A 144179-nucleotide genomic window follows, 5' to 3' on the forward strand; every position below is an offset into this window, starting at 1 on the left:
GTTTTTGGAGCATCTTCGAGGAACAAATTTCATCCGATCACGTACACATTTTGTACCTTATGTCAATATATAGTTCTAATACCCCTGAGAAAATCGGTCAAAATCGGTCTATAAATATATATAGCACCCATATCGAGGAGCAAATTTCATCCGATCAGGTTGAAATTTTGTTCGTTGTGTTAATATATTGTCTCCAACATCCATGCATAAATTGGTCCATATCGGTTAGTAATTAGCCCGATGTATCAGGCTCACTTAGACTATTCAGTCCATTGTGATACCACATTGGTGAACTTCTCTCTTATCACTGAGTGCTGCCCGATTCCATGTTAAGCTCAATGACAAGGGACCTCCTTTTTATAGCCGAGTCCGAACGGCGTTCCACATTGTATTGAAACCACTTCGAGAAGCTTTGAAACCCTCAGAAATGTCACCAGCATTACTGAGGTGGGATAATCCACCGCTGAAAAACTTTTTGGTGTTCGGTCGAAGCAGGAATCGAACCCACGACCTTGTGTATGCAAGGCGGGCATGCTAACCATTGCACCACGGTGGCTTCCATAAATTGGTTAATATCGGCCCATAATTATATGTAGCCACCATATAAACCGCGTATATCGGTTCGTAATTATTTATAGACGCCCCTATATACCTGTAATCGGTCTTGTTAGTTTAAAATATGGGGTATATTATAAACAACTTACAATTTAGAAGACAATGTTAACCCAAGTTTGTGGATTACAGCCTTTAATAAAAGTTTCAACGCAATCAATAAGATTCGGCCCGGCCGAACTTACGGCCGTATATACTTGTTTCTTAATCATACTTTGAAACTATTTTTTACAATAAATAGTTTTTCATTTTTATACCTTCCTCCATAGGAATTCATCGAACTAATTGTGCCAGACTTCATAAAGAGTATGTTACCTGGGTCGTGGTAAAATTCTGAGTAGACCTAGCGACGTCCGTCTGTCCGCCTATAGAAAACACGCTAACTTCCGAACTATACAAGCTATCGAATTGAAACTTGGCACAGATAACTGTTATTGATATGGTGCAGATGGTAATGCAAATGGGTGATATCGGACCACTTTTTGGTATAGCCCCCATATAAACCGATCCCTAGATTTCCGGAGTCTCTTAGAGGAGTAAATTTTATCCGATCCACTGTAAATTTGGTACTTGAAGTCATTCTATAATTATATATAGCCTCCACATAAACCGATCTCTAAATTTGGCCTCCGAATATTCGTGAAGGAGCAACTTTCTTCCTATACGGTTAAAATTCGGTACGTGATATGCTTTTTAATATCCAGGAAAAACATTGGTTCATAATTTAATGTTGCTCCATATAACCCAATCCTCATGATTTTACTTCTGGATCCTCATGGAGGAACAAATTTCAACCGGTGGCAGATAATTTGGTATTCTTTATCATTCCGTTTGTACACGCAAAGAAAAAAACGTTTGGAAAACGTGTACCGAAATCGTTTTTCTTTTGTTAGAGTTTTTTGAATTGCTTCGAAAATTTTAAACTTTTATCACCAAAAAAATTCGTTTGTTACAAAATTTTTATTTTTTCAATAAAAAAAGTTATTTTTGAAACAACAACAGAGTCCATTTCGTTTATATCAAACACTGTTCTTTTCTGACTTTAGGTCTTTAATAAGACACATTTTACAGTTCAAAATTGAATATAGTACAATGTAATATTGAACATTTTTTCGGAATCTTCCGAACATATCTGGAATATATGTAAAAACAAACAAAAACTTTAGTCGAAGCAGGGATCGAACCCACGACCCTTGGCATGCAAGTCGGACTAAATGTTTGTTTCTGTTAAATAAACTTTGTATATTCGGTTCTTGGGCGCCGCAAGCTATGCTATATAAATATAACTTATATGGATAATTATCTATTGATGACCATAACAGGTACATAGCTCAGTGGTTAGTGTGTTGGCTTACAAAGTGCATGGTCCGCCGTTCGATTCTCCGACCAGGCGAAAGGTAAAAAAAAATTTTTAAATTTATAAAATCGTATAATTTCTTCTACATTGTTGGTATTCAGGAAAAGGTATTAAGAACTAAAAAAACCTCGTGTATGTGAGAAAGAAGTGAGGGAAAATTCAATTAGCAAGAAAAAAATATTTTTTTTTTTTGAGTTAGTCTTTATGAAATTGTTTTTCCATCCTGCAAAAGAATAAAAGTTTATCACAAAAAGTATATACTTTTCTTCCAAATACACTTCGTTACAGCGAAATGCAAATGAGAAACGAACTTTGTTTGTCTAAAATTTCGTTTGGGAGGAAAGAATTATTTTTTTGCGTGTGGATGACAATCTTTATTAGAACTTTGTACGCAGTCCATGGTGGATGGTACATAAGATTCGGCTTGGCTGAACTTACGACATAATATATACAAATTTTATATGTCACCCGTCCTTTGAGTCAATTATATTAAGTTTTTAGAATCCCTAATCTAAACTTAAATGGTCCGTTTTAAGAGTCGGAAATTAACACTTTTCAAGAGTCGGAAATTAACACTTTTCGGTCCGACCGAAAATAAAGTTCAGACTAGAAAAAAGGAAATTTTGGAAAACATCGTCAAATATTTGACTAGTCTTTCACAGCACAATCGTCATATAATTAAAAAGTTGATTCTTCTTAAATAATTAAAACTGAGAAAATTTTTTAGTGTTTTTATTTCGTATATAAAGAAAAAAACAACAACCATAAACTTTTTTTTTTTGCAACAATTACAATATTTTTATAATTATATAACATATTTTTTGAATAAATAGTAAGCAATGTTTTTATATGACATATAAATATTTAAATGATTTAATGTGAATAAGTTAATATTTAGATGCATATATGTGATTAATTTAAAAATACTTGTGAACATATGAAAATCCCAAAAGTGGTAAATAATAATTATATTTGTTTATATTAAAATAAATTAAATTTCATTCAAGCTATCATTCGGCTTGGAAGTAGTGCTGGTTGTTGTAGTAGTAGTAGTTGGATCTTCAGAACCTTTAACAACTAAAGCATCACCGAAAATGGGTTTGAAAAACAACACAAATCGTGAATAACGTCGAGCAGAATTCTATTAAATAACAGAAAAATTAAGCGTTAACATAAATTGAGCTTTATATTTAAATTTGAACAAAGCTTTTATTAAGTTTAACATTTGTCAACCTTAACACAGAAAATGTTGAAACGTCATGTTAAATTTAACATAAAACTTTTTTAAAGAGCTTAATTGCTATATTCGTACCATAATAAGTCTGGAAACTGCTTGTGAAATTTTCGTCAGTGTTGAGAAAGATTGATTGAATAGCTCATCTGGAAAATCCAAAGATACGTTGCCTCTATCAAATTCGGGTGTATCATCAGGTATATTTACAGTGGCGCGTTTTACACGTTTGTGTTGTTTCTGAAAAGACATTAAAATCAAATGATTATATAAGGCTTTTGATTTTTTGGAATTTAATAATATATGAATGTAGTTAAACGGTTAATAGAAAGCACACCAATTAATATTTTTAATATTTTCAATAAAACCTAAAAGTTGAATTTTATTTTTCACCCAAAACGAGTACAATTTGCAATAAATTTGAATATATTTACTTCAATTTTTTCTTTTTATACCCTAAACCACATAGTGGTCAGGGTATAATAAGTTTGATCGGCCAAAAAAGGTGCCTACCAGAAATATTGATTTTAGACCCCATAAAATATATACCGATCGACTCAGAATCACCTCCTGAGTCGATATAGCGCTTGGTGTCCGTCTGTCCATGTATTTGTTGTTCACAGGATTCCGGTCGCAATTATTAACCGATTTTGATGAAATTTGGTACAGGGAATTTTTTGGGCACAAGGACGAACGCTATTGAATTTGGAAGAAATCGGATCAAATTTAGATATAGCTCCCATATAAATGTATCGCCCGATTTCGACAAATGGGGTCACGTTGCGCGTTTTTTCAAACGGATCGTCACCAAATTTGGCAAAAAGTAATCTTTTCCGTCGCTCTTCAAGTTTGCAAAATTTCATCCAAATCGGTTCAGATTTAGATATAGCTCTCATATATATGTATCGCCCGATTTTCCCAAATTTGGCCACAAAACCTTTATTTATCAACCGATCTTACTCAAAGTTGGCTAAATATAATCTTCTATAGCACTAACTATATGTGCAAAAAATCATCGAAATCGGTTCACATTTAGCTATAGCTCCCATATATATGTACCGCCCGATTTTTCTAAATTTGGCCATAAAACCCTTATTTATCAACCGATATTACCCATATTTGGCTAAATGTAGTCTTCTTTAGCACTAACTTTATGTGCAAAAAATTATCGAAATCGGTTCAGATTTAGATATAGCTCCCATATATATGTATAGCCCGATTATCCCAAACAGGGCCATTGAACCCTTATTTATTAACTGATCTTACTAAACGTTGGCTAGATCCAGTCCTCTATAGTACTAACTATATGTGCAAAATTTCATCGAAATCGGTTCAGATGTAGATATAGCTCCCATATATGTATCACCCGATTTTGAAAAATTCGCCTCTAATAACCTTATGTTTGACCATACAGGCCTCATTTCTTAACTGATCTTACTCAAATCTTGCACAAGGTAACCTTTTGTAGTATTAATCAAACCCGCCAAATATTATGCAAATTGGTTCAGATTTAGATATAGCTTCCATATATATGCATCGCTCGATTTTCCCAAATTTGGCCATAGTACTCTTATTTATTAACCAATGTTACTCAAATTTCAAATTTTGATGTACTAGCCGATCGTACTTATACGTACTTGTAGCTCTTACATAAGAATATTGCTCGATTTTTACAAATTTGTATTTATTACCCACACTAATTTAACGATTTTCTCTTTTTTAATAATGGGCTCAATATTAGTGGCATACTAACTCCGTAGGCGCAATATCAACACAGCCAGTGTTGCTAGAAGTAGGGAAAATTCCCTATATGTAGGGTTTTTCTAATATTTAGCGACTTGTAGGGCCACAATATAGGACATTTTCACTCAACACAATTTGTAATAATTTTTACATTTTGGTGGCTCTAGAGGAGGAAATTAGAAGCCGGCAAGGCTTGATCTTTAGCAATATGTGGTAAACTTTATTTCTGTAGAGTATTTTGTCAACATTTTATTTCTATAGAACATTTTGTCAAAATTGTACTTCTATAGATTTTTTTTTTCAAAATATTATTTCTATAAAAAATTTTCTCAAAATTTTATTTCTGTGGAATTTTTTCTCAAAATTTTATTTCTGTGGAATTTTTTCTCAAAATTTTATTTCTATAGAAAAATTTCTCACAAAAATTTGTTTATAGAAACTTTTTCCAAAATTTTATTTTTATAGAGATTTAACAAAAAAGATTACTAATTTGGGTAGAATAATACCAACTGTGGCAACCGTGGTGGTAATACAAATTTATATTCTAAGTTATATACGTTGAATGTATGGGAAAGTAGGGAACATTTTTTGTCCTTGTAGGGTAAACCGAACATTTTCCGTGGCAACATTGACTATGAGCTATAGTCAGATTGACACAAAGCACCCATAGACATGTACCCCCTAATTTTCTTAAATATGCAACTGCGGTTTATCTCCCAGACCTATATGTTACCCCACAAATGCTTATGATTACTAATTCTGTAATGGTGGTTTAGGGTATGATATAGTCGGCCCCGCCCGACTTTCTACTTTACTTACTTGTTTTTTTTTTGATTTTATTTCCTTGGAATCTACACTAAAAAAAGTATATATTTTCAAAGATTTTGACCCTTAGAGAGATTTTATTGATTCCGAGCCATAGATGCTTCTTCCTTTATTATTTTTATATTTTTTATTTATTATATTATTTTGTTTCCTATATTTGAAGCCCTCCACCATAGGATGGGGGTATATTAACTTTGTCATTCCCTTTGTAATACATCGAAATATTGCTCTAAGACCCCATAAAGTATATACATTCTGGGTCGTGGTGAAATTCTGAGTCGATCTGAGCATGTCCGTCCGTCCGTCCGTCCGTGCGTCTATTGAAATCACGCTAACTTCCGAACGAAACAAGCTATCGACTTGAAACTTGGCACAAGTAGTTGTTATTGAGGTAGCTCGGATGGTATTGCAAATGGGCCGTATCGGTCCAGTTTTACGTATAGCCCCCATATAAACGGACCCCCAAATTTGGCTTGCGAATTCTCTAAGAGACGCAAATTTCATCCGATCCGGCTGAAATTTGGTACATGATGTTTGTATATGGTCTGTAACAACCATGGAAAAATTGGTTCATATCAGTCCATATTTATATATAGCCCCCATATAAACCCATCACCAGACGGACGGACGGACGGACGGACGGACATGCTCAGATCGACTCAGAATTTCACCACGACACAGAATGTATATACTTTATGGGGTCTTAGAGCAATATTTCGATGTATTACAAAGGGAATGACAAAGTTAAAAAAAAATTTACTCAAATGAAGTTCCTGCACAAAAAAAAAAATTCTGATTCAATCGCGAAATTAATTGATCCAATTAATTTTTTAATTGAAATGTCTTCAATCACAAAAATGATAGTGTCAATTAAAAAATTAATTGACAGTCAATTAAAAAATTAATTGATACTATTAATTTGTGTGATTGATGTTTATTTCAATTAAAAAAAATTGTTGATTCAATTAAATTTTTAATTGAATATTTTTTAAAACTCAATTAAGATTTTAATTGGAAAAACTTTCGTGTAATTTTTTTCTGTGTGTGCAGTTAAACATCTTTGGGAAGACATTTTTGAAAGTGCTTTTTAAATTGAGCCCTTTAGGAGAATTTCCAATTTTATTGGTGGCAAGGAATATACTGACATCACATATCAACCGGATGGATTGAAATTTGCTCAATTTGGGCGGTACCTTCTATCACGGACCCGAAACACAACCAAGGTAATGCCGCTGTAAGCTATTGTCTTTAGGAGAAGTTTTTGCAGATGGTACATGAGATTTGACTTGCACCGTATCTTATCAATGTACTGCTCTTCTATTTCAAATAATACTTTTAAAGATTAAGATTAAAAAATGGTGTACAGTGGGCAATTTACAAAGGATATAATTCGTATATGCTCCATAAAGCCCCCCACTCCCCCAGATCTGGAAATGTCCACTCGGTCGGACTAAAACATGTACAGCCAGCCGTGTATAGAATGGTATCTGACATATTACTTTCAACGACTCAAATTCATTAACCTTCTATGCCATAACAAACCTCAAATAATAATTACAATTGAAATAAAAAATAAAAAAAAAAAAAACTTTAAAAAGAATATAACATCATATATTTTGAAGAAAACCGTAAGTTCTAGATTTTTTAGAGAAAAGTTTATTTTGATAAAAAAAAATATATAGAAATTTATACTACATCACTCAACCACCTTGTAACAAATAATACTACGAGTATCTTATGTATATAAATAAGTAAAAGTATTGATAAAATAAATTCAAATTTCATTATTGGAATCAATGGGCTTAGAAGTAGTTGTTGTCGTAGTAGTGGTTGTAGTAGTAGTTGTTGTAGGATCTTCTGAACCCTTCACAACCAAAGCATCGCCGAAAATGGGCTTTAGAAATAGCAAAAAGCGGCCGAAACGACGGGTGGAATTCTAAAAAATTCAAAAAATAAATTAAATTGATTATCATTATATTTTACAAATGTGCATGTGAACAAAAGTATTTAAATTTTCTATTATTTTATAATATTTCTGATGACATTTAAATGTAACTTTTGCTTATTTATATAAAACTTACCAGCATAAACTTAGAAATTCTTTGTGAAATTTTCGTCACCGATGAGAACGATTGATTGAAAAGTTCATCTGGAAAATCTACTGATACATTGCTACGATCAAATTCTGGAGTATCATCAGTAATAGTAATAGAACTCGTCGCTCTTTTAACTCTTTTGTGATCAATCTAAAAAGAAATCTTAAGCAATAAGTACAGCATAGAAATTAAAAGTTCCGAGACGTTCTATACCCTTCACCGTTATAATAAACCGATTATAATAAATTTTTTGGTACATTACTCTTCTGCCTTAAGTCAAATAATATAAACGTTATTTTTTCTTCACCCCACCTTTGTAATGGGAAGTAATATATTTATCAAGGTACTTTTAATGTGTAAAATTATAGGATAACCGCCAATCGAAGTGCATACATCATTTCTTCATCAATTGTAAAATTATAAATTCGGTAAAACACGATACATCTTTAAATGAGGATAATATCATTCTAAGATACTTGTACTAGTTTGCAATGACAATGACGAGCTTTGAATTTCATGAAATTCACCAAAGGACTCATTTTTGGTTTGGGTTTGCATTCATTTTAATCGGAATTAGGATTTTCTGCGAGAACGTGGGTTTTCCATATGTTGACTCTCGCTTTCCCGGGAAATTTTCTTTACAATATTTCCTATAATATATTAGTCTCCATACTACAAAGAAGGTTCAGAAAAAATGTATTGTCATAAGGCCAAAGATTTCATGTCCTTAAAATACGAATCCAAATTTTGCTTAGCATAGAAAACACATTTTTCCTTACCCAAAAGACGATAAACTTTTCAATGAAGTCGTTTTTTCCTTATAGTTAAGTGATTCGACTTAAAGTAAAGTATCCTAATTCAAAGTATCATAATTTAAAAGAAATTTTTTTTGACAAACGTCAACTTGGCTTTAATAATTCTAAAAAATTCTTCAAAATTAATAAAGTTCTCTTTCAAATTGTTGACTTTTTGCATTTTGAGTACAAAGCAAAAAATCATTTAAAATAAGAGAATTTTTAACACTTTATTTTAAAGTCTTGTTTACTTCCTGGTTTTAACAACGCTTAAAGGAAATCTCAAAATGTGGAGTAAAATTTAGTTCAATTTTCGTACGAGTTAGTTTATTCTTCCTATAAAACAGTTTACTTTTTTTCGGTGTAGCCAAGTCCGAATTCCGAATTATCTTTTTTCTGGTTGAATTATTATTTGAGTTTTGCTTACTTAATAATAGAAAATAAATTCACATTTAATTGGTTTTTTTTGTGGCTCTAGTTCCCAAAAATCCCCAACAAATTTTTGAGAATTTTTTTGTGAAACAAAAATAAAGGAATGGCTCTGCTGCAGAAAATCCGTTATAATTTACAAATTTAATTATTTTAAATTTTTTTAGGTATAAAGAATCATTAAGAAATAAAAATGGATGATCGATCAATACACAATTGGCGTCTTAAAAATACACACAAAGAAAATTTCATTAAAATTGTTTCTACCAGTGTATGCTATAAGATGAAACATAATATGTTGGAACAATACAAACAAACGATATATGCTTGAAGCAAAATGTGTTTGGGGCATATGTTACAGAAGCTATTTTTTTTTTGAGGGTTTATGAAGGCGTTTTTAAAAATGTGTCGATATGAACCATATTCATCAAATCCATATTTATGGAATATATTGTCCAAATCAGAAATATAGCACATGCGGAGCAATACTTTTACCCGAATTCCCACGAAATGATTTCATATGTTAATAGTAGAAAAATGTCTTAGCCAAGTAGAGTAAAATGTAAATTAGCGCTTGGCCCTCCCAACAAAAGGCTACATCCCCTACAAGTTCAACTGTCGTGGAATAAAGAGAAGTTTTTGGTGTACTCCTGTAAGCCTATTTTAAGAACGTAAAAAATCTAATTTAATATAAAAAAGTAATCAAACCTTGATTATTATGCTCAAGACATTTCGACAAATCGCCAAAAAATCCCTAAATTTCCGGAAATTACCCACCAAATCTCCATGTCTCCAACTCAAAAATTGCGTCCCAATTCCAAAGAAATATTCCTAACTCTGGAGAAAATCTCCAATACTGGCAAAACGATTAAATACGTCTATAATTCAGTTTGACAAAATTTTCTATAGAAATTTTCACAAAATTTTCTATAAAAATAAAATATTGACAAAGTTTTCTATAGAAATAAAGTTTTGACAAAATTTTCTATAGAAATGAAATTTTTACAAAATTTTCTATAGAAATACAATTTTAACAAAATTTTCCACAGAAATAAAATTTTGACAAAATTTTCTATAGAAATAAAATTTTGACAAAATTTTCTATAAAAATCAAATTTAGATAGATTATTTTCGGGTCGAGTGGCAACCATGATTATGAACCGATGTGGACCAATTTTTTGTGATTCGAGATCGGCTATATATAACAACAGACCGATATGGACCAATTTTGGTATAGTTGTTAGCGACAATATACCAAGTTTGAGCCGGATCGGATGAATTTAGCTCCTCCAAGAGGCTCCGGAGGTCAAATCTGGAGAACGGTTCATATGGGGCCTATATATAATTATGGACCGATATGGACCAATTCTGCCACGGTTGTTAGAGACCATATACTAACACCATGTTCCAAATTTCAACCGGATCGGATGAAATTTGTTTCTCTTAGAGGCTCCGCAAGCCAAATCTGGGGATGGGTTTATATGGGGGCTATATATAATTGTGAACCTACGTGGACCAATTTTTGCATGTATGTTAGAAACCATATACTTACACCACGTTCCACATTTGAACCGGATCGGATGAATTTTGCTCCTCCTAGAGGCTCCAGAGGTCAAATCTGGAGAACGGTTTATATGTGGGCTATATATAATTATGGACCGATGTGGACCAATTTTAGCATGGTTATTAGAGACCATATACCAACACCATGTACCAAATTTCAGCAAAATCGGATGAAATTTACTTCTCTTTGAGGCTCCGCAAGCCAAATTTGGGGATCGGTTTATATGGGGGCTATATATGATTATGGACCGATGTGGACCAATTTTTGCATGTTTGTTAAAGACTATATATTAACACTATGAACCAAATTTCAGCCGGATCGGATGAAATTTGCTTCTTTTAGAGGCTCCGCAAGCCAAATCGGGGGATCGGTTTATATGGGGGCTATATATAATTATGTACCGTTGTGGACCAATTTTTGCATAATTGTTAGAGACCATATACTTACACTATGAACCAAATTTCAGCCGGATCGGATGAAATGTGCTTCTTTTGCGCCTCTAAGAAGCTCCGCAAGCCAAATCTGAGCGTCGGTTTATATGGGATCTATACGTAAAAGTGGTCCGATATGGCCCATTTGCAATACCATCCGACCTACATCAATAACAACTACTTGTGCCTAGATTCAAGTCGATAGCTTGTTTCGTTCGGAAGTTTGCGTGTTTTCGACAGACGGACGGGCGGACATGCTTAGATCGACTCAGAATTTCACCACGACCCAGAATATATATACTTTATGGGGTCTTAGAGCAATATTTCGATGTGTTACAAACGGAATGACAAAGTTAATATATGGTGGAGGGTATAAATAAAGTTTATAATCATTGATTCAAAAGATTTTTTTATTAAATTTAGGACAAACATTTTGGAAATTTGCGTCCCTCCGCTAAAGGCACGTGTCTTTGAACTAAGGCACATTTTCCTTAAAGTAAGGAATCACATTTTGAAGAAATCGTCCTTAAGGTAACTAAAATATTGACTCTTTAGATTTAAAATACAAACGCTTCAAATACTTAACGCTAAGACTTATTTTGAGGATTTAGGATTTATCTTTGATTTAAAGTTTTTTTGGCATTAAGAAAACTTTTCTTACTTTGAAGTATCCGTTATAATTAAATCGCATTTGTTTATTAATATACCGCGAAAACGAAAATTTGATAAATGAGATCCGTATCCTAATTTAAATTCTATTGGTCCTAGATTTATAGCCAGATAGGTCGCTACAAAGTCTTTAATTTAAAGAAGACTACACTACCATACCAACTTCCTTAAGGGAAGTTCAACATCTTTGGATCCAAATAAACCTTTTCTTTGAATGCAAAATGTGTTAACGGCAAATTCAGACTGGACGTCAAGTAGAAATTATGCAATGTTTCAAATAAAAATCGTCTTAAAAATAAAGTGCTGAAAGACATCTCGTATTTTTAAACTCATTTTAGCTTTATACACACAAAAAAAATGTTTTTTATCTTCAATCACCAAATTAATTGATCCAATTAATTTTTAATTGAAATGTCTTCAATCACAGAAATGATAGATTAATTTACCAAAGTAAATTAAAAAATTAATTGATCTAATCAACAAATTATTTGATACAACTAATTTTTGTGAGAGATTTTTGTTTCAATTAAAAAATTTGTTGAATCAATTAAATTTTTAATTGAATATTTTTTAAATCTCAATTAAAAATTTAATTGAAAAAATTTTCCTGATATTTTTTTCTGTGTAGTCAAGATACAAAAATGAAACAAGAGACGATTTTGTTAATTTTAAAGAATTTTACAGAATTACTAAAGCAACGTTGACCTTATTTAAAGGACACGAAATCTTTGGCCTCAAGACAATATTTTTTTACAGTGTTATAATACGATTATAAACAATCGTCTTTATTAAAATTTTGTAAGCCATCCATGGTGGTGGGATCCACCGTGGTGCAATGGTTAGCATACCCGCCTGGCATACACAAGGTCGTGGGTTCGATTCCTGCTTGGACCGAACACCAAAAAGTTTTTCAGTGGTGGATTATCCCACCTCAGTAATGCTGGTGACATTTCTGAGGGTTTCAAAGCTTCTCTAAGTGGTTTCACTGCAATGTGGAACGCCGTTCGGACTCGGCTATAAAAAGGAGGTCCCTTGTCATTGAGCTTAACATGGAATCGGGCAGCACTCAGTGATAAGAGAGAAATTGACCAATGTGGTATCACAATGGACTGAATAGTCTAAGTGAGCCCGATACATCGGGCTGCCACCTAACCTAACCTAACCATGGTGGTGGGTATATAAGATTCGGCCCTACTAAAAAATTTGCCGTATGTTAGATTAATATAAAACAAAAGTAATTTTATTTGAAACAATTTTCTTGTAGAAAATGTTTTCAGACATTTCTCCTTTATTTCAAATTAATTGTAAAAAAAATAATAAAATACAACAATGCAAAATACATTAGAATTACAGGAAAGTATCGGAAAATTTGCAAAGCAAAATATTTACAATAGTACATATATGTGGGTGTGGGTGTAGGTGTAGGTGATTTTTTTGTTTTTTCTTAAATAATATACACAAGGAAATCAAGGTATACATGGACCTAATGGTATTTTCAGATATACATAAGTATCCATAGGAACGATAGTGAAAATGATAAAGTGAAAAATTTGTCTAATTTTATGAATGCATATCCAATAGTCGAATGAAATATAAATGGAAAATTCGATCGAATTCTAAAAAATAGATATCGGTGAAAATAATGGAATTACAATTCACTTCTAAACTAAAACTACGAAATTCAACAAAAAATTTACAATAAAAATATAATGATTTCCACAAATTTTAAAGACACCTCTTATCGTTGTGGGGGGGGAGGGGTATAAAACTTAATTTTATGTTTTTGTTTCTCCTGGTGGCAGGTTATTGGGATGAAGGGTTTGATGGAGTTTGGTTAATATTATCTATTTAGTAACCAGCCTCATCTGAATCTGGTGCTGGAGTAGTAGAACCACCAGCACCACCCGAAGAGCCTTGTAGAATGGGTCCAGAGAAGCCCAAAACCTTGGAGACAATATTACCCAAACCAGCATTTGGATTGTTGGAATTACCACCAGCCGAACTTCCACTGAAAGCGGTGATAGTGGTCAAAACACCTGTTGTCAAGTCATTGGCAATATTGCCTACGGCACGAATTTTTGGTGATACCACAGCTGTAATCAACGATTGAACATCATTGACTGGTACTGGTTTTGGAATGTCCCATTGTTTGTTCTTCTCAATATTGGCACGATCCAATTGTTCAAGGATACGAATATTTGTGTCCAAGAAGTTATCGATTTTCTGTGGTGGGGCCAATCAGAGATCCATAAGGAAGCGGGGGGAGAAAAAATATGGGTTATTAAGGTAATCGATTGAAATATTTCACATTGCCAATACTTACGCCAAACACAAAACCTAGGACAGCATTTTTAGCCTCAAATGTGGCTCCAGTAATTTTTCTTTTGTTACGATCTAAAGCATCACCAGAAACGGCCTAAAAATATTTAAATTTTATTTGAAGATTGATTAAAATCAATTTTGATAAAATACACAAATTTATTTCGAATTTATCCTCAAAGAATATTCCAACTTCCGGTTTTAAGCAAATTAATAAATCGAATTAGCATAAATGTTTATTTCATAATAGAAATCAAATGGTGTAAGAAACATTGGCATATATTGAAAATTTCTCGAAACACCCAAGAACCCAAATTTCAAAAAAAAAAAAAAACAACAAGTATATAAAGCAGTAAGTTCGGCAGGGCCGAATCTTAAATACCCATTACCATGGACTACGTAGGAACTTCTACGAAAGACTATCATCCACAATCGAATTAGCATCGTTTTCTAAATTGTGAGTTAGTCCATATGTGGTATATATTAGACAAAAAAGTTATGTATAGAAAAGTCTACAAATAATTACGAATCGATATGGACACGGTACGTAGAGAGCCAGAATTGAAATATGGGGGTCGCTTATATGGGGGCTATATACAATTATGAACTTGATATGGACCAATTTGTGTGTGATTGGGGATCGATTTATCTGAGGGATATATATAACTATAGACCGATATGGACCTAGTTAGGCATTGTTGTTAACGGCCATATACTAGCGCAATGTACCAAATTTAAACTGACTCGGATGAAATTTGCTCCTCCAAGAGGCTCCAAAACCTAATCTCGGTATCGGTTTGTATGGGGGCTATATATGATTATGGACTGATATGGACCACTTTTGCCATGGTTATTGAATATCATATACTACCACCACGTAACAAATTTCAACCAGATCGGATGAATTTTGCTTCTGCAATAGGCGCCAGAGGTCAAATCTGGGGATCGGTTTATATGGGGGCTATATATAATTATGGACTGATATGAACCAATTCTTCCATGGTTGTTGGATACCATATACTAATATCACGTACCAAATGTCAACCGAATCGGATGAATTTTGCTTTTCCAAGGGGTTCCGGAGGTCAAATCTGTGGATCGGTTTATATGGGACCCATGTGGACCAACTTTTGCATGGTCATTAGAGACATATAGTACCTCCATGTTCCAAATTTCAGCCAGATCGGATGATATTTGCTTCTCTTATAGGCTCCGCAAACAAAATCGGGGAATCGGTTTATATGGGAGCTATATATAATTATGGACCCATGTGGACCAATTTTTGCATGGTCATTAGAGACCATATACTAACACCATGTACCAAATTTCAGCCAGATCGGATGAAATTTGCTTCTCTTAGAGGCTCCGCAAGCAAAATCGGTGAATCGGTTTATATGGGGGCTATATATAATTATGGACCGATGTAGACCAATTTTTGCATGGGTGTTAGAGACAATATACTAGGTTAGGTTAGGTTATGTGGCAGCCCGATGCATAAGGCTCACTTAGACTATTCAGTCCATTGTGATACCACAGTGGTGAACTTCTCTCTTATCACTGAGTGCTGCCCGATTCCATGTTACGCTCAATGACAAGGGACCTACTTTTTTTATAGCCGAGTCCGAACGGCGTTCCACATTGCAGTGAAACCACTTATAGAAGCTTTGAAACCCTCAGAAATGTCACCAGCATTACTGAGGTGGGATAATCCACCGCTGAACAACTTTTTGGTTTTCGGTCGTAGCAGGAATCGAACCCACAACCTTGTGTATGCAAGGCGGACATGCTAACCATTGCACCACGGTGGCTCCTGACCATATAGTAACACCATGTACCAAATTTCAGCCGGATCGGACGAAATTTGCTTCTCTTAGAGGTTCCGCAAGCCCATATAAACCGCTCCTATGGGGGCTATATATAATTATGGACCGATATAATAACATATAATAACACCATGTACCAAATTTCAGCCGGATCGGATGAAATTTGCTTCTCTTAGAGGTTCCGCAAGCCAAATTTGGGGGCTATACGTAAAACTGGACCGATATGGCCCATTTGCAATACCATCCGACCTACTTCAATAACAACTACTTGTGCCAAGTTTCAAGTCGATAGCTTGTTTCGTTCGGAAGTTAGTGTGATTTCAACAGACGGACAGACGGACGGACATGCTCAGATCGACTCCGAATTTTACCACGAACCAGAATATATATACTTTATGGGGTCTTAGAGCAATATTTCGATGTGTTACAAACGAAATGACAAAGTTAATATATACTCCTCATCCTATGGTGGAGGGCATAAAAACAAAAATCCCAAATTTTTATTCTCTAAACCAAAAAATGTGCCTACCAGAAATATTGATTTTAGACCCCATAAAATATATACCGATCGACTCAGAATCACCTCCTGAGTCGATCTAGCGCTTGGTGTCCGTCCGTCCGTCTGTCCATGTATTTGTTGTTCGCAGGATTCCGGTCGCAATTATTAACCGATTTTGATGAAATTTGGTACAGTGTGTTTGTTGGGCACAAGGACGAACGCTATTGAATTTGGTTGGAAATCGGTTCAGATTTAGATATAGCTCCCATATATATCTATCGCCCTATTTTCCCAAATTCGGCCACAAACCCCTTATTTATTACCCGCTTTTACTCAAATTTAGCATAAGGTAACCTTTTGTGATATCAATCAAACCTACTAAATATCATCCAAATCGGTTCAGATTTAGATATAGCTCCCATATATATGTATCGCCCGATTTTCACAAATCTGGCCATAAAACCGTTATTTATTATCCGATATTACTCAAATTTAGCAAACCGTAACATTCCGTAGTAGCAACCAAACCTGCCAAATATCATCTACATCGGTTCAGATTTAGATATAGCTCCCATATATATGTATCGCCCGATTTTCCCAAATTTGGCCACAGAACCCTTATTTATTACCCGATCTTACTCAAATTTAGCAAAAGGTAACCTTCCGTAGTACCAACCAAACCTGTCAAATATCATCTAAATCGGTTCAGATTTAGATATAGCTCCATAAAAAATATCTTTGTCATTGGATAGGAATCAACACCAAAATCCTTAAAATCTTTGGACTTGTTTGAGTGTAGGCAGAAATCTTTGTTCTTACTAAAATATTTTTGGAGGAGGGAAAAGTTCAACAATAATTGTTTTGCTACTTTTGCGAATCGCAATTTCAATTTTAAATTCAAACACAAACTTCAAGTATAAATTATGTTGAAGTCTTAAAAGACGTTTTATTCTTTTTATTTAAAAATTTTAATTTTACGACGATTTGATTTAAAAGAAAATCATCTGGTTTTTCTTTAAAATTTCCAATCTCATTACACCACTATGTTCTCAACGTGAAATTGTGCATAGATTCGGCAATTTCTCTATACAGTGTTTTCGGATTTCAGATTCCTTGTCCATATCCAATTTTTTCAAATAGTTGATTAAAAATAACAAAACTCTTGAAGTATAGTTTAATGTCACACAAGGTAATCTCCTTGTATAACTTTCTCAATTATAATTTATCAAATATCTGGCTTGCCCTGAATACAGAGCTCCACCCATATTTTGCAGTTTCTTAAGAAACTTGTGGTCTTTGACATTAACCTTAAGAGTTTTTTTTTTTAATTTGTATAGGCTTGGCAAAAAAACTAAATCACATAATATAGTCTGTATACTATCCAATGGTTAAAACAACTTTTATATCTCCTCAAAACTAATAAATACCTATACTAAAACTACATATCGATATTTTCTCAAAGATATTACAAATTATCAAGAATTTGAAAATCAGGTCAAGTTCATCAAGACACTGACTAAATTCCACTTTATGTGTGGTTTCAGCTATTTTGGTTTTAATTATGCATGAATTAGTTTTTAAAAACGGCGATTTGAAACATTGAAATGCATGACATACAATGGAAAAACACATACAATCTATAAGACATTGATTAGTATTAGAAAATTGACATGGAATTTGAACATTTATGAATAGAAAATACCAAGTATTTAGCATTCAAACTAGTGCCAAGTAAACTAATTAAAGTTGGTATAGTTTTTAACAATTGTTAAATTAATTGAAGTTGAAACTTCTGTGTTCTACGTCTGCAAAACACAAAAAACAAAACGAAAGACTTAAGACAGGTGTGAGTCTTGACAAAAATTTTATTGAATGAACTATAACTGAAAAGTTGATAACACACGATTTATACGATTTTGTCTTTACCAAAATTTTCTTGGTGTTGATTTCGTGCTAAAGAAGCGAGGAATCGTAATAGGGATACATTCAACACTGAAAAAAATATTGTCGTGAGACCAAAGATTTCATGTCCTTAAAATACGAATGCGAATTTTGCTCAGCATAGAAGACTCATTTCTCTGATATGAAGTTTTTTTCCTTGCCTAAAAGTCGATACGCTTTTCAATGTAGTCTTATAATCCTTACAATTAAGTGATTTGACATGGTTGAAATGGGTGTCTTAACATGAAAGAACATTTTGTTTGACTAAGGTAAACTTGGCTTTAATAATTTTAACAAATTCTTCAAAATTAATGAAATTTTCTTTACGTTTGTTGCCTTTTTGCATCTTGACCTCAAAGCAAAAAAGTGTTAACTTGAAACATAGCATAATTACTACACGCAGAGAAGGAATATGATCACCTCAAACATGTTTCAAGAGCGAAATGTTATTTTTGTATGGTGACCATGTAACATGTTTGTCACTAAAATGTTATTTTCTCGTCAAATATAACCTGCTTGCCGAAATCAGATACATGATTTCCGAGAAAATAACACGGTTGCGAAAACCATGTTACATGGTCACAACCCAAATATATCATTTTGCTCTTAAAACATGTTTGAGGTGTTCATATTCCTCCTCTGGGTGCAGGGCGTGCTTTTTTTAGTGCGTTAATTTTGCACCATTCCGGATCCAAAAAAGACATTTTCCCTTTAATAATTTAATTAAAAGGCCTTCAAACCAAAAAGACAAATTCCTCAAAATAAGTCTTAGCCTATATTTGAAGCTTTTTTTTTAATTTTAATCCAAAGATTTAATATCTCAGTTAATTTAAAGATTACTTCTTCAAATCAAAAATTTTTGTCACTTTAAGAAAAACTCGCCGTACTTCAACGACATACGACTTTAACATAGGTACGAAATTTTAAAAGATTTTTGTTGTAAATTTAATAAAAAATTAAAGAAAAAACATGTAAGGAAAGTCTAAAGTCGGGCGGGACCGACTATATTATACCCTGCACCACTTTGTAGATCTAAATTTTCGATACCATACAACATCAGTCAATTGTGTTGGGTGCCATATATAAAAGGTTTGTCCCAAATACATACATCTAAATATCTCACGATCTGGTCAGAATTTGATAGACTTCTACAAATTCTATAGACTCAAAATTTAAGTCGGCTAATGCATTAGGGTGAAACGCAATGTTAGTAAAAAAAATATGGGAACGATTTAAATCTGAAGCAATTTTAAGGAAACTTCACAAAAGTTTATTTATGATTTATTGCTATATATATGTATTTGAAGTTAAGGAAAATTACAGTCAGTTTTACAACTTTTCGACTAAGCAGAGGTGATTTTACAAGGAAAATGTTAGTATTTTGATCATTTTTGTCGAAATTAGAAAAACATATATATGGGAGCTATATCTAAATCTAAACCGATTCCAACCAAATTTGGCACGCACAGCTACAATGCTTATTATACTCCCTGTGCAGAATTTCAACTAAATCGGAGTAAAAAATTGGCCTCTGTGGTCATATGAGTGTAAATCGGGCGAAAGCTATATATGGGAGCTACATCTAAATCTGAACCGATTTCAATCAAATTTGGCACACTTGACTATACTGCTAATTGTACTCCTAGTGCAAAATTTCAACCAAATTGGGCCAAAACTCTGGCTTCTAGGACCATATTAGTCCATATCGGGCGAAAGATATATATGGGAGCTATATCTAAATCTGAACCGATTTCAATCAAATTGAGTACAATTAACTGTACTACTAATTGTGCTCCTAGTGCAAAATTTCAACCAAATTGGGCCAAAACTCTGGCTTCTAGGAACATATTAGTCCATATCGGGCGAAAGATATATATGGGAGCTATATCTAAATCTGACCCGATTTCAATCAAATTTGGCACACATGACTGTACTCCGAATTGTACTTCGTGTGCGAAATTTGAACCAAATTGAGCCAAAACTCTGGCTTCTAGGACCATAATAGTCCATATCGGGCGAAAGATATATATGGGAGCTATATCTAAATCTGAACCGATTTCAATCAAATTTGGCACATATGACTATACCACTAATTGTACTCCTAGTGCAAAATTTCAACCAAATTCGGCCAAAATTTGGCAAACATGACTATACTACCCATTGTACATGACTATACTACCAATTGTACTCCTTGTGCAAAATTTCAAGCTAATCGGGATAAAACTCTGGCTTCTGGGTCCATATAAGTGCATATCGGGCGAAAGATATATATGGGAGCTATATCTAAATCTGAATCGATTTCAACCAAATTTGGCACGCATAGCTACAATGCTAAATCTACTCCCTGTGCAAAATTTCAACTAAATCGGAGTAAAAAATTGGTCTCTGTGGGCAAATGAGTGTAAATCGGGCGAAAGCTATATATGGGAACTATATCTAAATCTGAACCGATTTGGCTGATATTTTGCAAGTTTTTCGAGACTCATAAAATATTAGCATGTACGGAATTTGAGGAAGATCGGTTGATATACAAGCCAATTATTACCAGATCGGTGAAAAATATATATGGCGGCTATATCTAAATCTGAATCTAAAATACCAACATTTTCATTGTAAAATCGCCACTGCTTAGTCGAAAAGTTGTAAAAATGACTCTAATTTTCCCAAACTTCTAATACATATATATCGAGGGATAAATCATAAAAAAACTTTTGCGAAGTTTCCTTAAAATTGCTTCAGATTTAAATGTTTCCCATATTTTTTTACTAACATTGTGTTCCACCCTAGTGGGTTAGCCGACTTAAATTTTGAGTCTATAGATTTTGTAGAAGTCTATCAAATTCTGTCCAGATCGAGTGATATTTAAATTTATGTATTTGGGACAAACCTTTATATATAGCCCCCAACACATTTGACGGATGTGATATGGTATCGAAAATTTAGATCTACAAAGTGGTGCAGGGTATAATATAGTCGGCCCCGCCCGACTTTAGGCTTTCCTTACTTGTTTTTTTTTTTTGATTATAATTAAAAGTTTTTACTATTCAGCATGAATTCAGCATATGTTACCAATTAATACACTGAGTGATAGAAATTGTTAATTATATTCGAACAGTAAGATATGCGGTGTTGAAAAATACGATATGGGTCATCAAATGACCCCAACGTAGTATAAGGGTTAACCTGTTTATTCACAAAACCCCACATATATTCCCACAGGTATGACTTTCAATACGAATTATAAAAATAAAACTGCAATCCTGTTAAGCACAATTTATAATTGTTACAAATGCATAACAAAAAAAAAGTGAACTTATTCAACTGATGATATACATGATATAAGCCTGAGTATTATTGGACCACAGATATAGTAAACAAATGAAGTTGAAGGTTCACCTGTTTCCCTTGAATCTTTTGTGTGTATTTTTTTTTTTAATTTTTATGATTGTCATTTCTTATAAATTTGGGCATGAGGTAAGCTAAAAAGCCGACCATTTTTCTTGGTTAATTAATTCACTAAGGAAAGTGACAAAAAGGAACACCAAAAACAAAAAATCGTATATCAGTTATTTATATACAATATAACCATTAAAATGTTCAAAAGACACACACTCAAAAGTGTGTCAAAATAAAATTCAAAAAGAAAAATAAAATCTGAAAACATTTTTTACCATTACACTGAAAATTTATGTTGTACTCAGTTTTTGTAGTGTTGTTTAAGATTTCTTTTAAGATTTCTTGACTATACTACCAATTGTACTCCTTGTGCAAAATTTCAAGCTAATCGGGATAAAACTCTGGCTTCTGGGTCCATATAAGTGCATATCGGGCGAAAGATATATATGGGAGCTATATCTAAATCTGAATCGATTTCAACCAAATTTGGCACGCATAGCTACAATGCTAAATCTACTCCCTGTGCAAAATTTCAACCAAATTGGGACAAAGCTGTGGCTTTTAGGACCATATTAGTTCATATCGGGCGAAAGGTATATATGGAAGCTTTATCTAAATCTGAACCGATTTCAATCAAATTTGGTAAACATGACTGTACTACCAATTGTACTCCTTGTGCAAAATTTCAAGCTAATCGGGATAAAACTCTGGATTCTGGGTCCATAATAGTCCATATCGGGCGAAAGATATATATGGGAACTATATCTAAATCTGAACCGATTTCGATCAAATTTTGCACACTTAACTATACGACTAAGTGTTATGTTTGTACAAAATTTCAAGCAAATCGGTGTAAAACTCTGGCTGCTGGGTTCATATTAGTGCATATCGGGCGAAAGATATATATGGGAGCTATATCTAAATCTGAACCGATTTCTTCCAAAACCAATCTATTCTGACCCAAATTAGGAACATGTGCCAAATTTGAAGGCGATTGGACTTAAATTGCGTCCTAGACTTTGATCGCAAAAATGTGTTCACAGACAGACGGACGGACGGACAGACGGACATGGTTATATCGACTCAGGGACCCACCCTGAGCATTATTGCCAAAGACACCATGTGTCTATCTCGTCTCCTTCTGGGTGTTACAAACATATGCACTAACTTATAATACCCTGTTCCACAGTGTGGCGCAGGGTATAATTAGAACCTTTTTATTTCACATTTATTTATTTTAAAGAGAATTTTCCTTAATATTGTGTAAAATTGTTATTTTAAATATTTGTTGAGAGCGTGAAAAATATTAGGCGATAATTTATGAAAAATAACAACATTTTCATCAAACTTAATTTGTTTAGCTAAATTATATCCATAATGGAACAAAATTCAAAAATTCCCGTAAAAATCTGAAAATCGATAAAATTTGAGTTAACCCTTATACTACGTTGGGTATTAGGTCGTATTTTTCATCGTCGAATTTCTTTTCTTTTTATACCCTTCACCACTGCTGTGGTACAGGGTATAATAAGTTTGTGCATTTGTATGTAACGCCAAGAAGGAAATGTCTGAGACCCATCGTTTAGTATACCGATCGTCTTAGAATTAAATTCTGAGTCGATTTAGCGATGTCCGTCTGTCTGTCTGTCTGTCTGTCCGTCTGTCTGTCTGTTGATGTATTTTTGTGTGCAAAGTACAGCTCGCAGTTTTAGTCCGATTGTCCTAAAATTTGGTATAGGGTCCTGTTTCGGCTCAAAGACGATCCCTATTAATTTTTGAAAAAATCGGTTCAGATTTAGATATAGCCGCCATATATATTTTTCACCGATCTGGTAATAATTGGCTTGTATATCAACCGATCTTCCTCAAATTCCGTACATGCTAATATTTTATGAGTCTCGAAAAACTTGCAAAATATCAGCCAAATCGGTTCAGATTTAGATATAGTTCCCATATATAGCTTTCGCCCGATTTACACTCATTTGCCCACAGAGACCAATTTTTTACTCCGATTTAGTTGAAATTTTGCACAGGGAGTAAACTTAGCATTATTGCTATGCGTGCCAAATTTGGTTGAAATCGGTTCAGATTTAGATATAGCTCCCATATATAGCTTTCGCCCGATTTAAACTCAAATGACCACAGAGGCCAATCTTTTACACCGATTTAATTGATATTTTGCACAGGGAGTAGAATTAGCATTGTTGCTATGCGTGCCAAATTAGGTTGAAATCGGTTCAGATGTAGATATAGCTCCCATATATATGTTTTTCTGATTTGGACAAAAATTGTCAAAATACCAACATTTTCATTGTAAAATCGCCACTGCTTAGTCGAAAAGTTGTAAAAATGACTCTAATTTTCCCAAACTTCTAATACATATATATCGAGGGATAAATCATAAAAAAACTTTTGCGAAGTTTCCTTAAAATTGCTTCAGATTTAAATGTTTCCCATATTTTTTTACTAACATTGTGTTCCACCCTAGTGGGTTAGCCGACTTAAATTTTGAGTCTATAGATTTTGTAGAAGTCTATCAAATTCTGTCCAGATCGAGTGATATTTAAATTTATGTATTTGGGACAAACCTTTATATATAGCCCCCAACACATTTGACGGATGTGATATGGTATCGAAAATTTAGATCTACAAAGTGGTGCAGGGTATAATATAGTCGGCCCCGCCCGACTTTAGGCTTTCCTTACTTGTTTTTTTTTTTGATTATAATTAAAAGTTTTTACTATTCAGCATGAATTCAGCATATGTTACCAATTAATACACTGAGTGATAGAAATTGTTAATTATATTCGAACAGTAAGATATGCGGTGTTGAAAAATACGATATGGGTCATCAAATGACCCCAACGTAGTATAAGGGTTAACCTGTTTATTCACAAAACCCCACATATATTCCCACAGGTATGACTTTCAATACGAATTATAAAAATAAAACTGCAATCCTGTTAAGCACAATTTATAATTGTTACAAATGCATAACAAAAAAAAAGTGAACTTATTCAACTGATGATATACATGATATAAGCCTGAGTATTATTGGACCACAGATATAGTAAACAAATGAAGTTGAAGGTTCACCTGTTTCCCTTGAATCTTTTGTGTGTATTTTTTTTTTTTAATTTTTATGATTGTCATTTCTTATAAATTTGGGCATGAGGTAAGCTAAAAAGCCGACCATTTTTCTTGGTTAATTAATTCACTAAGGAAAGTGACAAAAAGGAACACCAAAAACAAAAAATCGTATATCAGTTATTTATATACAATATAACCATTAAAATGTTCAAAAGACACACACTCAAAAGTGTGTCAAAATAAAATTCAAAAAGAAAAATAAAATCTGAAAACATTTTTTACCATTACACTGAAAATTTATGTTGTACTCAGTTTTTGTAGTGTTGTTTAAGATTTCTTTTAACCGATTTGCTTAAACTCCAACACATGAATTGAGTTCATACGATTTTCTAAAAAATGGCACTAAAAGTGTCGTTCGCAATGCAATATAGCACAAATGCCACAAATTCGTGGCACACTTTTTGTAAAAACACAAACTAAATGGATTTTTCTCAAAAAACTTTTTGTGGTTAAACCACAACTGCACGGATGAAAAAGACTGTTTTTCATATATTTGGCTATAAACATTATATGTTTGGAACACACATTTTTAAACACAATATTATTGAGTGCAAGCATATAATGTTCATAAACTAGCATAACATGTTTGGGACATATATGTTAATATGTTAGAACATATTATGTTTGGGACATAAAATGTTTGTAAATATAATATGCTTGGATGCAAACATATATTAATTTAGAAATAGCCTATAAACATATATGTGTTTAGTAGCTTGGAGTGCTATTTAACAGGGAGCGATATTGAATTAAGTTGGTGGTTGTTGCTTGTTATTACAAAATTAACATTTTATTTTTCCTTGGGCAATTTATCAGCTACTTCTTTGATCCTTACAAACTGTGTGGTCCGCTGTTCGAATCCCCGTCCGGCAAAAGGTAATATTAAAATAAAAAAATCATACAATTGAATAATTTCTTCTACAATGTTTGTATTACAGAAAAAGGTGCGAAGAACTAAAAAATCTCGTGGAAGTAAGAAAGATGTCGGGGTATATACAATTGGGCAGAAACAAAATTTTGAGCATTCAGGTCGAAAACCTATGTTGTTAGCACCTATATTACCTGTTTATTTTCATAATTCATTATGATTGTAAATATATAAATAAATAAATAAAATTTTGAGCACAATATTGTTTGGGAGAATTTTTTTTAAGCATATAATATTTTTGGGTGCAAAATGCTTCCAAACATATTATATGTTCACATAATAACATATTGTTCTTTGGAAGACAACATTATTGAATTTGGATGCAAAAATACAAAATGTTTGGAACTTAGACTACCCAAACATATATTGTTTAGACCAATATGCTTTCAAACATATTATATATTGGAAGAGATCAAACATATAAATGTTTGGGCAATACCCAAAAATGTATATGCTTGAAGCAAAATATGTTTGGGAGTATATGTTACAGAAGCGATTTTTTGTGAGCGTGTGGGACTGAACCCATGATTGGGGTCTATAACGATAGCCGTAAAATATAAAAAAATATAAAATAGAACATTTCTAGTAAATCACTGCGGTTATTATATTTTCTCTTAATACTTTAATTGTATTTTAGAATTTTTGCTTTTCTTCATATGTTCGAATCTAACGTAACTTTTTACTACATTTAATACGAGAACATACATTTTAACCAAAATTCCTGCACTGAACAAAATATTGTCGTGAGGCCGAATTTTGCTTAAGCATTTTTTGCTTAGCACAGTAGAGGCATTTCTCTGATATAAATTTTTTTCCTTGTCCAAAACCTAGAATCTTTTCAATAATGTCGTCTTCTCCTTATAATTAATAGAGTATCCTAACATCAAAGAAATTTTACTTTAACACTTCTGAAAAAATATTCAAAATTAATAAAAACGTCTTTAAATTTGTTGACTTTTTGCATCTTGGCTACAAAGCTAAAAAGCGTTTACAAATAGGAGATGGTTTTCAATACGTTATTTCAAAGACATTTTCTACTTGAAGTCCAGTCCGACTTTTGAAATTTAAGTTAGTCGTTAACACTTTTTAAAGGACTTTGATAGCACATGAAGAAACAAGTAAGGAAAGTCTAAAGTCGGGCGGGGCCGACTATATTATACCCTGCACCACTTTGTAGATCTAAATTTTCGATACTATATCACATCCGTCAAATGTGTTGGGGGCTATATATAAAGATTTGTCCCAAATAACATACATACATTTAAACATTACTCGATCTGGACAGAATTTGATAGACTTCTACAAACTCTATAGACTCAAAATTTAAGTCGGCTAATGCGGGTGGAACACAATGTTAGTAAAAAACAAGTATATAAAGCAGTAAATTCGGCCGGGCCGAATCTTAAATACCCACCACCATGAATCAAATATAATAGTTTACTTTGAAACCTCTTCGTCGTAGTGCGTTACTTGATAATATATAGAATTGTAGGGGGTTTGCGGACAAATCTTCTCCCAAGCAAGTCAATGAAGACCAGATCAGATTCTGGATTTATGAGAACCAATTTTGTTTGAGTTTTAGAGAATTATAAACATATCGTGTATATGATGAAATTACGACTTGATTTGAAATCTTAAATCTGTAGATTTTTTCCGCCATTATTTAAACAAATACGATGAGTTAAATCTGGAAAATTCTACTTTCAGTTTCAAGCAATGTTCATGACCATGAAAGAAGTGGTTTCTTTTTTGAGAAACGTAATTTTAGACAAGCTATTTTTTTTTTTTTTTTTTTTTTGACACAAATTTCAAAGACAATGGTTGAATAAACGAAAATACTTTATACGAAAAGGAAATTTCGTTTGTCTAAAATTTCATTATAGATTACTAATTTCCAGCAAATCGTATAAAAACTACAGATTCTAGAAGCCCAAGAAATAAAGCCGGGAGATCGATCTATATTGGGGCTATACCAAAACATGGACCGATAGGCATCATTTGCTACTCACATATGTGTGATCTTAAAATACCTCCAGATTTTCAATTTCAAACAAATCGGCTAAAAAATATAGTCTCTAGACGCCCAAGAAGTAAAAATCGAGAGATCAGTCTATATGGGGGTTATACCAAAAAATGGACCTCGATATACCTCAATTTCGGCACACTTATTAGTGGTCTAAAAATACATCTCGATTTCGAATTTCAGGCAAATCGGATGGTAAATATAGTTTTTAGAAGCCCAAGAAGCAAAATCGGGTGATCGGTCTATATGGGGGCTATACCAAAACATGGACCGATGGGCACCATTTTCGACACACCTTTTTATGGTCCCAAAAGAACTCTAGATTTTCAATTTCAGGAAAATCGGATAGAAAATATAGTTTCTAGAAGCCCAAGAAGCAAAATCGGGAGATCAGTCTATATGGGGGCTATACCGAAACATGGACCGATGAGCACCATTTTCGGCACACCTTTTTATGGTCCTCAAATACCTCTAGATTTCCAATTTCAGGGAAATCGGATTGTAAATATAGTTTCTAGACGCCCAAGAAGCAAAATCGGCAGATCGGTCTATATGGGGGCTATACCAAAACATGGACCGACCCGGACCATTTTCGACGCACCTCTTTATGGTTCCAAAATACCTCTAGATTTCCAATTTCAGACAAATCGGATAGAAAATACTGTTTCTAGACGCGTAAGAAACAAAATCGGGAGATCGGTCTATATGGGGGCTATACCAAAACATGGACCGATACGAACCATTTTCGACACACCTCTTTATAGTCCCACAATACCTCTAGATTTCCAATTTCAGGCAAATCGGATGATAAATATAGTTTCTAGACGCCCAAGAAGCAAAATCGGGAGATCGGTCTATATGGGGGCTATACCAAAACATGGACCGATACGGACCATTTTCGACACACCTCTTTATGGTTCCAAAATACCTCCAGATTTCCAATTTCAGGCAAATCTGATAAAAACTACGGTTTTTATAGGCTCAAGACCCCAAATAGGGAGGTCGGTTTATATGGGGACTATATCAAAACTTGCACCGATATAGCCCATCTTCGAACTTGACCTGCCTGCAAACAAAAAACGAATCTGTGCCAAATTTCGGGGCGATAGCGCCATTATTGAAGGCTGTAGCGTGATTACAACAGACAGACAGACAGACAGACAGACAGACAGACGGACAGACGGACATGCTTATATCGTCTTAGAATTTCTCCCTGATCAAGAATATATATACTTTATATAGTCGGAAATCGATATTTCGATGTGTTACAAACGGAATGACAAACTTATTATACCCCCGTCACCATTTTATGGTGGTGGGTATAAAAATATGGGAAACATTAAAATCTGAAGCAATATTAAGGTAACTTCGCAAAAGTTTATTTATGATTTATCGCTCGATATATATGTATTAGAAGTTTAGGAAAATTAGAGTCATTTTTACAACTTTTCGACTAAGCAGTGGCGATTTTACAAGGAAAATTTTGGTAAAAAATTAAATTATCAAAATTTTTGTCGAAATCAGAAAAACATATATATGGGAGCTATATTTAAATCTGAGCCGATTTCAACCAAATTTGGCATATGAACCGATTTCAACCAAATTGTAAGGGCCGATGTTGAATGTGAACCACACCTAAACGCCAAGTTTTTTTCCGAATTTTATTCGACATTTCTCTATTTCAGACTTACTCAATTTTAACCATGGAGAGATACACAATCCAACAATGTGTTAAATGGTTCCAAGAAATGGCAGCAGTGGATGATCAATTTTCGAAGAAAATCATCTTCAGTGATGAGGCGCATTTTCACCTCAGTGGATTCGTCAATAAACAGAATTGCCGCATTTGGGCGAATGAGAATGAGAGTGATTGTCGAAAAACCAATACACCCTCAAAGAGGGACTGTTTGGTGCGGTTTATGGGCTGGCGACATCATCGGGCCGTATTTTTTCCAAAATGAGGCCGGTCAGGCAGTTACTGTGAATGGTGTTCGCTATTGTGAGATGATAACGAACTTTTTATGGCCCGAATTGGAAGATATGGATGTGGAGGATATGTGGTTTCAGCAGCACGGTGCCACTTGCCACACAGCTAACGAAACAATGGCTCTTTTGCGCAACAAATTCAATGGCCGTGTTATCTCACGTAATGGCGATGTCAATTGGCCACCAAGATCATGTGATTTGACACCGTTGGATTTTTTCGTTGGTGTTATTTGAAAGAAAAGGTGTACGCCGATAAGCCAGCAACAATTCAAGAGCTAAAGGATGAGATAATTCGGCACATTAACGGCATAGAACATCCATTATGCCTCAGCGTCATCGAAAATTTGGACCATCGGATGAAAGCGACCACCGAGGTCGCGGCGCCCATTTGGCCTATATTTTGTTCCATACATAATTGAATAATACCAATATAACATAACACAATAAAATTACAATAATTTCCTAAATAGTTTGTGGTTTATTCAAAATCAACATCGGCCCTTGAAATTTTAACCACCCTTTAGCTACAATGCTAATTCTACTCCCTGTACAAAATGTCAACTAAATCGGAGTTAAAAAATTGGACTCTGTGGTCATATGAGTGTAAATCGGACGAAAGCTATATATGAGAGATATATCTAAATCTGAACCGATTTCAACCAAATTTGACACGCATAGCTACAATGCTAATTCTACTCCCTGTACAAAATTTCAATTAAATCGGAGTAAAATATTGGCCACTGTGGTCATATGAGTTTAAATCGGGCGAACGATATATATGGGAGCTATATCTAAATCTGAACCGATTTCAACCAAATTTGGCACACATAGCTACAATGCTAATTCTACTCACTGCGCAAAATTTCAACTTATTCGGAGCAAAAATTGGCCGCTGTGGGCATATGAGTGTAAATCGGGCGAAAGCTATATATGGGAGTTATATCTAAATCTGAACCGACTTCAACCAAATTTGGCACGCATAGCTACAATGCTAATTCTACTCCCTGTGCAAAATTTCAATTAAATCGGAGTAAAAGATTGACCACTGTGGTCATATGAGTGTAAATCGGGCGAACGATATATATGGGCGCTATATCTAAATCTGAACCGATTTCAATAAAATTTGGCACATTTAACTACACTACTAATTGTACTCCTAGTGCAAAATTTAAACCAAATTGGCGTAAAACTCTGGCTTCTGGGACCGTATTAGTCCATATCGGGCGAACGACATATATGGGAGCTATATCTAAATCGGAACCGATTTCAATAAAATTTGGCACACTTTACTATAGTACTAATTGTTCTTCTTGTGCAAAATTTTAAGCAAATTAGGGTAAAACTCTGGCTTCTGGGGCCATATAAGTCCATATCGGGCGAAATATATATATGGGAGCTATATCTAAATCTGAACCGATTTCTTCCAAAATCAATAGGGTTCTATTCTGAGCCAAAACACATATTTGTGCCAAATTTGAAGTCGATTGGACTAAAACTGCGACCTAGACTTTGATTTAAAAAATGTTTTCACGGACAGGCGGACAGACGGACATGGCTATATCGACTCAGGAGCCCACCCTGAGTATTTTTCGCTATCTCGTCTACTTCTGGGTGTTGCAAACATATGCACTAACTTATAATACCCTGTTCCACAGTGTGGCGCAGGGTATAAAAAGCTAAAAAATATAATGACTTAAAATGTGTTTCCTAGAATCAAGTACGCATAAATCTATTTAAAATGAGAATTGTGTAAATCTATCGCTTCTCTGCTGTAAAGGCAAAATCTTTAAAACCGGGTATGCATTTTTATCAGAGAAATGTTTTTTTCTTCTTTTAATGTAGTCACTGAAATATATATCAGACGTTTGGTCGTACTTTCAAAAGAAAAACTACTTTTCTAAGAATCAAAATTTTAGACAAACGCTATCCCCTTCGTTATAAAGTATGTTCATTCGTGGGAAGTGAAAGCTCTTCTTTCAGTGTAGTATTACGTCTTTTTCCCCTCACTCGATATAAGAACCAATGACCTTGACTACAAATACAAAGAAGAGAAAAAATCGAACTCTTCAAAACCCTTACAAATAGTGAAGAGGGGAAGAAGAAGAACACAATAAACGTCATCATTAGTTTTATGATCAAAATATTATTATTGGTTGTGCTTTGCTAAAGCTTTAAGCCGCAATCATTATAGCACTACATTCAAAGGCGAGTTTAAATACAATTTGTTGGTAAAAAAAATCGTGGAAAAATTAATACACACACGCACACATTTGAAGAAACTATTTTACCAATCAACTTAAGGCTGCAAGTGTCTATTTGTATAGACAAATAAATTAAAACAAAATCACAACAAAACATGTGTTAACGAATAAAACTGACGGCGAATGATATTGATGGTGAAATATTGTTTTAGTTTTTTTTACCAGATAAATAGTTGGCCCAGTAATGTGACTACGACCTAGGTTAACATTTATTTATCATTTTGCATGAGTTAAGATTTAGTTAATATGAAATAGAACTCACGTGTTACATGCAAAAAGTAATTTTAGCTTACACTGAAAAAAAGCATGTCCGGTTCCAAAGATTTTGTCTTTACTTTAAAAATGTTTGTATTGATTCCGAGCCAAAGAAGCGGAGAATACAAGTAAAATTTTGGGTTTCGTGTACTTGCTTCTAGGAAGCAAATTTAAATTTTTCGCTTTTTCAGCTTTTTTTCTTCATATGCTATCAAAGTCCTATAAAAACGAGTTAACGAAATTATGCTATGTTTCAAATAAAAAAGTCTTTAAAATAAAGTGTTGAAAAACGTGTCCTATATTTGAACGATTTTTTGCTTTGTAGTCAAGATGCAAAAAGACAACAAATTTAAAGACAATTTCATTAAATTTAAAGAAAATTTCTGAATTATTAATGTCAAGTTGACCTTAGCCCAAACATTTTTTTCTTTCAAGTTATGATACCCATTTTTAAGTGAAATCACTTAATTATAAAGACAATACGACTTCATTGAAAAGTTTATCGGCTTTTGAACAAGGAAAAAAACTTTATATTAGAGAAATGCGTCTTCTATGCTAATCAAAATTTTTGAAGCAAAGATTTTTAACTTTATTTTATTTAAAATTTCTTCATTTGTCCTTAATATTATTAAATTGCGCACCCTTCATTTGAGTTGCGTACCCTGAAAAAAATATTTACGTGATATTAAAGATTACGCAACATAAATTTTAGCATGCGAAATGTACAAACTATTAAAGACAATTTTTTTTTTTTTGAATAATGAAATTTTAATTATAATAAAGTTTATAATCTTTGCTTCAAAAATTATTTTCATTAAATTTAGGACACAAATTTTGTAAATTTGCATCCCTCCGTTAATGTGTCATGTCTTTGAACTGAGGCTAATTTTCCTTAAAGTAAAGAAACACATTTTTGATTTAAAGACATCGTCCTTAAATTAACTGAAATATTGAATCTTTATATTTAAGATAAAAACGCTTCAAATATAGGCTAAGACTTATTTTGAGGATTTATCATCTTTGGTTTAAAGTTTTTTTTGGAATTAAGAAAACATTTTTTACTTTGAAGTATCCGTTATAATTTGGAATTTAAAGTGACATTTGTTTGTATATGAGTACCTTTATTAATAAACCACGAAAAGAGAATGAAAATTTGATAAATGAGATCTGTATCCTAATTTTAAATTTTTCTTTATTTTAAAGAAACCGCATCTTTGGCTCGGAATCAATACCAAAATCCTTAAGGGAAGGTCAAAATCTTTAGATCCAAGTAAACTTGTTTTTGAGTGTACTCTTTAATATCACGTAAATAATTTTTCAGTGTACTAACCACTAAAAACACATATATAGTCACAAAGATTTTTGTCGTTATTTTAATTATTTTGGTATTTATTCTGAGCCAAAAAGCGAGAAATTATTCTAAGGAAGGACATCTCGACATCAGAAAGACAGCCTAGTAGCAAAACTCATCGAATTTAGGGACGATGACTATATGAAAACAAGAGAAATCCATTTTGAAGTCGAATCACTAACTCTAAGAACAAAACGTCTTCAAAGTTTATGGTCTCAAATAAAATTTTTTTCGTCAGACACTCAAAAAAAGATTTCATTGATCCAAAGATTGTGGACCTCTTAAACATTTTGCTACTGATTATGAGAGAAAGATGAAAATAAAGATACTTTTAGTGCGCTATCTAGCTTTAAATCTAGGCAGTTTAAAATTAAAATTACGATACAAATCTCATTTATCGAATTTCCATTAGCCAGGAATCACCGTGGAGCAATGGCTCTATATAATTAAAATTACGATGCAAATCTCATTTATCGAATTTGCATTATCCTTTTGCTATATATTGACATGGGGTCACCGTGGAGCAGTGATATGTCCACCTTGCATAAAAGGTATCATGGATTCAATCCCAGTTTCGGCAAAACAACAAAAAGTTTTTTTAGCCGTGGATTATCCTCAGCAATGCCGTTGAGTGTTTCAAAGTTTATTTAAGTGCTTTATAGGATACTGGTGCAAATTGCCACTAACGGACCTATCACAGCACTGGTACTAGTACTCCAGTTTGTCGCACTATTTACCTTTTCATATAATATATCGATTTTTATTAAAATCTTATTGGATCTACACATTTACTGAAATACTATTATCAAAATTTTCCAAAATGTTTCCCTTTCTGGTACGATTCGGATGCTCACAATGAAATTGATTCCTAAGACTTTGTATATGTGGTATTCATAGCATAGTGAAAGGTCCTGTTCTTTGGAATGAGTCCACATTGCATTCTAAAGTGTAAATTCACTCCATCCTCAAAATAAAACTTTGCCAATTGTTTACTTAGCCTTATGCCTAATCCTAAAACAACACTTAAATTTAATTTCTCAAAATCACATGTTACTCAGTTCGAGTTCAAAAACGAATTAAAAAATACAATATTTTCAAAGAAGCACATCTGAAATTTAATGGAAACTAGAAACAATTTATTAACAAAAATTCTTGATTTCCTTAATTTTGTTTTAATATTAAATTCCCAAACTCTAGCTAACATAATCTTATTATGTCATGTATTTGTGTTTTTCAGTGTATTTATATATGGAAGTGTACTTGTATATATATAGCACGATCAACCTGTTGGGGACCTTTTCGCTTCTCTGTTTTAACCCTTTTATTGCATTAAAAACAAATGACTTAAGACAAAAACTTGACTATACATCCCAATACACCCACCATTGTTGTAGAAAAAAAAACATCAACTTATGTTTGGTTATCAGTGTTAACGTGCCGCGTTTAAATCATACTTTAAATTATTTTTGTACCATAACATCACGATTCCTCTCTTTGTTTAATTTAAACCCATCTATTAGCCCCCGAACCACATGTTTTGTTTATTTTCCTTTAGCTTGCTTTTTCTTAAGCTTTAATGTAAGTTTTAACATATCCATGTTAAAACAAAGTGAACGCTTGAAAAGTTTTCAATAGAAATTATGCAATTTTCTTTTTTGCCATTTTTTTGTAAATCTTATTCGTTTTTCTTTTGGCATTTGGATACAAATACACATTGAATGAAAGTGAAGTGTATGAAGTTTCATCATTGAACAATTAAGAAGATTTGCGAATCACCAATCATTTGTCTTAGTCATTGCTATGAATAAACATATAAACCGATCACCAGATTTGGCTTGGGGAGCCACAAAGAGAAGCAAATTTCATCCGATCTTGCTGAAAGTTAGTACATGGTGTTGGTATATGGTCTCTAATGACCATGCAAAAATTGGTTCACATCGGTCCATAATTATATATAGCCCCCATATAAACCGATCCCCAGATTTGGCTTGCGGAGCCTTTAAGAGAAGCAAATTTTATCCGATCCGGCTGAAATTTGGTACATTGTGTTGGTATCTAACAACCATGTAAAAATTGGTCCACATCGGTTCATAATTATATATACTCCCCATATAAACCGATGCCCAGATTTGGCTTGCGGAGACTCTACGAGAAGCAAATTTCATCCGATCCGCCTGAAATTTGGTACATGGTGTTGGTATATGGTATCTAACAACCATGAGAAAACTGGTCCATATCGGTCCATAATTATATATAGCCCCCATATAAACCTTTCTCCAGATTTGACCTCCGGAGCCTCTTGGGGGAGCAAAATTCATCCGATCCGGTTCAAATTTGGAACGTGGTGTTAGCATATGGCCGCTAACAACCATACCAAAATTGGTCCATTTCGGTCTATAGTTATATATAGCCGGTCTCCAATCACACAAAAATTGGCCCATATAGGTTCATAATCATGGTTGCCACTCGAGCCAAAAATAATCTACCAAAATTTTATTTCTATAGAAAATTTTGTCAAAATTTTATTTCTATGGAAAATTTTGTCAAAATTTTATTTCTATAGAAAATTTTGTCAAAATTTTATTTTTATAGAAAATTTTCTCAAAATTTTATTTCTATAGAAAATTTTGTCAAAATTTTATTTCTATAGAAAATTTTGTCAAAATTTTATTTCTATAGAAAATTTTGTCAAAATTTTATTTCTATAGAAAATTCTGTCAAAATTTTATTTTTATAGAAAATTTTGTCAAAATTTTATTTCTATCGAAAATTTTGTTAAAATTTTATTTCTATAGAAATTTTTGTCAAAATTTTATTTCTATAAAAAAATTTTGTCAAAATTTTATTTTTATAGAAAATTTTGTCAAAATTTTATTTGTATAGAAAATTTTGTTAAAATTCTATTTCTATAGAAAATTTTGTCAACATTTTATTTCTATAGAATATTTTGTCAAAATTTTATGTCTATAGAAAGTTTTGTCAAACTGAATTATATACGTATTTGATCGATCTTTTTTGATTTAATATATACCACGTATGGACTTACATACAATTTAAAAGATGGCGTTAGGAGGATTTAATAATATACCTTGCCATCGGCAAGGTTTACCGCAACTTAAGTAATTCGATTGTGGATGGCAGTGTTCAGAAGAAGTTTCTTCGCAATCCATGACGCAGGGTACATAAGCTTCGGCCTGGCCGAACTTACGGCCATATATACTTGTTTTATTTAATTTCTTTACTGTTTTCGTTTAATTTACTTATTTCAATTCATGTCACATACACAAATAACCCTTGTGGATGTTCTTTGATATGATGACAAAGTTATAGCCAGACACTAGGTTTTTTGAATGTGTAATCAAACGTACCATACCTAGCATTGATTTTGAAGGCAAAATAAATAGTTGGTTATTCAACCGATAAATATTTTGAATGTTGGTTTTATGTATATGCTGTAGGAATGAAATGGGAATAAAAATAGTTCTTAAAAAAATCAGCTATGTTTATAAAAAGCTATCTATGAAGTAATGTTTTTTTTCTGTCGTGAAACTATGTTTTCTTACATTTACTTATTTCCATTCTTTTTAATTAATATCAATTCCATCAATAGACGTTTTATAAACCAAAGACAATATTAATGTTGTGAGGCAGAAGAATTATAAACGATATTGCTAGTTTGAACTAAACGATAGTTTTATGATATGACCAATATCGAAAAATTAACTGTAAGATTAACACAAAAAATTCATAGAAAATCTATGTCTTAATTAGTCAGGTATGTCGAAAGAGTCAAATACTCTTTGTAATATTATTTAAAAAAAAAAAGAAAAATCCCCGATTTTTATAATCGGCTTAACCAGCATTCCAAAAGTTTAAAGATCGGTTATTGCTTAGGTTAGGTTAGGTTAGCCCGATGTATCAGGCTCACTTAGACTATTCAGTCCATTGCGATACCACATTGGTGAACTTCTCTCTTATCACTGAGTGCTGCCCGATTCCATGTTAAGCTCAATGACAAGGGACCTCCTTTTTATAGCCGAGTCCTAACGGCGTTCCACATTGCAGTGAAACCACTTAGAGAAGCTTTGAAAGCCTCAGAAATGTCACCAGCATTACTGAGGTGGGATAATCCACCGCTGAAAAACTTTTTGGTGTTCGGTCGAAGCAGGAATCGAACCCACGACCTTATGTATGCAAGGCGGGCATGCTAACCATTGCACCACGGTGGCTCCCGGTTATTGCTTGCCATTGACTGATTGCGTTTCAAAGCCGTATCGAAAAAAAAAACTGAAAAACTCTATCTCCATTTACATACACAGTATTATCTATAGTGTTTTCTATGACGACTGGGCAAACATGGTTGCAACAAAAAGTTTATATTATCACGTAATTGCCACAAACATTAATATATTCTTTGTCCATCAACAGTTTTAATTATATTGTTCAAACAAAAGACTTAAGATGCAAACTAAATTTTTACACAAATCAACCAAAACAATTTTACTATTCCAATTGAATGCAATTCACACAGTACACACTTTGCAGTGGGATTATTGTCGTGTAGTACATAAAGCAAACCATAATTCTTACAAAATAAATTCTGCTTATTGTAATATTCATTAAAGCAACAATTTAAAAGCTACTGCACACCATGCACTTTTTGTAGAGTAGACTTTATAACAATGTGAACTTGCTTGTTCACAGTTTTATTACAATTTGTCCAATTAAGAATTACATCCATCTCATTCTCTTAATTTACAACAAACAATGCATTCTTTTTATTACATTAAATAAATCTTGTAACATAGGTTAGATTAGGCACAGTGGCAGGCCCACTTAAACTATTCAGTGCATTGGTATACAACTAGTGGTAAAAATCCGGCGGGACCGACAATATTAAACCCTGACAATAGCCTTTGTAGCTAGTGCTCTAATGTTTATTAAAGTTTTTAGAATTGTAATAAATAATAAATAAATAAACTCTGCAGCTCTTTTTGTACGAACATTTTCATTGGGGCAATCTGATGAAGAAGAAATTCTCTGATATAACTAACCATTTGTTTACTCAAACAAAAGTCGATAATCTTTTAATTGCAGATGTTTTGTCCTTAGTATTAGGTGATTCAACTTTAAAATCTTTATATTATTATTCTAATATTAATGAAATCGTATTTAAATTCTATGATTTTTATACTTCATTGGGGCAATCTGATGAAGAAGAAATTCTCTGATATAACCATTTGTTTACTCAAACAAAAGTCGATAATCTTTTAATTGAAGATATTTTGTCCTTAGTATTAGGTGATTCAACTTTAAAATCTTTATATTATTATTCTAAAATTAATGAAATCGTATTTAAATTCGATGATTTTTATAACTCACCTATGAAGATAAAAATCGTTCAAAAGTAATGCAATCCAAAGATTTTGACCTCTTAGAAATTTTGATATTGATTTTGAGCAAAAGATTCGTCTTCTTTGAAAAAGCTGTAAATCTCGACTGTACAAAATTAAAATGTTTATGCTGTTTTTACGCAAATCATATAGAAATAAATGACAATTTAAATATACACATTATAGCAGATACTTCATATTAAAGCATGATTTCTTTTTTTCCAAAAACAACTTTAAACTAAAGACACTAAATTCTCAAAAAAAGTCTTAGCCCATATTTGAAGTTTTTATATTGAATCAATGGATTATTCAATTTCTATGTTAGTTTAAAGATTATTTCTTTAAATCTAAAATATGTTTCTCTTCCTTAACGAAAATGTGCCTTACTTGAAAGATATAGGAATTTTAGTGAGGGATGCAAATTTCACAGATTCCTGCCCCCTAAACTTTATGAAAAAAAAAATAAATGAATGATTATGATTATAAAAGAACTTTCTTTTAATCAAATTTCTATATTTTAAAAAAATTTGTCTTTGTCTGGTTATATACAATTGTCGTATAGCTTATCATAAATTCTATTTGTTTTCTCGCTCGTAAAGAAAATATTTTAGAAGAAAGAAGAATTTTTGTTTCTTTCCGGTTTGTTTAAAATTCCATTCCGGAGGAAATTGTTTTTCTTTGAACTTCTCTATAACGCCTTCATCTTTCGCGCCGTAGAACCGTAGTAATAATTTTGTAATTGTGACCAGAAAATCAAACCAGATTGCCTATGAGCCATGGTAAGAGCTAGCTGCAGTTCGAAAAAAAAATGCATTAAAGTCCGATGGACAACTCTAAATGCGCTCACAATTTGATTCTAATCCCTCTATACAAAAGAGGTAAAATAAGGTTTAAACCTAGTTTTCCCATAACAATTCTTTCTATAAACTGTTTTGTATATGGACATGAAACAATTTGTATACTAAACTGCTCCTTCTAGGAGTTACATAGAAATGCACAAACTTTTTATAACCTGTACCACAGTGGTGGAGGGGGAGTTGCAATGGGGGTTATATACCGAGAATTGTGTAAAGGCAGGTACAAAATATACCAAGGTTATTCTATATTATAACACCATTTTGATACCATTTCCCTCATCGATGAGTAATGTATATAACTCAATGATAAAGGGCATGTACTTTTAAAGCTGAGTCCGAACGACTTTTCACATTACAGTGGAAAGACTTTAAAAACTTAGAAATGTTATCATCATTAGTGAGAGAGGCAAAATTACCGCTGAAAAACGTGTTGGTGTTCAGTCGAAATTGGCATTGAACCCATGACCCTTTTTACGCAAGGCGGGCATGCTATCAATTGTCCCACTTCATACCTACTACGTACCCTTCAATGGTGGATGATATTTAAAAGCCGCACACAAAAAAATTTCACGAAAATGTTTCCAATTAAATTTTTAATTGAGTTTTAAAAAATATTCAATTAAAAATTTAATGGATTCAACAAATTTTTTAATTGAAACAAAAATCAATCACAAAAATAATAGTATCAATTAATTTTTTAATTGGATCAATTAACTTTTTAATTGACCTTCAATTAATTTTTTAATTGATACTATCATTTCTGTGATTGAAGACATTTCAATTAAAAATTAATTGGATCAATTAATTTCGTGATTGAATCAGAAAATTTTTTTTTGTGTGCGGTTATTTCATGACTTAAGTTACATCTAAAGAACAGCAATAAATCAATCTTAATTATGTCTAAGACCTTACATTGGGCAGAATAAATGTTTGTTGGGAGTAATGTCATTGTTCACTATCTCTTAGATGTCTTAGTGTTTTTTTTTTTTTTTAAATTTTGGTTATTGTATGATTATTAAAGATTTTTAAATGTGCCACATCATAATCAAATTTTCTATAGATTTGATATAGGTGATAACTACTATTTCCCAATGTTGTATGACTATCATGAATCAATTTTAAAGCAAAAACAATCACACATTAAATCAAGGAAGTTTAGTAAAATATTTTGAAAATTGATTTTGTTAAATATGTGTCTGAAACTATGTTAATGTTCTGTGAAAACTATTCTCCCCAGGTTCCAACTATAAAATTTCTCAGTTTTTAAATTTTACCAAACACACATTTCCGCTTATTTTCTATATCAGGCCAAAAATATCTATTTCTTTACTTCCCCTCAATTTTTAAATCAAAAATTATATATACACATACCTCAGAATTAATAGGATTTAAATCGTTTTCATCATCAGCAAATTCCACTGTTACCACAGGTCCATCTTCTTTATTGTCTACTGCTCGTATATAACGTCCTGGCATAGCTGTACTCATGTGGAACAGGGCCAAAGCCAGCATTAAGCCTAAACTGCATTTCAGTGGTTGCATTATGGCAAAGTATTAATAATTTGTGGAGAGAAGGGGTATGGATATTTGGCTACAAATCAAGGGTGGGGAAGCCAAGTTACTTTCAACACAATAGTTGGCTCTTAGCTCTAAGTTACTGGTTGTCGGTTTGTAATGGGCCAAGCAAAATAAAATTTGCAAACTTTTTTTCAATAAATCGTTGGCTTTGGTTTGTTTATTTTTCCAAAAATACTGAAAATATATACAAAAGAAATTATAAAAAATATTTTAAAAAATAAAGTTTAAACTTTCAAATATTTTTATTTTAGCTTTTTTGCTTTTATTTAAAACAAATTTTCTTTCTGGGTTTGTCTTTTGTTATGCTGTTCTTTTTTATGGCAAGCTTGCAAGTAGTAGTCGATATTACCAAAATCACAAACACGACACGCTTAATTTTTGGCAGGAGCAACTTGGTGTTAGCGGTGGTAGCTAAATTTTACGTTATTACTGCGTTCAGTAACTATAAGCAAATGACTGCAGACATAGGTTTTGTCAGTGATTTAGCAGTGGCCAAAAATTGCGCTTACATCGGCCCACAGGCTGATAGGGGCTACTAACACATCGACACATTATAGCCAGAAAAACCAAAACACCTCAACACCTCCTAAATATAGACCCAAACCTCCCGTCCCGTGGCCTTCTCATCAAAATAATTCCAAAGATTTGGTGCTAGCTGCAACTTTTTTTCATGCTCTGCTGCCCCAAAATACAAGGCAAACTACAGTTGAGAAAAGAGCGGCAACAGCAACATTGATTGGAAATTGTTGAGGATTGCAGGTACACTATAGGGGAGCACGCTGTGATGGTATTGGTAGTTCCAATCCAAATGGATTACCATTCAAGAGTTGGTTTAACATTCAGAAGCTCTCACTTCTGTGTTTGTATATGCTTTTGCCTTCGCAATCATGAGGGCACAAGTCTCGATAAGAGTGTCGAGAGAGATTGCATCAATACAAGAATTATGATTAAGAGTTTAAACTCTCTAGATTCAACAAAATATCCAACTCAAAGCTTAACACCACATTCGAGAGAATAACATTGATAACCAATAGCCATGGTTAACTTATTGCCGACAAACACTATGGTTTTTAGTCTTTATTCGCTCTCTTAATTCATAGGGAACTCAAAACCAATCATTTCACTCACTCCACACCAGATGAAGGCTTCTACTGAGCACCACTCAAATTAAGCAAATATGAGTGAGTAGGTTTGATGGTGTTTGATGCATGGCCCACTAAGTAAATAATCAAAACATTTCGAAAGCTTTTCGACTACTACACTACCATCACCAATGCGCCTGCGCAGAACCCCCCCTACACACTGGTTGGTAATAGAGCACGTTAAACATTTTAAAACCTCTTGACTTGACAATTTGCATCTGATGATAGTTTGACTGCATCCATCTGGGCGAAGTGCGTTATTTTGGTGATTAACAACTTTTCGAAAAAATCTTCGCTTATGGATTTAACCTCATTGACCCCTTCATAAGTCTATAGGTAAAATCGTATTTTTTTTTTGGTTTGTTATAAGAAAATTTTATCGTGTCACACAAATTAAATAACTTGTTTGCCTATCAACCAAACCATTATATTGGCAATATAATAAGGGGGCCAAAGATTCTTATAGCACCTCAAAATACATTTATTTCGATCTAACATATTGGTACAATGTTTCAGCAGGAATTTCTATGTATACACTCAACGGAAATGGAGATCATGTCCTACTTTGAATGTAAGAAACTCTCCCTCTTCAGTTCAGAAGAAAATTTTCTTTGAATTTTTCAACGGAGCATTCTCTAACTACACTGAAAAAAAAATACCTGAATCCAAAGATTTTGGTATGGATTCCGAGCCAAAGAAACGGAGAATTGAAGTTAGGACACCTTTAAGCCACAATTCACTTTTAAAATTTAGGAAACAAAATTTTATTTATACGCTTCTTCAGCTTTTTTCTTCATATGCTATCAAAATCCTTTAAAAACGTTGTAACGACAGCTTACATTTCCAAATTCAGAATTGACTTCAAGTAGACATTATTATATGTTTCAAGTAAAAAATTCCTTTAAAATAAAGTGAAGTTTCAATGAAGAATTCTGAAAAATTTTACAAAATTAATGAAATTGTCATTAAATTTGTTGCCTTTTTTATACCCACCACCATAGAATGGTGACGGGGGTATAATAAGTTTGTCATTCCGTTTGTAACACATCGAATTATCGATTTCCGACTATATAAAGTATATGTATTCTTGATCAGGGAGAAATTCTAAGATGATATAACCATTTCCGTCTGTTGTAATCACGCTACAGTCTTCAATAATGAAACAATCGTGAAGAAATTTTGCACAAACTCGTCTTTTGTCTGCACGCAGGTCAAGTGTGAAGATGGGCTATATCGGTCCAGGTTTTGATATAGTCCCCATATAAACCGACCTCCCGATTTGAGGTCTTGGGCTTCTACGAACCGTAGTTTTTATCCAATTTGAAATGTAGAAGTATTTTGGGGCCGTAAAGATGTGTACCGAAAATGGTGAGTATCGGTCCATGTTTTGATATAGCCCCCATATAGATCGATCTCCCGATTTTACTTCTTGGCTTCTAGAATCTGTAGTTATTATTAAATCTGTCTGAAATTGGAAATCTAGAGGTATTTTAGGACCACAAAGAGGTGTGTCAAAAGTGGTGAGTATCGGTCCATATTTTGGTATAGCCCCGATATAGACCGATTTCCCGATTTTACTTCTTGGGCGTATAGAATCCGTAGATTTTATCCAATTTGCCTGAAATTGAAAACGTAGAGGTATTTTAGGACCATAAAGAGTTGAGCCGAAAATGATGATTATCGGTCCTTGTTTTGGTATAGTCCCCATATAGACCGATCTCCCGATTTTACTTCTGGACATCTAGAATCTGTAGTTATTATTCAATATGCCTGAAATTGGAAATCTAGAGGTATTTTAGGACCATAAAGAGGTGTGCCGAAAATGGTGATTATTGGTCCATGGTTTGGTATAGCCCCCATATAGACCGATCTCCCGATTGTACTTCTTGGGCTTCTAGAAACCATAGTTTATATCCAATTTGCCTGAAAATCTAGAGTTTTTTAAGGACTATAAATAGATGTGCTGAATATATTGTGCATCGGTACAGGTTTTGGTATAGCCCCCTTAAAAACCGGTCCTCCGATTTGGGGTCTAGATTCTACAACCGCCATATAGACCTATATAGAAGGCGCACTGATCATAAAAAGTGCTTGAAACTGAATATAAAATTTCAGGTAAAATTTTTAAATGTATCTTCGGGAAACGTACTGGTTGAACTAATCTGATTTGGAGAATATTTGTCATAAAATCCCCTGAAATTCAAGTAAGCCGCAACGACGAAGAAATTTCAGAGGAATCTTTTATAAAGGTGGTTAAAATTTCAAGGGCCGATGTTGATTTTGACTAAAACACAAACTATTTAGGAAATTATTGTAATTTTATTTTATTATGATATATTGGTATTACTCAATTATGTATGGAACAAAATATCGGCCAAATGGGCGCCGCGACCTCGGTGGCACATGGTCCAAATTTTCGATGACGCTGAGGCATAATGGAGGTTCTATGCCGTTAATGTGCCGAATTATCTCATCCTTTAGCTCTTGAATTGTTGCTGGCTTATCGACGTACACCTTTTCTTTCAAATAACCCCAAAGAAAAACGCCCAACGGTGCCAAATCACATGATCTTGGCGACCAATTGACATAGCCATTACGTGAGATAACACGGCCATTGAATTTGTTGCGCAAAAGAGCAATTGTTTCGTTAGCTGTGTGGAAAGTGGCACCGTCCTGCTGAAACACCATTCACAGTAACAGCCTCACCGGCCTCATTTTGGAAAAAATACGGCCTGATGATGCCGCCAGCCCATAAACCGCACCAAACAGTCACTCTTTGTGGGTGCATTGGTTTTTCGACAATCACTCTTGGATTCTCATTCGCCCAAATGCGGCAATTCTGTTCATTGACGAATCCACTGAGGTGAAAATGTGCCTCATCACTGAAGATGATTTTCTTCGAAAATTGATCATCCACTGTTGCCATTTCTTGGAACCATTTAACACGTTGTGGGATTGTGCATCTCTCCATGGTTCAAATTGAGTAAGACTGAAATAGAGAAATGTCGAATAAAATTCGGAAAAAAACTTGGCGTTTAGGTGTGGTTCACATTCAACATCGGCCCTTCCAATTTAACCACCCTTTATTTGATTCATGGTGGTGGGTACTTAAGATTCGGCCCGGCCGAACTTACTGCTGTATATACTTGTTTAAGTTCAATTTTCGCACAAATAATAGAATAATGCTGTTCTTGGCAAGAATACACTCAAACAACAGTAAACCCACCAGGGTGGAAACCTTTGGTTAATTTTAACTAAAGTTAATTTTAGAAAAATTTAACTAAACAGTATTACAAACGGAGATGTCACGATGATTTCAAAATTTACAAAAAAAAAATATTTTACGAAATTTAAAGTTAAAATTTGGAGTTCTAAATTGCTAAATTATCTTGCCACACAATTTCATAACATGCGCTTTTTGGTAAAATTCACAAATTTTAAGAAATTCTAAAGTATTTTGTGAGAAACACGAATTTAGCAAATCGTTATACTTCATTTGCGTATAATTTTTTAGCCCAGCAAAAAGTCATCGCCAAAAAAGTAGTTAAAATGTTCTTTTTGGATTCGGAAGTGTTACAAAATTCGCACAGAAGCGATGAATTTAACACGGGCTTGTCATACACCCAAACTCACGAAATTAATTGATCGAATTAATTTTTAATTGAAATGTCTTCAATCACAGAGAGTATCAATTAAAAAATTCATTGAAAGTTAATTAAAAAAGTAATTGATCCAATTACAAAATTACTTAATACTATTAAATTTATTGATTGATATTTATTTCAATTGAGAAATTTGTTGAATCAATTAACTTTTTAAATGAATGGAGATTCGACTTGAAATGATGGCGTTTATGCGCGAAAAACTCGCGGAATAACTGTGAAATCTTTGTTTGTTAGGGGAGCCACCGTGGTGCAATGGTTAGCATGCCCGCCTTGCATACACAAGGTCGTGGGTTCGATTCCTGCTTCGACCGAACACCAAAAAGATTTTCAGCGGTGGATTATCCAACCTCAGTAATGCTGGTGACATTTCTGAGGGTTTCAAAAACTTCTCTAAGTGGTTTCACTGCAATGTGGAACGCCGTTCGGACTCGGCTATAAAAAGGAGGTCCCTTGTCATTAAGCTTTTCGCACAGAAAAATGGGCAGGTATATTATTTCGCCTAGCAAAAAAATTTGGAAGTTCTTCTAAAGGCGTGACTTTAAAAACACTTCCAAAAATGTCCTCCCAAAGATGTTCTGTATTTTAACCACACAGAAATTTTTTAATTCAATTTTTTTAATTCGCTTTTTACATATTTTTGATGTGTAATTTAAACTTTTTTTGTTTCAAATAGATTAAAAACAGAGTAAGAGTTAATAAAATGGGACAAATTATTAAAATTTGGTCTACAAAAATGCTAGTCCATTTTAGAAAAATTGCGAATTTTTCGAAAATATTAGAGTTCAAACGTTTCAAGCAAGCGTTAGAATGCATTAAAAATCATAAAAAACTACAAAAAATATTTATTTGGCAAAATATCACAAAATTTTTTAATTAACATCTAAAACACTGAATTCAGATCACACCCTAAAATCTTATTCAAAATCGGTGCAACGGCTGTTGAAATGGTGGACATCCATCCTACGACAAGCCAACTTTGCACCACTTCCGGATCCAAAAATAACATTTTAACTACTTTTTTGGTGGCGCTTTTTATACCCTCCACCATAGGATGGGGGTATATTAACTTTGTCATTCCGTTTGTAACACATCGAAATATTGCTCTAAGACCCCATAAAGTATATATATTCTGGGTCGTGGTGAAATTCTGAGTCGATCTGAGCATGTCCGTCCGTCCGTCCGTCTGTTGAAATCTCGCTAACTTCCGAACGAAACAAGATATCGACTTGAAACTTGGCACAAGTAGTTGTTATTGATATTTGGTACATGGTGCTAGTATATGGTCTCTAACAACCATGCAAAAATTGGTCCATATCGGCCCATAATTACAAATAGCCCCCATATAAACCAATCCCCCGATTTGGCTTGCGGAGCCTCTAAGACAAGCAAATTTCATCCGATCCGGCTGAAATTTGGTACATGGTGTTAGTATATGATCCCTAACAACCATGCAAAAATTGGTCCATATAGGTCTATAATTGTATATAGCACCCATATAAGCCGATTCCCAGATTTGGATTGCGGGGCCTCTAAGACAAGCAAATTTCATCCGATCTGGCTGAAATTTGGTACATGGTGTTAGTATATGTTCTCTAATGACCATGCAAAAATTGGTCCACATCGGCCCATAATTATATATAGCCCCCATATAAACCGATCCCCAGATTTGACCTCCGGAGCCTCTTAGAGGAGCAAAAGTCATCCGATCCGACTGAAATTTGGTCCGTGGTGTTAGTATATTGTCTCTAACAACCATGCCAAAATTGGTCCATATCGGTCCATAATTATATATAGCCCCCACATAAGCCGATCCCCAGATTTGACCTCCGGAGCCTCTTAGAGGAGCAAAATTCATCCGATCCGGCTGAAATTTGGTACATGGTATTAGTATATAGTCTCTAAGAACCATTCAAAAATTTGTCCATATCAGTTCATAATTATATATAGCCCCCATATAAACCGATCCCCAGGTTTGAACTTCGGAGCCTCTTGGACGAGCAAAATTCATCCAATCCGGTTGAAATTTGCAACGTGGTGTTAATATATGGCCGCTAATACTAATAACCATACCAAAATTGGTCCATATCGGTCTATAGTTATATATAGCCGATCACCAATCACACAAAAATTGGTCCCTATCGGTTCATAATCATGGTTGCCACTCGAGCCAAAAATAATCTAGCAAAATTTTATTTCTATAGAAAATGTTGTCAAATTTTATTTCTATAGAAAATGTTGTCAAAATTTTAATTCTAAAGAGAATGTTGTCAAAATTTTAAATTTTTTGAAAATTTTGTAAAAATTTTATTTCTATAGAAAATTTTGCCAAAATGTTATTTCTATAGAAAATTTTGTTAAAATCGTATTTCTATAGAAAATTTTGTCCAAGTTTTACTTCTATAAAAAATGTTGCCGAAATTTTATTTTTTCAAAATTTTATTTCTATAGAAACTTTTGTCAAAATTTTATTTCTATAGAAAATTTTGCAAACTTAATTATATACGTATTTAATCGGCCATTTTAAGTTTAATATATACCACGTATGGACTACGTGGTATATGTTACATTACGGTATTAGGATGTTCTAAGATACCTTGCCATCGGCAAGTGTTACCGCAACCCAAATAATTCGATTGTGAATGACAGTCTTCAGTAGAAGTTTCTACGCAATCCGTGGTGGAGGATACATAAGCTTCGGCCTGGCCGAACTTACGGCCGTATATACTTGTTTTTTGCTGGGAAGTGAACAACCTTATTGTAATTCACTGTCATAAATGCTGATATTCGTTTTTGACAGAAACAAACTTAGCACTAAGCAAAACGGAAAACCTTATTCAACTGTGGCTAAGTTTTTCTAAAAACAAAGTGTGAGTATGATTGAAATCGGCGTAAAAAAAGACAACTTTCTTTCACCTAACTCCGAAGCTAAATTGTATTCGAAACTAAGAGATATTTTACAAGATTCTAGTTTAAATACGCTTTCTTTCTTTGAAACATGTCATAATTTATACTTGAATGAGAATTTGAATTTGGACTTTGATGCCACATGATGAAGGAAGCTTGCTTGTCAAAGACTGGTTTCGCCAGAATGTAGTCCTGTTTGGTAGGAAGACAATGATCTAGCTTCGTAGTCATTTTAATCTTGACAAGGGAGTCAATGATATTGAAGATATACTTCCGAGTTTTGTAGGACAAATTTACCTCAGTTCAAAAGATACCCATTTTGAAATCCAATCTCCTTACTCTAAAGACGAAATATCTTTGTTGAAACGTTTAACGAGCTTTGGCCAAGGAAAAACACTTTGTGTCAGAAATGCACAGTTCAGTTCTTGCCATATACAACAAATTTACTTATTATAAATAATTTTATTACTTCATTCAGACATTAAACAGACAAACTGTACGGCGACAGTATACTCGTACAGTGGACTTTAATTCTACACACATTAAAAATAAAACAATTTTCATTTTGACATTTATTAGGTCCACTTGTCTATTCTTTTCAATTATGAGGACAACGACTTTTAATTACGCATAAGAGGTGGAGTATCTTTAAGTTCAAGGAACTCAACCATATCAAAGTGCATTTAATTTGTATTGCATTAATCAAACCTGAATATTTTAAATTAGCTCAATGTCTCCCATTCAATTTCAATTTATGTTTGATAATAATTTAAAAAAAAACGTTGACAGTATAATTACATAATAAAAATGTTTGTTACTTAGCATCATTGTATGAAATTCTATTAACTATTTTAGTATGGTAAGATAAAAAACTTTATTGTTAGCACCAACAAGCTTTATTGATTATCGTTAATTTAAACTTGTGGTCAAACCCAAGTAATATGACAGATAAGCCTTCAATACAAAAATTGCTTGCTGTGATTTCATGTTATACAGATGTACATATGTTTGCTTAAATGTGGTTACTGCGGTTGCACATGGAATTTCATATAGATTGGAGTAAAATGAATTTCTGCGAGCTAGTGGATAGAATCTAACTACGAGTAGCATGGACATAGGACTAAAACTGTACCCCAGATGGCTTGAGAAATATAGAAAGTATCCAAGTACCAGATTTACATAAGTTTTGCATAGTGGCTTTGCCATTATATTTGCAATTACTTGAAAATATTGAACTGAGACTTTATAAAGTATAGATATTTATGAAAGTGAATTGATCTAGACATATACGAAAATATAATTCTAGCGGACTGCTCCTCAAATTTGACTTTGACAGTGAGTCCATGTTTCATTCATATTCTTGAAAATGTGTACGTTATACAGAACAAATAAAATGTTCCTTTATCGATTCATATTTATATATTGCTTCCCCTTAAACATAACCTATTTCTCATGCGAAATTTAGCACATGATCTAAGCATTAAAGGCGAAAAATTTATCACCAATACCTCATTCCATTTTAAGACTTTGAAGATGCTCATAAATATTTATCTATTGATTCAATTCTGCTCTCACGTCTGAGAGCAGAATCAAGGAATACTGAAGCAGATAGGCGAACTCCTAACGAAGAGACGTATTTTCGCTACTCTGAAATAAGCAATTATGCAAAGTTAGGTTAGGTTAGGTTATGTGGCAGCCCGATGTATCAGGCTCACTTAGACTATTCAGTCCATTGTGATACCACAGTGGTGAACTTCTCTCTTATCACTGAGTGCTGCCCGATTCCATGTTAAGCTCAATGATAAGGGACCTCCTTTTTATAGCCGAGTCCGAACGGCGTTCCACATTCCAGTGAAACCACTTAGAGAAGCTTTGAAACCCTCAGAAATGTCACCAGCATTACTGAGGTGGGATAATCCACCGCTGAATAACTTTTTGGTGTTCGGTCGAAGCAGGAATCGAACCCACGACCTTGTGAATGCAAGGCGGGCATGCTAACCATTGCACAACGGTGGCTCCCATTATGCAAAGTTAAGTCTAGCGGGACACTCTCCAAGGAAGTGTTCTATCACCTCCCCTGCAGAACGTTGCTATAAAGAACCGCTGAAAAACAAAATTGTCGTACGATTGCATACACTTAAAATACCTTTTTCGTAGCATACGCAGAACGAAATATTTTTTGTCTTCAATCACAAAATTAATTGATTCAAATAACACTAGGTCACCAATAACAAAATTTTCTCTGTTATTTGTTTCTAGCATACTTTTTCCCATTGATTTTGACCTACTAAACACGAAAATGAGTTTTAAAAAATTTTCTGTCGATTGGTTTTCGAGATACAAAATTTTTGAACTTTTTTTTTAATTTTTGGAGGTACACTTACAATTTTTAGCATATCTTTCGTCTTCTTTGACCTATTTGATCCTAGTGCTACTCAGATTAAAGAAAATTGAGCCGTCAACAACTCATTCTCAGAAAATTTTCAAATCGGGTAAGTAGTTTTGGATGTTGGCGGCTTAAAAAAGTTACAAAACGGCGTTTTTTTAGTAAAAATGTGGCAGAAAAAACCATATAAAAATTCATATGAAATATAAAACACGATGCTAACAGCAATTTTGGTTTTTTATATATAGCTGAAATTTTTACAAAGAAAATAAGCCCTTACTTAACAAAATCTAACAACAAATAGCGGACTTATACTTTTTTTTTGGTAAAAGACCAAAAAAAACCAAATCAACGCCCAAAAAAATGAGTACACCCAGAGAAATGATTGGTTAGAATTCGATTACGACAGCAGTTTGATAGTGGAGACCCACAATTTTTAATTGTGTGGAATAATTGTTAGTTATTTCTCTTGTTTGATAGTTTATATAATCAATATAACGGTGGTGTGACCAAAAGTTGGCACACACGACCAAATATTGGTCGTTATTTATACATTGAAGTAACTAACCATTTCAATTTATTCCACCCTGTTGTGATAACCGATTTGTTTTGCCAATGTGTCACCAAACCCAACTGAAAGTCCGCCTAGCCAATAAGTTGGTTGTGTTAACAAATGTTATAGTTATAAAGGAATTTGTTACTATGGACTACATAAATATGACAATAAATAAGTTGTTGTTTGATTTCATTAATTATAAACTCTAAATTTTCAAAATTTCAATACAATTCAAATTTTTCATGTCGAGTACCCAATATTAGAGAAAATTCTGGCCATAAAGACTTGCTGTGAATTAGGTATATATTCTTTTTAATTCGGTAGCTACATTCTTAATTGGTGAGTAACATAATCATCAAATGAAATTAATACCACTCACTCACTTACGTTCTTCCCAACTAGAGATATTTTAACAAATGTGACAATTTCCGAGGATGGGAATGGTAAATATATAGATTGGCTACCTCGCCATCGAACTTAAAATCGATCAGAACTGAAGAAAGATTCTGGTGCAAAGACATAACAACATGTCAAGGTCCATGCGTGAGTCACGATCGGGTAATTGTGAGTGGAGCATCAGCAGCATCTGCATCATTTCCATTCAGTTTTTAATTATTAATTAATAATTTAATTAAATACAGACTAAAATAAATTCACCAAATGGTTTCTTTAATTTCTCAAGCATTGGTTGTCCGAAAATAATAAATAGTTGTTTCAACAAACGAATAAAATCTTATTGGTTGGGATTACCAATTAGACTTATAATGTGCCTAAATTTTAGTTATCGAAACAATTTGATATACTGTTGTGCAGAACAAAAAATGGTTGCTTTGACAAATTTTGTCAGTTATATTCTGGTAGTAGATGGGACCAAATAATTTGGTTGGCAAAAGAATTGGTTGGCACAACAAATTTGTTTTCTGTGTGTAGAAACAAAGATATAACTGTACATTTTATGCCATGTGGAAAACAGCGTTGATGCGTTGATTTGGTCTTTTCGGTCTTTTACCAAAAAAAATATAAGTCCGCTATTTGTTGTAAGATTTTGCAGTTAGCATCGTGTTTTATATTTCATATGAATTTTTATTTGGTTTTTTCTACCACATTTTTACTAAAAAACGCCGTTTTGCCGTTTTTTAACTTTTTTAAGCCGCCAACATCCAAACTACTTACCCGATTTGAAAATTTTCTGAGAATGAGTTGTAGACGGCTCAATTTTCTTTAATTTGAGTAGCACTAGGATCAAATAGGTCAAAGAAGATGAAAGATATGCTCAAAATTGTAAGTGTACCTCCAAAAATTAAAAAAAAAAGTTCAAAAATTTGTATCTCGAAAACCAATCGACAGAAAATTTTTTAAAACTTATTTTCGTGTTTAGTAGGTCAAAACCAATGAAAACAAGTATATACAGCACTAAGTTCGGCCGGGCCGAATCTTAAATACCCACCACCATGAACCAAATATTGGGGTTTCCTTTGAAATTTCAGGAGGGCTTGAGGACACTTCCCGAAGATAAATTTAAAGATTTCACCTATGAGGACTATATCAGATTCTGGATTTATAAGAACCATTTTTGTTTGAGTTTTAGAGGAATCATTAAAATCTCTTGTAAGTGTGCAAGAAAATTATAAAATAACGTCTTGATTTGAAATCTTAAATCTGTAGAAGTAAAATCTGGAAATTTTACATTGGGTTTCAAGCAATTTTCGTGATCAGTGCGCCTTCTACACCCTCAAGAAGTGAAGTCGGTCTATATGGATGCATTACCAAATGGACCGATAAAAACTTAATCCGATACACGTTTTTGTGAGCCTAAAATACCAGAATATTTACAATTTCAGGCAAGTCAGATAAAAACTACGGTTTCTAGAAACCCAAGGAGCTAAATCGGGAGATCGTTCTTATGGGGGCTATACTAAAATATGGACCGATACTCACCGTTTTCGGCACACCTCTTTATGACCCGAAAATACCTCTAGATTTCTAATTTCAGGCAAATAGCATAAAAACTTCGGATTCTAGAAGCCCAAGAAGTAAAATCGGGAAATCGGTCCATATGGGGGCTATACCAAAATATGGACCGATACTCACCATTTTCGGCACACCTCTTTATGGTCCTAAAATACCTCTAGATATCCAATTTCAGACAAATTGGATAAAAACTACGCTTTCTATAAGCCCAAGACCCCAAATCGGGAGGTCGTTTTATATGGGGACCATACCAAAACATGGACCGATACTCACAATTTTTGGCACACGTATTTGTGGTCCTACAATACCTCTAGATTTCCAATTTCAGGTAAATTGAATAAAAACTGCGGTTTCTATAAGCCCAAGAAGTACAATCGGGAGATCGGTCTATATGGGGGCTATACCAAAACATGGACCGATACTCACCATTTTTGCCACACCTCTTTATGGTCATAAAATACCTCTAGATTTCAAATTTCAGGCAAATTGGATTAAAACTACGATTTCTATAAGCCCAAGACCCCAAATCGGGAGGTCGGTTTATATGGGGACTATATCAAAACCTGGACCGATATAGCCCATCTTCGAACTTGACCTGCCTGCAGACAAAAGACGAGTTTGTGCAAAATTTCAGCACGATTGCTTCATTATTGAAAACTGTAGAGTGATTACAACAGACAGACAGACAGACAGACAGACAGACAGACAGACAGACGGACAGACGGACATGCTTATATCGTCTTAGAATTTCTCCCTGATCAAGAATATATATACTTTATATAGTCGGAAATCGATATTTCAATGCGTTACAAACGGAATGACAAACTTATTATACCCCCGTCACCATTCTATGGTGGTGGGTATAAAAATTATGCTAGAACCAATTCACAAAACGACTGTTGGCTTGTGTAATTTTTAATTGAAATTTCTACAATCAAGTTTACGGAGATCCAAAGATTTTGACCTTCCTTTTAGGATTTTGGTATTGATTCCGAACCAAAGATCCGAGGTTCTTTAAAATAAGGAAATTTTTTGCGACTTATCTGGCTTTAAATTTAAGATCTATAAAATTAAAATTAAGATACAGATCTTATTTATCGAATTTTCATTCTATTTTTCCGGTATATTAATAAAGCTATTCATGTACAAACAAATGCCAGTTCAAAAATCCAAATCATGACGGATACTTCGAAGTAAAAGCAAGTAAGGAAATTCTAATGTCGGGCGGGGCTGACTATATTATACCCTGCGCCACTTTCTCACATTGGGGCTATATATAAAGGTTTGTCCTATAGATATATTTATTAGAAGTTTAGGAAAATTAGAGACATTTTTACAACTTTGCGACTAAGCAGTGGTGATTTTACAAGGAAAATTTTGGTATTTTGACCATTTTTGTCGAAATCAGAAAAACATATAAATGGGAGCTATATCTAAATCTGAACCGATTTCAACCAAATTTGGCACGCATAGCTGCAATGCTAATTCTACTCTCTATGCAAAATTTCAACTAAATCGGAGTTAAAAATTGGCCTCTGTGGTCATATGAGTGTAAATAGGGCGAAAGCTATATATGGGAGATATATTTAAATCTGAACCGATTTCAACCAAATTTGGCACGCATAGCTACAATGCTAATTCTACCCCTTGTGCAAAATTTCAACTAAATCGGAGCAAAAAATTGGCCTCTGTGGTCATATGAGTGTAAATCGGGCGAAAGCTATATATGGGAGATATATCCAAATCTGAATCGATTTCAACCAAATTTGGCACGCATAGTAACAATGCTAATTCTACTCCCAGTGCAAAATTTCAATTAAATCGGAGTAAAAGATTGGCCACTGTGGTCATATGAGTGTAAATCGGGTGAACGATATATATGGGAGCTATATCTAAATCTGAACCGATTTCAATAAAATTTGGCACACTTGACTACACTACTAATTGTAATCCTATTGCAAAATTTCAACCAAATTGGGGTAAAACTCTGGCTTCTTGGACCATATTAGTCCATATCTGGCGAAAGATATATATAAGAGCTATATCTAAATCTGAACCGATTTCAATAAAATTTGGCACGCTTGACTATAGTACTAATTGTTTTTCTTGTGCAAAATTTTAAGCAAATTAGGCTTCTGGGGCCATATAAGTCCATAACGGGCGAAATATATATATGGGAGCTATATCTAAATCTGAACCGATATCTTCCAAAATCAATAGGGTTCTATTCTGAGCGAAAACACATACTTGTGCCAAATTTGAAGTCGATTGGACTAAAACTGCGACCTAGATTTTGATTACAAAAATGTGTTCACGGACAGATGGACATGGCTATATCGACTCAGGAGCGCACCCTGAGCATTTTTGCCAAAGACTCCATGTGTCTATCTCGTCTCCTTCTGGGTGTTGCAAACATATGCACTAACTTATAATACCCTGTTCCACAGTGTGGCGCAGGGTATAAAAATGTTTGAAGCAAAGATTATAAATTTTGTTAATTAAATTAAAATTGCATTATTATAAAGAAATTTGTCCTTAATAGTGTGTAAATTGCGCATTCTAAAATTTAGGTTGCGTAATCTTTAATATCACGTAAATATTTTTTTTTTCATTGTAGAGTTGGATGGTTCAACCTTAAGATGACTGAAAAACATCATATTCGGCACACCTATTTGTGGATCTAAAATACGTCTAGACTTCCAATTGCAGCCAACATATTAAGATCTATACCCTTTTGCATGCGTTTGACCGAATTGTCGAAGCACTTTTGCCACTTTGGTTTGGGATCTCCAAATTATGTTATGTATTCTGAACGCATCAATCGCTTCTCAAGGTGCCGAAAAACGTTGACCACCCGTTTTATTTTTACATACAAGAAAAATGGAAGACCTGCGGTGGGAAGTCTGGACTATACCACGGATGTATATCAATTCGATGGTTTTCATCAGATTTCGTAATTATGAAATTTTCTATAGTAATAGATAACAATGAAATCCTTATCTTCCCCTTACTTATTCTTTAAAATATAAAAATAAAAAGTAAGTGTTTCCTTTCGCTTTTAATACAAGAATATATGAGAAATGATATGTCAAAATTCTTGAACTAGTTTGTTTTTTATTTCTTGTTTAACTACATATATGGGATAAATATTGTTGGTGTTGTATTTTGCTCTATAACACTCAGTTTGAACTATAAACATATATCATCATTGACATTACCATCAACATTATGGTCTTCACTGTCATCATCGCTATGATCACCGTCGCTGTCATGTGTTTTGTTACAATTTCATTGCCTTCATCGAATTAACTCATTTGCTTAACGACCTTGAGACTATTACCGGTTTCAATACAGCCAATCTGTTTTCTTTTGACTCTGTTGCCTTATCGCTCAAATTTGTTTCATTTTATTTTAACTCAAAATATAAGTTGAGTTGGTTTGTTGGCATTTTTTGTGGTTTATGTTATTGTTGTTTTGCCCTTTTGTTACGATCATCGAATAGGGGCAGTTGGATTTTATTGAAAATGTTTTTTTTATTATTATTATTAATGTCGTGTTAATCAATTTCGTATCCATAACCTAAATAGGTGTTTTTTCGGCAAATCTTTTGGCCCATATATGTGCGTCTATTTGCATCTTCTTTAGGTATTTGGAAATCCATCCGTTTGGTCTATTTGCCTATATTTAGCTAAAGGTCTTCATAGTCATAGTTTCTGTTTGATTTGGAAAGGCAGTTTTTTGCTAACTTAAAATGACCACAAAACTTGAATAAGCATAACTGCATAAAATTCAATTAAATATGAGTTGAGTTAGATCAAACAATGAAATGGTATTAAAGTTTAATTTGCATGCAATGTGAAATTCGGCACATTCACATATGTGTGTATGTGTCTTAAGTCTTTCGTTCACAACCTTCATTGAAGTTCGTTGGTAAGGTTTAAAATATTGAAATTAAGTTTTTTAAAATTGTCATATAAACTTGATATTAATAATATTGTGTTTACAAAAACACAATATGCCCAATTGGTATTTCCCATTACATTTAATAATTAAAATCGGACAATTATTTCCTATTATCTCTTTAAAATTTCCCAGCAAAAAACGAGCAAGCAATACATTTTCTGATTCCATTTATGTCCAGGTAAATATATCCTAAAAATTTCGTAAAGTATGAAGTATAAAAATTCACCAAAGAAGTTATCTGTTCAATCAACATTCAAAATAGTTTACGATCACAGAAAAAAAATATCACCAAAATATTTCCAATTAAAAAGTTGATTGAAGTTTGACATTTTTTCAATTAATAAATTAATTGCTACAATTAACTTTTTAATCAAGATAGAAACATTAAGTTAGTTAAGTCAATGATTAAAAATTTTTAATCAAACAAGTATATACGGCAGTAAGTTCGGCCAGGCCGAATCTTATGTACCCTTCACCATGGATTGCATAGAAACTTGTACTTAAGACTGTCATTCACAATCGAATTACTTGGGTTGCCGTAACACTTCAGCGATGGCAAGGTATCTTCAAACTTCTTAACACCGTCTTCTCAATTATAAGTTAGTCCATACGGGGTATATATTGAACAAAAAAAGCCGATTAAATACGTATATAATTTAGTTAGACAAAATTTTTTATAGAAATAACATTTTTACAAAATTTTCTATAGAAATAAAATTTTGACAACATTTTCTATAGAAATAAAATTTTATAAAATTTTTTATAGCAATAAAATTTTTACAAAGTGTTCTATAGAAATAAAATTTTGACAAAACATTTTCTATAGAAATAAAATTTTGACAAAATTTTCTATAGCCATAAAATTTTGACAAAATTTTCTATAGAAATTAAATTTTCACAAAATTTTGTGTAGTAGCAAAATTTTGACAAAATTTTCGATAGCACTACAATTTTTACAAAATTTTCTATAGAAATAAAATTTTTACAACATTTTCTATAGAAACAAAATTTTGACAAAATTTTCTATAGCAATAAAATTTTTATAAAATTTTCTATAGCAATAAAATTTTGACAAAATTTTCTATAGAAATAAAATTCTGACAAAATTTTCGATAGAAATTAAATTTTGACAAAATTTTCTATAAAAATACAATCTTGACAAAATTTTTTATAGTAATAAAATGTTGACAATATTTTATATAGTAATAAAATTTTGACAAAATTTTCTAAACAATTATTTCTTTATAATTTTGGTGATCGCCCATATATAACTATAGACCGATATGGATCAATTTTGGCATGGTTGTTAGCGGCCATATAAAGGGTGATTTGTTAAGAGCTTGATAACTTTTTTTTAAAAAAAACGCATAAAATTTGCAAAATCTCATCGGTTCTTTATTTGAAACGTTAGATTGGTCCATGACATTTACTTTTTGAAGATAATTTCATTTAAATGTTGACCGCGGCTGCGTCTTAGGTGGTCCATTCGGAAAGTCCAATTTTGGGCAACTTTTTCGAGCATTTCGGCCGGAATAGCCCGAATTTCTTCGGAAATGTTGTCTTCCAAAGCTGGAATAGTTGCTGGCTTATTTCTGTAGACTTTAGACTTGACGTAGCCCCACAAAAAATAGTCTAAAGGCGTCAAATCGCATGATCTTGGTGGCCAACTTACCGGTCCATTTCTTGAGATGAATTGTTCTCCGAAGTTTTCCCTCAAAATGGCCATAGAATCGCGAGCTGTGTGGCATGTAGCGCCATCTTGTTGAAACCACATGTCAACCAAGTTCAGTTCTTCCATTTTTGGCAACAAAAAGTTTGTTAGCATCGAACGATAGCGATCGCCATTCACCGTAACGTTGCGTCCAACAGCATCTTTGAAAAAATACGGTCCAATGATTCCACCAGCGTACAAACCACACCAAACAGTGCATTTTTCGGGATGCATGGGCAGTTCTTGAACGGCTTCTGGTTGCTCTTCACTCCAAATGCGGCAATTTTGCTTATTTACGTAGCCATTCAACCAGAAATGAGCCTCATCGCTGAACAAAATTTGTCGATAAAAAAGCGGATTTTCTGCCACTGATTTTGGTAATAAAATTCAATGATTTGCAAGCGTTGCTCGTTAGTAAGTCTATTCATGATGAAATGTCAAAGCATACTGAGCATCTTTCTCTTTGACACCATGTCTGAAATCCCACGTGATCTGTCAAATACTAATGCATGAAAATCCTAACCTCAAAAGAATCACCCTTTACTAGCGCAATGTACCAAATTTCACCACGTGCCAAATTTCAAACAGATCGGATGAACTTTGCTCCTCCAAGAGCTCCGGAGGTCAAATCTGGGGATCGGTTTATATAGGGGCTACATATAATTATAGACCGATATGGACTAATTACTGCATGGCTGTTTGAGACCATATACTAACACCACGTACCAACTTTCAACCGAATCGGATGAATTTTGCTCATCCACGAAGCTCCGGAGGTCAAATCTGGGGCACGGTTTATATGGGGGCTATATATAATTATTGACCGATATGGACCAATTCTTGCGTGTTTATTAGAGACCACATTCTAACACCATGTTCCAAATTTCAGCCGGATCGGATGAAATTTGCTTCTCTTAGAGGCTCCGAAAGCCAAATCGGGGGATCGGTTAATATGGGGGCTATATAAAATTATGGACCGTGATTTGAACAGACGGACATGCTTAGATGGACTCAGATTTTCACCACGACCCAGAATATATATACTTTATGGGGTCTTAGAGAAATATTTCGATGGTGGAGGGTATAAAAATTAATTGATACAATTAACTTTTTATTCAAACTCGGAAGACTAAGTCAATATATTTCAAACAACCAATTTGTTAATCAAACTAAAAAATAATTAAAAATAGTTACGCTTTTATTGAAAAAATTAGTTGAGTGTGCAATCAACTTCGAATAGCGTTACAGACATTTAAAAAAATTTTAAATCCAAAATGTTCCTTCAACATTTTGCCAAAATTTTTTTTTCTATAGAAAATTTTGTCAATATTTTATTTCTATAGAAAATTTTGTGAAAATTGTATTTCTATAGAAAATTTTGTTAAAATTTTATTTATATAGAAAATTTTGTCAAACTGAATTATACACGTATTTAATCGGTTTTTTTTGAGTTAATATATACCACGTATGGACTTACTTACAATTTAGAAGACGTGGGAGAAGGTTTTAAGATACCTTGACATCGGCAAGCGTTACCGCAACTCAAGTAATTCGATTGTGGATGGTAGTGTTTAGAAGAAGTTTCTACGCAATCCATCGTCGAGGGTATATAAGCTTTGGCCTGGTCGAACTTACGGCCGTCTATGTACCCATACAATACAAAGAGATTTTCCTCTCCCGCTATTTTGACTTTTGTATGGTTTTTGTTGATATCGGTAAATTTTGTATAATACACCTGACTTATTAATTATACCCTTCACCACCACTGTGGTACAGGGTATAATAAGTTTGTGCATTTGTATGTAACGCCAAGAAGGAGTAATCGTAGACCAACCTTTTAGTATACGGATCGGCTTAGAATTAAATTCTGAGTCGATTTAGCGATGTCCGTCTGTCTGTCCGTCTGTCTGTTTGTCTGTCTGTCTGTTGATGTATTTTTGTGTGCAAAGTACAGCTCGCAGTTTTAGTCCGATTGTCCTAAAATTTGGTATAGGGTCCTGTTTTGGCTCAAAGACGATCCCTATTGATTTTGGAAAAAATCGGTTCAGATTTAGATATACCTGCCATATATATTTTTCACCGATCTGGTCATAATTGGCGTGTATATCAACCGATCTTCCTCAAATTCCGTACATCCGAATATTTTATGAGTTTCGAAAAACTTGCAAAATATCAGCAAAATCGGTTCAGATTTAGATATAGCTCCCATATATAGCTTTCGCCCGATTTACACTCATTTGCCCACAGAGGCCAATTTTTTGCTCTGATTTAGTTGAAATTTTGCATAGGGAATAGAATTAGCGTTGTAACTATGCGTGCCAAATTTGCTTGAAATCGGTTCAGATTTGGATATATCTCCCATATAAAGCTTTCGTCCGATTTACACTCATATGACCACAGAGGCCATTTTTTAACTCAGATTTAGTTGAAATTTTGCACAGGGAGTAGAATTAGCATTGTAGCTATGCGTGCCAAATTTGGTTGAAATCGGTTCAGATTTAGATATAGCTCCCATATATATGTTTTTCTGATTTCGACAAAAATGGTCAAAATACAAACATTTTCCTTGTAAAATCGCCAATGCTTAGTCGAAAAGTTGTAAAAATGACTCTAATTTTCCTAAACTTCTAATACATATATATCGAGCGATCAATCATAAATAAACTTTTTCGAAGTTTCCTTAAAATTGCTTCAGATTTAAACGTTTCCCATATTTTTTTACTAACATTGTGTTCCACCCTAGTGCATTAGCCGACTTAAATTTTGAGTCTATAGATTTTGTAGAAGTCTATCAAATTCTTCCAGATCGAGCGATATTTAAATGTATGTATTTGGGACAAACCTTTATATATAGCCCCCAACACATTTGACGGATGTGATATGGTATCGAAAATTTAGATCTACAAAGTGGTGCAGGGTATAATATAATCGGCCCCGCCCGACTTTAGACTTTCCTTACTGGTTTTTTACTAACATTGTGTTCCACCCTAGTGCATTAGCCGACTTAATTTTGAGTCTATAGATTTTGTAGAAGTCTATCAAATTCTTCCAGATCGAGTGATATTTAAATGTATGTATTTGGGACAAACCTTTATATATAGCCCCCAACACATTTGACGGATGTGATATGGTATCGAAAATTTAGATCTACAAAGTGGTGCAGGGTATAATATAATCGGCCCCGCCCGACTTTAGACTTTCCTTACTGGTTTTAAATTTAGATTTATGCCCTAACTTTATTTATTGAAATGTAGTGTTCCTTTGTTTCTAGTCAAATTTCGAATGCATTGTTCTGTTGGACACGCAAATAAATTAAGCACATAATTTAATTTAATTAATTTAAATTTATATGGGTCCAATGTAGGTACCCTTGATGTATTTCTGAGTAATCGGTGAATACGACTTTTAGTAAGATTATTTCCGATAAGAAACTCACAATACACCGAATCAAATATTTAAACCTTTACACCACTAAAGTGGTGTATATTTTTATAACAATTGTCTTTCTGAACAACATAATTTGCACTAATATTTGTGTACGCCCTGCAAGTTTCAATAACATTTATAATAAAATTTCAATTTCAGAATTCCTATGACATATAAGAAACTAAATTTGGTTTCAAAACTAATACAAATATATAAAAGTAACTACAAAAATTGGTTTTGTTTATTGAATAATTTCATAAATGAACTTTATGGTGACATATGTCATCGGATATAGGACTCCCTTTAATTTAATGTGAGTTATTCATATTAACCATATAAGTTGACTGACCGATTGACATGAGATTTGAATAGAAATACTCGCATTATGCCTTTTCTTGAAATTCGCCAAGTTCACAAGTGGTATATTTTTTATCGCCTCCCTTATTTATGTGGCTATAAAATTTTGCAATATCTTCACATAAAGCTGCTAAACAATACTCGAATTTCTATTCAGTTCGTGTTATTGAAATCAAATATTGATCAATACAACCAATCCAAAATCAAGAGAAGATTATGATAGTGATGATATGATGACCACTACTGTCATTATGAAGATGACTACAGTGCTGATAATCCACTGCATACCTACTAACGCCTGACAGCCTGTCCCCCATTCACTATTACTGATATACATTTGAGAAATTTTATTATAAGTTTTATATGATTTTTGTAATTTTATAATTTACAAATATTTATAGGTCATCCAATATTACTTGATGTTGTTTTGCTTGCCAAGCCTGAGTTGCAACTAGCCGATTGTTTTGATGATTGAAAATAAAACTTGTTGTGGTATATTTGATTTTGCAAATTAGTTTTATTTATTTATTTTCTTTGCTTTACGATGTTTTTGGGGAATTTTAATCAACAAAGTCTACGAAAGTCATAGATATGACCTTGAAATTTTTATATGGTCCCTGACCTTTACTGAATTTTAGAGTGTGTCTTTAGGCTGTGTAGGTCAATTCTCAAAGCTGTTCTAAAAGTTTCTTAAATTTATTTATTAATTAGAAATCAACAAGCATCTGTCATGTAAACCATCCTACTGAAACACCTAGTGTCCATACGCTTAACATTTGTTTGAAAAAAATTGCAAATGTTTAATAATCTTAAATCTCATTACGCATTACTTATTAGAAATTTCCACATAGAGTATAGCTCCCAAGGCAATTACTATTAGTTTGCTGATGGAATTGCAACCATGCAATTCCATCACGTAGTTCCATACTTCTAAATACTGACATTTGGATAGAAAATATATTAATATTGGGGTCTATGATATATGAACATACTTAAATATGATACAAATCAAATTGGAATATATATTGGGGAGTAAAACAGAGTGCATGTTTACCACTTAGGAGTATGCTTTACTTGCTTTATAAAAAACGTTTATTGAGTTCAATTGCTACAAAATTTATTTCGTTTATACTTTATTTCCTGATAAATGAAACTGTAATTCAAATAAATCATATACCCATACTACACCATTACTTAAACTAAAATAAAAATAAGTAAGGAAAGTCTAAAGTCGGGCGGGGCCGACTATGTTATACCCTGCAACACTTTGTAGATCTAAATTTTCGATACCATATCACATCCGTCAAATGTGTTGGAGGCTACATATAAAGGTTTGTCGCAAATACATACATTTAAATATCACTCGATCTGGACAGATTTGATAGACTTCTACAAAATCTATAGACTAAAAATTTTAGTCGGCTAATACACTAGGGTGGAACACAATGTCAGTAAAAAAATATGTGAAACATTTAAATCTGAAGCAATTTTAAGGAATCTTCGCAAAAGTTTATTTATGATTTATCGCACGATATATATGTATTAGAAGTTTAGGAAAATTAGATTCATTTTTACATCTTTTCGACTAAGCAGTGGCGATTTTACAGGGAAAATGTTGGTATTTTGACCTTTTTTGTCGGAATCAGAAAAACATATATATGGGAGCTATATCTAAATCTGAACCGATTTCAACCAAATTTGGCACGCAAAGCAACTATGCTAATTCTACTCTCTGTGCAAAATTTCAACTAAATCGGAGTTAAAAATTGGTCTCTGTGGTCATATGAGTGTAAATCGGGCAAAGCTATATATGGGAGCTATATCTAAATCTGAACCGATTTCAACCAAATTTGGCAAGCATAGCTACAATGCTAATTCTACACCCTATGCAAAATTTCAACGAAATCGGAGTTAAAAATTGGCCTCTGTGGTCATATGAGTGTAAATCGGGCGAAACCTATATATGGGAGATATATCTAAATCTGAACCGATTTCAACCAAATTTGGCACGCATAGCAATAATGCTAAGTTTACTCCCTGTGCAAAATTTCAACTAAATCGGAGCAAAAAATTGGCCTCTTGGGCCATATGAGTGTAAATCGGGCGAAAGCTATATATGGGAGCTATATCTAAATATGAACTGATTTCAATCAAATTTGGCACACATAGCTACAATGCTAAATCTACTTCCTGTGCAAAATTTCAAGTAAATTGGGCCAAAACTCTGGCTATTAGGACCATATTAGTCCATATCGGGCGAAAGATATATATGGGAGCTATATCTAAATCTGAACCGATTTCAATAAAATTTGGCACGCTTGACTATAGTACTAATTGTTTTTCTTGTGCAAAATTTTAAGCAAATTAGGGTAAAACTCTGGCTTTTGGGGCCATATAAGTCCTTATCGGGCGAAATATATATATATATATATATATATATATATATATATATATATATATATATATATATATATATATATATATATATATATATATATATATATATATATATATATATATATATATATATATATATATATATATATATATATATATATATATATATATGGGAGCTATATCTAAATCTGAACCGATTTCAATCAAATTTTGCACACTTGACTATACGACTAAGTGTTATGTTTGTACAAAATCTCAGCAAACAACAACTTTAAAAGCACTTCCAAAAATGTCCTCCGAAAGACGTTCTTTATTTTAACTGCACAAGAAGTTCATTTGAGTCAATTTTTTATAACCCGCTTTTTGCATATTTTTAATGGGAAATTTAAAATGTTATTGTTTCAAATGGGTTAAAAACAGATTAAAAATTAATAAAATAGTGCAAATTATATAAATTTTGACGAAAAAAATGCAAAATCCTTTCTAGATAAATTGCGAATTTTTAAAAATATTTGATGTCAAACATTCCAGACAAGCGTTATAATGCACTAAAAATCATAAAAGCAATTAAAAAAATATTTATTCGTCAAAATATCAAAATATAAAAAAAATTCTTTATTCACATCCAAATCACTGGATTCGCATCACAGCTTAAGAAGTGATGCAAATTCAGTGCAGCGGCTGTTGAAATGGTGGACATCCGTCCTATGACAAGCCCATGTTAAAATCATCGCTTCTGCGCCAATTTTGCACCACTTCCGGATCCAAAAAGAACATTTTCACTACTTTTTTGGCGACGCTTTTTTTGCTGGGATTTCAAGCAAATCGGTATAAGACTCTGGCTGCTGGGTCTATATTAGTGTATATCAGGCGAAAGATATATATGGGAGCTATATCTAAATCTGAACCAATGTCTTCCCAAATCAATAGGGTTCTATTCTGACCCAAATTAGGAACATGTGCCAAATTTGAAGGCGATTGGACTTAAATTGCGACCTAGACTTTGATCACAAAATGTGTTCACAGACAGACAGACGGACGGACGGAAAGACGGACATGGTTATATCGACTCAGGGACCCACCCTGAGCATTATTGCCAAAGACACCATGTGTCTATCTCGTCTCCTTCTGGGTGTTACAAACATATGCACTAACTTATAATACCCTGTTCCACAGTGTGGCGCAGGGTATAATAAGCATGCATTGATTTTAATGTATTATGAATAATACATTAAAATCAAAAATAATCCGAGAGGAATAAAATTCCATACCTTATTCTAGTTAATGAACTATTTCTAACTGCTTTGTTTAGGAGTTTTTTACTGAAACAAGTAAATTTTATTATTTTAAACAGAAATTTGACTTAATGGATATAAAAGGCTAATCTAACTTGATGAACATTTAAATTCTTTAGTTTCGAAGGCACTTTTTTCTGTGTGTGCACTCGGTTTTGCTCCCCACTGTATGTTCATATTAGTCTAATATAATTATAACTATACATCGATCGTTAGGGGTAACGAAAACATATAGATTTAATTCTAATGGCGCTATCTTTAGGTCAGGCCTATGGCTTTTTAATTGTTATACAGACCAAATTGCTATGATTGTTCATGTGAACATAATAATATTTTAAAGCAAAATAAATACAAATTACCCATGCAATTATCTCATAACATATACGATATTTAACAATTTCTTAGCAATTATAAATTACCTTCTCTAACACGAAACATGTTAAAAAGTGCTGACGTCAAATGGAACCGGTTCCAAAGATTTTGTCTTTACTTTAACAATTTTGGTATTGATTCCGAGCCAAAGAAGCGGAGAATACAAGTAAGGATACTTTTAAGACACAATTCTCTTTCAAATTTGGGTTTTGTGTTCCTGCTTCTAGGAAGTAATTTTTAATTTATCGTTTTTTCAGCTTTCTTGTCATCATATGCTATCAAAGTCCTTTATAAACGAGTTAACGACAACTTTATTTTCCAAATTCAGACTCGACTTCCAGTTGAAATTATGTTATGTTTCAAATAAAAAACGTCTTTAAAATAAAGTGTTGAAAACATGTCCTATTTTTGAACGATTTTTTGCTTTGTAGTCAAGATGCACAAAGACAAATTTAAAGATAATTTCATTAATTTTAAAGAATTTTTCTGAATTATTAACGTCAAGATGACCTTACCCCAAAAAATTTTTCTTTCATGTTATGATACCCATTTTTAAGTCAAATCACTTAATTATTAGGACAATACGACTTCATTGAAAAGTTTATCGACTTTTAGACAAGCAAAAAAAATTTATATTAGGGAAATGTTTCTTCTATGCTAAGCAAAATTTGCATTCGTATTTTAAGGACATGAAATCTTTGGCCTCACGACAATAATTTTTTCAATGTGGTAAAATTATTATCTCATGCTATCTATTATTTCATGGGATGTATTATTAAAAATAAACCTTTTCATTATATTAATTTTAAGAAGATTTGTTGGGTTGTATGTGCGTACTGTTGATTTTGTTGGGGTTTGAACATTTGGGAGTTGCAATTAATTTTCTACCTTTGAATATGCTCTTTTTCAAATGTGACAACTTATACGGTTGATATATTAGAGATTGACTTAATTTTCGCTTTACAAGAAGATTTTTGATGTCATATTTATACACTCAAAACAAAATTTACTTGGATCCAAAGATTTTCACCTTCCTTTAAGGATTTTGATATTGATCCCGATGCGGCTTCTTTAAAATAAAGACATTTTTTACGGACCTCCCTGGCTTTAAATTTAGGACCGATAAAATTAAAATTGGATGCAGATCTCATTCATCGAATTTTTATTCTCTGTTTGCGATATATTAACCCTTTCACTACCGAAATAAATCTAATGTTAAAAACTTTAATTTTTCTTCTGTTTTTACTTGTACTAACAGCATGTAGAACAAAAATTACCAGTTTGAAAACCCACCTCAATTACTTCAAGATCTATATGAGCTTGTTCTAAAAACTTGCTTCTTGAATTGTAACCAACTATCCTTACGAGAATAAGCGCTATTTGGCCTATAATATACTTCAAAGTGTGAGAAAAAATATAAACAAGTATAAAGGGTCGTAAGTTCGGCCAGGCCGAACCATGGATTGCGTAGATACTTCTACGAAAGACTGTTATACACAATCGAATTACTTGGGTTGTGGTATCTTAAATCGTTTTCTAAATTGTGAGTTAGTCCACACGTGGTATATATTAGACAACAAGTATATACAGCACTAAGTTCGGCCGGGCCGAATCTTAAATACCCACCACCATGAACCAAATATTGGGGTTTCCTTTGAAATTTCAGGAGGGCTTGAGGACACTTCCCGAAGATAAATTTAAAGATTTCACCTATGAGGACTATATCAGATTCTGGATTTATAAGAACCATTTTTGTTTGAGTTTTAGAGGAATCATTAAAATCTCTTGTAAGTGTGCAAGAAAATTATAAAATAACGTCTTGATTTGAAATCTTAAATCTGTAGAAGTAAAATCTGGAAATTTTACATTGGGTTTCAAGCAATTTTCGTGATCAGTGCGCCTTCTACACCCTCAAGAAGTGAAGTCGGTCTATATGGATGCATTACCAAATGGACCGATAAAAACTTAATCCGATACACGTTTTTGTGAGCCTAAAATACCAGAATATTTACAATTTCAGGCAAGTCAGATAAAAACTACGGTTTCTAGAAACCCAAGGAGCTAAATCGGGAGATCGTTCTTATGGGGGCTATACTAAAATATGGACCGATACTCACCGTTTTCGGCACACCTCTTTATGACCCGAAAATACCTCTAGATTTCTAATTTCAGGCAAATAGCATAAAAACTTCGGATTCTAGAAGCCCAAGAAGTAAAATCGGGAAATCGGTCCATATGGGGGCTATACCAAAATATGGACCGATACTCACCATTTTCGGCACACCTCTTTATGGTCCTAAAATACCTCTAGATATCCAATTTCAGACAAATTGGATAAAAACTTCGCTTTCTATAAGCCCAAGACCCCAAATCGGGAGGTCGTTTTATATGGGGACCATACCAAAACATGGACCGATACTCACAATTTTTGGCACACGTATTTGTGGTCCTACAATACCTCTAGATTTCCAATTTCAGGTAAATTGAATAAAAACTGCGGTTTCTATAAGCCCAAGAAGTACAATCGGGAGATCGGTCTATATGGGGGCTATACCAAAACATGGACCGATACTCACCATTTTTGCCACACCTCTTTATGGTCATAAAATACCTCTAGATTTCAAATTTCAGGCAAATTGGATTAAAACTACGATTTCTATAAGCCCAAGACCCCAAATCGGGAGGTCGGTTTATATGGGGACTATATCAAAACCTGGACCGATATAGCCCATCTTCGAACTTGACCTGCCTGCAGACAAAAGACGAGTTTGTGCAAAATTTCAGCACGATTGCTTCATTATTGAAAACTGTAGAGTGATTACAACAGACAGACAGACAGACAGACAGACAGACAGACAGACGGACAGACGGACATGCTTATATCGTCTTAGAATTTCTCCCTGATCAAGAATATATATACTTTATATAGTCGGAAATCGATATTTCAATGCGTTACAAACGGAATGACAAACTTATTATACCCCCGTCACCATTCTATGGTGGTGGGTATAAAAAGGTATGTAAGTCTACAAATAATTACGAATAGATATGGAGTTTTGCACGGTACGTACGGAGCCAGAATTGAAATATGTGGGTCGCTTTTATGGGGGCTATATACAATTATGAACTTGATATGGACCAATTTTTGTGTGATTTATCTGAGGGCTAATTATAACTATAGACCGATATGGACCTAGTAAGGCATGGTTGTTAACGGCCATATACTAGCACAATGTACCAAATTTCAACTGACTCGGATGAAATTTGCTCCTAGAAGAGGCTCCAAAACCAAATCTAGGGATCGGTTTATATGGGGGCTATATATGATTATGGACTGATATGGACCACTTTTGGCATGGTTGTTAAATATCATATACTACCACCACGTACCAAATTTCAACCAGATCGAATGAATTTTGCTTCTCCACAAGGCACCGGAGGTCAAATCTGGGGATCGGTTTATATGGGGGCTATATATAATTATGGACTGATATGAACCAATTCATGCATGGTTGTTGGATACCATATACTAACATCACGTACCAAATTTTAACCGAATCCGATGAGGTCAAATCTGGCGATCGGTTTATATGGAGCTATATATAATTATGCACCGATGTGGACCAATTTTTGCATGGTCATTACAAACCGTATACTAACACCATGTACCAAATTTCAGGCGGATAGGATGAAATTTGCTTCTCTTAGAGGCTCCGCAAGCCAAATCTGGGGATCGGTTTATATGGGGGCTATATATAATTATGGACCGATATGGACCAATTTTTGAATGGTTGTTAAAGACCATATACTAACACCCTGTACCAAATTTCAGTCGGCTCGGATGAAATTTGCTTCTCTTAGAGGCTTCCCAAGCCAAATCGGGGGATCGGTTTATATGGGGGCTATATATAATTATTGACCGATGTAGACCAATTTTTGCATAGTTGTTAGAGACCATATACTAACACCATGCACCAAATTTCAGCCGGATCGGATGAAATTTTCTTCTCTTAGAGGCTCCGCAAGCCAAATCTGAGGATCGGTTTATATGGGGGCTATATATAATTATGGACCTATGTGGACCAATTTTTGCGTGGTTGTTAGAGACCATATACTAACACCATGTACCAAATTTCAGCCGGATCGGATGAAATATTCTTCTCTTAGAGCAATCGCAAGCCAAATTTGGGGGTCCGTTTATATGGGGCCTATACGTAAAAGTGGACCGATATGGCCCATTTGCAATACCATCCGACCTACATCAATAACAACTACTTGTGCCGAGTTTCAAGTCGAAAGCTTGTTTCGTTCGGAAGTTAGCGTGATTTCAACAGACGGACGGACGGACGGACATGCTCAGATCGACTCAGAATTTCACCACGACCCAGAATATATATACTATATGGGGTCTTAGAGCAATATTTCGATGTATTACAAACGGAATGACAAAGTTAATATACCCCCCATCCTATGGTGGAGGGTATACAGAGGACCCGAAAAAATATCAGCTATAGTTTTTGTATGAATGTCCATTTACTAGAAACATGCAGTAGAAAAATTGTCTCAAATTTTCATATTTTTCGTTTATTGCTAAAGAAGTTTATAGAAATGTATTTTAGACCTCACCAATATGGAAAATATTTATATCTTATTTATATTAAAGCCTCTAGTTTAAAATAACATCGGGAAATAAATCGAAACTATGTGGTGAAATAGAATTTGGTGTCTTTTTCGTATGTCCTTTTAAGTGGACATCAGTAGTGAAAGGGTTAATAAAGGTATTCATGTACAAACAAATTCCAGTTTCAAAATCCAAATTATGCCAAGTACTTCAAAGTAAAAACTGTTGAATATAAGCAAGCAATTACGAGTACTAACTATTTACACGTCATGTTTTCATTTTTATAATTGTGAGTTAGTCCATACGTGGTATATATTAGACAAAAAAGGTACCCACGCATACCTTTTTTGTCTAATATATACCACATCTACAAATAATTAAGAATCGATATGGACTTTTGCACGGTACGTAGAGAGCCAGAATTGAAATATGGGGGTCGCTTATATGGGGGCTATATACAATTTTGAACTTGATATGGACCAAATTTTGTGTGATTGGGGATCGATTTATCTGAGGCCTATATATAACCGATATGGACCTAGTTAGGCATGGTTGTTAACGGCCATATACTAGCAAAATGTACCAAATTTAAACTGACTCGGAGGAAAATGGGCTCCTCCAAGAGAGTCCAAATCTCGGGATCGGTTTATATGGGGGCTATATATGATTATGGACTGATATGGACCACTTTTGGCATGGTTGTTAAATATCATATACTACTACCACGTACCAAATTTCAACCAGATCGGATGAATTTTGCTTCTCCAAAAGGCTCCGGAGGTCAAATCTGGGCATCGGTTTATATGGGGGTTATATATAATTATAGACTGATACCATATACTAACATCACGTACCAAATTTCAACCGGATGAATTTTTCTCTTCCAAGGGGCTCCGGAGGTCAAATCTGGGGATCGGTTTATATGGGGGCTATATATAATTATGGACCGATTTGACCAATTTTTGCATGGGTGTTTGAGGCCATATATTAACACCACGTACCAAATATCAACGGAATCAGATGAATTTTGGTCTTCCAAGAGGCTCTGGGGGTCAAATCTGGTGATCGGTTTATATGGGGGCTATATATAATTATGCACCGATGGGGACCAATTTTTGCATGGTCATTAGAGACCATATAATAACACCATGTATCAAATTTCAGCCGGATCGGATGAAAGTTGCTTCTCTTAGAGGCTCCGCAAGCCAAATCGGGGGATCGGTTTATATGAGGCCTATATATAATTATTTACCGATGTAGACCAATTTTTGCATAGATGTTAGAGACCATATACTAACACCATGTACCAAATTTCAGCCGGATCGGATGAAATTTGCTTCTCTTAGAGGCTCCGAAAACCAAATCGGGGGATCGGTTTACATGGGGGCTATATATAATTATGGACCGATGTGAACCAATTTTTGCATGGTTGTTAGAGACCATATACATCATGTTCCAAATTTCATCCGGATGAAATTTGCTTCTCTTAGAGGGTCTGCAAGCCAAATTCGGGGGTCCGTTTATATGGGGGCTATACGTAAAAGTGGACCGATATGGTCCATTTGCAATACCATCTGACCTACATCAATAACAACTGTTTGTGCCAGAATATATATACTTTATGGGGTCTTACAGCAAATTTCGATGTGATATACAAAGTTAATATACCCCCATCCTATGGTGGAGGGTATAAAAAGAAGCGTTGCCTTATTTCATTTATGAACAAAGTTCTGCGAGATAAAATGTTGCCAGTTTTCTGTACTCAAGCGAGTACAATGGCAGGGAATGGGTTAAAATACATAATTTTCAACTCACTATTTGTCATGTTTTTCCCTTTACTTTTGTCTTTAAAACATAAACTTTTTTGAAGCTTAACAATTGTATATTCTTTTTGGGCAATTTTGCATTATATTTATTTATTTATATATTTACAATCACAATGAATTATGAAAAGAAACTGGAAATATGGGTGCTAACAACATAGGTTTTCGACCTGTTTGCATTAAATTTGTAGAATATTCTATAGGGGAGTTTTTCCTAAATGATTTTATAATTCATTTGAGGTATTTTTCATATTTTTTTCCCTATAAAAGTCCAAGGCCATCATTGCGATGCTTTGATGAAGCGTACAAAAATAATTGTTCAAAGAACAAATTCAATTAAAATTTCCATCTGAGTTGTAAGGTGTAAAAATATATATTCACAACAATTTTAATTTAACATTAAGAAGAATAAACCGTTTTTTATATCAAATGTTTAGATAAAAATTTTAATTGCTGTTACGCCTAAATAATGTAAAAATTAAGATTTAATTAAATGCCATATTTAGAGACATCATTTATAAATCTCTTTAAAATTATAAAACAAAAAACTTGCATCTTCAAATTAATTTGAAAAAAAATGTGGTGGCTACTGTGGTTATTCTATGCGTGACATAGATTTATCTATCAAATGATCTTTAAACTGGACGTGGCAAACATTTAACATTTCAATAATAAGAAAAACAACACTTTATGCTGTTGGACTTTAAATTTGCCTATTCGAATATCAATGTGAGCCAAAGTAGAATTTAGTCACACAATTATCATACTCATATACATAATTATATTACGATTAGCTTGATAGTTCTTTGAATTATTTAATTATAACGTACTTACGAACATAGTTCATACGTAAATCTTTTGTTTTAGTTAAAAAGGAAGTAGAGTAAGAAATTAGATGTATCCATTAATCTATAGGTCAAATTTATTTTTTTTTATAATAGTTCCAAATCTAATTAAGCAAGGGAATAATTTTTATAAAAAAAAAAAAAAAGTTATACCAAACTTATTAGTAAGAACATAGAGAAATCAGTAATTCAATAATTAAAACGTTTGTTAGTTTGGATACCAACAATTTAACGAAAATTCCATAAATCGCCATGTCTCTTTTAGTTTTGCCTATTTCCTTTCCTCCTTAAGAGATAAAAATACCTATTTTAAAGTCAAATCACCTAACTCTAAAAGAAAAATACGCATTCAAGGAAAAATTGATCAAATTTTGTTCAAGGAAACCAAAATTTGTACCAGAAAATTGCTTTTACTATTCTATGCAAAAACTACATTCGTATATTAAGGACATGAACTCTTTGTGACTACACGGACGAAAAATACTGTTTTTCATATGTTTGGGTATAAACATTATATGTTTGGAACTCAAATTTTTTAACACAATATTTTTAAATGCAAACATATAATGTTCATAAATTAGCATAACATGTTTGGGACATATATGTTAATATGTTAGAACATATTATGTTTAGGACATAAACCGTTTGTAAATATAATATGCTTAGATGCAAACATATATTAATTTAGAAATAGCCTATAAACATATATGTGTTTACAAAGAGAGGCTAGAGAGTATGCTGTAAGTAAAATTATGGAAGTAACCAGTTGGCGCCTTAAAATTATATCCACACACAGAAAATTTCGTTAAATTTAATAATAGGTTGGAACAATACAAACAATATTTTGTTTGGACCAATCCTGAAAATAACAGGTTGGTTGATAAGTCCCCGGTCTGACACATAGATGGCGTCGCTAGCATTAAATGCATATTATTTATATATAGTACCAACCTTCAAATGATTCGTGTCAAAACTTGACGTCTGTAAGTCAATTAGTTTGTGGGATAGAGCGTCTTTTGTGAAGCAATTTATGTTATTGTAAAAAATGAAAAAAAAGGAATTTCGTGTTTTGATAAAATACTGTTTTCTGAAGGGGAAAAAACGGTGGAAGCAAAAACTTGGCTTGATAATGAGTTTCCGGACTCTGCCCCAGCTGTTAACTCGTAATACACCCGAGTTTTTCCGTCGATATGTGACAATGGATGAAACATGGCTCCATCACTACACTCCTGAGACCAATCGACAGTCGGCTGAGTGGACAGCGACCGGTGAACCGTCTCCGAAGCGTGGAAAGACTCAAAAGTCCGCTGGCAAAGTAATGGCCTCTGTTTTTTGGAGTGCGCATGGAATAATTTTTATCGAGAAGGGAAAAACCATCAACAGTGACTATTATATGGCGTTATTGGAGCGTTTGAAGGTCGACATCGTGGCAAAACGGCCCCATATGAAGAAGAAAAAAGTGTCCACCAAGACAACGCACCGTGCCACAAGTCATTGAGAACGATGGCAAAAATTCATGAATTGGGCTTCGAATTGCTTCCCACCCACCGTATTCTCCAGATCTGGCCCCAACGACTTTTTCTTGTTCTCAGACATCAAAAGGATGCTCGCAGGGGAAAAATTTGGCTGCAATGAAGAGTGGTCGCCGAAACTGAGGCCTATTTTGAGGCAAAACCGAAGGAGTACTACCAAAATGGTATCAAAAAATTGGAAGGTCGTTATAATCGTTGTATCGCTCTTGAAGGGAACTATGTTGAATTATAAAAAAAAGAATTTTGACAAAAAAATGTGTTTTTCTTTGTTAGACCGGGGACTTATCAGCCAACCTGTTATATATGCTTGAAGCAAAATGTGTTTGGGATATATGTTACAGAAGCGATTTTTTTTTTTTGAGGGTGTACTTCAAAGTACTAGGGCGGTTCAGAAACTTCTTACCCTATCAATGAAAGAGAGTTAGTTTTTCAAAAATATTTTTATTTTTCAATATAATCTCCTGAAACTTCAATACACTTAGTCCAACGCTTTTCTAGCAATTATATCCCTTGATTAAAAAAGTTTTTCTCAAGGTCTTCAAAATAGTGGTTTACAACTGTAATTGCATCTTCATTTGGGGTAAAACGCTTGCCAGCAAGGAATTTTTTTAGATTAGGGAACAAGTAAAAGTCACTGGGAGCTAAATCAGGAGAATAAGGTGAGTGGTTAAGCAACTCGTACATTAATTCGTTGATTTTAGCAATTGTTAAAACAATCTTGTGCGCTGGTGCGTTGTTTTGAGGAAAAATTATTTTTTTGTGTTGTAAGCCAGGACGTTTTTTTCGAATTTGTACATTTAAGTGATCCAAAAGTTTGCAATAGTATTCTGAATTTATTGTTTTACCCTTTTGCAAATAGTCAATCAATAAAAGTCCCAAAAAACCGTTGCCATAACCTTACCAGCCGATTGAAGTGTTTTTGCCTTCTTTGGGACACTTCCTCCAGCTTCAGTGCATTGGTTGGATTGTTCTTTTGTCTCTGGAGCATAGTGGTGGATCCATGTCTAATCAACACTTATAAAACGACGCTTAAAATCCATTTTATTTCGCTTAAAACGGTCCAAAAAAGCTTGAGAAATGTTCATTCTTATGCGTTTTTGATCGACTGTTAACAAATGCGGCACCCATCTTGAGATACCCAAGATATTAGCAATTTCACGCACTTTTATTCGCACTTTGGCTACCATTTGTGTTGTTGTTGCTGTTTTTAGACGTCCACTACGTGGTTCATCTTCGAATGCTTGTACGACCATGTTTAAATTCAGCAACCCAATTTATTACTGTTGCATACACGGATGAAAAATACTGTTTTTCATATGTTTGGCTATAAACATTATATGTTTGGAACACAAATTTTTAAACACAATATTTTTGAGTGCAAGCATATAATGTTCATAAACTAGCATAACATGTTTGGGACATATATGTTAATATGTTAGAACATATTATGTTTGGGACATAAAATGTTTGTAAATATAATATGCTTGGATGCAAACATATATTAATTTAGAAATAGCCTATAAACATATATGTGTTTAGTAGCTTGGAGCGCTATTTCACAGGGAGCGATATTGAATTAAGTTGGTGGTTGTTGCTTGTTATTACAAAATTAACATTTTATTTTTCCTTGGGCAATTGATCAGCTACTTCTTTGATCCTTACAAACTGTGTGGTCCGCTGTTCGAATCCCCGTCCGGCAAAAGGTAAAATTAAAATAAAAAAAAATCATAAAATTGAATAATTTCTTCTACAATGTTTGTATTACAGAAAAAGGTGCTAAGAACTAAAAAATCTCGTGGAAGTGAGAAAGATGTGGGGGAATATACAATTAGGCAGAAACAAAATTTTGAGCATTCAGATCGAAAACCTATGTTGTTAGCACCTATATTACCTGTTTATTTTCATAATTCATTATGATTGTAAATATATAAATAAATAAATAAAATTTTGAGCACAATATTATTTGGGAGAATTTTTTTTAAGCATATAATATTTTTGGGTGCAAAATGCTTCCAAACATATTATATGTTCACATAATAACATATTGTTTTTTGGAAGACAACATTATTGAATTTGGATACAAAAATACAAAATGTTTGGAACTTAGACTACCCAAACATATATTGTTTAGACCAATATGCTTTCAAACATATTATATATTGGAAGAGATCAAACATATAAATGTTTGGGCAATACCCAAAAATGTATATGCTTGAAGCAAAATATGTTTGGGAGTATATGTTACAGAAGCGATTTTTTGTGAGGGTGTATGAAGGACCACTTTCACCTAACACATTCACTATATCATTATGAATTTCTTGTCCCGATAAACGTTTTTTATGTAAATATTTAATGACAGCACGCATTTCAATTTTTCCATTGTAATTTTTTTTTTTTGTTTGTACCGCTCTTTTTGTGCTAGGCTAAGAAGTTTCCGAACTGCCCTCGTAAACAATGTTTTCTTAATTTCAAACAAACTCTAAATCAAGGATGCAAAATCCACCAAATAATGATAAATCAAACACGTTGTTCTTTATTTTAAAGAACATTTGCGGAATTTTAATTAAAAATATTTTTAAAGCAAAGATTTTGTATATGATATTAAGTATCCTAAAATATTAATTGCATAATATTTCGTATTAATTCAATAGTTTTTTTTTCAATACGGTTGCGGTGAAAGTGTTACATGGTCTTCTTCTTCCAAGATATTGATCATTAGTTTATCATTAGTTTGTTGTATAGTGTTATCAGCACTATCACAAAAATTGCTTAGCGCCATAATTTAACACTATTTAATATTCAGCTACAACAAAGTATTATGCAAATTATCACCACATTGACACATTCACTTGAAAATTGTAATTATCACAATTGCTTGAGATTGACTATGAAATCATAACTAGATTTTAATATATTTTGCACAATGATAGCAGATTCAATCGCATAAGTTAAACTGCTACATGCCATTGATATCCTTGACTTGACAAAGCAAACACATTCAAATAAAATTGTTGTAATTATTACTATTTTCAAAAAAGGTGATACTGATCGAATATAAAAAAGATAATTACAGAAAGAGTAAATATTTCAATTAGTTTATTGAAGTCATTATATATGCTATAATTCTTTTAGAAAAAAGGTCATCCTCCCTGCAAAATAAAAATACATATAACTATATCAACTATAAAAAACGAAATTAGTTCAATGAAATATATGCAGAAAAAACACAAAACAATTACTATGACAAAAGTCCTAATATAATTTGTTTATATACTCAATTCAACTATAAACTGCAATAGCTTTAATGCATGGATCATAATTATTATAGTCTATGTTTTTTTTGTGAATATAGTAAATTATGGTGATTAACTATAAAGCAATATATAACGACAATCACGTAAGGTCAAAGCGATAAACATTGCAATTTTAGATATGTGAACAATTATGAAAATAATTTTATTGATCTATCATAGACGAACTCTATAATGTTGAGGTCAGTAACAAAAACTTTTTTAACTGTTGTTGGGTAAAAACGTTACATCCAACTCCAATGGCCAAGGTTTTTTTTAATCACATAGATAGATTTATATTAGAGATAGATTTAATGCAATAGTAGAAAGTCCGAAAAAACATCACTTTTTTCTTATCTATTAAGCAAATATTTAAGCAAAGAATTACTTACAAATATACTTGTAGACAATAGAAATCATTATTCGAATTCATACTTTTCATAAAAATTTGATTGTAGAAAAAATCAAAAAATCTCGTTTACCCCCATTTTGATGAACTTGTTACGTTAGCTAACGAACTTTTAATCCGTACTAGGGACATATCTGTCATATCGCCTATATATTCCATGTGCCAGTTAAATAAGGACTTAACTGTTGAAAGTTTTTCAGTTACAGTTAACCGAAGAGAAATGTTTCCAATTTACATATTGTTTGCTGACAGTTAAAGCCTAACGGAACTACATGCAAATGCCCGTTATAGTTTTAAAATATTGTTATTACAAAAAACAGAAAAAATATCTTCAAAACATTTCCAATAAAACAACTGATTGAAAATGACAATGTAATTAATTAAAACAAGTATATACAGTAGTAAGTTCAGCCGGGCCGAATCTTAAATACCCACCACCATGAATCAAATATAATAGTTTCCTTTGAAAATGTCAGGGGGGTTTGATGACAGATATTTTCCCAAGCAGATCAGTTCAACCAGTACGCTTCCCACAGATAAATGTAAAGATTTTACCTATGAAGACTAGATCTGATTTTATAAGAACCATTTTTGTTTGAGTTTTAGAGGAATCATAAACATCCCTTGTAAGTGTACAAGAAAATGATGATTGAATGATGAATTTTTAATGGATTCTAACGCTTGTTGGAAACGTTTGACCTCAAATATTTTCAAAAATTCACAATTTTTTCAGATTGGATTCAGCATATTTTTCGACAAAATTTAAATGGTTTGTACCATTTATGAATTCTTACTCTTTTTTTAATCTATTTGAAACAAAAAAAGTTAAAATTACCCATTAAAAGTATGACAAAACCAAGTTATAAAAAATTGAATTAAAATAACTTCATGGGTAGTTAAAATAAAGAACATCATTGGGAGTGCATCTTCGGGAAGTGCTTTTAAAGTTGTGCCTTGGAAGAACTTCCAAATTTTTTTGCTGGGTTGTTATGGGTCTAAAATGGCAGTATATTTTCAATTTGTGGCAAATCGGATAAAAACTACAATTTCTAGAAACCCTAGGAGTTAAATCGGGAGTTCGGTGTAATAGGGGCTATACCAAAACATGGAAGAATACACACAGTATTCAGCACGAAAAAGACTGTTTTTCATATGTTTGGGTGTAAAAATTATATGTTTGGAACTCAAATTTTTTAACACAATATTTTTAAGTGCAAGCATATAATGTTCATAAACTAGCATAACATATTTGGGACATATATGTTATTATGTTAGAACATATAATGATGTTTGGGACATAAAATGTTTGTAAATATAAATGTTTGTAAATATATAAAATGTTTGTAAATATATACTTAGATGCAAACATATATTAATTTGAAAATAGCCTATAAACATATATGCCATAGATATGACATATATGGTATATGCACATTTATCTTTACGAAAATGTGTCTACCAGAACCAAGGCCTCAGTCTATACAACTCAACCTTTCCGTCTGGGCATTTATTAGCTAGCCGAACTTGAAAGGTTACAATAATCTCATACCTGTATGAAATTCGGACTTTTAGTTGAAAAAAGTCGAAAAGTTGATGTTTTTTATTATACGTTTTTATGTTTTTGTATCACAAATTATTTTTTTATTGCGAATATAAACATTTTGATAAAAGTTTGCAATTTTCGAAGAAATTAAAACAAAAACCTCTAACAAAAAAAAGAAAAACGTTTTGTGTACACATTTTTCTTCATTCCGTGTAAATACTCTAAAAGTCCAAATGGTCAAAAAGGCAACACACCGACCCCTGTAAAAGTCGATAAGTTGTCTTTTCCCAAATTTAAACAAGTTACATAGTTGAAAGGTGTACTTTACGAGCTACTGAAAAGACGAAATCTGGAAAATCAACGAAAGACGAACTTTCTCAAAATGTTTAAAAAATAGGGACAATTTTTATGAATAATAAAGTCGCTTTTTCCAACTTTTGAAAAAATCGAAAATCGTATTTACTATTCTGATTACAATCCTTAGTCTTAGATGCGTCATAATTATTTGGTGTTAAAAATTTATTTTGATTTTTTTTTTGCGATGGCTACTCTGGAATTTTTAAGTGACATTGGTTCAGCAATGTATATACGGGTTTCAAAAATAATAGATAAACAAATAAATTTTTGGGCACAGAACTGAATTGGAATACCTTCAGAACTGAGAAAACGACCCACATTTAATAATAGAACAAATAATTATCATTGAACAATTTTTACATAGGTAACAAAAGACTTAAGACACAAACAGCAAAACGAAAAATTTTGCCATTTCATACAATTTAATCACATCATAGCAAAGCGAGGAGAATGGTAAGTTCTTTAATATTTATTATACACAATGTGATAAATTCTATTTAAAATAATTATTACTTGAATAAATATTAAATTTTCAAAATGTCAACTAACATTTATCATAACTTACCTTTGATTTTAGTTTTACTTTTTTATAGTTTTATTTCATTAAAACGAAGCCGGATTAAGGCATATAAAACACACACACTTTTACACTCACATATATTTTATTTTAATTAAATATTGCCAAATTTTTTTATTTATACTACACACAAAAGACAAAAAAATTTTGCAAAACCTTTGGCTAAAGCCCAAAAACTTTTTTCATAGCGAAACTAATTCAACAACAAACGACCACAGTTACAAATTACTCTAAATACAACGAGAGTGGGAGAGGAAAAAACTCTATACAAATACTTGTTTTTTTTTTTTGTACTCTATTTTGTGGAAGTAAAGCTGGAAGTAGTAACTGACAAATGACGACAGGTGGTAATGATTTGATAATTTATAATAAACACAATTTATTTTTTCGTGTGATTTGAAAGATTTGGATTAAATGTAAGGCATAGACTATGATTTATGACGGATTTAGATTTGAACAAAAACACTTTTTTTTGTATAAATTGCGGTTTCGTGTGGAACAAAGGTTTTATGAAAATTTTATTATTATATTTATATATTTTTTATTGTTCAGTTCCCCAAAAATTGTTCGCTCTTTTGTTTATAGTACATATCTTATGAAAGATCCACGCGTAACTGACACTTACAAAAATGTGAAATTGTTTTCTTACTCTTTTTTTTTTCTTTCTCTTTGCGCAATTTTCAAGGCATATACTGCGCATGTGTTCAATTCGTATATAAAAGAGTGTGTCTCAGTTAAAAGAAAAGGCAGTAGAGGGGGGACGAAACAGGGTGTGTCTTTGTTAGTTTCACTTGGGTGCCAAGAAATTGGACAAGAAAAAAACCAAGATACAAAGAAATGAAATGAAACGAAAAGTGATTTTAACAATGAAAGCAACCATATACATCCGCTTTTACAAACTAAAAGAAGTAGAAAAAATATATCGACTGGTATTCACACATTTTCAGGTCAATAAACGAATATGAAAAACTCAAAGCAAAGATGAACTATAATGACTTCATATGAAATTTAAGTTTTGGTTAAATCTTATAGCATTTTCTGATTTCAAATTAAATGCAACCTTTTTTATATCAATTAAAACTTTCTACAGTTCAAATTAAACCTTGTGGAATGCATTCACATTTAAATTAGAATGTTTCGTGTACAAAATTAAAAAACAAAAATCTTAACCTTAAAGGGCAAATGGATTATTGTAATGATGGTAGTTTTTCCAGATAAAATAAACAGTTCCAAACAATAATGAGGAACATATGTATATTTTCTTAAAAATAAGTCTGATTTCCTGTGAAGCATGTCACTATAAAAATACCAACTAATTTCCAAACATTGGATGGATACTGCAAGTTTCTAACTAAACTATACTCTAAATGCCGAGATACTAAATAGTAAATATTTTTCGACAATTTCTATTCTTATTAAAGAAAATTTTCTATTTTGAAGGAAAAAAAGAGTTAGAAATTGCCAAGCTAACTTTAGCGTCATATAAAGTTCAAGATCGACGTATGTTTTGTAAAATTTACAAATTTTAGAAAAATCTTAACTATTTTCTGGGAAATTTGAATTTATTAAAATTGTTTTGTTCTTGTCAGTAAAACTTTTTTCTCTTTTTCAATTCAATTAACAAAATTCCAATATTTTCTGAAAAGGAAAATGTTGGAGAAATTTTAATTTAAAACAAGTATATACGGCCGTAAGTTCGGCCAGACGGAAGCTTATATACCCTCCACCATGGATTGCGCAGAAACTTCTACTGAAGACTGTCATCCACAATCGAATTACTTGGGTTGCGGTAACACTTGCCGATAGCAAGGTATCTTAAAACTTCCTAACACCGTAATATATACCACATAGTCCATACGTGCTATATATTAAACTAAAAAAAGCTGATTAAATACGTATATAATTAAGTTTAAAGTTTCTATAGAAATACAATTTTGACAAAATAAAATTTTGACAACATTTTCTATTGAAGTAAAATTTGGAAAAAATTTTCTATAGAAATAAAATTTGGAAAAAAATTCTATATATATAAAATTTTGATAAAATTTTCTATAGAAATAAAATTTTGACAAAATTTTCTATAGAAATAAAATTTTGACAAAATTTTCTATAGAAATAAAATTTTGACAAAATTTTCTATAAAAATAACATCTTGACAATGTTTTCTATAAAAATAAAATTTTGGTAGATTATTTTTGGCTCTAGTGGCAACCATGATTATTAACCGATATGGACCAATTTTTGTGTGATTGAGGATCGCCTATATATAACTATAGACCAACATGGACCAATTTTGGCATGGTTATTAGCGGCGTTATACTAACACCATGTTGCAAATTTATATACGGTTTATATGGGGGCTATATATAATTATTGACCGATATGGACCAATTCATCCGTGTTTGTTAGAGACCATATTCTAAGACCATGTTTCAAATTTCAACCGGATCGGATGAATTTAGCTCCTCCAAGAGGCTCCGGAGGACAAATCTGGGGATCGACTTATATGGGGCTAAATATAATTATGGATCAATTTTTGCATGGTCATTAGAGAACATATACCAACACCATGTACCAAATTTCAGCCGGATCGGATGAAATTTGGTTCTCTTAGAGGCTCCGCAAGCCAAATCGGGGAATCGGTTTATATGGGGGCTATATGAAATTATGGACCCATATGGACCAATTCTTGCATGGTTGTTAGAGACCATATACTAACACCACGTATCAAATTTCAACCGGATCGGATGAATTTTGCTCCTCTAAGAGGCTCCGGAGGTAAAATCTGGGAATCGGCTTATATGGGGGCTATATATAATTATGGACCGATATGGACCAATTTTGGCATGGTTGTTAGAGACAATATGGTAACACCACGTACCAAATTTCAGTCGGATCGGATGACTTTTGCTCCTCTAAGAGGCTCCGGAGGTTAAATCTGGGGATTGGTTTATATGGGGGCTATATATAATTATGGGTCGATGTGGACCAATTTTTGCATGGTCATTAGAGAACATATACCAACACCATGTACCAAATTTCAGCCGGATCGGATGAAATTTGCTTCTGTTAGAGGCTCCGCAGGCCAAATCGGGGAATCAGTTTATAAGGGGGCTATATGTAATTATGGACCGATATGGACCACTTTTTGCATGGTTGTTAGAGACCATATACTAACACCATGTAAAAAATTTCAGTCGGATCGGATGAAATTTGGTTCTCTTAAAGGTTCCGCAAGCCAAATCGGGGGATCGGTTTATATGGGGGCTATATGTAATTATGGACCGATATGGACCAATTTTTGCATGATTGTTAGAGACAATATACTAACACCATGTACCAAATTTCAGCCGGATCGGATGAAATTTGCTTCTCTTAGAGCAATCGCAAGCCAAATTTGGGGGTCCGTTTATATGGGGGCTATACGTAAAAGTGGACCGATATGGACCAATTTTTGCATGGTTGTTAGAAACCATATACTAACACCATGTACCAAATTTCAGCCGGATCGGATGAAACTTGCTTCTTTTAGAGCAATCGCAAGCCATATTTGGGGGTCCGTTTATATGGGGGCTATACGTAAAAGTGGACCGATATGGCCCATTTGCAATACCATCCGACCCACATCAATAAAGGGTGATACGGTCGAAATTTGGTCAAGGGAAAACGCGTGTAAATCGGTGAAATCGTTTATTTAAAAAATCAAATTAAATTTCTTTTTCAAAATCAATTAACTTGGGAACCACCTGCACGTTGTTGGCGGCGTACCACTCCATGGCCTTTTTACCGTAATGGCAAGATGCCAAATCCGGCCAAAACAGTACGGAACAACCATGTTTCTTCAGGAAAGGCAGCAGACGTTTATTCAAATACTCTTTCACGTAAATTTCTTGGTTGACAGTCCCGGAAGCTATGAAAATGCTGCTTTTCAAGCCACAGGTACAGATGGCTTCCCAAACCAGATATTTCTTTGCGAACTTTGACAGTTTTATGTGCTTGAAAATATCTGCTACCTTTCCCCTTCCTTTTGCCGTATAAAACTCCTGTCCCGGAAGCTGCTTGTAGTCGGCTTTGACGTAAATAGGTTTCGTCGTCCATTACCACGCAGTCAAACTTCGTCAGCATCGTCGTGTACAGCCTCCGGGATCGCGCTTTGGCCGTCGTATTTTGTTTATCATCGCGATTTGGAGTCACTACCTTCTTGTAAGTCGATATTCCGGCTCGTTTTTTTGGCTCGATGCACGGTTGTAGACGATACACCCAGCTTATTTGCGGCATCTCGGAGAGAGTGGTTAGGGTTTCGCTTGAAACTATCGGCAACTCTCTTTGTCGTCTCAGCGGCTTCCGGTTTTCGATTTCCCCCCGATCCAGACTTCCTGGCTGTCGACAAACGTTCCCCAAACACTTTAATTACATTTGTAACGGTTGATTTGGCAACTTTTAGCGATTTTGCCAGCTTTGCGTGCGAGTAGCTCGGATTTTCGCGATGCGCGAGCAAAATTTTGATACGCTGCTCTTTGCTTGCTTGGACGGCATTTTGACAACTGAAGAGCGAATTCCAAAATGAAAATAGGAGCAACATTCTACACACACACACACCTTCAAAATGAGGGGTGTTCAGGTTATTTAAATGCAAAATTGAAAGAAATACGTCAAGTTTATATTGACCAAATTTTGACCGTATCACCCTTTAAATCGATTCTAGCAAAATTGCGTATTTTTGAAAATATTTGAGATCTAACATTTCAGCCAAGAATTAGAATGCATAAAAAATTATAAAAAATATTTATTTGGCAAAACATTACAAAATTATTTAATTCACATCCAAAATACTGAATTAAAAAGTGATACCAATTCAGTTCAACAGCTGTTGAAATGGTGGACATCCGTCCTATGACAGGGCCATGTTAAATTCGCTCCTGCGCCAATTTTTCACCACTACCAGATCCAAAAAGAACATTTTCAGTTCATTTTTGGCGGCGCTTTTTTTGCTGGGTTACATCGACTTACTAGATGAAAGATTAATGATACCTATCATTAAATATTAATAACGAGGCATGGAAAGAAACTCTTCATGGTACCATATATTTCAATCTTTTCCTTTAAGATGTCTCATTTCGCTACTGTCATATCAAATATCTTTTATGTCAAAACACTTAAATTTATTACGTTTCCCTTGTATTGCATATTTCAACACCATAGTGGCACGCAAAATATTTTGATAGTTGTGGATGATTACATATTTGCGTTATAAATGTTATATTTACCCCTATTTTCATGAAGCTCCGTTAGTGCTACGTTAGCTAATTAACTTTTAAACCGTACTATGTACATATCTGTTATCTTGCCTATATATTCCATATGCCAGCTAGGAACTTAACTGCTAGAAATTGTTCATTAAAGTTAATCGGAGAGAAGATATTTCGATTTTACTTTCTGTTAACTGGGAGTTAAAGTCTAACGGAGATACATGAAAATGGCCGTTAGTAAAATGAAAAAAAAAATACATCATAAAAATATGAAGAAAAAAAATTAGTGTCAATAAATTTTATTTAATTGATTTCAAAAAATCGGAGGGAATCAAATGTAATAAATGGAAAATATATAATATTAGTTTTTGTGATTTATGCCGCAGTTTTATTATTTATAAATATAATACAATAAAAACGTCATATTTCTAATAGCCAAAGCAAATTAGCGAATATAAATTTGCACACACTTGATAGCAGATGGGTCAATTTTAAACTCAGCAATATTATCAAAAATTCAGTAATTAATTAATTAAACCAAATTTGGAAATTTAAAACAATGAGTACTATTTCAACTAATCATATCCTGATAGTAGTCATATATTTGCATAATAAATTATGTATTAGCACTTTTGGGACTAACCGACTTAATGCAATGACAAAAACTATTGTGTATGGGAACATTTATTTAGTATGGCATAAACAATTAAGTTTTTTTTTGCAATCAATCATCTTCGTTATTCTTACATATACACTTAGCCAGTATTACCTTGTACTCATAGAAAATTTGCAAAATAACAATGAAAAAGCTTAGTCAAACTTTAAATAACATCGGTAATTGATTTATTAAAAAAACGTGTAAACTTAACAAGGGCATTGTGACCGCGAATAGAAATATGTGTGGGAAAACAAAAGACTTAAGAGACAAACTTTAACACTTCCCTAACAAATTAATGAACTGCAGTGTTCTATGATTGACGGTAAATTTTCTGTAAACTAATGACTTATATTAAATGAGAAAATTACTTTATTGGCATGTACACTAGAGGTCAAATGGCAATAGGCAAACTAAATTTTAGACAAAAAAAAGTTTGTTTCTCATTTGCTTTTAGTTGTAAGGAACTTTATTTGGTAGAAAAGTATATACATTTTGTAATAAACGTTTATTCTTTGACAGAATGTAAAAACAATTTCATAAAGGCTAACTCAAAAAAAAAACAAGTATATACGGCCGTAAGTTCGGCCAGGCCGAAGCTTATGTACCCTCCATCATGGATTGCGTAGAAACTTCATCTAAACACTGCCATCCACAATCGAATTACTTAAGTTGCGGTAACGCTTGCCGATGGCAAGGTATCTTAAAACCTCCTAACACCATCTTCTAAATTGTATGTAAGTCCATACGTGGTATATATTAAATCAAAAAAGATCGATGCAATACGTATATAATTCAGTTTGACAAAGTAGACATCAAATTTTGACAAAATTTTCTACAGAAATAAAATTTTAACAAAATTTTCTATAGAAATAAAATTTTCACAAAATTTTCTATAGAAATAAAAATTTAGACAAAATTTTCTATAGAAAGAAAATTTTGACAAAAATTTCTACAGAAATGAAATTTTAACAAAATTTTCTATAGAAATAAACTTTTGACAAAATTTTCTATAGAAATAAAATCTTGTTAAATTATTTTTGGCTCGAGTGGCAACCATGATTATGAACCGAATAAAATTTGAACAAAATTTTCGATAGAAATAAAATGTTGACAAAATTTTCTATAGAAATAAAATTTTGACAATGATAAAAATTTTATTATGAACCGAATAAAATTTTAACAAAATTTTCTCTAGAAATAAAATCTTGACAGAATTTTCTATAGAAATAAAATTTTGACAAAATTTTCTATAGAAATAAAATTTTGGTAGATTATTTTTGGATCTAGTGGCAACCATGATTATGAACCGATATGGACCAATTTTTGTGTGATTGGACCAATTTTGGTATGGTTGTTAGCGACCGGATCCGGAGGTCAAATCTGGAGAATGTTTTATATGGGGGCTATATATAATTATGGACCGATATGGACCAATTCTGGCACGGTTGTTAAAGATCATATACTAACACCATGTTCCAAATTACAACCGGATTGGATGAAATTTGCTTCTCTTGGAGACTTCGCAAGCCAAATCTGGGGATCGGTTTATACGGGGGCTATATATAATTATGAACCGATGTGGACCAATTTTTGCATGGTTGTTAGAGACCATATACCAACATCATGTACCAAATTTCAGCCGTATCGGATGAAGTATGCTTCTCTTAGAGGCTCCACAAACCAAATCCGGGGATCGGTTTATATGGGGGCTATATATAATTATGGACCGATGTGAACCAATTTTTGCATGATTGTAAGAGACCATATACCAACACCATGTACCAAATTTCAGCCGGATCGGATGAAATATGCTTCTCTTAGAGGCTCCACAAACCAAATCTGTGGATCGGTTTATATGGGGGCTATATATAATTAAGGACCGATATGGACCAATTTTTGCATTGTTGTTAGAGACCATATACCAACATCATGTACCAAATTTCAGCCGTATCGGATGAAATATGCTTCTCTTAGAGGCTCCACAAACCAAATCTGGGGATCGGTTTATATGGGGGCTATATATAATTATGGACCGATGTGGACCAATTTTTGCATGATTGTTAGAGACCATATACCAACACCATGTACTAAATTTCAGCCGGATCGGATGAAATATGCTTCTCTTAGAGGCTCCACAAACCAAATCTGGGGATCGGTTTATATGGGGGCTATATATAATTAAGGACCGATATGGACCAATTTTTGCATGGTTGTTAGAGACCATATACCAACACCATATACCAAATTTCAGCCGGATCGGATGAAAAATGCTTCTGTTAGAGGCTCCACAAGCCAAATCTGAGGGTCCCTTTATATGGGAGCTATACGTAAAAGTGGACCGATATGGCCCATTTTCAATACCATCGGACCTACATCGATAACAACTACTTGTGCCAAGTTTCAAGTCGATAGCTTGTTTCGTTCGGAAGTTAGCGTGATTTCAACAGACGGACGGACGGACGGACGGACATGCTTAGATCGACTCAGAATTTCACCACGACCCAGAATATATATACTTTATGGGGTCTTAGAGCAATATTTCGATGTGTTACAAACGGAATGACAAAGTTAATATACCCCCATCCTATGATGGAGGGTATAAAAATATATACAGCAGTAAGTAATCTTATGTACCCTCCACCATGGATTGCGTAGAAAATTCTACTAAAGACGGTCATCCACAATTAAATTACTTGAGTTGCGGCCGATGGCAAGGCATCTTAGAATTTCTTAACATCATCTTCTAAATTGTAAGTTAGTCCATGCGGGATATATAGTAGACAAAAGAAAGGTCGCTTAAATACGTATATGTTCAGTTCTTGACCGGTATATATAGGGAAGAAATAATTACGAACCGATATGCACTTTTGTTCGGTAATTATAGAGCCAGAATTGAAATATGGGGGTCGCTTTATATGGGGGCTACATACAATTATGAAATCGAGTTTACCAAAAATGGCAGATTTTTTACTAATTGGTTGATTGGTGAAATTCTTGATGTTTTGGAAGATTTTGCAAAATATTCCTCTCCAACTATGAAATGCTTCATAAGTTTTTTATGGAAATAGCTTTTTGACAAAATTTTCTACAGAAATAAAATTCTGACAAAATTTTCTATAGAAATAAAATGTTGACTAAATTTTGTATAGAAATTATATTTTGACTAAATTTCGTAAAGACACAGAAAAAAATTTTGACAAAATTTTCTATAGAAATATAAAATGTTGACAACATTTTCTATGGCAATAAAATTTTGGTAGATTATTTTTGGCTCGAGTGGCAATCGTTATTTTTCTGTGATTGGGAATCGGTTTATCTGGGGGCTATATATAACTATAGATCGATACGGGCCAATTTTAGCATGGTTGTTACCGGCCATACACAAGTGAAATGTACCAAGTTTCAACCGGATCGGGTGAATTTTGCTCCTTCAAGAGGTTCCGGAGGTCAAATATGGGGATCGGTTTATATGGGGACTATATAAATTTATGGGCCGATGTGGACCAATTTTTGCATAGTTGTTAGAGACTATATACCAACACCATGTTGCAAATTTCAGCCGGATCGGATGAAATTTGCTTCTCATAGAGGCTCCGCAAACCAAATCTGGGGATCGGTTTATATGGGGGCTATATATAATTATGGACCGATGTGGACCAATTTTTGCTTGGTTGTTAGAGACCATATACTAACAGTATGTACCAAATTTCAGAAGGATCGGATGAAATTTGCTACTCTTAAAGGATCCGCAAGCCAAATTTAGGGGTCCGTTTATATGGGGGCTATACGTAAAAGTGGACCGATATGGTCCATTTGCAATACCATCCGACCTACATCAACAACAGCTACTTGTGCCAAATTTCAAGACGATAGCTTGTTTCGTTCGGAAGTTAGCGTGATTTCAACAGACGGGCGGACGGACATGCTTAGATCGACTCAGAATTACAGATGTGAACGTGAGTAATATTTTTCTCACGCACGATATTGTTTGGTAGGTCTCACGCTCACGCACACTCACGAAAAGAAAACTTGTACTCACGCACGAAAATGTCGTGACTCACGAATAATTTTATGAGTAATTTACCTGAGGGACGTATCTGAAATCATGAGCAACATTAAAATCGAGAGCGTTATTAAACTCTTAACATCTTAGGTGTCACTAAAATTGCAAATGAACTTAACTTCTAAGCGTTATATGTTAGAGAGCGGGATTATTTTCGTGAGCGAAATTCGTTACTCACGCACACTCACGAAGATATTTTTTTCGTGGCTCACGCTCACGTACAACATTTTGGTTTGTTAATCACGCACACTCACGCCGTTGACATGAGCGTGACTCACAACTCACGCGTGAGTCACGCTCATGTCAACGTTCACATATAAGTTATATTTATATGGCATAGCTTGCGGCGCCCACGAGCCGATTGAACAAACTTTATTTAACAGAAACATGCACTTAGTTGGGTACCGTGGAGCAGTGGTAGCTACTAGAGGTGTGCGCGTGACACGAAACTGTCGTGACACGCGTGAATCATGTGACTCGTGAACAAAATCTGAAGAAACTTTCGTGAATGGGACTAAAAATAATATGTCGTGCGTGAGCGTGTGTGAGAAAAAAATCGGTTCGTGAATGTGCGTGAATAAGAAGAGAAAAAATCAAGATTTAATTCTTTCTGATACGATAACTGAATTCTATTTAGCTGTCGAACTATCTCCTATTTATTAATTTCGTTACCTTTCCTCTTTCCCGGTTGGAAAATGTCGTGAGTCTCTTGAATTTGTCGTGAGTCTCGTGAATTTGTCGTGAGTCACGTTAATTGTCGTGAATCGTGCGTGAGCGTGAGTCTTCAAAAGTAGTGAGCGTGCGTGAGTACCGCTTTACATTTCGTGAACGTGCCTGAGTGTGAGTGGCTACCAAACATATCGTGCGTGAGCACGCGTGAGCGTGCGTGAGCGTGCGTGAACAAACATGTTACTTCGTGAATGTGTGTGAGTGTGAATGAAATTTCATTCACGTGAAATTCGACATACCAGCACACCAATGCGAGTGGAGATCGTGTGGAATTGTTATACAATTTGTGATACGTTTGTTTTAGTTTTGTTTTTTTTTTTTTTTTTTTGTCAGTTGGTAGAAGTCTGAGTTGCCAAATGAACCGCGCCCCACAGACAGACAGAACAACAGCCGGCAACACTATTTAGCAACCAGCGCGCGACAACGCGGTTCCTCTCTCCAAATGGCAGTAGCCCCAGGGCTGTGACAAATAATGTAATTTTACACACACAGAAAAGAAATTGTTTGGAAATCAGTTGTACTAACGAAAATTATACACTCAGAATTAAATATCAGTTGTGCTGATCTATTTACTTCAATCACATGCGTTTGTCTGTCTTTAATATCATTTGATTATAATTTCAATAGATTTTCGTTTGTTATTGCAAACAAATGGTTGTAGCAACTAATTGCCTCTCTTTTGAAAATAATTATTTGAATTCCATAGATATGACCTACGAGTACCTTAAATAAATTTCATTTACCCCCATTTTCAGGAAACTCCGTTAGTGCTACGTTAGCTAACGAACTTTCAAACCGTACTATGGACATGTCTGTCATCTTGTCCATATATTCCATATGCCAGTTAGGAACTTAACTACTAAAAAATTTTTCAGTTAAAGTTAACCGGAGAGAAGATATTTCGATTTTACTTTCTGTTAACTGGGAGTTAAAGTCTAACGGAGATACATGAAAATGGCCGTTAGTATTTCTAACTGATATTTGGTATTCTCAGCCGAATGCCGGTTGATGAATTCTCAAATGTCATTTTTATTTTAAAACAAATTATTTACTATCAAAGGAAGGCATATTTTTGTAGGCTTCAAATTGGTTTAAAAAAGAAACGCATATATATTGTATGTAGGATAGGAATGACAATATTAGCTGTGATTTTTAACTTGTCATTGAACCTACCGTTTTGTATCTGGTAATAGCTGTGGACCATTTTTGATGTGATATGATATTGTGGGTAATTTTTGGAATTAGTTTTATAAACTCTAGCAGTGATACCCAACATATACCTCGTAACTTTCTAATTGTATTTCTTAATTTCCCTACGATAGCGACTCATTTTTAAGCTATGCAGCACTATGTACTCTGGTTCTACCTTGGGCAGAAAAATCAACTTTGGTTAACCAGCGATATAGTCCATGATTTTAAGAAGCTACCAAATCTGCACGATCATCATTATCAATTTGTTCACACCACGAATATTCAATTATTGATATCCATAAAAAGGACAATATATTTTTGATGCTGTCGAAGTCAGGTATAAAATGTCCGAGAAAATAAGAGGGCTGCGGCAACCATGATACATGTTCACCGTCAAAAAAAATGTTTGCTCTCAGAATCAGGGTGTGGATACATTTTGATGCAATAAGTAGAGATTCTAGACAAAAAATTGTATCTACTAACCCTCTAATGCCCCAATTTTTCGTCAGCTGATTAAATTTTCAATGTTAACGACACAAAAGCAAGAAAACTAAACAAAAAAATGTATACGGTAAAATTCAGTATATGCTGTACAGCCTCTTGAACAGTTTAAACTAAGTTTTCTTTTTTACTTTACCCATTTTGGTTGTCTTAAGGTGTGTTTTACTAAAAGCTTCCTTATTAAATGAAGCCCGCCTAAAGGCGTGATTGGGCATTAGAGGGCTAATTACATACATTTAGCGTATTTAGATTTATTTGTACCAATATACCTATATGTGAAGTAATTGATTTTAAATATACAACTGTGCATCGATGATTCTAATTAATTTTTTTTTTAGAAATGAACTTCCGTCATGGGGCAGTTTTTATCGATGGTATGGTGAATTCAACCAGCTCGTAGTTTACTCCAGATAGAATTTTGTGAAAGTCATCCAAAATCAGTTGTTGCTCCGGAAAGAATAGATGATGTGCGCCAACTCATATTGCAAAATCGTCTTGTGACCTATCGTCAGATTAAAAAAAAAACTTTAAGCATTAGTGGGACCACCATACGTTCAATATTGCATGAACATTTGACGCTACACAATTTGTCAATCGTTCGAAAACAGGCACATGACGATTAGCCGAAAAAAAATACTTCAAAAACACGTCTATGACTTCATGTACAGCAGTCGACTGTATGGGTGTTTGAAGATGAGCCAAATCAAACAAAAGTTGCTCGCGCACGAAGCACTTCTAAGAAAATTATATCCTGTTTTTTCGAAAAACTGAACATGTCGCAATGGTACCACTAGGACAACGCAAAACTATCAGTTCTGCACCCTCAAAAAAATCGCTTCTGTAACATATGCCTCAAACACATTTTGCTTCAAGCATATACATTTTCAGGATTGGTCCAAACAAAATATTGTTTGTATTGTTAAAAAATATTATGTTTCACCTCAGGCATACACTGGTAGTAAAAAATTTTCATGAAATTTTCTTTGTGTGGATATATTTTTAAGGAGCCAATTGGTTACTTCCATTATTTTACTTGCAGCATACTCTCTAGGTCTCTCTTTCTACACACATATATGTTTATAGACTATTTCGGTTGATGCATTCGGGATGTATGTTTTGGAGATACTTCAATCAATCTTAGGTTAGGTTAGGTGGCAGCCCGATGTATCAGGCTCACTTAGACTATTCAGTCCATTGTGATACCACATTTGGTGAACTTCTCTCTTATCATTGAGTGCTGCCCGATTCCATGTTAAACTCAATGACAAGGGACCTCCTTTTTATAGCCGAGTCCGAACGGCGTTCCACTTTGCAGTGAAAGCACTTAGAGAAGTTTTGAAATCCTCAGAAATGTCACCAGCATTACTGAGGTGGGATAATCCACCGCTAAAAAACTTTTTGGTGTTCGGTCGAAGCAGGAATCGAACCCACGACCTTGTGTATGTAAGGCGGGCATGCTAACCATTGCACCACGGTGGCTCCCGTGTATAGATCTTAATGGGAAGTACCATATTTTGAAAAGTAATAAAACGATTTTCGATTGTTAATATTTGATTTTTTATCTAACCCCGATATATGAAAAGCTGCCCTCGTACATATAAGTATCGACCGACAAGTATGGAAAAATTACTGATCTAATTAAAATGACGTACAAGGTAATCTCTACACCCTCAAAAAAAATCGCTTCTTTAACATATGTTCCAAACATATTTTGCAGGAAGCACATATATTATTGGATACTGCCGAAACATTAATATGTTTGTTTTATGTAAACATATATGTTTGGAAGCGTTTTGAGCCCAAAAATATTATATGCTTGGAAGAATTTTTCCCAAAGACGATTGTGCTCATTCCCTAACATACTCGTAATTTTCACTTCTACGAAATTTTTTAGTTCTTGGCACCTTTTTCTGTAATACAAATAATGTTGAAGAAATTATTCACTTTTATAAATTTTTTAAATTTTACCTTTCGCCTGCACGGAGAATCGAACCGAGGACCACACAGTTTGTAAGCCAACACACTATCCACTGGGCTACGTAGCTGTTATAGTCACCAGTAGATAATTATCGTTATAAGTTATATTTATATAGCATAGTTTGCAGCGCCCACGAGCCCATGCAAACATAACATTATTTAACAGAAACATACATTTGTTTGCCACGTGGAGCAGTGGTTAGCATGTCTGCCTTGCATGCAAAGGGTCGTGGGTTCAATCCCTGCTCCGACCGAAAACTTTGTTTTTTTTTGTATTTAACTTTAAAACTTTAAAATTTGGAAGGAATTCAAAAACTCTCTAACAAAAGAAGAACGTGGAGTCGAATATAAACATACATATATAATTTTATAATACAAACATAAATTTATTTAGGCGTGAACAGTTTTTTTTACTAGCATTTAACACCATCGCTCTAAAATGCCTTTATTATTCTTTAATAATTCATTTGAAAGAAAATAAACTTTTTAAATTGTTTTAGCTGCAAAACTCGAACTTAATGCCCGCTTTTATATTTGAAGGTGTCCGTCAACTCCTCGTGGACTACTTCTTAATAAAGAGGAACTAAACTTTGTTTTTATACATTTTACTGTGTAATTTTTCACTATTTCCTCTTTATTTCACTTTACTCTCCCAACTCTAAAAAGAGTATAGTGCCCTCTCGTTATTTTTATGAAGACCCCTGATTTCTTTTAACGAACCAAGAAAAAAATTGTGCCCATAATAATTGTGCACACATACATAAAATGCTGCTCTCAAGGCGAAAACATATGCTATTTGTTTGTTAAATGACTATTCTCTTGGTTCCGAATGTCTATTCTCTTTATTCAAATTAAATAATATTTAGACTTAAGCATATTCAATTTTTGTCCTTATCATAAAACAGTTTTCCGAAACAACATACAAGCGGTTTCACAGAAATTTTTCTCTTTTGATTCTTTTGCTGTGTTATGTTGATATTTTTCGTCAACTCTCCCGGTTTCCATCTCTATTTCTTTCTCTATACTCTCTCTCTCTCTGTCGCTTGGACTAAAATATCACAACATATGTATGTTTAGTCGAAATTTGTAAATTTATATATGTTTGCATTCACACATACGATTTTTATGAAACATTCATGCCCCAAACATAATATATTCTAACATATTAATATAGATGTCCCAAAGATTTTGTGTTAGTTTAGGAACATTACATGTTTGCACTTAAATATATTGTGTTTTAAAATTGTGCACGAAACACATTTTGTTTATATCGGAACATATGAAAAACATATTTTTCTAACAGTGTACACTCAAAACAAGGGCGGAGCCAACTATATCATACCCTAAACCACCCCTACTGAATTAGTAAACATAAGCATTTGTGGAGTATTATTGGTATAGGTTTTGGGGTACCATTGGTATAGGTTTTGGAGAACATACAGGGGGGTATATATTTATGGGAGTCTTGTCACAATCTGAGCAGAAATGTCTAATATTAGGAGCTATAGTTTATTTTGCACCAAAAGAGTAAGTGTGCCACTAATATTGAGTCCATTATTAAAAAAGAGGAAATCGGTCAATTAGTTGTGGGTAATAATATTTGTAAACATCGTGCAATATTATTATGTAAGAGCTACAAGTCTAAATACGATCAGCTAGTACATCAAATTTTAAATTTGAATAACATAGGTTAATAAATAAGAGTATTATGGCCAAATATGACAAAATGAGCGATATATGGGACCTATATCTAAATCTGAACCAATTTGTATAATATTTTGCAGGTATGATTGATACCATAGAAGGTCACCTTGTGTAAAATTTGAGTACGATCAGTTAATAAATGGTCAAAAATAAAGTTATTAGGGGCAAATTTTTCAAAATCGGGCGATACATATATATGGGAGCTATATCTAAATTTGAACCACTTTCGATGAAATTTTGCACATACAGTTAGTGCTATAGAAGATTACATTTAGCAAACCTTGGTTACGATCGATTGATAAATAAGGGTTTTACGGCCAAATTTGGCAAAATCGGGCGATACATGCATATGGGAGCTATATCTAAATCTGAACCGATTTCGATGAAATTTCGCACATACAGTTAGAGCTATAGAAGATTACATTTAGCCAACTTTGAGTATGATCGGTTGATAAATAAGTGTTTTACGGCAAATTTGACCAAATCGGGCGATACATATATATGGGAGCTATATCTAAATCTAAACCGATTTCGATGAAATTACACACATACAGTTAGAGGTATAGAAGATTACATTTAGCCAACTTTGAGTACTATCGGTTGATAAATAAGGGTTTTACGGCCAAATTTGGTAAAATCGTGCGATACATATATATGGGAGCTATATCTAAATCTGAACCGATTTCGATTCTTTTTAGCACACATTGTCAGTACCATAAAAGATTAGAGTAAGCCAAGTTTGAGAAAGATCGCTTAATAAATAAGGTTTTTATGGCCAAATTTGTGAAAATCGGGAGCTATATCTAAATCTGAACCGATTTCGATGAAATTTTACAGACTTAAAGGGTGATGAAAAAGTTTTCTAAGTGCAAAATTTGATGACGATCGGTTTGTAAAAAAGCGCAACGTGACTCCATTTGTCGAAATCGGGCGATACATATATATGGAAGCTATATCTAAATTTGATCAGATTTCTTCCAAATTCAATATCGTTCGTCCTTGTACCCAAAAAACACCCTGTACCAAATTTCATCCAAATCGGTTAATAATTGCGGCCGGAACCCAGTGAACATAAATACATGGACAGACGGACGGACGGACACCAAGCGCTAGATCGACTCAAGAGGTTATTCAGAGTCGATCGGTATATATTTTATGGGGTCTAAAATCAATATTTCTGGTGGGCACATTTTTGGCCGAGCAAACTTATTATACCCTGACCACTATGTGGTTTAGGGTATAAAAAATAAACCCTCTAAAGCCAATTTAACTTTATTTTAGTTGATGAAAATATTACGTTTGGAGAAAGTTTCCTTTACTCTAATAATTTTGCGAACGTTTGTTAAATGAACTAAGAACGGGAAAAAATTATACACACATGAAGAATAAAGACGTACTAAATTCGTTTTTCTTACAAAATAGTTCTTTATTTCTTTAAATTTGTAAAGTTTACTACAAATGCGCCCATCTTGAACTTCGTATGGGACTAAAGACATACTTGCAATTTTGAACTCCAATTTTTTTGCTTTAAACTATAAAATTTTCTTTAAAAAGTGATAAAAATTAATTATGTCTAATAAATTTTCTTGAATTTATCGATATGCATTTTGTGATATGCGCGTGATGTCAGTGTTTGTAATACTGTTTAGTCAAAAATTTCTACAAAATAATCTAAATTTTCTAAAATTCAACAAAATTCTTCTTCTCGATGGATTCACTCTTTTTTCAGTGTAGCTAAACCATCATGACGTGAAGCATCTAAGCCTTATTATTTCGGATTTATTTACAGCGCCCTTATATATGTACAACACATTTTCATAAGTAGGGCCATATAGATCTTATTCAGTAGGCGAGCTTCTAAGACCTTAACACAATATAATCCACTTTAGAATATCTTAGACATGCAGTTAAATCAGATTTGTAGAAAAATCTCCATCATATCGATTCAGATTTTAGTGTTGGTCCAATTTTCACATATATACGACGACTGTATCATCAAATTATTGTAACTTGTCATCTTCAAATTCAGTACAAAGTTTTTTGTGATACTTTTCACCACATCAAATATTCAGTATTTATGACAAACACAATTGCATTCTAAAAACGCAATTGGAAATACCATGGCAAACTTCTCTTACAGTTGGAATCTCCGAATACTCTGATAAAATCAAAGGTCATTAACAATAATCAATGTTCATTGTGTTAACTATTTATTTTTAAATTCAAGTTTAAATTAATTATTACTAAAGACAACAACATAAACAAACTGTATCTTTGCCTTCTACTTCTTCTTTTAATCATCATAAACTCAAGTTGCATTTGGAGGCAATAAAACTAGACCATAATATGATATAATTGCCACGCAATAGATCACCCCTCAAATACGGAGGAGTAAATGTAATCAACCTAACAGTCAAAACAAGAAAATGAGACCCACGAATATTATGTCATATCTCACCCATGCGTCCATTCATCCATCCAGCCAGTCAGCAAGCTATCCCTCAAAAGTTATACAGGTAGACCTGAAGATAGACTGGCGAAGCTAAAAACTGACTGACAGACCAAGTAAAAAACCAACTGATTTTAAGATAGCCTGTATTATGATGACGATATGGAAGTTAAACCATCTTAAATGCACTTGAAAGGTTAAATAAGCGTAACGACGGATGTGAAATAAACCCCCATAAACAGACAATCAAAACCAAATACTCTAACCTCTATACCCAGAGTCAAATCATAGACAATTGAAATAAGTTTTTTTTTTGTAAACTAAACTACTTTTAATACAACAACGAACCTAACAAAACACTTTATTACATCTTTACAGTATTGTCTACACAAACGATGAGCTTGAAAAGGAAATAAACTTTTATTTGTACAAAAACCAAGAGATAGACATTTCCGGAGGGCTGACAAATGACTGAACGTTTAAACAGTCCATTAAAATGCCAATACTAATAATTGAATGTAATTGAGATTAACAATAATTGGGGTAATATCACATACATAATTTATCTACCACATTATTTAGTTGGAATTTAGTCTAATATCCAATTAAATTTGGCAAAACGAACAGTGGCTAAATATATGCAATGCGCTGAAATTTTTAATCTAACATCAAACATATTGAAAAAGATACTTCGAAATGTTCGAAAGTTTTAATTACCAACTAATATTTACATATTAATTTTATAATTGAAATTATTTTAGTTAATAAATAAATATGCAAATAAAAATAATTAAACATGATAATTAATTTACAAAAAATATTTTTTACACTTTTGTATTAAGCAATAATTAAACAGAATGATACAAGTATGAACTCAATTAAATTATTAAACGACATAGATTTTCGAATGTCCATAAGGGCTATTTTCGTCTAACCCACATCCTCCCAAATTTAAAGTCTACATAGAAACTTACATTAGAAACTTCAATATTTGAACCCACCGAAATATGCCAGGAAGATCTCCCACTTAATCGAATGTGCTTGTCACTATTAGTTTGTTTTATTGATACGTCCCTAGTATAAGATATTTGGGATGAGACCATTCCCGGGAATCGATGGTGTTAGCCTTGGGATCTGTGAATCGAATAATCGATTAGTCGAATTTTGCCATGAAAATCTATACCCAAAAATAGTGAATCTACCGTGAAAGAAAATGTATGTTTATTTTAGAAAATTTTACATACCTGTTTATGGGTGCTTTGTCTCAATCTGACCATAGCTAATACTCAGTGTTGCCAGGGAAAATGTTCGGTTTACCCTACAAGGACGAAAAAGTTCCTACTTTCCCATACATTCCCAAACAATTTTCCCTACAAAACAAAAATGGTTCTAAGTACTTTATTATCTTGAATATGAACGTATATAAACCACGGTTGCCACAGTTGGTAGAATACTACCAAAAATAGTATTTTTTTTTTTGTTAAATCTCTATAGAAATAAAATTTTGGAAAAAGTTTCTATAAACAAAATTTTGTGAGAAATTTTTCAATAGAAATAAAATTTTGAGAAAAAATTCCATAGAAATAAAATTTTGAGAAAATTTTTTATAGAAATAATATTTTGAAAAAAAAATCTATAGAAATACAATTTTGACACAATTTTCTATAGAAATAAAATGATGACAAAATTTTCTACAGGAATAAAGTTATGACAAAAATTCTATAGAAATATTTGTTTGGTAGATTTGTGGTAATCTTCAAATTTTGTTAGATTTTTTTTTGGCACGAGTAGTAACTGTTGTTGCTGAGCCACCAAAATGTAAAAATTATTACAAATTGTGTTGAGTGAAAATGTTCCTACATCCCTACAAGACGCTAAATATTAGAAAACCATACATATAGGTAATTTCCCCTACTTCTAGCAACACTGGCTGTAGTTGATATTGCACCTACGGAGTTAGTATGCCACTAATATTGAGTCCATTATTAAAAAGAGAAAATCGCTCAAGTAGTGTGGGTAATAAATCCAAATTTGTAAAAATCGAGCAATATTCTTATGTAAGAGCTACAAGTACGTATAAATACGATCGGCTAGTGCATCAAAATTTGAAATTTGAGTAACATTGGTTAATAAATAAGAGTATTATGGCCAAATTTGATAAAATGGAGCGATGCATATATATGGAAGCTATATCTAAATCTGAACCAATTTGCATAATATTTTGCGGGTTTGATAAATACCACAAAAGGTTACCTTGTGCAAAATTTGAGTAAGATCAGTTAAGAAATGAGGCCTCTATGGTCAAACATAAGGTTATTAGGGGCGAATTTTTCGAAATCGGGCGATACATATATGGGAGCTATATCTACGTCTGAACCGATTTCAATGAAATTTTGCACATACCGTTAGTACTATAGAGGACTGGATCTTTCCAACTTTGAGTAAGATCGGTTGATAAATAAGGGTTTAATGGCCAAATTTAGAAAAATCGGGCGGTACATATATATGGGAGCTATAGCTAAATCTGAACCGATTTCGATGATTTTTTGCACATATAGTTAGTGCTATAGAAGAATACATTTAGCCAACTTTGAGTAAGATGGGTTGATAAAGAAGGGTTTTATGACCAAATTTAGAAAAATCGAGCTGTACATATATATGCGAGCTATAGCTAAATCTGAACCGATTTGCATGAAATTTTGCAGACTTGAAGGGCGATGAAAAAGATTACTTTTTGCCAAATTTGGTGACGATCCGTTTGAAAAAAAGCGCAACGTGACCCATTTGTCGAAATCGGGCTATACTTATATATGGGATCAATATCTAAATTTGATCCGATTTCTTCCAAATTCAATAAATACATGTGAACAACAAATACATGGGCAGATGGACGGACGGAAATCAAGCGCTAGATCGACTCAGGAGGTGATTCTGAGTCGATCGGTATATATTTTATGGGGTCTAAAACCAATATTTCTGGTAGGCACATTTTTTGGCAGATCAAAGTTATTATACCCTGACCTCTATGTGGTTTAGGGTATAAAAATTGTGAAAATATCTTTAGCGCTGTACGGAGTTCAAGGCAGGTACAATCTGGGCTGCCAAATTCGATTATTTACATTTCGACATTTTGACGTTTTTTTATTTAAAAACAAGTAAGGAAAGTCTAAAGTCGGGCGTGCCGACTATATTATACCCTGCACCACTGTGTAAATCCACATTTTCGATACTATATCAAATCCGTCAAATGTGGTGGGTTTTTGTCCCAAATACATACATTTAAATCTGACTCCATCTGAACAAAATTTATTATCATTAGACTTAAAATTTAAGTCTGCTAATGCCCTGGGATGCTACACTATGTTAGTAAAAAAATATGGAAATCATTTTAATCTGAAACAAAAGTGTATTTATGATTTATCGGTCGATAGATATGTATTAGAAATAAAGGAAAATTTGAGTCACATTTACAAGTTTTCGGCTTAGCAGTGGCGATTTTATAAGGAAAATGGGGGTATTTTGGTCATTTTTGCCCAAACCGGAAAAGCATATATATGGAAGCTATATAGAAATCTGAACCGATTTCAACCAAATTTTACATGCATACTTAGTATTTTAATTCTACTCCCTGTGCGAAATTTCATAAATCGGTCTACAACTTTGACCTCTGTGGTCATATGACGGAAAATCGGGCGAAAGATATATATGGTAGCTATATCTAAATCGGACGGACATGGCTAGGTTGTCGAGACCCACCCTGAGCATTATCGCCAAAGACACCATGTGTCTATCTCGTCTCTTTCGGGGTGTTGCAAACATATGCACTAACTTATAATACCTTGTTCCACGGTGTGGCGCAGGGTATAAAAATTATTTTTGAACCAAAAACACAGTCCATTTGGTTTATATCAAGCACTGTTCTTTTCTGACTTTAAGTCTTTAATAAGACACATTTTACAGTAAAATATAATATAGGAGCATGTAATGTTTAATATCTTTTCCGAATCTTGCGAACATATACAAGGCGGACGTAGCAACCACTGCTCCACGGTGCCCAACTAAATGTATGTTTCTGTTAAATAAAGTTTGTTTAATCGGCTCGTGGGCTCCGCAAGCTATGCTATATAAATATAACTTATATGGATAATTTTCTATTGATGACAATAACAGCTACATAGCTCAGTGGATAGTGAGTTGGCTTACAACTTGCATGGTCCGCGGTTCGATTCTCCGTCCAGGCGAAAGGTAAAAAAAAAATTTAAAAATTTATAAAATCGTATAATTTCTTATACGTTGTTTGTATTACAAAAAAAAGGTGCTAAGAACAAAAAACTTCATGGAAGTGAGAAAGATGTGAGGGAAAATGCAATTAGCCAGAAAAAATTTTTTTTTGAGTTAGCCTTTATGAAATTGTTTTTACATCGTAGAAAAGAAAAACGATTATCACAAAATGTATATACTTTTCTTCCAAATAAACTTCCTTACAGCGAAAAGCAAATGAGAAACGAACTTTGTTTGTCTAAAATTTCGTTTGGGAGGAAAGAATAATTTTTGCTTATATATGCCCCCAGAGTTAGCTGGAAACTTAAACATAAATCAATATAGTCTTATAAGAACCAAAGTGACAGCTCATGCGGAAATTATTTAAAAATTATTTATTGTTATTTATTTATTTATTAAACTTATAGTAAATATAAGAATAATAGAGAAAAATCTAGCATTAGCGACTTAGGCTATCAGCTAATATTTAATAATTTTTGTGCTAATTTCTCCAATCGTTGTTGTTCTAATTTCTCTAAAAGGACAAGGACCCTTTTAAAAAGAAACAAAAAAAATGTATTGCAACAGTTTGAATCCACTGTATATTGTATGTATTGTTTTAACACACATTGAAATGATGTAAAAGTCGATAAGATAGCCATAATCAAAACGAAATATGTGTAACACTTAATATATCATCAATGGGACAATTGAACCTTAAATGAAATATTCAAAATCAAAAGCATAGCAAGTCTAGGGGCTACGCCCTCAATGTCCATTTTCCAATTCATAATCAATCAAGCATATTTGCTATAAAGGTTTGAGGAAATTCATTGAGGGAAATAGTTTAAGACGGAAAATTCATGTGAACGGTTCAAAAGATTCCACTCAACTAAATACACCTAACGAAAATATTAATCAGAAGTGACAGTGAAATACAAACAGAAGAAAATGCGTAAACCTTGCATAGCCATACTATTTTTAACATTGATCATTTGTGCCGATATAATCACATCCGCGCCTATGAAAAAATCCTTGCAAGCCAAACTAAATCCCTATTATCTACAGGCTATGGCAGCCTATAAAAAACTCGAATCGAAATTACCACGAGAAGAATTACGTGCTATAACCACCATTGGAATTTTAAATGGAGCCAAACATGCCGAACAACAAATGGAACGTCATTTAATTGAGGCTGTAACAGATTTGGTCCACAATACAAATATGGATGATAGAAAAAGTATTTTACCTAAAATTGATCGAATCGAAGAACAATTAAATAGAGATCAAAAAGCTTTAGAGATTTTAACAAAATCCATGGATTTAGCAACAAAATCAAAAGATGTAAAAACATTCAATAAAGAAATACAAAATATTGCCGCAGAGTTGAAAAATAAATCAACGCATGATACGGAAGACCTCAATGATGTGAATGTAGGCAAAAAAGTTGCCCAGTTAAGGCGACATATTTTGCAACAAATGAATTTAATGAAACATGTTGTTGATGATAAAATCGACGATACTTTGGATTACCTAATTGATCATGCTGATTCAAATGGCCTTTTGGCAAAAGCCACTAAAATCGTACGAAAACGTAATGCCGATATAGAGGAACCGGCTACAATACGACAAATTAAAGCCACCTCCTCCTCGGAGGTAAGATTGTGAACTATGATTCTTGCAAAGAGTACAATTAAAAAATAATTCATTTTCACCGAAAAGAGGTGAATCCTCTGAAATGTGGACATCCACAGTAGCCTAATTTGTATCCACATTTGGGAGATGTCTAGTTATGCGAAGTTAATTTTAATGTGTTAATATAGCAAACGACAATTGTTTACTTTTGAGAGGTATCTGGGTTTTAGAGTGTTTGAGAAGTTTTACAGTATATGATACCCCAAATTGGAATTTAATTATTGTGTAAGCTCCCTACACGATGATTATAGACCTTAATCACCTCAAACATGTCTCAAGAGCAAAATATTATTTTTGGACGGGGAACATGGAGCATGTTTCCGAAAAACATGTTACATGTTCCTCGTCCAAAAATAACATTTTGTTCTTCAAACATATTTGAGGTGATCATATTCCTTCTCTGGGTGTACGGACGTACCACATATATAAAATACTTAAATTGTGGTATTTTTGATGGTCAAGAGGTTAAACATGCCTCTTGACCATGTTTAACGGCACTTTGGTTCGGCTGGATCATTGGCTCATTCGACAATGATGTTAAATCAACAGTTAAGGGAATGGGATGTATTATCTCCCAAAAGGATGATAACAATTGACGATCGTGATCTTCTCGATACATGCCTACTTCAGGTAGCAACTTTAAACTCAATGTTAAACTTTCATTTTCCCATTTAATGGGAAATTATATGTATATGATGTGCACAAATAGGATGGGGTAGTATTGCCCGACATTTCTCGAAATAAAATTTTCCTGATTGCTTAAAATTGGACGAAAATTATGTTAGGTATAGTGGCAGCTCGATTTTTCAGGCTCACTAAAACTATTCAGTCCATTGTGACACCACAGTGGTGAACTTTTTCTCTCGTCAATGAGTGCTGCCCGATTCTATGTTTAGTTCAATGACAAGATACTTCCTTTTTATAGCCGAAGCTTTGAAACACTCAGAAATGTCACCAGCATTACTCGGAGGGGTATTGCTGGGATTGAAACCATGAGTCGGGCATGCTAACCATTTCACCACGGCGGTTTCTAACTGTCCTTTTGCGCGTTTCACACTAAATCAACACAACTTAACCGAATTACATAAAATCTGCAACAAAAAATATAAGTAGATGTAGGTTTTCGTAAATTCAATATCATGGAGAAAATTGTGATCTCTTGAGGGAAAAGTAAAAAATGAATTTTTTTATACCCACCACCATAGAATGTTGATGGGGTTATAATAAGTTTGTCATTCCGTTTGGAATATATCGAAATATCGATTTCCGACTATATAAAACTTAAACTTGTGTTATGTCTGCAGGCAGGTGAAGTTCGAACAGGGGCAATATCGGTCCAGATTTTGATATAGCCCCATACAAACCGATTTCCCGATTTGATTTAAATTTTTATCCGATATGCCAGAATTTCAAAATTTAGAGGTATTGTGGTGCCGAATATGGTTTGATTCGGTTCTCATATTTGATATAGCCCCCATAAAACCCGATTTAATGATTTGACTTCATGGACTTCTAACACCGCAATTTTTATAAGATTTGCTTGAATTTCAAAATCTAGAGGTATTTTGAGTCCACAAAAAAGTGTACCGAATATGGTGTGTATTGATCCATGTTTTGGTATTTCCATCATTCAGATCGATCTCCCGATTTGACCTCTTAATCGTCTACGAGGGCGATTCGGAAACTTCTTAGCCTATCAATGAATGAGAATAGTTTGTTTTTCAAAAATATTTTTAATTTTCAATATAATCTCCTGAAACTTCAATACACTTAGTCCAACGCTTTTCTAGCAATTCTATCCTTTTATTAAAATAGTTTTCCTCAAGGTCTTCAAAATAGTGGTTTGCAACTGTAATTGCATCTTCATTTGAGGTAAAACGCTTGCCAGCAAGGAATTTTTTTAGATTTGAGAACAAGTAAAAGTCACTGGGAGCTAAATCAGGAGAATAAGATGGGTGGTCAAGCAACTCGTACTTTAATTCGTTGATTTTAGCCCTTGTTAAAACACTCTTGTCTTGATGAAAAAAAATTTTTTTTGTGTTGTAAGCCAGGACGTTTTTATCGAATTTGTACATTTAATTGATCGAAAAGGTTGCAATAGCACCCTGAATTTATTGTTTTACCCTTTTGCAGATAGCCAATCAATGAAATACCTTTGAAGTCCCAAAAAACCGTTGTCATAACCTTACCAGCCGATTTAATTGTTTTTGCCTTCTTTGGGGATTGTTCTTTTGTCTCTGGAGTATAGTGGTGCATCCATGTCTCATCAACAGTTATGAAACGACGCTTAAAATCCATTTTATTTCGCTTAAAACGATCCAAACAAGCTTGAGAAATGTTCATTCCTATGCGTTTCTGATCGACTGTGATGCCCATGATATTAGCAATTTCACGCACTTTTATTCGTCGATCATTTAATACCATATCATGCACTTTGGCTAAAATTTCTGTTGTTGTTGCTGTATTTGGACATCCAATACGTGGTTCATCTTCAATGCTTGTACGACCACGTTTAAATTCAGCAACTCAATTTTTTACTGTTGTCTATGAAGGAGCACTTTTACCTAACACATTCACCATATCATTATGAATTTCTTGTCCCGATAAACCTTTTTTATGTAAATATTTAATTCCGGATGCGTTTTTTTTTTTTGAACATCTGTTTCTATATGAAGGAGTTGCCAGATCGAAACAAAATTTAACATGTGTTCATAACAGAGATGGAAGTTTCCAAAACACTTCAGTTTTTTCTGTTTATACCGCGCCTTTTGTGCTAGGCTAAGAAGTTTCCGAACTACCCTCGTATACATCCCAATTTAATTTTAAAGAAGAGCAAGATATCATTTTAGCCCACATTTAAATCATAAGCTCCAAAATAACTGCCTCGTGAATCAGAACCATCCTATAAAATTGCTTGCAGATAACAAAAAATGGAATCAATTATTTTGAAAACCAAAGTAAAGAAAATTTACCTGAAAGTAAAGAGCAAAATGATCTTAAAGGATGTGGATTTTTATACTGACATTTATTTGTTCGTAAATTGCTTGGTTATACCCTGCGCCACTCTGTGGGACAGGGTATGTTATTATAAGTTAGTGCATATGTTTGCAACACCCAGAACGAGACGAGATAGACACATGGTGTCTTTGGCAAAAATGCTCAGGGTGGGCTCCTGAGTCAATATAGCCATGTCCGTCTGTCTGTGGACACATTTTTGTGACCAAAATCTAGGTCGCAGTTTTAGTCCAATCGAATTTCGCACAGGTATGTGTTTTGGCCCAGAATAGAACCCTATTGATTTTGGAAAAAATCGGTTCAGATTTAGATATAGATCCCATATATATCTTTTGCCTGATATGGACTTATATGGCCCCAGAAGCCAGAGTTTTACCCCAATTTGCTTAAAATTATGCACAAGAAGAACAATTAGTACTATAGCCAAGTGTGCCACATTTTATTGAAATTGGTTCAGATTTAGATATAGCTCCCATATAAATCTTTCGCCCGATGTGGACTTATATGGCCCCAGAAGCCAGAGTTTTACCCTCATTTGCTTAAAATTTTGCGCAAGAAGAACAATTAGTACTATAGTCAAGTGTGCCAAATTGTATTAAAATCGATTCAGATTTAGATATAGCTCCCATATATATCTTTCGCCCGATATGGACAAATATGGTCCCAGAAGTCAGGAGTTTACCCCAATTTCGTTTAAATTATGAACTAGGAGTACAATTAGTAGTGTAGTCAAGTGTGCCAAATTTTATTGAAATCGGTTCAAATTTAGATATAGCTCCCATATATATCGTTCGCCCGATTTACACTCATATGACCACAGTGGCCAATTTTTTACTCCGATTTACTTGAAATTTTGCACAGGGAGTAGAATTAGCATTATAGCTATGCGTGACAAATTTGGTTGAAATCGGTTCAGATTTAGATATAGCTCCCATATATATGTTTTTCTGATTTCGACAAAAATGGTCAAAATACCAACATTTTCCTTGTAAAATCGCCACTGCTTAGTCGAAAAGTTCTAAAAATTACTCTAATTTGCCTAAACTTCTAATACATATATATTGAGCGATAAATCATAAATAAAATTTTGCAAAGATTCCTTAAAATTGCTTCAGATTTAAATGTTTCCATATTTTCCATGTGTTCCACGCCGACTTAAATTATGAGTCTATAGATTTTGTTGAAGTCTATCAAATTCTGTCCAGATCGAGTGATATTTAAATGTATGTATTTGGAACAAACCTTATATATAGCACCCAACACATTTGACGGATGTGATATGGTATCGAAAATTTAGATCTACAAAGTGGTGCAGGGTATAATATAGTCGGCCCCGCCCGACTTTAGACTTTCCTTACTTGTTAATATATCGCAAATAGGGAATGATTCAATGCGATAAATGTAATATGTATTCAACCTTTAATTTTTGAGTCTATTTGATTGAAAACCCTTTATGCGATAAATATTGCAACACAGTAGAGCAAAACGAAAGACTTAAGAAACAAACTTAATTTATTTCCCCTAGGATGACTTTCGCAATAATCTCGTATCAGATGGAAATAGTGACGAAAATGGAAATGACGACGATTCTTTTGAAGATGATGATTTGTTGCTGGCATCAAATGTAAGTACTGAATTTAACCATAAGTTTCTCAAACGCACATGGTGTTTAAATGGAAAGGTTGGGGTATACTAACTTCAAACTTCCTTTGTTAACCTCAAAATCATATCTAACATTGTGCCATACAAAACAAACTGTAAAAATTTATGCAATAAAGACAAATCTACTTTGCTTACCGCAAATCTAAATTGAAATGTAATTTTTTGTCTAAGAAAGAATGTTATTGAAACTAACAGTATTGCTGAGGCTACAGCAGCCATTGAAGTTATGGCCAATACAACAACAATGGCAGCAGAAAACGGGAGCGCCAACATGACTCTGGCAAAGCAGGAAGAAGGTTCACCCGAAATATTAGATAACAGCAGTAGCAATGGAGACCAAGGAGGAGGAGGTGGTGGTGGTTTGGTGGGCATCATAACCAGTTTGAGTGGAGTAAGTGAAATATAGTAGAAATGCCTCCCCTAAAATATTCCATTTAAAATGAATGAATGAAAGACTTAACATTATGACTAAACATTTTCCTAGGGCGAAGGTGGCTCTGATGTGGGGGCATTGATAGGAGCTTTAACGGGAGTCATTTCACAATTGTTTGGAGTAAGTATTAGGCCTCCTAAACGTTTTTAAGTATATAAGCATTGTATGTTTTCCATTTATTCGCAACAGCCTGGTGGTTTGGATATTGAAAGCCTTTTAAGTTCAGCAACTTCCTTAATTTCGGGTTTATTAGCGGTATGAAAAATGTCAACAGTGAAATTTGTTTGAATATATGAAGTAAAAGGAAATCATCTTCAACTTTTATAGGGCAACAGAAATTTTGGCACAGTCCTGGGTATATATGTAGGCACAGCGCTGGATGGTCTATCCGGCGGAGGAGGAGCTGTACGTATTAGCCAAATTAAAACAAAAATAATAAAATAATTTATTTTTTGTTTCTTATAGATAAACAATGGACAATTCATAGGCAACTTCCTGGGCACAGTGGTGGCTTCATTGAGTGCAGTATATACATTTTTTTTTTTCATTCTTATTTCTCATAAAAATTTGTTACTACTAATCCTTTAGCTTTAAACTAATACCTTAAACCCCACCTTTCTTGATCCATTTATCCATTGAAATTATACACTTCTTGTATGAGAAATTCTAAAAATGTGTTCATATCTTTTTTAGGATCCTGAAGATGACGATGAACCCCCTAAGCCTTTAATATTCCTTCAGAATGTTGTCAGCAGTTTTATGGAGGCAAAAAATCGTAAAGGCTCCGGTGAGGAATCATCCGAACGTAAGGACAAAGACAAACCCAGTAATGATAAAGGTGGATCCGATTCATCAGCCTTTATCAAACATATTGCCTCTCATATTGTGGGTAGTGTTGTAAGTTTAATTCTAAATGCATCTTTAGGTGCATCGGGAGGTGCCTCGGGCGCTTCCCATTCTCTGTTTGCCGGAAGTTCTGGAGGTCACAAACCAGCGGGGAATGGTGGGGGTGGCAAGTAGGCATAGTTGATAAATAATTTAGTTTGTACTATAATAGTTTCACTTTTTTTACAATATTTTTTATACAAAAAATAAATTTTATAAAATATTACAAATGCTTAATTTAATCAAGATCACAAAATTCAAAGAAATAGATTTAATGGGAGGCATAAGGGTTTTTCATCACACAAAATTATATGTGATGTGATAGTCAATCAACTATAAAACTATCCAGAAAAATTGCAATGTTTGCAAAAGTCTACTTCAACCGCCTTTCCCACTTCGTAGAAATATATCTTTTCGACTTTCGAGTCTTAGTTATGGATCAATTAAAAACTTTACCTAATTTTAATCGGTAATCAAAAATGTGATTAAATTCCAACCAGTATAGCTTTGACAAATACAGAATTTACTAAGACCACGTAGAGTTACTTTACGCACTGAAAAAAATATTGACCTAATGAGGAAGATTATGCAACTTAAATTTTGGGACTCAAAATTTACACAACGCTAAGGACAAAATTATTTAAAACAATGACATTTTAATTAAGAGAAAGTTTATAATCCTTGCTTCAAAAATGGTTTTCATTATATTTAGGACACAAATCTTGAAATTCTGCATCTCTCTGCTGAAGTTGTAGATCCTTGAAGTAAGGCAAATTTTACTTAAAATAAAGAAAACCATTTTTAATTTAAAGAAATCGTCTTTAACTCAACTGACATATTGAATTTTTAAATTTAAGATAAAAACGCTCAAATATAGGCTAAGACTTATTTTAAGGATTTGCATCTTTAGTTTAGAGTTTTTTTAGCATTAAGAAAACAGTTTTTACTTTGAAGTACGTGGTATAATTTGGATTTTGAAATTGGAATTTCTTTGTACATAAATACCTTTATTAATATATCGCAAAAAGAAAATAAAAACTCGATGAAAAAGAAAATAAAAACTCGATGAACTCATTTAAAGCCAGGGAGGTTCGTAAAAAATGTCTTTATTTTAAAGAAGCGGCATCGTTGGCTCGGAATCAATACCAAAATCCTTAAGGGAAGGTCAAAATCTTTGGATCCAAGTAGACTTTTTTTTGAGTGCGATACATTTTAATACCATCGTTTAATAAATGAGGGTACTGTGTGGAGCATTATACACAAAACAAAAAAAAAAAACAGTGGCTATCGAGGTCAAGAAGACATTCCGAATATTATCGGCCACAGACAATGGACCAACAGGAATCGCACTCACCACGCGTCAACCAAGAATGACAGAGGAGAAACGGAGGTTTCTCGCTACATTTCTACCACTCGATGGCCACCAAAATTTCATGATTTCAAATCGTTGGTGGTTTGCTCTTGGAGCACGAAGGTATCAATCATCTCAAGACGGCGCATCTCCGAGCCCAAATACCGCAGAGCTATTTTCGTGTTGCGTGCGATGATTTTGTGAGCCTTTTGAAGGCCATAATTCGTGCCAAAGATAGCCAATTCAATATCAGCCACCCTGTATGTGTTAATTTTTCAAAATTTTTTTCTATAGAAAATTTTGTCAAAATTTTATTCCTATAGAAAATTTTGTCAACATTTTATTCCTAGAACATATTTTGTCAAAATTTTATTCTTGGAGAAAATTTTGTCAAAATTTTATTCTTAGGGAAAATTTTGGTAAAATTTTATATCTAGACAAAAATCTACCAAAACATCACGAATTCTACCAATAATATGACCTAAAAGGAGGATTCTCATTTTTAAAGATGTTGACTTAATATTGACTTTATAGAAAATTTAGTTAAAATTTTATTTTTATTCAAAAATTTGTCAAAATTTCATTTCAATAGAGAATTTTTTTCTATAGGAAATTTTATCAAAATTTTATTCCTATAGAAAATTTTGTCAACATTTATTCCTCTAGAAAACTTTTTCAGTAGTTTATTCCTAGAGAAAATTTTGTCAAAAACTTTTTTTTCAAAATTTTTTTTTTAGAAAAAATTTTATTCTTACACAAAATTTTTTCAAAATTTTATTCTTAGACAAAATTTTATCAAAATCTTATTCTCAGACAAAATTTTGTCAAAATCTTATTCTTAGCTAATATTTTGTCAACATTTTATTTTTATAGAAAATTTTGTCAAAATTTTATTCTTATAGGAAATGTTGTCAAGGCCGGTATGCACCTCTAGCGAAAAATTTCATTCCCATAAGAAATGCATTGCTATTTATGCTAACGAAATTTTCGGTAGCGTTTAATTTCGTAAGCTGGTACGCACCTCTAATGAAAATAACAGGGTTGTCAAAAGCATATTTTGGCAGCAAACATTTAATTTATTACAATCATTGTGTGCGTAAAAGTTTTAAAAGGTCTGTAAATAATAAACAATTTATTTGAGGAATATTTGGAACATATATTAACAATTTTTAAAAGCGATTAGCTGGTTTAAAATTTGTGTACACAGCCCTGTTTTTTTTTTTTTTTTGTTGTAGACTTAAATAAATTTTTGCTACCGAAAATTTCGCTAGAGGTGCATACCGGCCTTTAAAGAAAATTTTGTCAAAATTTTATTCTTAGACTAAATTTTGTCAAAATTTGTGAAGTATCTCTTAGATGGCGAGGAATAGTTTGCAAAATATACCAACACATCAAGAATTCTACCAATCTAGCACACAGTAAAAAATCTACCATTTTTGGTAGAATTCTACCAACTGTGGTAGAATACATATCACTTGAATTATAAATGTGTCGTTTTAAATATTTTTAACTCGCACCAACAAGGGAAAAATGCTATTTCTACAAAATGGGAGAACTTGACCGCAAAGGACTTAGATAATATGACCTAAAAGCAGTGTTGCCAGGTTGGGGGTTTTCTCCCCAAATTTAGGGGTTTTTTACACGTTGAGGGGGATTTTTAGGGGTAACATTTATTTGGGGGGATTTTTGGGGGTAAAAAAATATCTTAGATCTTATAAAGTGGAGCAATTCTCAACAAAATTTGGAACAATTCTGGCTTGAATTTTGAGAAAAAAATAAAGGAAGTCAACCCATGTTCCTAAATACAAGCAAGTATGCAATGACATTCTTTTTTAAACGCATCTGTTAGAGGGGCCTTTTTAATATTTGATACAATTAAAAACAAGGTTAGGTTAGGTGGCAGCCCGATGTATCAGGCACACTTAGACTATTCAGTCCATTGTGATACCACACTGGTGAACTTCTCTCGTTTCACTGCCCGATTCCATGTTAAGCTCAATGTAAAGGGACCTCCTTTTTATAGCCGAGTCTGAACGGCGTTCCACATTGCAGTGCAACCACCTAGAGAAGCTTTGAAACCCTCAGAAATGTCATCAGCATTACTGAGGTGGGATAATCCACCGCTGAAAAACTTTTTGGTGTTCGGTCGAAGCAGGAATCGAACGCGAATTTGTGACAAGTGGTGTAATGATTTTATCTCATGATTTGTATTTACTTCAAAAGAAAATTTTTAGCATAAAAAAAACTTATTTTGTCTAAAATGTTGTTCCTCAGAAAAAAACTTCTTTCAGTTTATATATTTGTGTTAAATTTAATTTTTCAAGTGTATCACTACAGGATTTTTAACGAAATTTTGGGCCTCTTTTTGTATTATTTACATACTTAAAATTTTTGGGGGTTTTTGAAAAAAGTCTAGACCAATTTAGAGGTTTTTTCTCAAGATTTGGGGGGAAGAATCAAAAATTACCTGGCAACACTGCCTAAAAGGAGGATTCTCATTTTTAAAGATGTTGACTTAATATTGACTTTATAGAAAATTTAGATAAAATTTTATTTTTATTCAAAAATTTGTCAAAATTTGATTTCAATAGAGAATTTTGTCAAAATTTATTCCTATAGAAAATTTTTTCAGTAGTTTATTCCTAGAGAAAATTTTGTCAAAATTTTATTTCTAGAAAAATTTTTTGTCAAAATTTTATTCTTAGAGAAAATTTTGTCAAAATTTTATTCCTATAGAAAATTTTGTCAAGATTTTATTCTTAGACAAAATTTTGTCAAAATTTTATTCCTAGAGAAAATTTTGTCAAAATTTTATTCTTAGACAAAATTGTGTCAAAATTTTATTCTTAGACAAAATTGTGTCCAAGTTTTATTCCATTGGAACATTTTGTCAAAATTTTATTCCTAGAGAAAATTTTGTCAAAATATTATTCTTTGACAAAATTTTGTCCAAATTTTATTCCTATTGTTAAGGGTTTTGGGGAATTTAAACCCTTTGTTAATATCAAAACTTAGACAGTTTTATAAACGACCTAAATTTTAGTGAATGTCACAATATCTGGAAAAGATATTTTCAAGCTTAGTGGAAATTTCCGTGTCCGAGGTGACACTTGATTCTAAATCGATTTTATATAAAATCTGTGATGAAACACAGATCAACAAATCCACTGGAATGTGGGGAAAGAGTTGAGCCACGGGATTGTGGGATATTACCTTTTTGTGCAACCAAAAAATATAAAAAATGCTCCTTTTCAGAATCAACTTACATATGTATTGGTTTTATTTAATGTAGCAGGGGGACGATGTGGTTTGGTTAACTGCTGAGACTAAAAAGAGATCTCAATCTATGTCGTTATTTGACAGGCCAACTCGCTGGACTATAAAATTGGGTAACAAATGAGTAAAAAGAGACCGCCACATTTAACATCTGTCCGACAATAGAAGGAGAAAGACTATATTCTAGTGGATAATTTGCAGATACAGAATGATTCAAATTCATAAAATTCTTAATAATATCTAATATATACAAAATCCATAAAATTACAAATTCATAAAATTACAAAATTCATAAAATTACAAAATTCATAAAATTACAAAATTCATAAAATTACAAAATTCATAAAATTACAAAATTCATAAAATTACAAAATTCATAAAATTACAAAATTCATAAAAATTAAATGCAAAATTGGAAATTAAAAAATTATGAAAACTAATTTAGAAAGTTTACCAAAATTAAATAAAATATTCAAAAAAGGTTTTAATTGCAGTAACCACCTATAGAACATTTTGTCAAAATTTTATTCCTAGAGAAAATTTTGTCAAAATTTTATTCTTTGACAAAATTTTGTCAAAATCTTATTCTTAGACAAAATTTTGTCCAAATTTTATTCCTATAGAACATTTTGTCAAAATTTTATTCCTAGAGAAAATTTTGTCCAAATATTATTCTTAGACAAAGTTTTGTCAACATTTTATTACTATAGAGAATTTTGTCATAATTTTATTCCTATAGAACATTTTGTCAAAATTTTATTCCTATAGAAAACTTTGTCAAAATTTTATTCCTATAGAACATTTTGTCAAAATTTTATTCTTACCGAAAATTTTGTCATAATTTTATTCTTAGAGAAAATTTTGTCAAAATTTTATTCTTAGACAAAATTTTGTGAAGTATCTCTAACGGGGTTAGGAGTATTTTGCAAAATCTACGAAAACGTCAAGACTTCTATTGATCTACCAAACAGTAAAACATCTACAATTTTTTATAGAATTCTACTGTGGCAACCTTTATAATTTTTTCATGATGTGTGACATTGAGTACACATTAAAGCTTTGACATAAAAAGGACACTATCTTGAAAAATAAATCGTCAATTTTCCATTTTTTTACTTCTTTTGCAGACTAAGTAATTATCTAACCACCCTCGTATATGTTTATATTTCTTATTATCAGCGTTGCCAATTTAGCTTTTTTCCCGCTAGATTTGGCTTTTTTTGAAGACGTTTAGCGGGAAAAAAATGCATTTAGCTTTTAGCTTTTTTTCTGGCTTTTTTTCATGACCCTTTTAGCTATTTTTGGCTTTTTTTATTTTCGACATGTTCCTATTGAAATATGGATAAAACTTCGTTTTTATCTAAGCCTTGCTGCCCGAATAAGGGTTTTCACATGCTTCAAATCTCAATTGAAACATTAATAATTATTCCAGCCATTATGCGGGCATTTTGCAGCAAATACACCTTGTTGTAAAGTTCTTGCCTCGTATTCATAAAAGTTATCGTAAACTTTAAATCTACTATTACCATACAAATTCCTTATATAAACGTCAGTAAATTATTACGAATATTAGCATTTGGCTCGTTTACCCTTTTCATGTTATTATAATATTCTAAAGTTATTATGATATTACTACATTAACATAGTAGATGTGAATTGATTTGTACACTGTAAAAATATTGCCGTGAGGCCAAAGATTTCATGTCCTTAAAATACGAACGCGAATTTTGGTTATAATAGCATTTGTGAATTTCTCTTATATAAACTGTTTTCCTTGTCCAAAAGCCGATAAAGTCGTTTTTGTCCTTATAGTTAAGTGATTCAACTTAAAAATGGATATCTTTTCATGAAAGAAGGCTAGGGTCAATTCTAAAAATTCTTAAAATTAATAGTCTTTAAATTTGTGGAGTTTTTGAATCTTGACCACAAACCAAAATAACGTTCAAAAATAGAAGAGGTTTTCAACATTTTATTTTAAAAACTTATGCATAGAATAATTTCTACTTAAAGTCGAGTCTGAATTTGAAAATTTAAGTTTTCGTTAGCACGTTTTTAAAGCACTGTGATAGCTCATGAAGAAAAAGCTGAGAAAACGAATAAATTCAAATTTGACTCGGAATCAATACAAAAATCATTAGTGTACAAAATCTTTGGAACCGAACATAGAAATAATTAAGGAAATAAAGTTTTTGAATGTGGTATTATTTTTTTTTTTAACACCAAAAAATGCAATAAAAAATTCGTAGTGGGATGGGATGGATTTACAGTTACGAAAATTGGACAACAATAGGTTTTGGGAAATTTTCGGATAAAAGTTACTCATTATAAACTTGCAAGACAGTTAGAATGGGTTTTATTCTCTTGGGTAAAATTAGGAGAAGTGTACACGTTCACGAATTTATCATTAATTCAGTTAAAACGAAATATATAGATATTTTCTAATGCAGTTCTATGTGACATTTTCTAATGCAGTTCTATGTGACATGATTAACCAACTGACAATTGCAAGTTCACTGGGAAAAATGTTTTTACAAGGAAATATAAACGAAGGATTTCCAGTAAAAATTTGTGATAGTAATCAAAATGTATCGAGTACACCAACAGAGCTAATATGACTTAGATTTTCTTAAAGTCTCACAGAAATGGAATTAAATTGAATACAATTAAAATAATATGCATTTTAATTGAAATAAAGCCTTTAAGTTTGTTAAATTTCAATCAAAAATGTGACTTTTGATACAAAAAAATTTAGCTTTTTTTCTAGCTATTTTTTTAAATTTTTTAGCTTTTTTTGGCTAGTTTTTTAGACAAATCTAGCGGTTTTTGGTGAAACAATTCTGGCAACGCTGCTTATTATATACAACTGTATCCGTTTTTTTTATATTTTCCGTATTTATATAAAAAATTCCTCCAAACTCAAACGAACATGAAATATATGGACAACCGAATGGGCAGTCAGGACTAAATTGGTTCAGGTGTAGGGATTGTAATGAGAATCAAAAAGTAGATTTTGCTAAATTTTTCAAAACTTGTAAATGTCGACTTTTCTATATAAATATCAATTGATACTATTATAATTATAACCTATTGTATACACCTATTGTCAGTGACGCCGATAGATTTCTTACAAACTGTGTGGTAAAACAAGTTTGTGTCTTAAATCTTTTGTTCGATTTATTTTATTTACACTAAGCAGCTAAACAATGACCACTGGGCGGTGTATAACTAATGTTTGTTATGCATTGAATGTTACAAACCACATAACTATATACGAAAGATTAATATAATTAGAATTGGTTAATTCTATCAGATCTTTTAGATATTCTATGGATCTAGTATTATAGTACACATACACATATTTAAATTCCAGTTAAACTTCATATCAAAATAAATATTTATGTTGTCAAATTAAAATTTTCTTGAAAACAATACAAATTAAAATAAAAACCTTGTTTACATAAATGGCAAGTAAGTTTATGAACTCCATGTAGTATACAGTAGCAAGAATTGTTTAATGTATTGTTTGTTGTTGATTTCTGTTGAAGAAACTTTATGTTGGGCAAAACTTGATTGAAAATTACAAACTAAAATTTAAACTTTTCCATACATTGCATATTACACAATTATTTCAATAAAGTAATTTAAAACAGCACTGCCTTGCAAGGTATTATAAGTTCGTGGATGTCTATGCAACGTCCAAAGGATTAATTTATAATGATGTTTATGAATCGTGCCAAGTTGGTAAATTTTTATTTATCTTCTTTTGATTAAATTTGTCCTTAATATTGTGTAAATTACGTACTTTACAATTTAAATCCAAACTATGAAAACTCCAAACAAGAGTACGTTCAAAGTCAAAGTCATGGAAGACTCCAACTACAAAAAATATATTTAAAGTGCGGGTAATTATCGTTTAGACTCGACAAAGATAAAAAACTCCTAGGGTGTCCAAGCATGTCTTTATTAGAATTTCTAAAATGCCATTTAAAGATTATTTAAAGATTTCTTAATTTCCGGAATATATTGGATCATAGAAAAGGAACTCGAATTTCATCTTCTTCATGTCTTATTTTTCCCACATCAAAGCGTATTACTTAGTTATATTTTTAGCTAAATTTTAAGTGCCACGTTCATTTAGCTCAGGCCGAACGATGAGCATTTTTCTCGTTTCGAGAATATATCATATTCTTATTAGATATGTTACCCTACTCATTCGCATTCGGTTCAAACCAATGTTCGCAATATTTGCATTCTTATATTTAAATGATTTGCTATAATTCATATTCAGAAAAAGAATGACTTGTGAATATAGCTTTTGTAGCAAAACCATTAGCAATTATTTAAAAATTGTTCAACTTTAGAATTTATTAGAGCATGTTAAGTACTTGTGGTACAAATTGTACCCTTTGCTAAAAAAAACAGAAACACACAAAAAAATAATAAACCAAGAAACCTCGATTTTTTGTCCTCATCTGTCATCATTGTTTGCTAAACACTGTATGCCTGGTGCGTGTAGATGTATGTGTGTAAATTACCATGGCTTATTGACTTAAATGTTTTAATTTTGCACCGATGGCATAATAAATTGTTTTAACATTTAGAAGGTAACCTCAAGATATTTATATATACAATGGCCAAGATAAATTCAAGAAAAACATGTACAACTGTTAATTGTGGTTTAGGTTTGGTTTGATCTTTATTTCTGTAAAGTAATTAAAAAATATGTATATATCAATTTAACAATCTATTCATTAACCATAATTTGATTTATATTTATCTCATAAGGTTGAAACTAATCCTTGAATCACTTGCTAATAATAAACTACCATATGGGTTATATTGTTGAAGAAACAGAAGGTCATTCCAGAACATTGTAAATGAAATATATGTGATGGGAAATACATTTTTAATTTTAAGAGCAATTCTGACTTATATTGTCAGATGTTAGCCAATTTTATTTCATCAATTCTGGCCCCAGGGTTCCTTTTTCTTGTCCTCATGCACTGAAAAAATGCATGCCCAATACCAAAGATATTTTCTTTACACTAATGATTTTGGTATTGATTCCGAGCCAAAGAAGCAAAGAATTGAAAAAAGAAAAAATGTATGAAACAATTCTCTTTTAAAGTTATGTTTTGCATACTTGAATCAAGGAAACATAGTTTAATTTATTCGAATTTTTAGCTTTTTTCTTCATGTGCTATCTGAGTCCTTTAAGACCATGTTTAGGCAACTTAATTTCCAAATTCGGACTCGACTACAAATAGAAACAAGGCTCTGTTTGAAGTTAAAAAGTCTTTAAAATAAAGTGTTGAAAAAATCTTCTATTTTTAAACGTTTTTTTTTTTGCTTTGTAGTCAAGATACAAAAATTCAGTAAAATTAATGATGATTTCATTATTTTGAAGAATTTTTAAGAATTAATGAAGCCAAGTTAACCATTGTCCAAAAAATTCTTCCCATTTTTATGTTAGCGTGATATCAATGTCCAAATAATTTAAACTACATATTATTACAATATTTATTGGAGCTTATTGGACAAAAAGATTAAGGGAATTGATACTATTAAGTTACTGAAAAGAAATCAAAAATCAACAAATAAGATTAAGGGATTGAAGTTATACGAATATATGATGGGCACACTGTTAGAAAAATATGTCTTTCATATGTTCCGATATAAACAAAATGTGTTTCGGGCACAATTTTAAAACACAATATATTTAAGTGCAAACATGTAATGTTTCTAAACTAACACTAAATGTTTGGGACATCTATGTTAATATGTTAGAATATAATATGTTTGGGGCATGAATGTTTCATAAAAATCATATGTGTGTGAATGCAAACATATATAAATTTACAAATTTCGACTAAACATACATATGTTGTGATATTTTATTCAAAGGGACAAAGAGAGTTGACGAAAGATATCAACATAACACAGCGAAAGAATCAAAAGAGAACAATTTCTGTGAAACCGGTTGTATGTTGTTACGGAAAACTGTTTTATGATAAGGCCAAAAATTTGATATGCTTAAGTCTAAACATTATTTAATTTGAATAAAGAGAATAGACATTCGGAACAAAGAGAATAGACATTTGAAAAACAAACAGTATATGTTTTCGCCTTGAGAGCAGCATTTTATGTATGTGTGGATATGTGTTTTGTTTATCATTTTGGCACAATTTTTTTCTTGGTTCGTTAAAAGAAATCAGTGTTCTTCATAAAAATAACGAAAGGGCACTGTACTCTTTTTAGAATTGGGACAGTAAAATGAAATAAGGAGGAAATAGTGCAAAATTACACATTAAAATGTATAAAAACAAAGTTTAGTTCATCTATATTAATAAGTAGTCCACGAGGAGTTGACGGACACCTTCAAATATAAAAGCAGGCATTAAGTTCGAGTTTTGCAGCTAAAACAATTTAAAAAGTTTATTTTCTTTAATGAATTATTAAAGAAAAATAAAAGTCATTTTAGGGCGATGATGTTAAATGATAGTAAAAAACTGTTCACGCCTAAATAAATTTATGTTTATATTATAAAATTATTTATGTATGTTTATACTCGACTCCACACGCTCACAAAAAATCGCTTCTGTAACATATACTCCCAAACATATTTTGCTTCAAGCATATACATTTTTGGGTATTGCCCAAACATTTATATGTTTGATCTCTTCCAATATATAATATGTTTGAAAGCATATTGGTCTAAACAATATATGTTTGGGTAGTCTAAGTTCCAAACATTTTGTATTTTTGCATCCAAATTCAATAATGGTGTCTTCCAAAAAACAATATGTTATTATGTGAACATATAATATGTTTGGAAGCATTTTGCACCCTAAAATATTATATGCTTAAAAAAATTCTCCCAAACAATATTGTGCTCAAAATTTTATTTATTTATTTATATATTTACAATCATAATGAATTATGAAAATAAACAGGTAATATAGGTGCTAACAACATAGGTTTTCGACCTGAATGCTCAAAATTTTGTTTCTGCCCAATTGTATATTCCCCCACATCTTTCTCACTTCCACGAGATTTTTTAGTTCTTAGCACCTTTTTCTGTAATACAAACATTGTAGAAGAAATTATTCAATTGCATGATTTTTTTTTATTTTAATTTTACATTTTGCTGGACGGGGATTCGAACAGCGGACCACACAGTTTGTAAGGATCAAAGAAGTAGCTGATGAATTGCCCAAGGAAAAATAAAATGTTAATTTTGTAATAACAAGCAACAACCACCAACTTAATTCAATATCGCTCCCTGTAAAATAGCGCTCCAAGCTACTAAACACATATATGTTTATAGGCTATTTCTAAATTAATATATGTTTGCATCCAAGCATATTATATTTACAAACATTTTATGTCCCAAACATAATATGTTCTAACATATTAACATATATGTCCCAAACATGTTATGCTAGTTTATGAACTTTATATGCTTGTACTCAAAAATATTGTTTTTAAAAATTTGTGTTCCAAACATATAATGTTTATAGCCAAACATATGAAAAACAGTCTTTTTCATCCGTGCACGTTCTTCTTTTGTTAGAGTTTTTGAATTCCTTCCAAATTTTAAAGTTTTGTACCAAAAACAGTTTTTTTGTTACAAAATTGTTATTTTTGCAATAAAAAATAATATTTTATCCAAAAATCAGTCAATTTCATTTATATCAAGCACTGTTACTGACTATAAATCCTTAATAACCCACATTTCGAATTTTCATTATAAACATTTAATATAGTATAAATATAAATGTGTAAATAAAATAAAAAAGTGTTCGGTCGAAGCAGGGATTGAACCCAACGACCCTTTGCATGCAAGGCAGACATGCTAACCACTGCTCTACGTGGCAAACAAATGTATGTTTCTGTTAAATAATGTTATGTTTGCATGGGCTCGTGGGCTCTGCAAACTATGCTATATAAATGTAACTTATAACGATAATTATCTACTGGTGACTATAACAGCTACGTAGTCCAGTGGATAGTGTGTTGGTCTACAAACTGTATGGTCCTCGGTGCAGGCGAAAGGTAGAATTTAAAAAAAAAATATAAAAGTGAATAATTTCTTCAACATTATTTGTATTACAGAAAAAGGTGCCAAGAACTAAAATATTTCGTGAAAGTCTTTGGGAAAAATTCTTCCAAGCATATAATATTTTTGGGCTCAAAATGCTTCCAAATATGTAATATGTTCACATAAAACAAACATATTAATGTTTCGGCAGTATCCAATAATATATGTGCTTCCTGCAAAATATGTTTGGAACATATATTAAAGAAGCGATTTTTTTTGAGGGTGCAGTGGTGGAGGACAAAATGGTTAAATTTGGGTAGAATATTTCTTGTATGTAATTTTCATAAGGAATTAACCTAAAAGATCCAAATTGAATCATCTCACCCGGCCAGATCTCACTAAAGACTATGGAAACGTGTATTAGCTAAAACTGAGACATACACAGAAAAAAGTGAATAATTGAATCAAATACAAAAATTGTGAATTCAATTATTTTTGTATTTGATTTTCAGCTTATGACGAAAATTGTAAATCCAATTACCCAAATTGTAAGGTTGTCATAAAACTATTTTCAAATGAAGTAATATTTGCGTTGAGTATAAATGTAATTGGAATTTGTCAAAATATTCAAATGACATAGTACTCAATCCAAATACATTAGTATTTGAAGTATATAGTGTTTTCAATTACAGTCGTAATTGAACTGAGTACAATGTTTATAGAATTTTGTAACCTATATAATTACTATCGTAATTGTTTTTATTACGATGTTAATCAATAAAATCTTTGTACTATATAATCTATATTAATTTAAGAAAATTATACAAATACACTCTGAAAAAAATGTTATGCATTTTATTATAAAAAAGAAATTCTGAAAATATGTATAATTGAAAATACAGCGAAGTACATGTTTGGTAGAAAAATACAGAATATTCATTATAAATGACGTATTTAACAGGCTAACTCACAAAGTTTTTGAATTATCTGTACCACCTGCTGGAATTTCCCAAATCTTCCTCATTTATATGCGATTTGTTTAGGCATCCTGCTCTTCTGTAATACAAACATCTATTCATTTCAAAGTTTCGAAAATATTTCAAAGTTTTACATGATTTTACCTTCTGTTGCTGGGAAGAAATCCTCGAAATCCCCGTTTTCGAAGTAAACACATTTTCCTCTAGGCCACATATTTTCCACTAGGCCACATTAATAGGGCAAATTGACGTGTACACGACCTAATTGTAAAAACAAAATAGAAAGAATGTAATTGTATATATATTCCAAAGCTTATTCGCAAGTTTTTAAACAACCCAATTCAGGATGTGTGTAAGTTTATACAACGAAAAAAATCATTTACATATTTTATTAAAGTTTTCGGCGAATTTTAAAAATTTTACGAACATAGAGATATGTACTAAATATGTTAAATTAACTTTCCATAGTCAAAAGTTTGTGCTGTGATACTTTCGTCGTGATCCCGACTAATAATCGAAGTCACGAGAATTCTCGTGAGTCAAAAAATTGTTGTGAACCGTTAGTCGTCTTTAAAAGTTCTGTTTGCGTGAACGTACATGTGTATTTCGTGAATGTGCTTGAGAGAGAGAGAGAGAAAGAATTCTACCAACACGTCACAGGTTAGACTCACAATGAAAATGTTCATTTTTACGAAGAGAATTCTTTCAGTGTAGTTTCCAAAAAACGCGCTTGATCAAAAAAAAACTGGTATTTAGATAAAGGTACTTACCTGCGATAAAAATACAATATGGTGCGCCAAAAATGTTGTAAATGTTAACATTTCGAATCGCGGTACCGATACCACGGTTTATTTGCGGGTAAATTCGACCATGTTCTTAAGAAGATTCTTAATAATAACAATAAATGACATTTTATTGTTTGTATTAATTTATTTTTCGTTACGTAGCAACGTCATAAACAGTTTTATCAGGCAATTACGCATTATACTTAAATCAATAACTTTTATACTTGGTCCAATTGAACATAGTAATTGATGTGTTGTGAATTCAATTACCAGTGAATTTTGATATTTTTTCCAGTTTTTCATTCAAACAATTATTTTCATGTTTGACTTAATAAAAATCGTATTTGATATAATTTTTTCATTCAATTATGCCAATAATTGATTTTTATTTTGCTTCAGTGTTTTCTGTGTATGTATAGTCATGCTTGCGAGATTGGTATCTGGCACTGTCTTTTCAGTAACTTAATAGTATCAATTCCTTCTTCTTGTCCAATAAGCTCAAATAAATATTGGGATATGTTCCGATATTCGAAATCGCAAATCGCAAAATTTTCGTTTAGCGATAAGATTAACCCTAAAATACACAAATTTAAATTTTGGCAACATAGATTTCTTTGATAAGAAGTTCAAATAAAAATTGAATTTAAGTTCCATAGTATTTCAATTTTTCCTTTCTAAGAAAACTAAATTCTTGCCATTTGCGATTCCGAATATCGGAACATGCAGGGTTATAATAAACCACTCAGCAAAAAAATGGAAGTTGTTCCACAAACATTTCTTTTAAAGCGCATCCCGGAATCTCCCATCAATTTTTATACCCTCCATCATAGGATGGGGGTATATTAACTTTGTCATTCCGTTTGTAACACATCGAAATATTGCTCTGAGACCCCATAAAGTATATATATTCTGGGTCGTGGTGAAATTCTGAGTCGATCTAAGCATGTCCGTCCGTCCGTCCGTCCGTCCGTCTGTTGAAATCACGCTAACTTCCGAACGAAACAAGCTATCGACTTGAAACTTGGCAAAAGTAGTTGTTATCGATGTAGATCGGATGGTATTGAAAATGGGCCATATCGGTCCACTTTTACGTATAGCCCCCATATAAAGGGACCCTCAGATTTGGCTTGTGGAGCCTCTAAAAGAAGCATATTTCATCCGATCCGGCTGAAATTTGGTATATGATGTTGGTATATGATCTCTAACAACCATGCAAAAATTGGTCCACATCGGTCCATAATTATATATAGCCCCCATATAAACCGATCCCCAGATTTGGCTTGTGGAGCCTCTAACAGAAGCATATTTCATCCGATCCGGCTGAAATTTGGTATATGGTGTTGGTATATGGTCTCTAACAACCATGCAAAAATTGGTCCACATCGGTCAATAATTATATATAGCCCCCATATAAACCGATCCCCAGATTTGGCTTGCGGAGCCTAACAGAGAAGCAAATTTCATCCGATCTGGCTGAAATTTGGTACATGGTGTTGGTATATGGTCTCTAACAACCTGCAAAAATTGGTTCACATCGGTCCATAATTATATATAGCCCCCATATAAACCGATCCCCAGATTTGGCTTTCGGAGCCTCAAAGAGAAGAAAATTTCATCCGATCCGGCTGAAATTTGGTACATGATGTTGGTATATGGTCTCTAACAACCATGCAAAAATTGGTCCATATCGGTCCTTAATTATATATAGCCCCCATATAAACCGATCACCAGATTTGGCTGGTGGAGCCTCTACGAGAAGAAAATTTCATCCGATCCGGCTGAAATTTGATACATGGTGTTGGTATATGGTCTCCAACAATCATGCAAAAATTGGTCCACATCGGTCCATAATTATATATAGCCCCCATATAAACCGATCCCCAGATTTGGCTTGAGGAGCCTCAAAGAGAAGCAAATTTCATCCGATCCGGCTGAAATTTGGTACATGATGTTGGTATATGGTCTCTAACAACCATGCAAAAATTGGTCCACATCGGTCCATAATTATATATAGACCCCATATAAACCGATCTCCAGATTTGGCTTGCGAAGCCTCAAAGAGGAGCAAATTGCAATCGATCCGGCTGAAATTTGGTACATGGTATTGGTATATGGTCTATAACAACCGTGCAAAAATTGATCCACATCGGTCCATAATTATATATAGCGCCCATATAAACCGATCCCCAGATTTTGGTTGCGGAGCCTCAAAGAGAAGCAAATTTCATCCGATCCGCCTGAAATTTGGTACATGATATTGGTATATGGTCTCTAACAACCATGCAAAAATTGGTCCATATCGGTTCATAATTATATATAGCCCCATATAAACCGATCCCCAGATTTGGCTTGCGAAGTGTCCAAGAGAGGCAAATTTCATCCAATCCGGTTGTAATTTGGAACATGGTGTTAGTATATGACCTTTAACAACCGTGCCAGAATTGGTCCATATCGGTCCATAATTATATATAGCCCCCATATAAAACATTCTCCGGAGCCTCTTGGAGGAGCAAAATTCATCCGATCCGGTTCAAATTAGGAACGTGGTGTTAGTATATGGTTGCTAACAACCATACCAAAATTGGTCCAATCACACAAAAATTGGTCCATATCGGTTCATAATCATGGTTGCCATTAGAACCAAAAATAATCTACCAACATTTTATTTCTATAGAAATTTTATTTCTATAGAAAATTTTGTCAAAATTTTATTTCTATAGAAAATTTTGTCAAAATTTTATTTATATAGAAAATTTTGTCAAAATTTTATTTCTACAGAAAATTTTGTTAAAATTTTATTCGGTTCATAATAAAATTTTCATCATTGTCAAAATTTTATTTCTATAGAAAATTTTGTCAAAATTTTATTTCTATAGAAAATTTTGTTCAAATTTTATTCGGTTCATAATCATGGTTGCCACTCGAGCCAAAAATAATCTACCAAGATTTTATTTCTATAGAAAATTTTGTCAAAAGTTTATTTCTATAGAAAATTTTGTTAAAATTTTATTTCTGTAGAAATTTTTGTCAAAATTTTCTTTCTATAGAAAATTTTGTCAAAATTTTTATTTCTACAGAAAATTTTGTGAAAATTTTATTTCTATAGAAAATTTTGTTAAAATTTTATTTCTGTAGAAAATTTTGTCAAAATTTTATGTCTACTTTGTCAAACTGAATTATATACGTATTGGATCGATCTTTTTTGATTTAATATATACCACGTATGGACTTACATACAATTTAGAAGATGGTGTTAGGAGGTTTTAAGATACCTTGCCATCGGCAAGCGTTACCGCAACTTAAGTAATTCGATTGTGGATGGAGGGTACATATGCTTCGGCCTGGCCGAACTTACGGCCGTATATACTTGTTTTTCACTTCCGATGCAGTCCTTTTGGACAAGTCCACAATTATTTTTTTAAAGCGCATCCCGAGATCCCCTATCGATTTTTTCCATTGCCGATGGAGTCTTTTCGGACAGGTCTTAGAAAGTATGAAAGTAGGCCGTTTTCAAATCTGATGATCGGTTTATATGGGGGCTATATATAATTATGGACCGATATGGACCAATTTATGCAAAGTTATTAGAGACCATATACCAACACCATGTAACAAATTTCAGCCGAATCGCATGGACTTTGCTTCTCTTAGAGGCTCCACAAGCCAAATCGGGGGATATACCAACACCATGTAACAAATTTCAGCCGAATCGCATGGACTTTGCTTCTCTTAGAGGCTCCGCAAGCCAAATCGGGGGATCGGTTTATATGGGGGTTATATATAATTATGAACCGATGTGGACCAATTTTTGCATGGTTGTTAGAGACCATATACCAACACCATGTACCAAATTTCAACCGGATCGGATGAAATTTGCTTCTCTTAGAGGCTCCACAAGCCAAATCGGGAGGACGGTTTATATAGGGGCTATATATAATTTTTGACCGATGGGGACCAATTTTTGCATGGTTGTTAGAGACCATATACCAACATCATGTACAAAATTTCAGCCGGATAAAATTGCTTCTCTTAGAGGATCGGCGAGCCAAATTTGGGGATCGGTTTATATGGGGGCTATATATATTTGTGGACCGATTTGGACCAATTTTTGCATGATTGTGAGAGACCATATACCAACCAACCATGTACCATATTTCAACCGGATCGGATGAATTTTTCTCCTCCAAGAGGCTCCGTAAGTCAAATCTGAGCGTCGGTTCATATGGGGGCTATACGTAAAAGTGGACCGATATGGCCCATTTGCTACCATCCGACCTACATCAATAACAACTACTTGTGCCAAGTTTCAAGTCGATAGCTTGTTTCGTTCGGAAGTGTTACAAACGGAATGACAAAGTTAATATACCCCCATCCTGTGGTGGAGGGTGTAAAAATAACAAAAATCATTCCCATCAAGATTTAAACATGGTAGACTTTTACATTTCCGATATTACGATAATTTTGAATTTTATGTTGATTTTTAATGGAAAAAATATATTTATAAATATATGCAAAAAAAGCAAAAATTTTGACAAATAACTAATTTTTAAAATTTTTAATAAGTTTTAATGCATTCTTACGCTAGTGTGGAACGTTTGACATCAAATATTTTCAAAAATTCGCAATTTTTCTAGAATCGCATTTTTGCGGCAAAATTTTAATAATTTTTACCTTTTTATTAAATCTTAATCTATTTTTAACCTATTTGAAACCAAAAAAATTTAAATTTTCCATTAAAAATATGAAAAAGCGAGTTATAAAAAATTGGCTCAAATGAACTTCCTGTACAGTTAAAATAAAGAACATCTTCGGGATAACATTTTGGAAGTGCTTTTAAAGTTGTGCCTTTAGAACAGAGCTTCCCAACCCAATTTGCTTCGCGTTGTACTTTTTAACTGCAGTTCACGAAATTACATCAATCATAGAAGAAAAAATGAACAAAAAGTAAAGAAGAAAATCATTGGCGCCAAATCATGACCATTTTAACCATATACGAGTAGTAGTTCATTCTTACTATTTTTGGAAATCTTACGAAAATGTTAATTTGTTTTAGTTCATATTGAACTAAAGTGTACGGTTATTGAACTTTATACTCATGTTTAGTTCATGAAAATTTGAGACATACTTAAAAAAAAGTAAGATTTCATTAAGCTGTAGAAATTTCGATAAAAATAATACAATTTAACTACAAGTAAATAATTTTTTTTTTTGTCAATAAAATAAGTTAAATTTAGCGTTAGTTTAAGTACGGACATTTTTTTCTGTGAACAAATTTAATGATACAAAACCTGCTCAGCCAAAAATTACGCTGTGCCCCCCCCTGAAATCTCGTGGTGCACCCCTAGGAGGGCGCGCCCCCATTTGGGAAGCTCTGCTTTAGAAGAACTTCCAAATTTTTTTGCTGGGATGGGCTTGTCATATGACGGATGTCCACCATTTCAACAGCCGTGAATTTGCATCACTTCTAATAGTGTGATCCGAATTCAGTGTCTTGGATGTGAATTAAAAAATATTGTGATATTTTGCCAAATATTGTGATAATTATAAAAATTTATGATTTTTAATGCATTCCTACAATTTTTGAAATGTTTGACTTCAAATATTTTAAAATATTCGCAATTTTTCTAGAATGGACTTAGCATTTTTTTTTTTTTTGGAAGCGCTTTGAAAGTTGTGCATGTAGAAGAACTTCCAAATTTTTTTGCTGGGAATATGTAGACATTTTCTTTCATTTCGCAATACTCAAAAACTATGAGGACAAAATGAATTCATTGAAAACTTTATCGACTTTTGGCCAAGGAAACAAACTTTGTATCAGAGAAATGCGTATTCTATGCTATGCAAAAAACGCATTCGTATTTAAAGGACAAGAAATCTTTGGCCTCATGACAATATTGTTTTCAGTGTATGCTAATAAAAATCGATAATTTGTAAAGAGTCGACATGTCTAATTAAAAATAAATGTATCGCCCGAAGAGCTCTCGAAAATAATGATATACAGTTAATTTTGGAACTGATCGTCACTTGACAAAGAGTGCATAGTTTTTAATAAATCCAATGTATACTTGAAGTAAATATCGATTATAAATGTTAACAAATGTTCAAACCTTTCTATTGCCATTATTGTATGTTCGATGACTTATCAATGAACGATATGATGGTTTATCTTGTGGCCTTATATTGGCTACATGTTACATATCACGTAACAGTCAGGTACAATAAAATTAAAACCTTTCAAACATAAACAAGTCATCTCACTAATATTTTGAAAACAATTGAAGAACCTGTTTTGGGACTTTTGATTTATCTCTTCTCATAATCAATTATTTTAAGCAATTTTAAATAAGCCGTGCTTCGATGAAATGAATTACACTTGTTGACAGGAATTGTTTTCATTTTGATACTAGTATTCATATTGTAGGAAAAATGTTAACATATTAATACTGCTTAAATTTGGTCCAGGATGAAACTCAGTTTTCGACGACCATACACCATCATTTTTTATTGTGGGTCTCACGGCAATTGAGTTAAACGCATAAGATGTGAATTTTTAATAAATTTTTATTCCAATGAAATTAATTTTTAATATTAGAATAGAATTAGAAAATCCAAACGATGGAAATTTATTTCTAAAATTTTTTGTACGCAAGTGTTTTTTTTTTGTACATGAAAGGGTGTCAAAATTTAATTTGTTCGGTTCATTTGCATTATCGTATTTCTTTTTAATTTTATATAAAAAAAATCAAATCAAACCAAAATCGCTTATCTTAATGCACAAAAATGCTTAGTTGGTCAACATCAATTGCATTTGCAAAATTAAACCGATTTGAATGCCGCATTAAGTGGAGATTGTCTGAGATTTCATTATAGTTCATTCAACTTTTATGCTTATGCTCTAGATTAACTTTTGGGGGTTATACAATATGCACAATAGACACCTCAATACATTTGATAGTATTTTATTATTATACTGGTTTCGTTAGCTTAGAAAAGAGCTGCAATAAACATAGATGAATCTAAATAAAGTATTGTTGTTGTGTTTTTGTGTGGAAGCAAAAAAAAAGTTCATTAGGTTACTGCAAGTACACCCAGACAGATGAAGCGTCGAATGTACAAACAAAAGACTGAAGACACAAACCTCAATAGTTGTCCATAAATCTTTTCTATAGATACCATTGTGTCAAAATTTACATAATTTAAATTAATCTAAACCAATCAATACATAAATAATGAAATTAATGTATCAGAAATATAGTCTGATATGTTTTATTCAAACACTTTAAAAATGTTTGCTGACTGTCCCACTTCAAAGCCATTTGTTCCAAATATAAAATTAATATCAATTTGTATTAAATATAAAACTAGTGGAAAAAAAAAAATATATATATATATATATATATATATATATATATATATATATATTATATATATATATATATATATATATATATATATATATATATATATATATATATATATATATATATATATATATATATATATATTATATATATATATATATATATATATATATATATATATATATATATATATATATATTTCGCCTGATATGGACTTATACGGCCCCAGAAGCCAGAGTTTTACCCTAATTTGCTTCAAATTTTGCACAAGAAGAACAATTAGTACTATAGTCAAGTGTGCCAAATTTTATTGAAATCGGTTAAGATTTAGATATAGCTCCCATATATATCTTTCGCCCGATATGGACTAACACGGTCCCAGAAGCTAGAGTTTTACCCTAATTTGGTTGAAATTTTGTACTAGGAGTACAATTAGTAGTGTAGTCAAGTATGCTAAATTTTATTGAAATCCGTTCAGATTTATATATAGCTCACATATATATATCATTCGCCCGATTTACACTCATTGACCACAGTGGCCAATCTTTTATTCCGATTTAATTGAAATTTTGCACAGGGAGTAGAATTAGCATTGTTGCTATTCGTGCCAAATTTGGTTGAAATCGGTGCAGATTTAGATATAGCTCCCATATATAGCTTTCGCCCGATTTACACTCATACGACCACAGAGGCCAATTTTTTGTTCCGATTTAGTTGAAATTTTGCACAGGGAGTAGAATCAGCATTATAGCTATGCGTGCTAAATTTGGTTGAAATCGGTTCTGATTTAGATATAGCTCCCATATATATGTTTTTCTGATTTCGACAAAAATGGTCAAAATACCAACATTTTCCCTGTAAAATTGTCACTGCTTAGTCGGAAAGTTATAAAAATGACTTTAATTTTCCTAAACTTCTAATACATATATATCGAGCGATAAACAATAAATAAACTTTTGCGAAGCTTCCCTAAAATTGTTTCAGATTTAAATGTTTCCCATATTTTGTTACTAACATTGCGTTCCACCCTAGTGCTTTAGCCGACATACATTTTGGGTCTATCAAATTCTGTCCAGATCGAGTGATATTTAAATACAGTAATCCCTCGATTTACGTCGTCTCGGTTTACGTTGTTTCGATTTACGTCGTCAAATTTTTTGTTCCTTCAAACTTCGATTTACGACGCCATTCGATTTACGTCGTCGACTTTTTTGCCCACATTATAAAAAACGCCTTCCATAAGTACAATAAGTATCAACGATGATGACATCGAAACATTTTTTTTTTCTGAAATTCTTACTGAATTGCCTTTATTTTTATTTGTACACACACATACATACATAAATGGACTTAGGAATAAGTATGAGCACTTTTTAATTGGGTTTACGTCGTTTCGATTAACGTCGTCAAATTCCGGAACCAATCACGACGTAAATCGAGGGATTACTGTATGTGTATTAGGGACAAACTTTTATATATATCCCCCAATACATTTGACGGATGTGATATGGTATGGAAAATTTAGATCTACAAAGTGGTGCAGGGTATAACCTAGTCGAAATTCTGAAATTTGACATATACTCGTTTTTTTTTTTTGATCTGTTAGAAAATGAGATGAGATTTATCGGTCCATGTTATGGTAAATATCTACACTGCACAATTTTTATAAGATTTGTATGATATTGAAAACTTTGAAGTGTTTTAGGTCCACAAATATGTGTGCCGAATATGATGTGTATCGGTTCATATTTTTGGAGAGGCCCATATAGACCGAAAACTTAGTCTATATTCCGGTTGGCTATAACTGCGAAAGGTTTTAGGGGAGCACCCGCCCAAAAAAACGCTGATCGCCATCCCGATTCGATTTGACTTCTTGCTTGAAAATCTAGAGGTATTTTCGTTTCAGAAATGGGTGTACCGACTATGGTGTGTATTGATCCATGTTTTGTTACAGCTCCCGTATAGACAGATCTTCCAATGTGACTTTTTGAGCTTCTAGACGCCACAATTTTCTCCGATCTAGAAGTAATTTAGGGAGCTACCGTGGTGCAATGGTTAGCATTCCCGCTTTGCATACACAAGCTTGTGGGTTCGATTCCTGCCTCGACCGAACACCAAAAAGTTTTTCAGCGTTGGATTATCCCACCTCAGTAATGCTGGTAACATTTCTGAGGGTTTCTCTAAGTGGTTTAACTGCAAAGTGGAATGCCGTTCGGACTCGGCTATAAAAAGGAGGTCCCTTGTCATTGAGCTTAACATGGAATCAGTCAGTACTCAGTGATAAAAGAGAAGTTCACCAATGTGGTATCACAATGAACTGAATAGTCTAAGTGAGCCTGATACATTGGGCTGCCACCTAACCTAACCAAGAAGTAATTTAGATCTGCAAAGAGAATTGTCAAATTTGGTTTACATAGATAAAAGTTTGATATAACACCCATATACACCGAACACCCAATTTAATTTCTTACGGTCATAGAAGGCAAAAAAAATTCTTTCCGTGCTTATTCGAGTAATGGTGGGAACAATCTTCAGAATTTAGATGTAAAATCACCAATCTTACAATCAAATTAACATTTCATTCATATCTTCTAAGCGATGATATTGCAAAATTGTTCAAACAACTTGATATTTAATAATTGTGGGTACAAAGTTCAAAATTTCAACAGAAAATACCACAATTATAAATTAATCCTTCTGTTGTAAATAAATATTTTTGATTAATTGGGGCTAAATTTAAATCGAGATAAGACGACATATTCGACGGCTGCGTAGACTGGCCAAAAATGGCCGGCGTGGAGTAAAATGGGCGGCGCGATTCAGCGGCTTCATTCTCTGGAGAACACACCGTGTTAAACTGACAACGGTAAAACGTGTCAAAAACAGCGTTCATAATCGGAAACGTAATGGCTATGGGAAACGTAAATAGATTTTATAATCAGGCAAACACGATTTAACAATTCAAATGCCAAACAAGAGCTGTGAGGACCCAAATTCGAATCCCGCATCCGATCCTTAATTACTAAAACTTTAACTGAGGGATGCAAATTTCAAAGATTTGTGTCCTAAATTGAATGAAAAATAATTTAAAACAAAAACCAGTAAGGAAAGTCTAAAGTCGGGCGGGGCCGACTATATTATACCCTGCACCACTTTGTAGATCTAAATTTTCGATACCATATCACATCCGTCAAATGTGTTGGGGGCTATATATAAAGGTTTGTCCCAAATACATACATTTAAATATCACTCGATCTGGAAGAATTTGATAGACTTCTACAAAATCTATAGACTCAAAATTTAAGTCGGCTAATGCACTAGGGTGGAACACAATGTTAGTAAAAAAATATATGGGAAACGTTTACATCTGAAGCAATTTTAAGGAAACTTCGAAAAAGTTTATTTATGATTTGTCGCTCGATATATATGTATTAGAAGTTTAGGAAAATTAGAGTCATTTTTACAACTTTTCGACTAAGCAGTGGCGATTTTACAAGGAAAATGTTGGTATTTTGACCATTTTTGTCGAAATCAGAAAAACATATATATGGGAGCTATATCTAAATCTGAACCGATTTCAACCAAATTTGGCACGCATAGCTACAATGCTAATTCTACTCCCTGTGCAAAATTTCAACTAAATCGGAGTTAAAAATTGGCCTCTGTGGTCATATGAGTGTAAATCGGGCGAAAGCTTTATATGGGAGATATATCCAAATCTGAACCGATTTCAAGCAAATTTGGCACGCATAGTTACAACGCTAATTTTACTCCCTATGCAAAATTTCAACTAAATCGGAGCAAAAAATTGGCCTCTGTGGGCAAATGAGTGTAAATCGGGCGAAAGCTATATATGGGAGCTATATCTAAATCTGAACCGATTTTGCTGATATTTTGCAAGTTTTTCGAGACTCACAAAATATTTGGATGTACGGAATTTGAGGAAGATCGGTTGATATACACGCTAATTATGACCAGATCGGTGAAAAATATATACGGCAGCTATATCTAAATCTGAACCGATTTTTTCCAAAATCAATAGGGATCGTCTTTGAGCCGAAACAGGACCCTATACCAAATTTTAGGACAATCGGACTAAAACTGCGAGCTGTACTTTGCACACAAAAATACATCAACAGACAGACAGACAGACAGACGGACAGACAGACGGACAGACAGACGGACAGACAGACGGACAGACAGACGGACAGACGGACAGACGGACAGACAGACGGACAGACAGACAGACGGACATCGCTAAATCGACTCAGAATTTAATTCTAAGCCGATCCGTATACTAAAAGGTTGGTCTATGATTACTCCTTCTTGGCGTTACATACAAATGCACAAACTTATTATACCCTGTACCACAGTAGTGGTGAAGGGTATAATTATAAACTTTCTTATAATTAAAATTGCATTGATTTAAAGAAATTTGCCCTTAACATTTTGTAAATTGCGTAACCTTAAAACTAGGATGCATTCATTTTCATATTAGGTCAATATTTTTTGATTAGATATTATTTGTGTAGATTGCCTGCTTCAAATGTATTAACAGTCGCTTTAGCACATAGCACCACCAACGGAGTTGCGATAACAACGTGTAACAAATGTTTCATTACATGCCATTTCGACACATATCAATAGGGGACTCAATCAGCCCAAGCGTGTCATAGGACGGTCATCGTGGCGCTTGACCTAGCGAAAGCGTTCGATACGGTCAACCATGCCACATTATTCGAGGACATCGAGAACACGTCCCTACCGGCAGGAACGAAGCGTTGGGTTCTCGTACGACGCCAGTAAGTAAAATAGTAAGAATGAAATTTTCGTTAATTTTATGAATCTCAAAATTTGGAATACAATTTAGTTACATTTTCATACGAGATAGTTCATTTTTGCCATAACATAGTTTACTTATTTTCTGTGTTTCTTTTGAGCCATAGGCCAAATTTAACATAATTTTTTTTTAAGTCCCTTCACTACAACTTCTAAGTGATTTATTCTTGTAATTTTGTTGAAAATATATTGAAAGTGTTTGACATTCCTTGAAAGTAAATTCATAGATTTTCGGAATGGTGGAAGCAACTGATCACGTCTGCTAGATTTAGTGGCCACTTCACTGTTTTTGTTTTTTCTTTGTATCTTAAGAAACTCAATCACACTATGCAAAGTCGTTTGCCCAATATTCAATTCCGGTTTCATTTGAAAAGTTTCATAATCCAAGTTGTAATGGTCACTATACCCAAATTTATGTGGAAATAGATTCTTAAAAAAAAATTGCAAGTCAATGATGTAAGGTACAAAATAAATCAAGAACTTGGTATATGTCGAAATACGTGATCAACTAAATGGTGGCAATAATAGGCGTTGTTCACTCAAGTGCTCGCTCCGCTCAAAGAGCAAATTAAATTAAACGCGTTAACCTTTCTAATACAAAAACCAACTCCAATAAAAAAGGTCAGCAATCAAAACAAATCATTTAAAATACCCATGGTAAACATCTTTATCAATATGAGTCAACTAATTATGTTAAAAACAAATATAATAGTAAAAATAAAAACTAACTCAATTTATAATTGCCCGATAAATTCATTGGTGGTGACCATTTTTCATTGACTATAGTAGAATTGTACTACAAACTTTGTACCGGAAGTTAAAGATCATCGTGACAATCGTCTTTTTTTCGCTCAACTTGAATTTAATTTTTAAACTCCAATAACGCACCCGAGTTTATGTTGTTTTATTTTTACACCACAAAACCTCTTAGCTTTATACGGTGCGATGTGGAACTATTTCAAATTGATTTCGATTTTATTTTTTTTTTGTTTTAGTTTTTGATATTGAACCATGGTAGCAGTTATGTCTATATGCTCTTTAAAAGTTTCATTTTAGTTACCTTCAACTATGTCAAGCTATAGGGAGTAAAGTCTCGAAAATCTAAGAAACGGAGGCTGGTTGACTCACATTTACTTTGCCATGTGGTCTATCTTTCGTTTTGAAGGATAACCAGTATGTGGATTTTAAGAAGTGCAGAGATGGGAAGTCATTCATGTTTTTTATTATTGCTTAATGTTTATAAATTATATTGGATTCAAAACACTGATTGCCGATACAATCAGTTTAAATGGCTCATTTTCAGAAGTTAAATTTGGTATTTGTAACATTAGATTTTAGATTTGATTCGAAACCTAAATTATGTAGATTTATATAGTGGATGAAAGGATTGATCGAAATGTATCAGTCTATATTGCGCCTATGTCATGCCAAAGTGGATAAAAACTACAGATTCTAGCAGCCTTAGAAATAAATCCGGGAGGTAGGTCTATATGGGGGCTATACCAAAACATGGACCAATACTCAAAATTTTCGACACACCTCTTAATGTCCCTCAAATACCTCTAGAATTCCAATTTCAGACAAATTGGGTAAAAACTACGAAATCTAAAATCGGGTGATCAGTCTATAAGGGGGCTAAACCAAAACATGGACCGATACGGACCATTTTCGACAAACCTCTTTATGGTCCTAAAATACCTCTAGATTTCTTATTTCTGGCAAATTGGATAAAAACTACGGATTCTATAAGTCCAAGAAGATTTGGGAGATCGGTCTATATGGGGGCTACAACGAAACATGGACCGATACATCCAATTTTATGCACACCTCTTTGTGGTCCTAAAATACATCTCGATTTCCAATTTGAGGCAAATCGAATAAAAACTACGGTTTCTAGAAGCTCTAGACCCTAAATCGGGGGATCGGTTTATATGGGAGATATATCAAAACTTGGACCGATAGTCCCCATTTTCGAAACACCTATTTGTGGTCTTAAAATACCTCTAGATTCCAAGCAAATCGGATAGAAAATACAGTATCTAGACGCCCAAGAAGTAAAATCGGGAGATCGGTCTATATGGGGGCTATACCAAAACATGAACCTATACTTCCCATTTTCGACACACCTATTTGTGGTCTTAAAATACCTCTAGATTTTCAATTTCAAGCAAATCAGATAGAAAATACAGTTTCTAGACGCCCAAGAAGTAATATCGGGATATCGGTCTATATGGGGGTATACCAAAACATGGGTCGATACATCCCATTTTCGGCATACCTATTTCTGGTCATAAAATACCTCTAGCTTTCAAATTCCAGGCAATTCTGATAGTAAATACAGTTTCTAGAAGCCCAAGAAATAAAATCTGGAGATCGGTCTATATGGAGGCTGTACGAAAACATGGACCGATACGAACCATTTTCGACACACATCTTTATGGTCCTAAAATACCTCTCGATTTGCAATTTCAGGCAAATTGGATAAAAAATTCAGTTTCTGGACGCCCAAGAAGCAAAATCCGGAAATCGGTCTATATGGGGGCTATACCAAAACATGGACCGATAGGCACAATTTTCAGCACATTCTTTGATGGCTCTAAAACACCTCTAGATTTCACATTTCAGGCTAATTGGATAAAAACTACGGATTTTAAAAGCTCAAGACCCCAAATCGGGAGGTCGGTTTATATGGGGACTGTATCAAAACTTAGACCGATATAGCCCATCTTCGAACTTGACATGCCTTTTTTGTGTCCACATAAATCCATGTGTCACTTCTGAATAAATAAACAAGTATATATACGGCTGTAAGTTCGGCCAGGCCGAATCTTATGCACCCTCCACCATGGATTGCGTAGAAACTTCTACGAAAGACTGCCATCCAAAATCGAATTAATTGGGTTGTAGTATCTTAAAACTTCTTAACATCGTTTTCTAAATTGTTAGTTAGTCCATACGTGGTATATATTAGACAAAAAAGGTATGTATAGGTAAGTCTACAATTATGAACTTGATATGGATCAATTTTTGTGTGATGGGGATCGATTTATCTGAGGGCTATATATAACTATAGACTGATATGGACCTAGTTGGACATGGTTGTTAACGGCCATATACTAGCACAATGTACCAAATTTCAACTGACTCGGATGAAATTTGCTCCTCCAAGTGGCTCCAAAACCAAATCTCGGGATCGGTTTATATGGGGGCTATATATGATTATGGACTGATATGGACCACTTATAGCATGGTTATTAAATATCATATACTACCACCACGTACCAAATTTCAATCACATCGGATGAATTTTGCTTCTCCAAAAGGCACCCGTGGTAAAATCTGGGGATCGGTTTATATGGGGGCTATATATAATTATAGACTGATATGAACCAATTCCAGCATGGATACCATATACTAACATCACGTACCAAATTTCAACCGAGTCAGATGAATTTTGCTCTTCCAAGGGGCTCCGGAGGTCAAATCTGGGGATCGGTTTATGTGGGGACTATATATAATTATGGACCGATTTCGACCAATTTTTGCATTGGTGTTTGAGACCATATATTAACACCACGGACTAAATTTCAACTGAATCAGATGAATTTTGGTCTTCCAAGAGGCTCCGGAGGTCAAATCTGATGATCGGTTTATATGGGGGCTATATATAATTATAGACCGATGGGGACTAACACCATGTACAAAATTTCAGCCAGATCGGATAAAATTTGCTTCTCTTAGAGGATCGGCAAGCCAAATTTGGGGGTCCGTTTATATGGGGGCTATACGTAAAAGTGGACCGATATGGCCCATTTGCAATACCAATATCAATAACAACTACTTGTGCCAAGTTTCAAGTCGATAGCTTGTTTCTTTCGAAAGTTAGCGTGATTTCAACAGACGTAAGGACGGACGGACATGCTCAGATCGACTCAGAATTTCACCACGACCCAGAATATATACACCTTATGGGGTCTTAGAGCAATATTTCGATGCGTTACAAACGGAATGACAAAGTTAATATACCCCCATCCTATGGTGGAGTGTATAATTAACACAAAAAACAGTAATTCCGTATTCTCAGTCCATTCCAAGGAACAATCAAAACACCTGCTCAATGATTTTATAAAATGCTTTTCGCTTCAAAAAAATTAAAAAAGTAAATGGTCACGAAGACAATGTACATAGTCTATGTAATAATTCTAGACATGTCTATACGTAACCTATAAAAATACTTTTTTCCTTGCGAAAACGTAAAAAAATTGAATGGTCAGGTACATGATTTTCCAGACCATGTAATGGTCTCAAATCCTACCATTTAAATAATAGAACATATGTGCGGCATTTGAGAACCATTTAAATGCTTATTGCCAACATATATTTTTCTCTGCTCGAAAATTATTTTTACAAATACAAAATACATGG

General features: G+C 33.1%; 2 protein-coding genes and 1 long non-coding RNA gene across 4 annotated transcripts; 1 reads left to right on the forward strand and 2 right to left on the reverse strand.

Moving 5' to 3' along the window:
• Positions 1-12989: 12989 nt before the first annotated feature.
• LOC142230279 (uncharacterized) lies at positions 12990-83219 on the reverse strand. 2 transcript variants are annotated; one of them, XM_075300929.1, is made up of 4 exons: positions 82642-83219; positions 41305-41685; positions 14075-14167; positions 12990-13974 (listed from the first exon to the last, which is right to left on the reverse strand). In XM_075300929.1, the coding sequence occupies exons 2-4, from the start codon at positions 41473-41475 to the stop codon at positions 13600-13602; spliced, it is 639 nt and encodes a 212-aa protein (XP_075157044.1). In that variant the 5' UTR covers positions 41476-41685; positions 82642-83219; the 3' UTR covers positions 12990-13599. The 2 variants fall into 2 exon arrangements, with proteins under 2 accessions (XP_075157044.1, XP_075157043.1); XM_075300928.1 differs by lacking the exon at positions 82642-83219 and adding an exon at positions 41861-41994.
• A 23084-nt stretch (positions 83220-106303) lies between these two features.
• Positions 106304-113369, forward strand: LOC142229509 (uncharacterized). Its single transcript, XM_075300073.1, has 8 exons — positions 106304-107090; positions 111670-111768; positions 111982-112197; positions 112291-112359; positions 112429-112494; positions 112567-112644; positions 112705-112764; positions 112933-113369. Exons 1-8 carry the CDS (start codon positions 106386-106388, stop codon positions 113257-113259), a joined length of 1620 nt encoding a protein of 539 aa, XP_075156188.1. The 5' UTR covers positions 106304-106385; the 3' UTR covers positions 113260-113369.
• A 13330-nt stretch (positions 113370-126699) lies between these two features.
• LOC142231754 (uncharacterized) lies at positions 126700-127827 on the reverse strand. The gene is made up of 3 exons (XR_012720897.1): positions 127540-127827; positions 126914-127030; positions 126700-126848 (listed from the first exon to the last, which is right to left on the reverse strand). It is a non-coding gene; the product is annotated as an uncharacterized LOC142231754 (long non-coding RNA).
• Positions 127828-144179: the final 16352 nt, after the last annotated feature.

The sequence above is a fragment of the Haematobia irritans genome, chromosome 3 (assembly GCF_050003625.1).
Source record: "Haematobia irritans isolate KBUSLIRL chromosome 3, ASM5000362v1, whole genome shotgun sequence".
NCBI classification, from domain to species: domain Eukaryota; kingdom Metazoa; phylum Arthropoda; class Insecta; order Diptera; family Muscidae; genus Haematobia; species Haematobia irritans.

What these genes read in the sequence shown, in the direction of transcription:
- LOC142230279 (XM_075300929.1), bottom strand. Translation starts at nt 41,475, where the DNA reads ATGCAACCACTGAAATGCAGTTTAGGCTTAATGCTGGCTTTGGCCCTG. An exon ending in TAAATCCTATTAATTCTGAG is followed by an intron (nt 14,168 to 41,304) that starts GTATGTGTATAT and finishes AAATATTTTTAG; the next exon opens with GCCGTTTCTGGTGATGCTTT. An exon ending in TCCTAGGTTTTGTGTTTGGC is followed by an intron (nt 13,975 to 14,074) that starts GTAAGTATTGGC and finishes GCCCCACCACAG; the next exon opens with AAAATCGATAACTTCTTGGA.
- LOC142229509 (XM_075300073.1), top strand. Translation starts at nt 106,386, where the DNA reads ATGCGTAAACCTTGCATAGCCATACTATTTTTAACATTGATCATTTGT. An exon ending in TCATAACCAGTTTGAGTGGA is followed by an intron (nt 112,198 to 112,290) that starts GTAAGTGAAATA and finishes ACATTTTCCTAG; the next exon opens with GGCGAAGGTGGCTCTGATGT. An exon ending in TATCCGGCGGAGGAGGAGCT is followed by an intron (nt 112,645 to 112,704) that starts GTACGTATTAGC and finishes TGTTTCTTATAG; the next exon opens with ATAAACAATGGACAATTCAT.